The following is a 144,179-nucleotide window of genomic DNA, read 5'->3' as shown; positions in this document are numbered from 1 at the left end:
TGTGCTGACTCTATTGCAGATCCCTCCAATTTTTAAAATGTATATGCTAAAAGTTGCTCTAAAAGCATCCATGGTGTAGTGATTGTGAGCCAGACACCTCTGCAAAAATAGCAAGTAGCAGCATCAGTGCTGTGACAGCCCAAAGACCTCTTGAGGATTCTATGGTTTCTGTTTGAGTCCTCATGGATGATGGCAACAGGGTGAGGAGACATCTCCACATGCTTCCAGTTCTCCTAGATTCAAGGAGGTCCTGTCTTTGGGATCTGCTTTATGCACACCCACCAGCATGAAGTGTCCTCAGAAGAAACATTTTCCTTTACCTGTGCCTTTACCAGCCTCTTAGGAAAAAGGAAATAGGACACAAGAAAAAGCAAAACATTTGAATATTTTTTGGTAAAGAGTATTTGTGAGGGATATTTATTTAGGCCTTTATTTTAATGAGAATAGTCTAACAGAAAATGCCTTTCTCCTAATCTGCCCAGACTCTTCATTTCGTAATCTGATAACCTGCCCCTCAGCTGGTCACAGAGATTGTGGCCAGAGCAAAGATGAAATGGAGCTTCAAGATGCTTTTGAATAGCTTTGTCCTCACCACCGTTTCAAACTAGAGTCCCAGATGTTGACAGAGACTTAACTGTGCAGTTCTATAGCACAAACAAGTGTAAAAAGCCACAGACCCCCAAATCTGCAACCATCAGTCTGAAGTGGTTAAAAGGGTAGCAGGGAATAAAGAACTAGAATAATAACTGCTTTTGTTTCAGTGGCAGAAAATTAACTTTTTTTTTTTACCTTTTTATTCCTGTTTGTCCTATGGTAAGGAAGGAATAAGGTTGGTGGTTTTTATAGCAAAGTTGTATTACATATGGTCTACCAAGTGACATTTGTTGCTGGTGTAATCTTGCTTCAGATGACAGTACTCTAATCCATGTGAGATAGCTCTATTGCTTATCTCGCTGGGACACTTACAAAAAATACTCTGGAGAGAATCAGGAGTGCAAAAATATACCTGGACAACATCCACCACTTCTATAGAGATGGAATTATTCTATGCTGCAGTTTATTCATTTTGTTATATATCAGTGTATCCTCAGACCCAAAATATAATTGCTTTTTCATTGTAATGAAAGAAAACCTGATGCCATCAGATTGAGTGTATTGTTGGAGCAGTGGCAACAAATTGTTAATACGTCTTTTGCTGTGGCACATGTTCTAAAGCTGCATCCAGATTTCACACTAAAATGGCCTAGTCAGCTGTGAATCCGTGGTCTACTGACACTTTCCTCTGTACCATTACCCTGGATATTTCTACCCTCCCCCTCCCACCTTTTTTTAACTATTGTTAAAAAAAAAAGAAAGTAGAAAATAAAAAAAAAAAAAAAGAAAAAGAAAAAAAGACAAATATCTGTTCCTAAAAGGCCAGTGCAGAACAAGCCCAACCTCAGGGCTCTCTCTGTGTCTGAACAGATGTTACTAAATTGTATGCAAGCAGAAAATGAACATCAGGTTATAAACTGGCAGCTTGGTCTGCCAGTGCCATGGCAGGACAAGACTGAGCTTTGGCCTGGAAATACCCTGTGCTGTATTTTCTGCTCATCGCGGGTCTGATCTTTTGATCTTGATGCCCAGAGAAGCTGTCCAGGTTATAATTTCTTACAAGTGTTACATCTAATGTGTGGGAATTGGGAAGATGAGGGATTAAGGGAACTGGCTGTGATGCTTCAGAAGAAAATAGCTGGAAGAAGGAGGATATAGAAGCTCAGCCTGACCTTACCAAACCTGTGAAGTCAGCTGGCTTCTTCCCCTCTCTGGTTTAATTAAGGCTGGCAAAATATGCTTGCCTCAGCTGAAATCTTCTCTCTTGGTCCTACCACTGTGATGAGTGCAGTGAAAACACTGAAGCTATTTTGTTCCCTCATTAAAAAAATTAATAAAATAAATTGCTTGCTTTTAATGGGCAATAATTTTGCAGCTGGTTGAGTTTCGCTGGCAATTAGATTTCTCTAATTTTATTAGATGTTTTTGTACTACTTATGTTTTCATGGTCTCTAGTTTGATAGCCTAAGTTTTCAAAGCAGCTTCTCCTGGCCAAGCTACTCAACATTGATCTGTTACTTTTGAGTCTACAAACTAATTCCTGAGAGTAAGTCATCTCATCCTTCATCGTTTCTTTTCTTGTTCTTCTTTATATGGTAAAGGTTAAAATGCTCAAGACATTCGTGTGTTTTCTTCATTTACTATCACAAGGAATAAATTAATTTCAGATTTAGAAAAAGATGCAGTAGATGCCTTCTACACAAGAGGGCAGACCTGCTTCTCCTTTCGTCATCAGCAGTCCCCTATTCTACTTTTTTCACCAATAACTTCTGCTTTCAGCCAGGCATCTGGGGCTGGATGTCACAGGAAAAGCACGGCTGTAAGGCAGGGTTTGAGTCTGAGTAGACAATACCATCTGAGGGTGGTCTAAAGGCCTTTTATGCTTCTGAAGCAGTACCCATGGGAGTATAAACACACAGTTATAAATGCTCTTTTATATTATTATCACTGTGGTTACTGAACTTGTTTTTCTTTGCAAGCCTGAAATAAATAGACTTTCAAGCCAGAGGCAAGGTTCACATATGGCTTTTTCGTCCTGTGCCCCACACTCTTTCCTCCCTTTGCCCCCAGTCCAATGTTGGAAGCTCAGATACCAGGTACCAATTTCCATCCCTCACTGCTGGCTGAGCATGAAGATTTCATTTCAAACCCTTTTGATGGAGGGGAAATACCCCCGACCTGGGGGCAGGCTGGGGGACGTAAGCAACTCAGCAGAGGTGAAGGGAGTATACTCCTTCTCCCATAAAGTCCCGATTTAACTTAACAAAACAAAAAAATCAAGGTTCTATGCCTATATGAAGTCACACACCTACACTGTGTCCTCCAAACAGTCTCCCCAAAACTGAAAAACATAAATTTTGAAGAGCCCCAAAAAGCTTAGTTTTTTAAAGAGAAAAGACACTGAACCAAACATTTTTCTCATAGCACCCAAATCCTTTTGGGGAGGGCAGAAATAAACATGGTGTTTGCCTTACAAATGCCCTTGGAGAAAGGCTGAAGTGAATGGATGAGCAAATCCAGGATTTTTAAGAGAAGAGCAAAGGTCAGAAAAGCTCATCTTTGAAAGTGGAAACCTAGAAAAGAAGAGAACGGGCCACAGTTTATCTGGATGCTTTCCCTCGTACTTTACGGTGTCTCCTGATTCTGTCACATCCCTTGTATTTTATGTGCATGGACATAATATTGCTGTCACCAATGCCACCTGGTAACCGTCCAGCTAAAGGCCACCTGTTGGAGAACATCTGAGAGCTGAATGCCAGCTTTGAAAAAAAACAAGGATATGGTTGAAGCCACTCCTGTCAGATGTAATCGGAGATTTACTGGGACATTGCTGGAAGCGCTTCTGGAAATTTCCAAAACCTTGGGCTTCTGGTGATCAAATGTATTTGATTTTCCATTTTGACAATCCATGAATCTGCACTTGTGGAAAGGCTGCTGACCTATTTCTCACATCAATCACAATTAGATAAGTGCTAATCACATTCAGGAATTGTTAATCATACATTAAATTAAATGAGTGACACATGCTCTTTTATGATGCACACACCAAACGGCAAGCCCATCTTAAATGCTCTCGCTTGCTCTCTATGGGATGCCTGTTTAGCCTACAAGTATATAATAATTTATGCTTTTAATCTAATTATTGCAGTATATAAAGTAAGTAGCAGTCCTATCATCTACTAGATTTTTTTTCTATTCTTTTGCAGAGACCTCTGCATAGTCAAGCCATTAAGGGATCTCCTTTACCTATATACTCCATAGTGCTGCTGAAAAATGGTTCTAAGGACTCAAACCCACTCAGTGGGGAAGGGGGAAATGAGGACTGTGTGAATGTGCCCCCTGAACAAACCAGTAATGGAAGACAGCCAATCAGCTGTATTAAATTGGGGTTTGCATTATCTTGGCTAGGCCAGTATGGGAAAGATGCATAAACAGGTACAGAAGCTGCATATCTGAAGGTTTTCTTAGACCTTGCTAAAAGTGCCTCTTCTGCAATGAAGAGAGCTTTGGCCAAAGTATGACATTTTAATAGCGAAAGTGGGAGCATAGGTGTGTGAGAGTGTACGTACACCTATGTGTATATATATAAAAGTGAATGTAGGGAATGTAAAGACAGTAAACACAAATTAGAACATACACTATGTAGAAAAACAAGCGAAAATACGATTACACTGACTGGCTGCTGGAAGAGCACCTATGGCAATTTACCTGTCCTTATCAGCTCTCCTCAGCATTTGCTTTTGTGCACTGCTGGTGCTGTGCTACTGCCTCTTTGTAGTACAGCCTATCTTCTACCAGGGTCACAGACTGTTAGAGGAATTTTGATTCTAGCAGGAGCAAAATACTTGCTGTGATATCAGCTGATTGCTAGAGGGAGACGGCAAACTATTTAAGATGATAATTCAGTGGCAGTGAAAATGTGAGATGGCCTATTCTGATACTAATTTTGTAGAGGTCTTGGAGCATCATGCAAATCCCAGTAGAGTGTGAACACGCTGATTCTGTGTCAGCAGCAGGATAGCTCTAGCTATTGAGCCTGATACAAGACATTAGCGAATAGAAAATAATAAAAGGCCTTGAAAATGAAAGAAGGAGCAAAGGCAGAGAATTTAATTAATGCTGATTTACATGGCCTTATGGAAAAGCAATCTGTTCATAAAGAAAGTCTGATTTCCTTTTCTGAGGAGATTATAAGTTCGTGTGATAAAGGAGCTCGACAGCAGAATAAGTATATTTACATTCTTCTTAAGGAAATCCTACATGGCACATGGGCTAGTGCTATCAATATAAGAGATTAAATGCCCTAAGCTGTCTGTATGACAGAGACAAAAATATTATTTGTTCTTGGGTACTCGTAAATGGTCATTTCTAGTCATGTTCCACAGAGATCTGTATTAGAGTTGAACTCTGCTCAACACTTCAAACAGAGAAGCATATATATTTTATGCATTTCCAGTGACAGATATAGGTGGTGAAGAAAGGCACAGTGATGAGGAAAGGATGGTGGTCCAAAATTACCATGATCGCTCAGGGAAGTTGGACTTCAACATCTACATCCATCCTATGGCATTCATATGTCCTTCTGGGTATACTTGCCATCATGTGTGGTGTCACATCTAAATTGTGCCTGGATACCTCTGCCAAGTGGGGATCACGCCTCAGAGGACCACATCTGGAAAAGAGCCAGGTCATCCCTGCAGGGTGGGGAGCCCCACAGCTCCCTACAGCAGCTGGAGAGGTGATGTTGTACATGGACCAGAACAGTCACCCTAGGGCAGTGCCAGCAGCAGAGATCCTGGGTATACAATCAGAGGAGTAGTGAGGTAAATTTAGCTCTGTTGTCAACATAGATACTAGCACATAATTCTGGTGTCCCCATTTTCAAAGGGACTTGAAGGGCTACAGAGGCTTCAGCGAAGAGCCGCCAAAATGAGTTGAAGGCTGGAAAAACTGTCGTGTACTTGGAGACAGGAAGAATCTGTTAATTCTTCAAAACAGACTGAGGGGAGATTGAGTTTCTGTGTGCAATTTCCTGTGTGAGGGGGGAAAAAAAGACTCTTAATACTGCAAGCTAAATCCAAGTGCATTCAGATCAGAAATAGTGACAGGCATTTTCAGCTGTGAGGCTATTAGCTGCTGGAACAAGTTACAAAGGAAAATGCTGCCTTTGCCATCATTAGGTGTCATTTGCCATCATTAGGTGTCTCTGAGTAAAGGCAAATCTTTCAGGGGAAATGCCTTTTCTTTTATTTCTTCTTTTTTTTTTCCCAAGGGAGATACTGGGCCTTTGGTAAGCGCTGGTGAGCACTATGGCCTTTGGTAAGAAGTAGATGAGAGAGGTGGTCAGATTTGAAAGTCTGTGAATTATTAAGACAGTACCTCTACATACACTAGGATGGAATATAGGATATGGTCCTACGACGACAGTGCAGATCACAGCCAGGTAGTCAAGCCTGTTACATGCCAGTGCAGTGTCTACTGCTGAGCCTCTGGGACTGATAGGCCATTTTAAAAATTGACTGTATTTCTTCCTGCATGGTGGCTGTATTATAGCCACTAGAAAAAGGTTGCTTATACAATTGAATTAGAGCTGGACATGGATGTGGGAAGTGTTGGCTGGAAGAGCATGCACCGGGAATGTGTTTAGGTATCCCAGATGCCACTTTCCAGTGCGCAACAGATATACATCCCCATCCAGCCTCACGCTCTTACCTGTTTACTTTAGTGCTGCTGGAAACTAAACACACTTCTGCTTTTCTTCAGTTGCCATGTAACAGCCTCGTCTGTTGTCACAACGCAGCTCCTGCACTTGACCAAGATATCCCGGCTGTTTGGAACCACGCTTGGCTGTTTTCCTCTCTCCTCTATCAAATGTTAAATTTTAGTAGGCTTTTTTCAGGAAAAGGTAGACTTCTTTAATAGAGCAATTTTGCGAGGTATTCTTACCTCTAAGATGCAAATGCCATTCACCCCAAACTGACTCTTTTGCAATAAAAGCTTTCACGCGCACTAGGGAGCATTTCGGACCTGCTGTCTTTAACTGCTAATAGGATTTGCAGCTATGTTTGTGAATTCCAGCTACCCCATTTACTTCACTAACTTCAAGTTTATATGCTGTGAAGAACTAGAATGAAATATTAACACCATACAGTTAAACAAAGAAAGTTTGCACAGTATCTTGGACTGCGTTTTTCTTCATTTTCCACTGGAAAAAAAGACAGAAGCACAGTGAAGCTAAAAAAAATCTATAGCAACGTATGGGCTTTAGAAAACATTTTCTTTACTTCCAAACTACCCTGACTCACATATAATTTATGTGGAGCATTCAGATGATTTAGAGAAGACCTTAAAATGACCCATTAATCCAAATTCAATTGGAAACTGTAATAGCTATAACTGATCTGTTGTCACAACAGCAGTACACAGAAGTCATAGGAACAGAGTAAGAAGATAACGCTGCTAAAATATAAATGTTTTCCCATGGGATCTTCAGCCAGCTACAAACATTTTCATAGTTTTCAAAGAGATGTAGCAAAGATAAAAATTACGTTTGAAGTATTTTCCTTACCTATTTTATGTGAACCAAACTATTGCTTACTCTTTTTATGTCATTTAAATTATGATTTTAGTTTGTATTTTCCTTTCTTTTTTGTGTTCCCCTCAGTGTATTTATATTTCTAGCCCATCCCTTCATTCCCACACATCAGCACATTGCCTACATGGTAGGATTTACAGCATAAGTTTCAGTTGAAACCACAAAAGGACTGAACCCTAATTAGATCAGTTCTAAAGCAAAAAACAGGGATAAAGTTCTTATTAACTTGAAGTTTGTAGGCCTTGACCAAAGTTAATAAAGAAATATTTCTTTTTATACAGACTTGTTTTTTTTTAATCCCCTAAATATTTGTTCATACCAGTTATTGGTTCCAGAAGTATCTGCAGCCTGGGGACTGCCGGAGCTGCTTGGTCTACAGCTGCCAGGCTCGGTACAAAACCAGAGGAGGGAAGCCAGGAAACTCTCCCTTGAGGTGGCCACAATATATATGGAGACACCTCTTTGTCCCTTCCTGGAGGACAAACACAACCTGGATACCATACTTGGTGGGTACGCACAGTGTAAAGGCGAGAAGAGTGCTCTGCACTGACCAAGGGTGGCATCTCTCTAACCGACTAATGAGGAGGGAGTTGGACCAAGACAATCTGGGAGCCCTGAAGTGATAGTAAACCAGATCATCTGGATGCACCAAATGGGGAAAGGGAATTTGTCCCACTGGTTGAGCAACCCTGTGCCCATACAACTGCCAGAGACCCTGCTCCTGATTCTCTTCAAGAAGAAGTTTGTCCTCAGCCCTGGGTCTCCACCCTTATCTCACCCTTACTGTAGGGGAATATGCCTGTGGTGGCCTGAATGCCCTATTACCCTTCATGGGCTCCCTACCCTTCTGTGTAGGTGTCTCCGATGGCTTATCCACCCTGAAGGCCTCTTGTGTCTTCTTTGTCTGGATTTGTATGAGCTTCCTCTGCTACCTGAGTAAGCCCGTCATTAAAAGGGTAAGGCAGCACATAAACCATCAGCATGATAATCACATGAAGTTTGCAGCCATCACCAGGATTTTTAAATGTCATTTGCAATGTGAACAGATCCACTTCCCATCACACAATTTGCTTGGATTAAAAAGGCTAATCTTCTGGGCTAGTCACATGGTAGCTTCCGTATTTGTTTGCTGAATTTTTCTTGTTATTCATAATTTATTTAGATCCAACCCCATTCAAAGTCAAAACAAAGACAGGATGTTCACTCACTCAAATTATAGGCCATTCCCCAGGGCAATAACCCAAGACTTCAAAAATTCATACAATGCCTTCAAAAAAAAAGAAGGAAAAACAGCAGCCGCATTATTTGGCAAGCAAGAGCTATGATTTTGTTGAGACATGCCTAAAAGAAACATTATCAGATTTTGTTTTGTCCTCTTAACAAAGAATCTGTGCATAAGCATAAATTTTTCAAGCGTTCCGGATTTAGAACATGAGAGAGTGAAAATGTCCATCACTGTACCCTCCATTTGCCCTGTGTTTCTTCAAACAATCCTCCTGTGCTGGGCTGCCTAATGATCCATAAAGCATTGGCCTGCTGACTGCATGAACTGACTTTCTATCCCATGCAAAGATGGCTCATGTCAGAGTTATGAACCGCAGAAGCGCAGGCTAGGAAAACGGTTCAGAAAGCTCTCTCAGTTGAAACAGAAGACAGCTGGATGTTTACAGCTGTTGAAAGACTCAGCAACAAACTTCAGAAAAGAGGCCACAGGACAGTGGTTGCACTAATAAAAATAAAGATGTTTTTTCTGGAGATGTACTTGTTGACTTGAAATGGCCTCTCTGCAGGCACATGGGGATGATGCTCACTGTTCACCAGCCAGCAGGCACACGGGTACGGCCTTCTGGTTGTTGAAATGAGCTATAGGATGGGGTGAGGGTAGGGGAGATATGCCTATGGAAATGTTGTAAATGCCTAATCCCAAGCAGCCTTTTCCTTTTTTTTGCTTCTCATGATTTGCAGCCAGAAGTACACAGAGTTGCAGATCAGAGTCATATTTCCTGCTAAATTGTCGTTCTTGCTGCTACTCCTACAGCATAGCACATTTAAACTTGGTTCACTGTAAACTTTTACTTCTTTTTTTAATTTAGTGCTTTGACATACCATACCTTTCTTTCTTAAGATCAATGTGATAGTCATTTTTGGGCGCTGGGAGTATACCATGGGGGAGGATTCCTATTCTCTTATTCATCTCTACGTATCTCTTTTCAGTCACTTTCAGAAGCAGATAACTGAGATGATTGGAGTTATGGTCACATGTCATGATCGTTTCCTACCCCCGAAAGAAAGCTGTTTTCTAAATAACAGCAAACATGTGCAGACCCTGATTATGAGGAGCTTTGTAATGCTTTTCTCCAAAGCGGCTGTTGGTTGGGCAATTTTCATTAGTAGTACAGCAGCTTTATTCCCAGGGTACATTTCTTAGCAGATGACCTGAGGTAGTGTTGTGGGTGGATCAAACTCTTTTATTTCACAGCAGCTAATGAGCAGCCATGGCATGACAGAAATTTTTATGACCTCCACTTAGCTTAATCTGTAATCAGCTGCAGTTCCTTAAGTGAAATTACTGACTGAAATTGAGTGCTGTGGATCATTAGAAAACCTGAAATGCATTGCTCACTGATCACTTTACTTTTGGACTGTATGTTGACTTTTGTGTGTATTCCCTCTAATTTGTTAATGAAGCTATAAAAATAAACATCAGAAATAACTAAGCAGGAAGCCCTAACCGTGCTTTTTATCCCTCATCAAAAGTCTTAAGGCATTGTCATATAATTAGCTGAGGTGGTGCAGATGACTGACTGTTATGCAAACTATGTGGAAGAAGCAAGAAGGAAAAGATAGATCAGTAGAACTGTAAGAAATAAAAAGGCTCAGTTACCATGCTTTTTAATCTGAAAGAAAACCCAGCAAGAGCAGAAGAAAGCAAATCATATGATCCACTAGTTCAGTAAAACCATCTTTATATAGAATGCTTTTTTTACAATGTACTAATTTTAATCACTTCTAAAGATGGAGAAAAAAACTACATATCCTCCCTTCTGAATTTAAAGAGAAAAGGTCAACAGCAGTTTCCTCATTCTCTCCCATGATGCAGCAAACCTCTGCACAACAAAGTTTTACCATAAATCTCAGTCCATGTGCCCTTCTAATTTATTACCCTTTAACAGCCATCAAAAGCAGAGGAGGCTTTTACACTATCATCTGAAAGGGCAATGAGCAAGGGCAAGCCCTTGTTTTCCTGAAGTCAGGCAGGCTGGCAACCGGTGCCTCCTGCTCTGGTAGAAGAGCACTGAATTTGGGGGTAGGTGTGTCTTTCACACTGGCTGCTGTCTGATCAGGAAAGCGATTTGGTTGGTGTGGTTTTGACCAGCACTGCCCACACTGCTGCTTAACCCATCTGCATATGCTCCAGGAACTATTGATTCTTTCTTACTCAAGGACCAGAAACAACCATATCAAATTAGTTATGTTTCTCTCTATTTCTCTCTCTCTACACTTGACTGAGAGCTAGAATTCCTGTCTGGACTTGCCTTAACCTTTGCCAGTGAAGGACATTAATCCCAGAGTCAGGGAAATCTTCCATCTCATTTTCTCTTCTCCCTGAAGACTCCCTTTTTTCTCCTCACCTCTCTCCTGAACACAGACAGACAGATAACAGATTCTGGGGCAGCTATGACTGTCTGGGGCAGCCAGCAGGAAGAGACCACAGTCAATTTAGATGGTCAGTGATGGCACAGGTGTGAACTTGGCAGAGGCATGGTATGATCTACCCACTCTCCCCTTTTTTCTGGGACATCGGTGTACTTGTTTTGCCTGCAGCATTGGAGTGACAAAACCACAAGGCTGTGGATGTAAAACTGAAAATTGCTGATCAGATGAGGGTTGAGAAAATCCAAGATTGAGATGGAGAAGCAGCTGAGCAGGCAACAGGGAACTGGAAATAAAAGCCCATAGCTCTCTTTGGGTTTGTACAAACTTTCTGCTTCTTTACTTTCCAATTTTCTACTTGTACACATTAAAGTGACTCACAGCTCCCTCAGAACTGAATTTCAGGATGACGAGGCAAACCCTGGCAGAGAGCCTTCCTGTGCTGTTCCTGCTCTTGCTCAGCACTATTTCTCTCCTCCCACATGGCACTTTCTTTAAAACACTGGAGCTGGTTCTGGGGAAAGTTTTGAATGCCAACATGAAGGCAAAAATAGGAACTTGCCTTCCAAATGCTTTTCCTATTTAATTTGATAGGGCCGAGCCTGACAGGTAAAGGTTTTTAGGCTACTGGACTCTGTAGAACTCTGAAAGACTTTTAAGGGAGAGCAGCTTGTTAGGTATGTTGCCACAGACATCTTTCTGTCCAGTCATGCTTTGTGTGTGTATTATCCAGCAACCATTGAAGCCCCTTAATAAATTCCATATACATTGTTAGAAGGGTAGTGCTCTCACATATATCTCTACAAGAGTCATAAAAATAGCTCTAGCAGCTACTAGAGAAACAAAACACTAGGAGCACATAGGGTTGAGGTGGTCTCCTCACTAGACATCGAAAAACCCACACCAAATACCCCAGTCAAAGGAGAGGTTTTGGTTTGAGCTTATGCGTTACGTGATAATGCTGAATCTAACACAAAGTCATAAAGAACTACTTTTCCATTTTGTTTTTGTATAGACAGTAGGACCTTCTCATGCTTTTAATCACTGAAAAACCTCTGCTTCTATCTGTATCTGGTGTACATGTTGCATATATACTGGCATTTGTTCAGATTTATTATCTTACAGATAAGAAACCTCCACACATCCATGTTTTGGTTTGTCTGTATTTTAAATTCTCATCATGGTCTGAAAGGTACTAAAGGTGTTGTCAAACAAATACAAGTATTTTCTATTTGTCAACTGAAAATCTGTTACCTCAGATTCACAAAAGAGTGGTTGCTCTGGTTTGTATGAGTTTCTGGCCTCTGTCACGGCTCCTAGGCAGTATGACAATACAGATAATAGATAAATCTGCTGCCAAATGGCGCAGGTGCAAAAATAGTTGGTACCAGCTGAGTAGAAAATGGGTGCTTCCCTCCCTTGATTTGCTAAAAAAAAAAAGAACAGAAACCCCTAGGTTAGCAGTTTTTATTAGAAACAAACAAACAAAGAAACAGCACCGAGAACGAATGCATTTTAGAAATGCCTCTGCAGTGGCTGGTGAGAGCTGTGTATTAGTGCTCTCACACCCCCATCCTTTCCACACACTCATTAGGCGAGCACTGCCTCTAGCAGACTTTGCAACTCCTGCTGAGAAACCCTGTTCCTTAGGGAGGCAGTGGGGCAGGGCAGGAATCAACCTAAGGGAAGAGAACTACTGAAACCCGGATTTCATAAGGTCCTAAGGTCAAGGTTTCAATTAATTTAAATAGTTTTCTCAATAAATCAAACAATTTGGAAAGCAAGTAATTGGGAGGGGAGTAGGGAAAGTTACATTGGTTTTCACCAAAAATTATTTTGAAGAAAAATTTTGGACTAAACTAATCAATAAGTAGAACATATGAGTCCCATAAGGATGGTCTGTGGTTCCCAGTATCTGGCCAAAGGAAGCAAGAATCCAGAGACCCACAAAATGCAAAACTGAGACATTTACTGCTGCAAGACTGAATGCTTCTCCCAGGTCTTAGCTGTGGTAGAGGACTATTGTAAGATGTTTTCATCAGAAACTCTGATGTCTTTAAGAGGAGAAGGACAGAACGTGTTGAACTTTGATGGGCATTTATCATTTTTTGTCAGTGGTTAAATCATATCTGATCCTTTACTTCAAGATTCCAGATCATGAAGACACAGGACTGAGTAAGAATCTCAGATTTCATTTTTCTGAAACACCTTCAAGGCTTGTGATAAAGAACTCCTGTAAAGGTACCATCTAATCCTTCAATTCCCACACATATCCAGCCTTCCTTACACTACAAGCTCAAGTCTTAGGAGGCCATTAACACAAGCCAGAGGCACTGATTTTTTAATCTCTACCTCGCTGAAATCTGCCTCATTGTTTGTCTTTTCTTAACACTTGGCATTGGTAATAATTAATGCTGCCAAAGTTTCCCTTGCCAGGAAAGATGTTTCTTTCCTCTCTGGAGCAATAGTGAAGCCTGGAGATACCTGCTACTCTGTGACTGGCTTTCCCTGCTCACCTGTGGAGAGGTGAGTTAAGAAGGATGATGGAAATCCCGTGCTCCTTTAAAAAGGATGCATTTCCAGGCAGGAATGAAAACAGCAGTTTACAATCTTCTTGTGGGCCAAGAGCAATGGGAAAAGAGTCAAGGAGCTCCAAAGAGCTTTTCCCTTTCTTTTCCACTCCTGCTGAAGTGCAACTCAGAAGGTGATGCTCACCCTTTTTTCCCCTCCTTAGGCATAGAACCATACCTCCATGGATTGCTCCAATGCTGCTTGGCAGAAAGCTGCAACCAGAGTAATTTGATTGACCTACAGCCTACTCTAGGTTGATCCAGACAATGAGGGCTACCGGGATGAGGCCAGCTGGGTTATCTCAGCAGTCTGTACCCAGGCTGTGGATTACAACACCTCATACTAACGCAGTGACCCGGGTCAAGCTTATCTCTATGTGGGGCAGATCTCCACCTGCTTCTTCTCAACTTTGGCTCTCCTGGTGAGTTGGGGTGACCAGGAGAGGCATTTCTGGCTGGCCATTAGCAGCAGGATGTTTGCCAGCTCCTTGTCACCTCCTGAACACTACAGAAGTGCCAGATCAGATTTGAGAATCTGGCCTATTATATTTTGACTATTGTCCCGAGGATAGAAGAGTGCCCTCTTCACTTGTCAGCAGCTCAGAGGTCACAAGTTGGCTGTTTTACCAAACATGAGAACAATTTGCCAACAGCAGGGACTTACACCCTAAAAGGAGAGAACATGCTTTTAGCTGGCAGCTTCCTCACCACCCCAAACAAAGGGGAGATACAGGGTATCAGTAGCTGCTTTTAAGTTGTCTGGAGTGCTAACTTGTTTCTGAATTTTAGGCTGTCTTTTAAGTCTTGCTTGTCTATTGCTAACTGTGCATTGAGCTAATACTTCTGAAGAGCTGTTATCGGTCACCCACACTGCCCAGCCTGGAAAACAGACGTGAAATTTTGGTACCTCAATCCTTATTCCACTGCACTGGTGGGATCTTGCCACCAATGACAAACGACAAAGAATTAAGGACATGTCATTTTGCTGTGCATTCTCAGATTTCAGCAGTCTAAAATGTGCTGAAATCTGAATCTAAATGTGCTGAAAGGGTCTAGATTTCTTTCATTTCAAACTATTGTAGTGCCAGCTACATATTATGTGACTACAGAGATGAAAGTTCTTACATATCTCTAATGATAACTTACTATATTCTAATTGCATATTCTTCCTTTCCCCTTATACGGCAGCTACAGAACTCAGAAAGATATGCCAGCAGTAGATGAAGGGGATTTGGAAGTTATCCGGAGGTGTGGAGGAGGGGAGAGAAAGTTTAAGATGGACCAAAGGGAATTGCACCCTCCTCCTTCCACACTGCCCACACTCATGTCTCTGCAGCCCTTTCCTTGGATCCCCACAACACTTTGCAACGCTCTTTCACTAAAGAGATGCATAAGGTGGGAAGGGAACTTGTATGACACTGAAATGTTGCCCTCAGCTGTGATTCAGCTGTGGCCCTTGCATTCTATAGCACATTTTGGCTGAGCAGCAGGGGTGGGATTTGGCTGCGTGAAGTTCATGGAGTTACAACAAGAACACTTTTATTCTAATTAAGGCAATAAGCTGAGTGTGGTTGTTTAGGGTATTTGTGGGAAGATTAACCAGCCCTGATACAGGGACCCGCAAATTAGGGAGCTCCTTCGGCTGCCCACACAGAGGTGGCTCGTGTGCTAGGCAATGCCCTGGGGTAGTCCAGGCAGCCATAACATCACTGGTCACCTCCAGCTCCTGTGTCCTCCCTCCTGACCCATACAGGTGTCTCATGACCCCAGGGTATATCCAGTGGCACTAAACAGCTCCCTGTAGGCAACTGCCTGGAGTCCTCGGGGGCTGAGACTAATGTATTCGCTTTTTCTAGGAAAGAACAGGCTGCTGCAGAGGACAATCAAGCATCTAAGGGATGTCAGATGAATTGTCTGCTAGAGGTTCATGTTTCACTTCTTTGGTCATGCCCACAGACTTTAGATTTACAATTTTCTTGTATCTTGCATAAAGTGGGACGAATCCCACTTAGGCTGCAGCAACACATGGTGCAGGCAGAGTGGAGAGCAGTCATTTTTTAAAACTTCCATTCGGGATCAAGTCACAAATCAAAACTGTTTACAAACCTCCGTTTATCCTCTTTTTCCATTCACACATTACCTTTCTATTTTTGTGCTTATCTCTCAAGTTCCCCTTTTAACCACTGCCAAAAGGACAGCTATTGATACCATGTGCCTTTCCTTGGCTGCTTCCTGATGCACCATGTTTAGCCCCCAGGTGTGATTTCCAGGAGGTGAAGAGAGAGAAAATGTTGGCGTGCTAGTGAGCAGGCAAGCATACGCTTTACAACAACACCGAGATGCTGAAAAGCAGGAGCTGCAATGCTGATCATATCACTGCAGTGTTGCGGGAGACACCTCACAGCATGGCAGACACACGCTGTTTGAGTCTCTTTGCCCTCTGCAAGGTAGTGGGTGTTACGTTTTACATCTCTGTCTCACTCAGATATGAAGGACGATCAGTCTAACAAGGTCAAGTTTGTTAGAGGCATGCATATTTCCATCTGCTCAGGCGGATAGCAAACAAAGTGCCTGGCACAAAGCAAGACGCTCTAAAAAGGAATTGTTTAAGAGGGAGTGTCTAGGCAAAGCTAGGAAGACGAGCGGTGGTTAGATACCATGCGTTGAGACAGGCACAGATGCAACAAATCAAAGCCTTGTGTATTTGTCAAGCAAAGCAGAAAAACCTACTTTTGATTTTCAAAATCCTTCCAGCTGTATTGCTTTACAAGGCACTATGAGCAAAGCGGCAGAGGAGATGTGTGAGCCTTAGCAGTGATGTACCTCCAAAGCTGAAAGTTCACTTCTTCACTTCTAGTGCAGAACCAGCACTGTGAAATGGTTTGTGGCTACTGCTGGGCCTTTGCTAAACTTCAACAAGCATTGTTTCATCTGGTGAGTCTTAGATGGGATATCCACAAAGACATAATGATAGTTTAGGTTGCAGATTGAGTTTCTTTCATAGTGGATAAAGATAGAAAAAACCTCTTTGCCTTTGAGGTGCTAAGGCACAGTCTGAGAAAACACAATTCTGAACATCATTTACTCTAAATCCCTTTGAGATGAAAGCTATAGCTTCACTTGTTTCTTATCCTGGACTCAAGGATCTTCAGAGCATGGAGGCTTCAAAACCTAGTATCTTACAAAATCTGGTATCTTGAATCTACCATGGTAATAGAAATGAAGATGCCTGTTAGGTTCAGTGTTAAAAACATTTTATTTCCTTAAATATTATTTTAGCTAAACATGTTAACAGACTGTTTGTATATGCTTTGATTAGGCATGGGGATTGCAAAGGAATAGAGAAGAGTGGTGTGTATAAAGAATTATATTATTCTCTTTTCATACTTTCAGGAGTATTTAGTAATTAGGATGGAAAGGACATGAGAGTAGCAAAAAGGGAATGCACAGATGAAATTTTCCTGTGAGCCATCACGAGGATGTGTTGTGTGATGATAGTTAAAGGTAGATTTTATTGCATCCTTTTTTGGTTTTCCTCAAGTTTAAGGAAATGGCATTTTTCTCTGTTGGCACCTGAGAAATGCAGCTCTTATTTGAATTCACAATGTCACTTTGAATCAACAGCTGGTACCTTCCCATAGAATGCCTTCTGCAAATTTTGCAGATTTGGAATTTTCTAAGAATGCCTATATCAAGAATACTCACTAAACTCAACTACTGCTTGCCAAGACTGTTGTGTGAACTGCAGAAAAGAGGAGCTGTTCCTGCTTCTGGGGCTAAGATCTCTCTTCTCCCTGCCTGCCTTCAATGCTGATGTCTCAGTGAAGAGGAGCAATATGGCCAAAAAAGATGTCTGGCTTTTAGACATTAGAGTAGCGGTCAGTGGTCTCAGAAGGGAGCTTACTAACACAGCAGCAGAAATACAGAGAAAGCCAGGCCGTCTGCTAGGAAGTGACTAGGACACAGCTCCATGGCTGGACACAGGCAGATGGACCATGTGGTGATGGCTCACATGCAACAATGACAGCCACACTCAGACTGCTGGGATGGCTGGTACACCATTAGAGGTCTGAGCAAGACACAGCAAGTCCACACAGTGCTAGCACCACCATCCACATATCTTGGCTCAGTCTCTTGCTGCCATGGGCACCTCTGCACTTGGGGACTGGAGACAATGGGTGGCAATCAGATTAACAGGCAGCTGGGCTGCAAGGCGCTTATGTGGACAGGCGTATGTGCCCAGTCTGGGGACGTTCCCAATGGGTTCCTGCAGCCTCAGGACTGCTGGGAGCCATCACGGGCATTGCAGGAGGGATGCAGAATAGCAGCCACGGGGGAAGCCCTGTACCAGCCAAAATACACATTTGGCTTAAGAGCCAAGAAGATTGGTCAGCACTGTTCAAATAATGCACTGTATCATCCTACCAAGGATTTTCCTGGAAATCCTTTTCAGAATCCCAGATGACTCCCAGACAGCTTCAGTTGCGGTCGTTGGTGTAGGCTGACAATAGACAGGTTGCTAAAAGTTGAATATGGCATAAAATTTCAGCTATGCCAGAAGCAAGACGACATTCTCTAAAATTAAGGGCAAACACTGTCTCACGCATACGGCCAGAAAAATTAAGAGCTACTTAACTTGCTTTCTGCAGATGCTAGCCTATGGATATCAGCGACAGCAAACTCTTAATTTCTGGGAATGGCTCCTAAAGCCAATGTTTATCTTTTACTTAGCTTAATTAATAGCTAATGACAGATACATGATGGTGGATAACTACCACATGCCTTAATCAATGTGAAACCCTTATGCAGTTCCTCCTGGTTTGTTTGGCTCACTTGAAGAGGACTATCAGCAGCAATTCATCACCTCTGAAGAGGGGCTGATAGGCAGCAGAAAGGGTTCTCAGAAGCTCAGCTCCTGGGGAAGGACAGCAAAGTTTGGCTCTGCATGAGCAGCCCTGAGGCCAGCAGCAGTAGTCAGGAAGGCATTTCTGGGGCCAAAGTCCCCTGCTGTCATATTGAGGGAATCACTCTAAGATACAAGGGGAATATCACATCAGATTCTGTCTCCAGGATGAGCTCAATGAAAAGGGATTGGTTTACTTCACTCTCTTTTCCATAGGATTGCAGGCACTTCAGGAGGAGGCTCACCATTCTGGACTCACCTTTTATTTGTTTCACATTTAGCAACCAGAGGTCCACTAGAATAAGTAAACTTATTCATAAATGTCTTTAGAGACCATGATGACCAGAAGAATAGGCTCGGCCCAAAGTGGTACACTGCTCTGGACTGAATTGGTCAGGATGTGGAAGGAGATAGCAATCCCCTGATGCCAGAGGTCCTGAATAGTAGCCCCTGGTCTGCACAAAGCCATTTCACGATTTAATGGTAGTTCTCTATGTTACTGATATATGAAAGCATGAGATATTGAAGGTGTAAATAACAAGCATTAACGTCCTTTAACTGGGTAACAGGGAAACTTAAACAAGGTTTAATGTTCATTAATAAGTCTCATAATTGCTCTTCAGCACTAAATATACGTATATATTTCAGGTGAAATAAGGATCTTGTTACAACCCACATGTAGCAGGAGTATTCTGTTGAGCTCTCCTGTTTATTTTAGTCAATTGGTCACCTTCCCACACCAGATGAGGTGCAAATTGTGGGGTCCATGTGGTGTTAGAAGTGTGCCAGACAAGAAAAAACCACAAACATGAGTCATGCTCAAAATTCTCCGGACACTTCTGTTAACCTGCCATACTGTTTTAATTCTGGGGTCTTGGGAGCGGGTGTTGGCAAACACAGAGACTTAGCCTGAAACTTTCTGGCCATGGCAGCTTCCCATGGTGCAGGCAGCTTACTGTGGTACCACAGTTTTTCTTTCTGTGGCCACTCCAGCTAGAAGATCCTCTGCCAACCTCCACAGCTTCACCAGTGTTTCCCAGTGCCATGCTCCCATGTAACTTGTGCTGCTACGCTTACTGGTGGGAACAGACACTGAACCAAGCAAGGGAACTGGTTCCATGATATTATTATTTTAAGAGTATATTTAGGTGGCTCGGTTCCCTCAGTACAAACTCAGGTGGAGCTCTATCAGCCCAGCTGAGCCATCTGTGCTCTGTATTGCAGTAGGAGGGGTGAGCTCTTTGCAGGCTTGGGCAGGACACAGTGGGCATCACTGACAGTGGTATGGCCATAGGGACAGTTACCCATGGGAACACATACCACACTGAAAAGATTGGCTAGATTTACCATTTGTGGATGTTGCTTTGTGAAGGGAACCTGTGGCTGAGCAGAGGAATCGATTTAGGAGCCTGGAAAAAGGTAAATTTATTTTTTACCTCTGGAAAACCTCCTCAAAGCTTTCCTCTTGGGGAAATGGAGGTATACTAAACAGGGGTGTCTAGGCTTGCACAAATAAGATATACAAACCTTTCAGGTATCAAGCCCTAGCACTACGTCTTCATGCAAGGGGAAGGTGTGATGCTTATATGAGCCTTCATACCTGTACTTGTTTCATCCATCCAGCTTCTTACAGAAACAGGGAAGACTGTGATTTAGAGAACAGCTTCATCTAGAGCACATCCTTGGAGAAATTAAGCATTAGCAGTCCATCTAACCTTCCAGCTACCTTGTACCTACACTGCTTATCTCCATGTGAGACAAACTCAGCTAACAAACGGCACAATCACACCTCCACTGCATTCTTTTTTAATGACAATTTAGCCAATCCCTTTTTCTTCATTTTTTAGGCATTTGTAAGTGATTGATCCCTCAGGCATATTGTCACTGTGAGTACTCAAAGCTGCATATCTGGATGCAGAAGTTAGGGCAACTGAGTCAGTGAGACAATATGACAGGTTACTATAGACAGACCAGGTTACAGCTGCCAGCTTAAGTGGTGCCTGTTGGCCCAAAATAAGACAGATGTAGCCTGACAGGTTAGGCAAGGGTCACAGGTAGCCTCCTGCAATCTCTTTCATTTATCTGTGGTGGTGAAGTTGTTCTATCATGATTTTCAGATGCTATACGTGACCTGCTATACATCTCAGGTCTCCTCACACTCTGGCTGTCATGTGCCTGCAGCTATAACTTCAGTTTTAAAGTGCTGAAGAACTGTAACAGGCATTTCTGTGACACATACATGTGTCTGAAAGCCTGGGCCCCAAAGCTGTTTATTTATAGGCTACTAGACATACTTAGCTCCTATTTCTGAAACAGGCACTTCCCCATCACATTTGTGACCAATGTGACCCATGCCCAGCTCACGCAGCTTAGGTTTTCTGCTCTCTTGTGCCACCCATTAACAGAAGACCTAAAGTGGTGGATCCAAAATATATTTCTCCAGCAGGGAAGAACTATGAGCAGAGGTTAGCTCTTGTACAGGAGAGAGATTTGTTAGGGCAGGGACTCAGCCATCAGCAGTAGGTGGCCGACCATAGCATCCAGCCCTGGGAAAGGAGGGACCTTGCAGACAGGAGCTGATCTGTACAGTGCACAACAAATAAGTAGATCAAGGAGAGGTGTGTAAGACAGGCCCTGAGCAGAGGCTTTGGGGGTTTTATAGATCATTGTTTTGGACTGATGGTCCAGAGACCATGTCTCCGGATCAAAAGGAAAACAATCGCAAAACAGCTCCAAACCTCCCTCAGGTATTCCATTATTTTCAATGAAGTTCAGCGAAATGAAGGAAAAAGCAAAACTAAAATACAAAGCACCAAAGCAGCCCACATAATTCTCCAGATGCAGACTGCCTCACAGCTACAATTCCCCAAGCCAACCCGTTCCACTAACTAACAAACAAACAAACAAGTGGGGAAGATCAACATTTTTCCAAGTGTGTGGGTAAAAAATCCTGCTGCCTCCTCTCACTGTGCCTGGCAGACTGGACAGTGTGATCATCCCTGTGGGTGAGTCACTTCAACCAGACCTGCCTAGGAACAGCCCCAGGCATCAGCTTGTTCCCTGCCTGCATGCTGCCATGCCTTAGGAGGGTTACAGAAGAGGGGGGTGCAGGCGGCTCTCTCTGCAAGAGCCAGGCTAGCCACCTTTCTGCATGCTTATAAAATGGTCTCAGCTCCAGGGAGCTAGTCAATGCAGGGCTAATGGCTGGTGAAAATGCAGACTCTATACCCAAAGTCTGACATCTTGTACTGTATGAACTGACTGTTCACATAAGGTAAAAACACATTTTAAAATCACCTAAGCATGTAAGTGGAAGTGGTTTAATTTCTTTCAAAATAAAAAGTACTGAAGGGTGCCAGGGTTTCCCAGTAAAAGGCTAAAACCCTCAGCAGAGGCCTGGGTTGTTAAATCACCTTTAACCATGATGCATGCTTATAGGTGAGGGGTAGACATGGCAATGCTGCTGTGGCAGAGGAGGCAGGATCATGCTCTCCGCCCCAGCCTGGGCTGAAGGGAGCATGAGCATCCTGCAGGATGCTAGGAGCATTACCTGGCTGTGGAAATCCATCTCCCTCTGCTCTGAAAGGAAAAGGGCTGGGGCTAAATGTGAACTTCACAGTGGTTCCCCTCAATTGCATTTTCCAGACCACCCCAAACTTGCACCTGAGTCCTTAGGCTGCGTATCAGTTACTCAAGGAGACAAAAAGTTTGAGTCGTACTAGGAAACGGTTTCCAAAGTACAAAATTGATTTCACTGGAACTGATCCCTAAATTCTGAGCATGTGCTTAGGATGGTCAGGGAGAGATTCAAACATCTGTGAATGTCCATCCTGTCTGAGACACGAAGGGGAATGGCTTTAAGCTCAAAGAGGGGAGATTTAGATTGGATACTAGGAAAAGATTCTTCACTCTGAGGGGCGTGAGTCCCTGGTACAGGTTGCGCAGAGAAGCCGTGGCTGCCCCATCCCTGGCAGTGTTCAAGGCCAGGTTGGACAGGGCTTTCGGCAACCTGGTCTAGTGGAAGGTGTCCTTGCCCATGGCAGGCATTGGAACCAGACAGTCTTTAAGGTTCCTTCCGACCCACACCAATCTATAATTCTATATATAGTTCTTGGAGGTTAGCACAGGTTTAGTTCTCTTCCTGGGGCTGTGGGCTATGGGCTCGAAAGCCAGAGTCTGGGAGCTGGTCCCAGAGTGTGGGCAGAGATCCAAGTATCAAGAATAGAGTGGGGCCTTTGTTCTGCACACCAAAGACATTTACTCCCACCTCCCTCATCCTTCGCTCCAACTGCTAGCGCCTCTTCCCCACTGTGACAGGGGAAAGGTGCAGGTTTAACATCAAAGAGAGGGTGGAAAAGGAAGACCCATGACAGCAATAACCTCCATGGGGAAATGTCTGTCCCTAGTGCAGTCTGTCCATACGTAGTATACTGCTACCTGCAAAACCCCACTGCATGTGGCTGCATGACACAAAATCCAGCTCCAGCTCAAGGGAGACAAGCTGAAGAAGAAGACAGCAGTGACACAGATGCAGAAGGAGGGCATCCTTGCAGGGAGCCAGTTCTGTAAGCCTGTGGCACTGTTTTCCTGTTAAATCCCAATTAACTCAGGCTTAAAGACTTAGCCCTGGCAAGTGTCAGATACGGAAGGACTCCTCGAGGCAGCTCAGGTAAACTATATGCTTTATAACCTCTGTTTTTAGTGTCTTCTTTTTAAAAGCCTGTTAACTTAGCATATAAGTCACATCTTTTAACATAAGAGAGATAAGTTTGAATTAGAAAATGCCTGGAAATTAAGGTTTTGATTAATATTCTTCCTCTGTACTTCAAATTAAGATCAGGATATTAATGGCAACACAGAAATTCCTGAGTAATACAGTTTAAGCTGGATGCTTTAAACCATTTAAACAATTCTCCTTTATACAAAGGCACTAAAGTGATAGAAAATAATATTTAAATCCTCTTTCAGACTTAAATGTTTTCATTAAGAGCAATTTTTATAGTGTCTAATCCAGTCTAATCTTGCAAAAGATGGTTTACTGCATTTAGTACAAAGTATTTACATGATAACAGATAAAGTGAATACTTGATTTTGCCAGCTATTAGAAAATACTTAATAATTCCAGTTGGAGCACTCAGCTGTAAGAGCTGCTGCTTTCCATTTCAGTGAACTTTCTGTTACAGAGAGGAAAGAAATGATTCCTCCACATGGCTGAGCATCAGGTTTCTTTGAGCATGTAAGCTGGCTTGTAAAGGGTAGGTGTTTATTGTTGCTTGTTTCCATCAGGAGTGTTTTCTGACATGTAAATAACCTGCCATCCTGCAGCTCTGCTTTAAAGCCTTCTTCTATGAGCCCTTGTCAGCCCATCCCAGCATGCGCACACATTAGCTCCATTTTAGGAGGCAGTCTAGTTTTTTTAGTGCTGTGCAGCTACAGCTGCGTGAAAAGCACTGAGTGCCAAAAGGGAAAAAGTGGAAAAGGTATACGTGGGTCACCGGCTGGCTCTCCTGCCCTTCTTCAGCTCTGAATTCAGCTCTGAAGACAATCTCTGCTACCTCAGAAGAACCCAAGGGGTTAATTTTCAGCTAAAGGCTGACTGGGGACAACTCTTTTCCTGAACTAGTCTTTACAGCCAATGGGTGGTTTTTAGCCTTGTTTTGTTTTAGCAGTGCTCTTTGTTTAAACAAGTGAGGTTGTCCTTGTGCTTTCCGGTAAACTGAATGGTGCTCTGGGCTCCACAGGCTGTACATGGTGCCTGAGGTAACTCATTCAGATGTTTAAACTGTAGCATCTACAAACCCCCTACCTTGTGTACATGTGTACATCTGACTTTACATCCAGGAAATAAAATGTTTGCATTGCACAACCAAACTTACACCATGAAAAATCCGCTTTGGTGACTGGCAGCTCAGGAATAACCTCAAGCTGAAGCCAGAGTCTCCCTCTGTACTTAAAATACGTAAGGACAACACTGCTTTTACACTCACTCAACAGAGAGGGGTGGGCCCAGGGCTCCCCTCAGCCTGTCAAGTTGCTGCTGGGGGCAATGCTTTCTCATGTGGCAGCCCTGCTACAGGTCCCAGGTTATAAAGTCACCCTCTGTCCCAGCTCGCACAGTGCCCCTGCTGCTGACATGCCAGATCTAGCAACCAATCTGGATGATAAAAAAAGCAAAAAACAGACCAAATTTTGAAGAAAAAAAACTCTTTTCACAGAATCACAGAATCCCACGGGTTGGAAGGGACCTCAAAAGATCATCTAGTCCAACCCCCCTGCAAGAGCAGGGTAACCTAGTGTACATCACACAGGAACTTGTACAGGCGGGCCTTGAATATCTCCAACGTAGGAGACTCCACAACCCCCCTGGGCAACCCGTTCCAGTGCTCTGTCACTCTCACAGTAGAGAAGTTCTTCCTGATGTTAACGTGGAACCTCCTATGCTCCGGTTTACACCCATTGCCCCTTGTCCTATCACTGGACATCACTGAAAAAACCTAGCTCCATCATCCTGACACTCACCCTTTACACACTCATAAACACTGATGAGGTCACCCCTCAGTCTCCTCTTCTCCAAGCTAAAGAGACCCAGCTCCGTCAGCCTCTCCTCATACAGGAGATGTTCCACTCCCTTAATCATCTTTGTGGCTCTGCACTGGACTTTTTCAAGCAATTCCCTGTCCTTCTTGAACTGAGGGGCCCAGAACTGGACACAATATTCCAGATGCAGCCTAACCAAGGCAGAGTAGAGGGGGAGGAGAACCTCTCTCGACCTACTAACCACACACTTTCTAATACACCCTCGGATGCCGTTGGCCTTCTTGGACACAAAGGCACATTGCTGGCTCACGGTCATCCTCCTATCCACCAGGACCCCCAGGTCCCTTTCCCCTTTGCTACTTTCCAGCAGGTCAGTCCCCAACCTGTACTGGTACATGGGGTTGTTCTTCCCCAGATGCAAGACTCTACACTTGCCCTTGTTGAATTTCCTCAAGTTTCTCCCCACCCAACTCTCCAGCCTGTCCAGGTCTCGCTGAATGGCAACACAGCCTTCTGGTGTGTCAGCCACTCCTCCCAGTTTAGTGTCATCAGCAAACTTGCTGAGAGTACACTCGGTTCCCTCATCCAGGCCACTGATGAAAATATTAAAAGCACTGGTCCCAGCACCGACCCCTGAAGGCCTCCACTAGTCATAGACCTCCAGCTAGATTCTGCACCATTGACCACAACTCTCTGCCTTCTTCCTTTCAACCAGCTCTTGATCCACCTCACTACCTGATCGTCAAGCCCACACTTCCTTAGCTTATCTATGAGGATGCTGTGGGAGACAGTATCAAATGCCTTACTGAAATAAAGAAAAACCACATCTACCATTCTACTGTCATCCATCCACCTAGTCACTTCCTCATAGAAGGCTATCAGGTTTGTCAAACATTACTTCCCTTTGGTAAAACCATGTTGGCTGCTCTTAATGGCCTAGAAATGGAGTCAAGAATAAGTTGTTCCATCACCTTTCCAGGGACGGAGGTAAGGCTGACCGGTCTATAATTACCCGGGTCCTCCTTCTTGCCCTTCTTATAGACTGGTGTGACATTTGCCCTCCTCCAATCCTCAGGCACCTCTCCTGTTTCCCACGACTTACCAAAGATGATGGAGAGTGGCCCAGCAATGACCTCCGCCAGCTCCCTCAGCACCCGTGGGTGCATTCCATCCGGACCCATCGATTTATAGATGTCCAGATTGCATAGCTGATCCCTAACCCAATCGTCATCTACCAAAGCAAACTCCTCCTTTGTCCTGACTCCTTCTGGGGCAATAGGAATCTGGGGTCCCCGGGGAGAGTCTGCAGGAGTAAAGACAGAGGCAAAGAAAGCATTCAGCACCTCTCCCTTCTTTATATCCTCTGTCTCCAGGGCACCCACCTCGTTCAGCAGTGGGCCTATATTGCCTCTTGTGTTAGTTTTATCTGCTATGTATTTGAAGAAGCCCTTTCTATTGTCCTTAACCTGACTTGCAAGACTAAGTTCCAAAGAGGCCTTAGCTGTCCTAATTGCCTCCCTCCATCCTCTAACAGCTGTCCTATATTCCTCCCAACTGGCCAGCCTCTCCTTCCATAATCCATAGATTATCTTTTTCCGCATGAGTTTGCCCAGCAGCTCCTTGTTTAACCACGCTGGTCTCCTGGCTCCCCTACTTGACTTCCTACCCATGGGAACACTCTGATCCTGAGCTTGGAAGAAGCGGTCCTTGAATGTTGACCAACTATCTTGAGCCCCTTTACCACCTAGTACCCTTTCCCATGAGATTTCCTTTAGCAATTGATTGAAGAGGCCAAAGTTGGCCCTTCAGAAATCCAGAATCGTGACCTTGCTAGGTGTCTATTCCTCCCACCCAGGATCCTAAATTTTATTCTTTTTTATCCTAAATTTTATTCTTACTTTATCCTTTATTTTAGCCTAGCAGGGAGGTAGTCTGTGGGTAAGAATCAGCAGCCAAAACCAGGGAAATAGCTATCTAAGCCATCTGACAATAGTAAACTGAAAGATGCCTGGCAGATGACACATTAAAACTGTCCAGTCTGTAATCTGGAGTGAAGGGAGAGAGAGAAGAGAAAGGCCAAAAAGGCAGGAAGGAGAGGACTTACACATATTGGAGCTTTGCCCTGGATGGAACAGGACAGCTCAGACCCTCTTTCTTGGGCAGCCACACATGTCCCTGCTCCATAGAGGCTCTGCAATAAAACATAACTTACCAGGGAGCACAGGGAGAAATCCTCAGGTCCCTGCACTCCAGCCACACCTGCACAACGAGCAGGACTTCTGCCATGTCACCATTCATCTATGCAAAAAGAACTAAGGGGATGTTTTGGGTACTTTGGGGTACTTTTGGGATGTTACGGTACTTTTCTGAAGGCAGTCTGCCTATGGCAGCATTGCAGAGTTGAACACCAGGCTCCCATAAATAATTAGTAAGGCAAGTCTTCGCCTTGCCTTTTATCTTTGTCACAGTGACTGGAATGCACCCTGCTACCATCTGTGATTATAATTCATGCGTCACTAAAACCACAAGGTATGATTTTTGCATGGCTGATGTCCATCCTCCACCCATCAGCACTGCCCATAAATCTCCCTTTTATCCAAAGATGCTAGAACCCACTGGCAAAATCTGAAGACTTGCCAAGTATTTGCTTGAAATATTAATATATCGTTAAAACCATGAGTTTTTCACTAAAGACATATCTGACATTTCTAAGGATTGTCTGGTGAGCTAGACTATCTGGACAATGTCTGTTGTGAGCGTGATGGAAGAAGTGGTTCAGAAGTCTTTTGCAGTAGGAAACAGTTTCAGCAAGGACCTTGCTTCATTAGGAAAGATGCTGATAGAAGCTAACCTAAAACAGCTGCTATATTTATTGCCATCTTTAGGCTTTTTGATATAAATAGCAATAGCAATTACATTAATAACAGTGATAACAATGATAAATCAATGGAGCCTGGGCTACCCACAGCAGGCTCCCTGCCCCACAGTCTTTCCTGCTTGTTTACTGTGCTGTACAGTACCCCTAAAAGTGACTGCATATTAAAGGAAAACTAAAACCAAAAGCAAACAAAACCCATCCCTGCATGTTTTTAAGACCCACTGCAAGGTCTGTGTAGGCTATGAAAACATGTACAGCCAAAGTACTGAAATAATAACTGAAAAAAATAAACCCCCTCAGGCAATACAAACCAAGAGCCTTTCCTTGTGCACAGACTTGATCCTAAACAAAGCCAGGGAGACTGCTTAGGGCAGAGGCTTTTTGTGCCATGGCACTATGGAAAAGCAGGCCATTCCCCAAGGGACTGATGCCATTTCTACAGGTATCTCACTTGTCTGGGTACAGGCTGATAAAACGTTTTTATCCTGATGATTGTTAAGGTGCCTGAAATTGCTTGATATTATGAAATACTTAGTTCAGTGTGGTCCTCTGCAATGTTGCCAGCTGGTTGGGAAATTATAGTACCCCAGTGCAGATTCTTAAGGAATAGGCTTTTTTTTCACCTCTGCCACAATAGTGCAAGTGTAGTTAAACCATCCACAAAGAAATCATGATTACTTTGTCAGAAATGGCCAACATTAACGCTGTAGTGAGAAAAGGATAATGATTCTTCTGTTGTACAATACAGAGGTCATGACAGCCCAGACTCTGATAGCAGGGAAGGGAAGATGCAAGGTGACTGAGGACTAGCTCTAGATCAGACTCGTTTTCTTTTGTGCTGCGGTGTGCTTGTATGGGCAGCTTTTGAAATAACTGGTGCCAAGAAGAGGAATTTTGACAAACTCTCGTGGAAAAGTCCTAATCTCTTCTTGCTTATCTTGGCATGTCTCCACCTGTGGTGCCACCACTGGTCACCCTCTCTGACCCCCTATGGCACAGCTAGCCAGATGTGCTTCATCCCTTTGGTTTTTACCATACCATGGGGAAGGGGAGAAGATCCTTATGAGGAACAGCAGAGGGATCTGGGGCTGCTTAGCCTGGAGAAGAGAAGGATCAGGGAAAACCTTACTGTTTTCCATGAGGAGGTTGTAGCAAGGGCCGTATTGGTTTCTTCTCCCAAGTAACAAGCAACGGGACAAGTGGACACAGCGTCAAGTTGCACAAGGGAGGTTTAGATTGGTTATTGGGGAAAATCTCTTTCCAACCTAGATTGTTGGAAAGAACTCTATGAATATTGCACGGATGCTATGAGTGCATAAAAACAAGCTAACATCTGTCAGAAATGGTATGTCTGCAGCTGATCTGGCCCAGGGGCAGAGGATTCAGCCCTGCTCTTCTGTGAGTCTGTGGTATTCAGTGAGTCCCACAGGCAGGGGGAGGAAAGCTGGAGGAAGCCACAGAGACACCGAATTTTCAGGAAGATGTAATAGCTTTGAGAAAAAGTTAATGAAAAAAAGAGCTTTGGGGAAATGTGAGAAGTATCAGAAATTCAAATTTTGAAACTTGCCTGGGGCACCACTTCTGGAATAATCAAGCCACAATAAACAGTATTGGCTTGATGTAGGCTTATCCTTACAGCTATGTAATGTTCATTTTCACTAGAAAATGGTGCTAAGTGTGTGGGGTTTGCTACAAGATTTAGTGCCTTTGTGGAAGAGCCTAGTAAGAGGCTTTGGCAAACGTTGTTCTGAGCTGTGCCTGGCACAAATTGTACCAAACAGAGCTTATAAAATCACTGGTAAATCCTTAGCCTTCACCTCAGCTATTTGCGATGTAAGGTCTGGGAAGCAGAGCTGGTCTAACTCACAGCAGTTTGAATGAATCAGAGGCTTTAAAACAGTTCTCATCACCTCAGCCTCTACCACTCTGTATGTCTGCATGTAGGACTACTTTTATGGCCAGATTCTTATCTGCCTCTGTAACAGCCTTGGTGTAGGAGTTCATATCAGCAGGGACTCAGGTCAGCAGAAGTTTATATGTCTGTTGCATAAGCCATTGTCTCGTCTATTAGGCTGCAACTGAAAATTTGCTATCTAAGGTTGTTTGCATACCGGAGAATGGAATTAAAAGCTACCTGTCTAAAGTACAAATGGCCTCAGCCGTTTGAACAGCGTGGTGGCTATTTGCAGAGATCATGTAGAGTTCTCTAGCCCAAACTGAAGCAGATGGTATGCTGCTGGAAACCTACAGTGTTACCAGGAGAAGAGTTATAGGGTTACAGAGCCACTTTCACAGGGCTCTGTGTGAAATTATGCAGTCAGGGATCAGGATAAGGACCATTCCTGTGATGTGCAACTCCATTGATAAAGGCAACTTCATTGCTTCATTGTCAGACCCATCCTTCTTTCTGAGAAGAGGTTCAACTACCGTATCATGACAGAGACCTGTTTGTGTGCTGGAGAAACAAGGAAAGGGAGAGGACTACTTACAGAGTGCTAACGTGCAATGTTTATAGGACATGTGTGTTTTCACCTTGAGTGTAAGGCAGGATACTCACTTTCTACCACACTGCATTTAGGGCTTGAGTCAAAGACCTAGAAAACTTCCCATTGACTTCACAGGAGTTTGGATCATGCCTAAAGCTACCCAACAGCCTGGAAGGGGGAAAAGTTAAACTGCATTTTTTCACATTGAAAGATCCAGGACAATAGTTCTGGCAGAGAGAAGTGGGATACTGTGATGTTTTGGGGTTTGTTGGGGGTTCTGTTTTTTGCTGCTTGGTTCAGGTTTTCTTCCCCACAGCAGCGCATAATCTAATGCCTGGCTTATTTTTAATGCTGCATTTTTCTTGTCGAGCATGTTAGGGAGAACAGCCCACATGACCTTTGGCCACAGGGCCCAGCAGACAGCTGAAATGGAGAAGTAGGATATCCTGCAGAAAAATGCATTCCATGATCCAGCCAGGACTCCCACAGGGCCAGGAAGAGCAGGAAAGGGCTGCAGAGCTGTGCTCAGATGTCCTCTCACCAGTGTCATGCTGGGCAGAGGCTGCCATGGGGGGCAGAAGGGGACCAGCAGCTGGTGCAGGAGCACCAGATAACATTCGGAGCCCATAGATTCAACAGCACGGTTTACAAACCCACTGCAGTCCTTGTGACTACCCCAGGGGCTGGTGAACAAGCCCGAGGAAAGATAAAGGCTTGATTTTAACATGAGCCATGCTTCTGTTTAGCCTGGGCTTGGTCCAAAGTCAGTCTTAATGCTCTGCTTTGTGTTCCGGCTGAACTAAGCTTTGCTTTTCCATTTCTGAGAAAGACCAGAAAGCAGGCTCCTGGTGTAAAAGCCCTATCAGCCAGGCTGCTGATGTGAAACAAAAGCCTCATGTTTGTTTCTTTTCACATCCTTTTGGGTTAGAAGAACATAGATGCAATTTAACAGGAACAGACATCCTAAAAATAACATCTTCAAAACAGTTAGAAAATCAAGACTTTTACTTTTTAGTGATTACCTTAAGCAGCCCTGCTTTATGATCTGGCCTTGGAACTAACATCACACAACCAATCAGCCTTATAAACAAAAAGAGTTTTCACACCTTGCTAGTTTTAAGATAGAGTGCTTTTTAATGTCTTTTCTACTAATTAGCAGCAATAACTTCCCAGTCTCTTGGCAGAAGTTCTTTTTAATGTTTGTCAATAAACCCACCAAGCATTATGGTCTTTTATTCAAAGAGTGTTGATAAGGGATAAGCAAACCTAATGGCACTAATTTCTCCCCACAAATGGCCACCTTCAAACATCAGCCCTGCTGTGTCACCCACCTGCCTGGGCAGGAGTTGGCAGGAGGGGCTGAAGATGGGGAGACCCTTCAGTAGGGCTGAAGTGGTCGGGAGGACGGAGCAGAAGTTTATTGCTATGGCCCTGTCACAGGTTTCTGTGCAGCTAAAGCGAAGTGTGAAGCCCAGAGGAAACCATGCAGCACCCAGGATACAGTGGATTAGTAAACCCTGTTGCTTTTTCAGAGGCAGAGCATGCTGTGCAGCTGCTGCAATGCTGCCTTACAGCTCCCCTCTTTCTCACAGGGGAGCTCTGAGACATCTGCCAATAAACGTAATGTCAGTAAAGAAAAAAAGCCACCCGAATACAGATAATAGGGACCAAAGCCTCCTTAGCTGTGGTTAGTCTCAAAGCACCTCTGTGATCGGATGTTGCCAACAGTAAGTCCAGCTCTTGCACTCTCCCTCTTACAAATAGCTGTGCTCAAGCAGTATCAAGTACTGGCTGGGTTGATATCAACAGTGGGTATTAAGGGAATACACACAAGCATGCTAAGGAATAATAAATGATCCAGAACACATCCTTGCATGCCCATTTTAGAATAAACATTTACAGTCTGAGTCCTTCAGCAGTCCACAACAGGGACAGCCTAATGCCATAATGCTGAGATTTGTCAGCTTGGATTGCACTGAACATAGACCTATCTATGCAAGCTGTCTCATTATTCCTAGCTAACACAATTATCTGTGCTCATATTTTCCATGCCATCTGAATACCACACTCAGACATTTCAAACTGATAGTTTAATTAAATTGTGGCAACTGGAGTTATTTCAGCTGCAGGAGTATCTGAGGGAGAGATAAATGTGGCACTTGTGTTCAGGGAAGGAGATAGACTCTGTTCTGTGTGAAGATGAGGCTTTCAGCAGGCTGAATTTCATTAGCATCCAAATCCTCTATAAATCACGCTCCTTTCACACATTTCAAGTTGGATGCTTCAAGATGGAAACCATCAAGATCACCTGTGGAAACCTTGTTTTATACACATAAGGAGAGCTGGAGATCCAGCTATTCCTCTCTGTTGAAGAAGTATTTTTATGTGGTTTAGATGTCCTCCCTGAAGCCAGATTGGCCTTTACTTTTACTAGCCACAAAAGACCAACATTAGATTTCTGTGTTTCAAGTTATGTGACTAAATAGCAACCACCGCAAGCAGTAAGACCTGCAAGGATCAATAAAAGACAGAGGCATCCTGGTGATCTGAACAATGAAAACAGGGCCCACTGAATCAGCAACATCATCCGTCAAAGAAGAAGGATTAGATCATTACTGATGTGAAACAGCACATGGTACGACAGCCAAGTGGGCCAGACAGCCATGCACAGGAAAGGCAGACACTGCTTAATATGATGCAAGACTTAACAGGAAGGAGAATTTGAGGATTGTATAAAATTCCTTACGGAAGGTTTTCAGGGGGCTGTGGGATTGTGTGGGTCTCAGTAAGGGATGCTTATGAGAAGAAGGAGGCATTCAGTAAAGAAGGCATCAATATGACTTGGAGGGGTAATAAACATGAAGAAATAGAGGGGGAAAGGAGATAAAATGTCCCAGCTGAGTGTACACTTGCTTGAGTGAGTCCTGTGCTTCATCACCACCATCTGGAATGGGTTGCCGAAGGAAGTTGTGAATCATAGAATCGTTAGTCTTGTAAAGGATGTTAAGATCATCAAGTTCCAATCCGCCTGCCATGAGCAGGACCACCACACACTAAACCATGTCACCCAAGACTCCGTCTAACCTGGCCTTGAACACAGTCAGGGATGGAGCATTCACTACTTCCCTGGGCAACGCATTCCAGTGCCTCACCACCCTTACAGTAAAGAACTTCCTCCTTATATCCAATCTAAACTTTCCCTGTTGAAGTTTGAACCTTACTGCTACAGTCCCTGATGAAGAGTCCATCCCCAGCATCCTTGTAGGCCCCTTTCAGATACTGGAAGGCTGCTATGAGGTCTCCACGCAGCCTTCTCTTCTCCAGCTGAACAGCCCCAACTTTCTCAGCCTATCTTCATACGGGAGGTGCTCCAGTCCCCTGATCATTCTCGTGGCCCTCCTCTGGACTTGTTCCAACAGTTCCATGTCCTTTTTATGTTAAGGACACCAGAACTGCACACAATACTCCAAGTGAGGTCTCACGAGAGCAGAGTAAAGGGACAGGATTACCTCCTTTGACCTGCTGGTCATGCTCCTTTTGATGCAGCCCAGGATACGGTTGGCTTTCTGGGCTGCAAACGCACACTGAAGCTGGCTCATGTTCATTTTCTCATCAACCAACACCCCCAAGTCCTTCTCTGCAGGGCTGCTCTGAATCTCTTCTTTGCCCAACCTGTAGCTGTGCCTGGGATTGCTCCGACCCAGGTGTAGGACCTTGCACTTGGCATGGTTAAACTTCATAAGGTTGGCATCAGCCCACAAGCGTGTCAAGGTCCCTCGGGATGGCATTCCTTCCCTCCAGCGTATCAACTGAACTACACAGCTTGGTGTCATCGGCAAACTCGCTGAGGGCGCACTCAATTCCACTGTCCATGTCAGCGACAAAGATGTTGAACAAGACCGGTCCCAACACTGATCCCTGAGGGACACCACTCGTTACTGGTCTCCAGCCAGACATTGAGCCATGGACCACAACTCTTTGTGTGCGGCCATTCAGCCAGTTCTTTATCCACTGAGTGGTCCATTCATCAAACTGATGTCTCTTTAATTTAGAGACAAGGATGTCGTGTGGGACAGTGTTGAACGCTTTACACAAGTCCAGGTAGATGACATCAACTGCTTTACCACTGTCCATCAGTTCTGTAGCCCCATCATAGAAGGCCACCAAATTGGTGAGGCAGGATTTCCCCTTGGTGAAGCCATGCTGGCTGTCACCAAGCACCTTGTTGTTTTTCATGTGCCTTAGCATGCCTTCCAGGAGAATCTGCTCGAAGATTTTGCCAGGCACAGAGGTGAGACTGACTGGTCTGTAATTCCCTGGGTCATCCATTTTCCCCTTCTTGAAAGTGGGGGTTATATTTCCCTTTTTCCAGTCATGGGGAACTTCACCTGACTGCCGTGATTTTTCAAATATGATGGACATTCGCTTAGCAACTCTGTGAGCCAGGGAACTTGGAAAGAAACATTTGGTTACCTCTGGCTTTGTATCTTTTCTAGGAGAGCAGTCCAACACCTCCCTTTACTGAATTGTCATTTCTTTTGGAATGGAATGGAATGGTGATGGTTTGCCAGTTATCCTTAAATCACTCCTACCACCAGACAGACTTGAAGATAAAGTAAGGAATGTATTTATTCAGGAATCCAAAGACCAGCAGTAAAATATCCTTATTTAGAGGCAGCTGTGGAGAAATAAAAGAAAACTTACAGCTGCAGACAGATTATTCTATTGCTGTTCTTTGTTTTATCCAGTTAAAATGTTCTCAACATGCTTACATACTGGAAACTCATCTTTAAGCAAGACTTTGTCCAGAGCATGGATTTCAGCAAAGGGATGTTTTTCAGGGATATGCGTGTCCTTGCACATCTACTTTCTCCCCTAGGATGTTTCAGGTGCCACTCACACCTCTCCCACTCATGCCATCACCTGACCTGAGTGTTGGTGCCTACTGGACAGGCGGGCACTCATCCATTTTTTCCTCAGACAGGGAAAATATATCACTATCCTGGTGCTTACCTTAATGAATGCTAACTGTGAAGGAAAGCTTCTTCTTGAAGGCTGGGCAGGATTTAAGCTTCCTTGCATTAATTCTTTATACACTCAAAACACCAGCTCATATATATGCAGAAGATAACAATGATAGTAGATACAAACATGTAAACAGTGATAATGTGTGTAGTTAGTTAGATCTTGGCTGTGTCAAGACAAGAATTAATGTTAGCAAAACTATTTCAGGCTGACAATGACATGAACATGCTTGGCATGAACAATACCCCTGCAATATCCTGTGAGGGCATTTTCTTCCATTGGAGGTATGGATATACTGGATGAGAGATTTTTGGAAAACATTAAAACCAAAAGTCATTTATCATACTCCATATTCTATTAGCACGGTTTTATTTTCCATCTGTTCTCCCAGATCCACAAGCCATGTGAGCCAATGCTTTGCATCAAGCAATCTCTGTGTTTAGATCCCGCATGAGACATTAGTGCCCATCTTCATTTGCAAAGTTTCCAAACTGGCCACCAATAGCAAAAGTTTTTGATTCTTTTTTAAGACTGTAGACACACATGGCATTGTCACATTAATATTAGGAATAATGATCTAGAATTGTTTTACATTAACCTAATTCACCCCTGTGAAGAATGATTTTGATCTATGAGTTATTTTGCTTTGCATAAACACTGCTGGTTGGCCATTATTATGCAGGAGGGTTGTTCTTGATCAGATCCTGGCATTCAAATATACCAAACTAGCAAGAAAAATCTGAGCAAGTTAAGCTGCTAGCATGATACCCTTTTTGAAAGGAGCAGAAATGCTCTGTTACAGTCATACTGAGAGATGATGCAATAGGTCACACGTTTGAAAGGCTTCTCTATTCAGTCCTTTAGCACAGCTGTGCCAGAGAGGTGACTTTAGGAGCTGTGTTTCTGGGATTCCCCAGGCCTCCCTTACCACAACTTCCTCCTCCTCTTCCCCAAGCCACAATGCCCAGCAGCATGTGTAACACCAGAGGTGTAACACTTTTCTATAGACAGGGAAGTGACTTCACATCATGTTTGGTGGCAGATGGCTATGACTGCAGAGTAACTCCTACTGGGCTGGGTACCCTGGGGTGAAGCTGCAGCAGAAGCTGGGGAGTGAGGGGCTTCTCCTGCTGGGACAATGAGAGCCCTTGTGGGAAGGGTCCATCACAGAACTCAGCTTTGTGTCCTGAAACATCCCATGGATGGTTTATGGGCCTGAATGCCATAAACCAGAGGGATGAAAAAAGCAGCTAAGCTGGTTAAGTGCCCAGGTGAGCTCTTACCAATGTTCCTCTTGGCTCTGCACAAGCCAGCCTGGAGCAGTCCTGCAGCTTTGCAGAGGAGCAGGTACCCAACTGTAGAGTAAACGGAGATTCACACCTCTTCTGCAGCCCGTAGATTTTTCTTTTTTTTCTTTTTTTTTTAAGATATAACCTCCCCCAACCTATTAGATTTTATTAATGAAATTATTGCATTTCTATACATCAGCATTTGCTTTCCTAAAAAGTTGATCTGTAGAAGGCAAAGTTGTCTCTAGAGCTCTTCCTGTACAGAAGGATAGATCAGGACCAAAGCAGGATCAGAGCCAGACAGCCAACATGTCTGGGATCTGGTGTCATTTTAGGGTTTGTTGTGATGATGCACAGAGTTGAATCCCCTAAAAACATTTCAGCATGCAAGGCAGAGATAGCTTTTCTATCTGCACTTCCCTTTGTTCTGGTCTTTTCAATGCCATGAGACCTTTATTTTTATAAACCTTTAGGTTTGGCAACTATTGAACATCTGCAGGTCCAAGCTCAATTGCAAACCATGGACAATGCTCACGGTTCATGCAGGTACTCAGAAAAACGCCTTCTTCTTGATATGCTTTTGAAAGGAGCACATTCTTTCTAAAAGATAGAAAGAATCACTGCTGTCTGCTGAGCTGGAGACAAGTTTAGTGCAATCACAGATCGAAGAGAGGTGTGAACCTCTCATCTCCATCTCGACAGGGTGCTTTCAGGAATCGTTAATGTTTGGTGCCCCAAAATCAAATGGCAGATTTGTTTACAGAAGTGTTTTCCAAGAGAGGCTTGGGTTACACTCAGCAGCTGCCCCTGTCGCTGGTGCTGGGCATACCTTGCGTGTCTGGGTGATTTATCCATTTGAACTGCTTTCCACAAGGCTCTCGCTTGGGAGGCAGGAGCGTGCTCCAGCATGGTGGAGGAGCTGTATAACAACAGCTGCAACAGATGGCTTCAGCTCTTGTCTTGATTTGGTGTGCCCTGCCAAAGTAGAGCCAGTCGCGTGCGCTTGTGCACAGCTTGATGGATGAGGGATAACACGAGAACATTTCTTGACTGTAAACGAAGAGGAATAATGTGGAGATAAACTGGGAGATCTGGGGAATGAGGTGAAGGGGGGAAACTGCAGATGTTTGGAGGAAACACCTGTTAATCCCAGAGGGGAAAGAAGTGGTTGCAAGGATGATAAGGAGGCAGAGATGGAGAGAATTAGCTTGTGGGTTTCATAGCTTGAATGAGGAGGGGCAGTTGGCAGAGCACACTGCTGACACCACAGGTGCTTGGGGCAGAAAGGAGGCAGGGGAGAGATGTGGTATGCCAGCTGTAACAGCCAAGAGGAAAAGAGGTGGTGGAATATGGACAAAAATGCAAAGGAAATGATGGTAATGTTAAGATGGTCCAGTATTACATTGGATGATTGTTTTATGCATGTACGTACATATGCAAATTCATGGTCAGGAGATGTGCAAAAGCAGAATGCAGATTTTGCATGATAAGGACTCTAATCTCACCATCCTTCAGTATCTTGTGTAGAACAGGGACTGATTTTGGTTTTGTCTATTTTCCCTCCAGTGAAAAACAGATACATAGGTAAATTGTGGTCTGTTTACCATGACCATTCTCGATGCACAGAATTATACTTCTTCTATTTTATAATTCGGTACAAAAGTAAAACAGGAACAGTATCAGTTAGCTTGGTGTATCTTTTTAAAGCATGAAAATGTCACTGTGGTTTGGGGTTTTCTCACAGAAATCTGAAAATCAGAGAGCTCTTTGTGCATTTTGATCAGTGTGTTAACTGAAACATGGCAAAGACATGCCACTTCCTGGTTCAGCATGCTTTCATTTTGGTTTCTGCCCTGCAATGACTTAATGGCTAAACATGTCTGTTAAGACTTTTAATGCATGGCTATAGAACTTACTATTTGTCTTAGAATCTTTTTGGAAAAACCTGAACAGCTCTGATGATGATGGAAGTAGCTCTGATGTTTAGCTGAGGTACCATAAAAGCTGTCCTCCTGGTAAATGTCCTGTTCTCTGCCAAACTTGGCCATAAAATTAGGATGCCTGTTATCACACATATAGCTTTTTCAGGCACCACCAAAATCACTGTGTGCTCTCATAAAAGACATCACTGAAACAGATAGAATATTCATACAATCAGATGAAGAATTTTTATGTTACGGATGAGAAAAGAGGCAAATCAGTGACTCAACAAAGACAGAAAACAAGCATTTGAGGCTCATCACAGTCACATACAGGACCTGGGTAAAGGGAAACAGTAGGTGTCAGTTTTGACATTAATTTTGGCACTTGTGACATGGCTAATCTAGGCTCTAGAGTGAAATTTTTCTCATTGTGCTAAATGGCCTGAAAGGAACGTGGTCACACTGTGCTGCACTTCTATCAGCAATGCAACAAACCACTAGCAAAGATTGAGTTACCAGTTATGCAGCTGATGATATCTCCAGGGGAAGGATATACACCGTACCGCCAACAGCTGCTCTTTATAAACATAGCTTTTTAATATTGCTGGGCTTGTTGCAAATTGCACACAATGGCTTTCAGCAGGCTAACCTGAGCCATGAGGCTTACACCAGGGCAATGCCAAAAAGGGAGGACACAGCCCTATTCCACAGCGTGCAGAGGTGATAGAAGGCTTAAACTTTTTGCACACCGTGTTAGATTTACCATCACTGCCAGCTGCATTAAGCCTAGTTTCTATTGCTGAGCTGTTTTGGGAAGTGCCTTTGAAGGTAGTGTAATGTCATACTAGTCTTACAACTGAAGTCCTACTTAATATGTCCTAAGAACAGCCTATTGTGATATAGTGTGTCCCACCAGACAATTTTGGGGTGCTTAAGCACCTCTGCTTGAGACCATGTGCTTGCCATCCAACATGAACCTTGAGGCCAAAGACATAGGGACAGGGTTATCACAGCCAGGCTTGGGGCTTCTTGTTGGACAATGTGTTGCTTCCAGAAGTATCCTTCTAATGGCTATGGAGGTCTGGGAAATGCTTAGTCCCCTGGAGGTCGGTGGGTTTTACAATCTTGGTGTGTTTTCCAGATCTTGTTCCCAGCAGTGCTCTCTCTCATAGTTTCCCCTGTAAGTGGGAAACCTGAGCCCCCAGGAGCTTAATTTGATTTTTTTTTAAGTGCCTGGCACTTACAGCTCCTCTACCCTTCAGCAGGACTTGCGCGCCCTTGCCAGGTTTGATAAAGTGGATGTGAGTGTCATGTCCAAGGTCACACAATGAATCAATGCCACAGTTGGAATTATTATTGCTTATTATGGGTGGGCTGGCAATTACACCTATGCTTAAGGCAATCTACAGCTTCTATTACAAAAGTTTGCATGCCAAAATAAAACTGTTTAGACTGAAATTCCTTATCCACACAACCACCCTTGTACCTGCGGGCAAGGGAAGCAGGCTGGGCTTTTGCTTGCTTGATTTTGCTCATGGCTGTTCCTGACTCTTGCTGCTGGGGTTGCAGTACTGCATTTCTCTCAGATAACAGCTGTCTCCTGAGGAAACACCTCTCTTCTAAAAGGAGTCCTGAAAGTTTCTTTTGCACATGTACTCATACTCACTGGTGGAGTTGGGTACAGTGAGGTAAAGACATCAATTCAAACAGGCAGGTAAGCGTGCAAATGGGACACCAGAATTCAGTGCTACTGGGATTGCTTCTCTCATATGCTTTGAATTCAGGCAATCACTTGGATCCCTTTGTCACTGCAACCCATAAATAGTTGTATTTCAGCCTGTTGTTAAGTGAAGCCTGCTTAGCTTTATCAGGATTTAATATGCTGGATCATGAGGGTAGATTTAGTTTTGGATTGAAGAAGTCTTAGCATGATCCAAAAACAGCACCTACAGCAGCATGAGCGAGTATTTCAGCCAAAATGGGAAAGGGCAGAGGTGGGGCCATGAAACAGCTGCTAAGAGCAGTGGCCTTTTGTGAGCTGGAACATTTGCTGGGCAGATAAATGGAGGAGTGAAGAAGAAATTATTTCTGCTTTTCCAAACTTGTTTGAACTCTGAAAATACATCCAGAGCTCCCCCTCTGGATAAAGAGGCACCATCCAGTCCTCTCTGTCCTCAGGGCATTTGTCAGTGCTGTGTCACTAAGATATGGGGCTGTGAAGTAGGGACAGAAACACAGCGGTGCAGAGTGAAGACTGGATTCGTCTCCCTCAGTGTGAGTGGCTTTAGAGGTCTGGGAGACTTGGGTATCTGAATCTTCAAACTAGGCCTCATCTGCATCACTTACCTGAATGTGGTATTTGTGCTGGGAAAGAGCTTTTCCCTGTTCTCTGAGCATCTGCCAGCCTCCAGGCCCCGGGGGTGCAAGACTGGGCATGAGATGGACCAAACACCCTGAGCGTTTGGGTTCAGAAATAGATGAGAAATTAATGGAAAGAAAAGGAAAAAAAAAAAAAAAAAAGAGAAAAGTCTATCAAGGTGATTAAATTTAGTTTGTGTCCCCAAACCAAAACCTGTGGGAATTCAGGAAACTGTTCTGGGAAGTATATATTCCCAAGCATGAACTACTGACCATTGCTGAAGGCAAGAAAATGGGCTAGGCTAACCTACATCTGGTCTACACAACACTTTTGTGCACATGACACACAGCAAGGACATCTCACGCTGAGTGGGGCACGTTTCACACAACTTCAGTCACCAGAAGTTAGCTGCCTGGTGTGAGTCATCTCTCCCCCTGTAGTCAGCAGCGGGAGACAGGCACCTCCACGCACCAAAGAAAGCCTGCAGATAACCAGCTTACTCGAGATGCCAGCTCTTGATGGCAAAAAGTAGGTGAGGTGAACTGCTGATGACAGCACCCATGGAAAACACAAAGGTCACAGGGCTCTGAGTGTTTCAGCCTGTTCTCAAGCCCGCATATATCTGCAGTGATGACATCTTCTTGGCGCTTCAGCTCAAAACACAGGGCAGGAGGGGAATCCAGGCAGAAATGGGGCCCTTGGGAATCACACACACAATTTGCTGCTTCATATGAAGGCAAACTCCAGATTGCCTGAGCTCCAGAGCCTGGGCACGGTGGTGGCAGTGAGGACAGCCATGCACCAGGAGGGAGCTGGGGTTGGGATCCTTCAGGAGCTACTCCATCCTCAGGATCTAGAGGTCACAGGTGTCCCTGGGGCTGCCACTGCTGTAGCCCAAATGCTGCCTGCCACAAACATTTTTCACAGGCACGGGAAGGACTGAAGTTATGCAATGCTCCTGGTGCCTCATGTGCCTTCTGGCAAAAGCTCTGTGCCTGCAGGCTTGCATAAGGGCCAGCATCTGTGCATGCTCTTCCTCCAAGTGCAGCATGGATGGGTTTGAGGTTTTCATAGACTCATCATAGAATGGGTTGGGTTGGAAGGGATCATAAAGATTATCTAGTTCTAACCCCCTGCCATGGGGTTTTACCGTTGATCCCTCACAGTGGGGATTTGCCTTGCCATTCTTTGCAAGTCACAGAAGATGCCAAAGCATCCAAGAAGGATGTATATCTTCAGGATAGCTTTAACAAACAAAAATCTCACCAGCTCACACCAGTACTGCCTTTTCTAAAGGAAGAGCTCTACTAACAGATGCTCAGGGGAATCTGACCTTGTTGTCCTGACATTTGTGCTCATGGTAGGTAGCACAGTGATTAAAACCACAATGTTGTTGAGCCTTTAATCTAATTTGGGGAATTTAGAGGTGGGTCCTGTACACACAGTATTGACTTCCAGAGACTTAGCAGCAGACCCAGAGGGGAAGAGAGAGCCTGTGGAGATTTTGCTGGAAGTCAATATTTTGCAAACACTTTACCCTCAGGCCCTTGCAGTGAGGAAGATAGGATTAGCATTTGCTGTTATGAACTGGGGATTTGGCTGTGCTAGCAAGCAACCTTCTTCTCCTAGCAAGCCTGCTTCTCCTAGCCCTTTGCAGTGCCAGTTCACACCAGTACCTTTCAAATAAGACATTTGCACATTAAAAAAAGGACATGAAGTGATTGGCCAAGGGGAAACAACTTTGAACTGAAAGAGGGAAGATTTATATTAGATACTAGGAAGAAGTTCTTTACTGTAAGGGTGGCAAGATACTGGAACAGGTTGCTCAGAGTTGTGGCTGCCCCATCCCTGGCAGTGTTGGATGGGGCTTTGAGCAACCTGGTCTAGTAGAAGGTGTCCCTGCCTGTGGCAGGAGGCTTGGAACTAGATGAGCTTTGAGGTCAGTTCCAACCCAAACCATTCCGTGATACTATGAAACACAGGACAGTGGGGGCAGCCAGCTCTACAGGACGTTCTCTCTTTTTTTTCAGAGAGAAAAGCAGTAATGCTTATGTAACAGATCTGTAAACCACATTCTCTAGTAGTTACATGAAGTGTGCTGGGAGTCCACATCTACCCCAGTGTTTACACTAGGTCCAAATGTGCTCTGTAATTGGGTTGACACCTGAGGATTAAACATATTGTTAGTGCTCAGTACATACTGGACTGGGGAAGGGGACAACAGTCTTTTATCCAGGTTGTTTCTACAGCATCACCCAGACCTTGGAATCATGCAAACAAAACAATTGGCTAACATGAAAAAGTTGAGGCTTTCCAGACCTGTCCAAACATATGTCCCAACTACCACATTTTTGCTGCTTATACAGCTCCTCATAACTGTTTATTGTTCTGGGAAATGCAAAAGGGCTGTTTACACAGCAGTTAAAGGAACATGTGGCAAAAGGCCACCAGATTTATGATGAACACTGTTTTCATCAGGAATCATAGAATCTGTGTGACTCTCATCTCCCAAACCTCTCTAGGCCATGCTCCTCATCCACAGTGCTTGGAGGCTGGGCACTTCTGCATAGACAAAAGGAGATGTGTGAAAGTCATTTGTTCCAAGAGACTTAACTCAGGCTGTCAAATTACGTTGCTTGGCAGAGGCTGAGGACATGCTGTTGTGAGCTTTTTTACTTTAAGATGAACCTTTCAGATGCCAGCTTCTCATTGGTTTGGAGTTAAAACCATAAAACCTGACTGGGCCCCATGTCAAGCCATAAATCAGTTTGTCATGTCAGAAAGCCTGGCACATGGTTCGTGTTAGTTTCCAATCTGCACAGCTTGACCCATGCTTGTTATCCAAGTGAACTGCTCAGAGACAAGCTGGGAGGTGACACTATCTCCTAGAGACTATTGCTTAACCAACACTCTGAAGAGAGGGAAGAAGGAGATAAAGGGAATGGAGGGGTTCTTCAGGACTGTAGATGTAATAGGTAAATCCAGCAAAGAAATTAAAGCCCCAGGGTGAGTAGTCCTGCTTCAGCCAGGAGGATGAACTACATGCAGTCTCAGTGCAACAGCACATGAAGTACCTTCTTCAGAGGAGCATGCTGCTGTGTAAAGGGCTGCCATTTGCCTGCACATGGATACTGCCAGAAGCTATTTCTTCACCTCCCTGTCTTAAAGAGAGGTTTTCTTTTTTCCTCCCCTTAATAAAGTACCTTAAAATAGTTCAAATCATATCTAGGACTGTGTCTCTGCTGCAACTTTCTCTGCAGAAGTACATAGAAATGCAGAGATGGATCCAATATTGGCAAACTGTATAGGCAGGTTGCAATCCCACCTCTGCACTGAGCTTTGCCTGGACAGATTTTCCTCCAGAGCCAGGAAAACACTGCCTACGTGAGCTGCTGGAAGAGTTTTTTTCCACCTCTAATCCGTTTCTCCTTCCATATATGACTGTCCCCTTCACCCAGAATCACACCTGCATTGAGGTAGGAAGGGAGTCCTGAGCAAGGGGCTCTCTCCTGAGCTATAGCCCCACTACCCATGCAGATTTATTTTGTGACCTCAGGCTAGTCTCTAAAGTTGCTATCTTTTCTATTGGGATAGCACTGGCACTACTGCTCTCCACATGAAGTAGTGAAAGGCTAAAACAAGACAGAACACGAGGCACAGGCCCTCCTGCAACAAGGCTGTACACCTGGGATGGACAAGCAGACAGATGGACGAAGCAGAGCTGGAATATGTTACACCCACAGAGCAGTCGGCATTCCCTAGGGTGTTTTCTGTCAATGCCAGAGCCCTGGCAGATAATCTGATTGAGATATGAGAGTTGCTCACAGCTCAGCCAAAATATCAAGCCCTGAAGTATTGACACCTCCTTAGGGTCCCTCACAGGACCTCCATGTAGCAGGTGAGTGTATTTTAAGGTCAGGCTCTCAAGTGGAGCAGAGTGAAGAGCTGGCACAGCTCAGGAGCGTGGCAGTCCCTTCCATCGGGTGCCCTGTGTTGCTTTCACTGTGATGCCTTAAAAGGCTGGTAGCACTCAGATGCTGTGGTCCTTATCTCTTGCTGATGGCTGGTACTTTGGAGATACTATATTTATAGCTCACCCGAGGCACAAATGCCTAACTGTCTAATTGCTGAACACATAGTTTGGGCAATCCAATAAAGCAGCAAGTCTGTCCCCGTCCTCTTTCGTTCACAGGCTGACAAGCAGAGGCAGCATAGAGCTGCAACAAGGTAAGGCAGTGCCTTGTTTTGGTTTTCATTGTCCTTTGGGCCCTTTCCTCTTTTTAGCCTTTCCCTTTGCAATAATTTCTCAGGGTTCTGTGTAGACACCCTGAGGGGAGCGCTGCTTTCTTATAAGAGTGGATTTTAAGCTGTTTGTTCCCTGGCTGATGCCAGGGCACACACAGAGCGCCTCTCTTTGTATTTCCAGTCTGCTGTTGGGAACCAGGTGGTAACTAACAGCTGCTCTTTAGTTTCTGCACTAATAATACTCTGCCAGGTTTTCATGTTCTCAAGGAACACAGCTATGTCTAACTAGAGACTTTCCTGGTTTGAATAGCAAACTCAATGACTCCAAGCAAGAAGCTTTTAATTAGGTTTGTTTGTGTTTTTTCTTCCCTTTATAAGCATTTTCTTCTTTATGATGACTATTTGGAAAATGAATAGATAGTGGGGAAAAAAAAGAGGACAGAAGGAACACTTTAGTGTTTTCCCCTCTTTCAGTCTATTTCCTAATGGCCATGAAAGAAAGAAAGGCAAATTACAGGAGATGCTTGCTGATTTCATGTTTCAAACAATTACTTGTTATGGATTACAGCAGCTGTGGGAAAATGGAAAAGAAAGAGAAGTTACTGAAACGTAACTGTGTCTCAAAGCAGGAATTCATCAGAAGTATCCTGTAAAATAGCTTTAGGAATAACTGCCGAATGCCAATTATCAGGCTATTGTTACATTAAATGACTTTTAAACTCATCTTATGAGAGCATTAATTTTCAAATGAAGCCAATGAAAGAAGACCTCTTTGGAAAAATAAGATTGTTTGTGCATGTGTGTACATTTGTTTGGATGCATTTACACATGCATTTTCAATATAAACATTCTTATAACAAAAGGCTTTTTAATCCAAAGATCACGAAGTATGACACAAAGGTAAGCAATACAAATTTACTTTTAGCCGGAGAACTGAAGCTATCACATTTTGCACCAGAGTTTGTTTACTATTCCATTATTTAGGAAATTAAGTGAAAGAAGGCTTTTTTCCAAAATGCTGAGCAACTATTGCTGCATGGGCTTTGACAGGGTTGTGGGTCCCTGGCACCCCTAAGGAGCAGGATTCCTTACTTCTGACCCAAAGTCAAAGGTAGTAGGAAATGTCAGCTCACTTAAAAGAGTTTGGGACTGGGCTCAGTCCCTAAGCGAGGATTTCAAAGGCAAAAAGGTAGGTCCTTAGTTGACCTGAAGCTGACAGAGAGCCACCATCTTATTCTGAGAGCTGTGCCAGCTACTGATCTGTTCGATGGACGTGGAGCAATTGGGTCTGATCCCAGGGCTGTCTCTTGGGCTCTGTCGTGGCAACACATGCAATACACTCAGCAATGCTCCCGTGGCAGGTGCAGCACTGGGGCTGTGTCCAGGTCATTAAACTCTCTTGGCCTCTGAAATCAAGTGGCCACATCCAGAACATCTTGTAGGGACACGATTTTCTCCCAACCCATGTTTTGGAGGGAAAGGTGCAGCCAGGTCTGGGCAGCTGACCAGCGTGGTTGATTGAGTCTCAGTGCCTGGGAGCATCCATGTTTAATTTATGAGCATAGACATGGCCACTGATGGTGCCCTCACATGTCCAACTTCAGCTACGATAGGGGCTCAGTTCCATGCTGGATATCCTCAGTTAACATCTTTCTGGCTGAGCTGTCCAGACTTATGCTGGTGGGGGCTGTGTCAGTCAGTATGATAGCGCTGAGACAGCACACTTAGGAACAAGCTCACTCCACCTTTCATGTGAAGAACAGCACAAAACTTAACTGGAATAAAAAGCAATATAAAATACCCAATCATCTGCACATGCCTATCTTATCTTGGGGCTTACTCTCCCTACATAGATATCTTGGAAGGCTTAATGTCTTCAGACACTGCAGCCAGCGCCTAGACTGTAGTCTGCTCTGTTCAGATCTGCACAGAGCTCCGATCTCCTGCTCCCCGGCACTGGTGAGATGAATTTTGTACATTGGCGTGGAGCCCAAAGGTAGTGTGTCCCACCACAGAGCACAGCATTAACTATTAGTAAGCCACCAGTGGGAGCTGGCAGCTACCTTAGCTGGACCTACTGCTCCGCTCTGTTCGTTTCTTGCTATTAAGCTAAACTGATGTGCCTGCACAGTAAACTGTGCAATAAAGAAATTATGTACAAAACCAATATCTTTTAATAGAGTAGTGTCACTTCTCCCATACTAGAACTTTTCTCATGTCCTCAAATTCTTTGTCTATCATCCAAACCTCAGGCTAAAACAATAAAAATAATAAAATCATTCTGGTTGGGCACTTAAAGTATTGCCACTGGTGTATTAACAGTATTCCCTCTGAAAAACAAGAAGCAGATGCAGCATTCCAATCATGTGCAGCAAAACATTGGGGTATTTTTAAAAAATTACATTGGCCAAACATGTTTAGCTTGAAAAAATGCAGGAACATGTGTAATAATGCAGTGTTTTTTTCACTGGATTTGAATTTAAAAGTGAAATATAACAAAAAGACCCAAAGCCTCATTCCCAAAGTGAAGCCATTTTAAAAGCAGTCTTTCCAACAATAATACTTTTATCTTACCTACCATTTGAAATTATGATTAATGGATGAATAACTTTACTTTTCCCCTTCCAAACAGCAAGCCTTCAGAACAAGGCAGACCTTTGATTGCAGCTGGCAAGAGGCTGGGAGGGGGCAGACTCATTCAAATGCTTCTTTAAAGCAGAAAATGTAAAAGGCCATTTTACAAGGAAGAAATCCAAAGGAGGAAGGGAATGTGAATACTGACTTGGGGGTGAAATCCTGTCCCCACTGAAAATCAATGGGAGTTTTCTCAGAAACATCCACTGACTTCAGCAGAGCTCAGATCTCCTCCTTTTCCTTCTGATTTTGATAGTGCCAAACTTGTGTAAATTTTTTACCACCGAAGCGCATTTTCACATTTCTTCTTGCCAGTTTTCCTTTTTTGTAGCTGTGTGCTGTCTAACCAGGGCACAGGCACTCTGACACAGTTGTTTTTCAGTGAGATGAATTATTACTGCTTGCAATACCTCAGGCTTTATATCACAGTGAGTACAGTTTCATGCTGATAAATCTGAGGCTGTTTCAACAATGTTCATCACCTAATGCTGATTAGCTGTGAGAAGCATAGGGCCTATTACACAGAGTCCTAGATTTTCTGAAAGTAGTTGGAGCAATCCTGCCTGGTTTTGCTCATCTATTATGACACAAATGTGGAAGGAGCACTACACATTTTAAAGGGATCCATCAGCTTCATAAAACTCATAACGTTTCTGCTGCAGGTTGATCTCCTGTCTACAGTTAACACGTGCCACCAAGAAGTAGTGAAACTGAAAGAGTTACAAGGAAAGATATTCCCCCCCAGTTCCACTTTATATTGTCAGTAACATTCTGTGTGAAGCCAGTTGTGCAGCTTCGCTTTTATAATATTATTTCCTGCTGCCTCTGTGAAACTTTCTTATTGCAACAAATGAGAGGAAAACTCTCCTTCAAAAAAGGAAAATAAGTACACTATCAAACCGCATTGTCATGGAAGTAGAATGGGCACAGATGTGGGGACTGAAACTGTTTCACACACTTCATGAAACAAAGCCAGGGGGGTTCAGATCAGCAGATTCTCTGTCAAGCTTAACGGATTTTCACCGGAGTCTGACTAGAAATTTACATGCTTTCTGTGGAGGGAAGTAGGTAACATTGCCTAGTGCTCCTTTTTGGTAGTCTGCAGCTAGAAGAGCAAAGCCCAGCATATCTAGAGATTACCATATGAAAACAGGAATACCTGCAGTCCACAGATGCCACCACACAGAAGCCAATTATTCTGTTATTTGCTCCCTTTTTTGAATGCTGAATATCCTAATATCCTATGCATGAAGTCATCGATAGCAACACACCCCACAGCCTCCAGCATTGGATGCAGAAGGTGGCAGGACACTCAAAGGGTTAGGACAGCAAATATAATACAGGGAGAGATATGCCAGTGCTGTATAGCATGGCACTCGTGGTGCAGAAAAACACAAGAGAAGAAGCTGTCAGAATAAACTCTATTTGTTGTAGCTTTCAACTTTCGGGTGTAAGCCCCATCTCAGTAATTCTCATGAGCACATGTTAAACACTCTGTTACATACTCATATTGCCCTTATCTCATAGCTCAGAGTATTTCTTCTCTGTATCCTTTTAGGGAAGTAGCACTTTTGCCTAATTCAGAAAGGAGAAGTAAGGGCCAGATCTGAAGGCACACTCAAGTGCTGAAGTGTGGTGAGGATTGGCAGGCTGCGAGACTCAGCTCAAGTTTGCAGTGACCCAGGGCTCCAAGAAATATGTCTTGGAGACAGACTCATCCCCCTCTTGCTTTCATCTCCCTTAAAAATCCTTTAGCCAGCATGAGTGACATTGTGTCCAGTTCTACTCAATTAAGCAGGGGGGAATATAGTGGCTGAATTCAGGTGTGAATTCTGCCTGGACATGATCTGCAATGATTTAGCTATTCAAAGTCAGGTATCTGTGTGAACTAAACATGTGGATTCCCTCTAGATTCAATGTGGAATGAAAAGCACATCTATAGGGTAATTCATTTCATCCTCAATAGGTGTCTAACAAATCACTGCTCACAGCCACCTCTCTTTCCTTATCTACCATAGATGGGTTGTTTGGGTCCGCTCACATTTGGTCAGTTAAAATGAGGTGAGATAGATGTCACTATAGGTTTTTTGCAAAGATTACACAAAGCATTTTGTTGCTCAAGGAACAGGCTTTGTTACCACAAGTCCCTGACTATGACCTGAAAACTCTCTCCTCTTTTTTAATTTTATGAACCAGGGTGCTTTAGTAATGCAGACTCTCTTGTAATAAGAAGTAGGCTGTGGTGACTTCTAATCTTTCTCCTTGGTCATTTTTACTTCTTGTATTTGTCTTTCTGTATGTTGCTGTGTTCTGGGGCATTCTCTGGACATTCATGAGGTGAGGCATCTGGGTGCTGTAGGAACTCCTGAAAGTCTGCTTCCAGGAGCAAAGTGGGATCAAGATCACAGAAAGTGTAGATGAATGGGAAGTGCTGCTGGTGGAAACAAGACCCATGTGGAAGTGTTTTGTTAGGAATTTTTCCTGTCTTGCTAGGGCTGTAATAGAGAGCAATAATCTAAAGAAATTGCTTTGCCTCTCAAAACAAAAGGCTATGAAAGAGTTTGCTCAGGAATGAAGGGTTATGAAAGAGCATAGAAATTTAGGATGAGACACTGAACTGGTGGTTTTCTTGATCATCCATTCTCATCTGCAGGGATAAAAGAGCACAAAACTATTTGGAAACTTGTAGCAGCAACAGTCTTTTCAGACAACATGACCTGAAAACATTTCCATCCAGTGCACCTTTTTGTGCAAAGCTGAAGGTCTCTGACAAATCTGAGATTGCAATGGAAACATTAAGAGTCTTTCACAGAAATCTTGAATGGAAAGAGGAGGTTTTGCATGGGATTGTTTCCCTGATCCTATGCTCTGCGTTAGACTTGTAGTCCAAATTATTTTCACTGAACTGCTTCAGCGTGACTGTGGTACCAATGACAGTGAGGATGCCAGTGTCTCTCATTTTATACTGACCATTTAAAACAACAAAAAGAACAGAACTTTCACTACTAGTGGAAGGTGCTTATGTATTTTGTTGGTTAGACAACCAATGGGAAAATACTCAATCACTATAAACAACCTATTATGAAAGACAATTAGAACTTCTTATCAAGACTGCTATTCATTTGTAAACTCTCTAACCCTCTATCTCATCAAATTCAGCAAGAGTTTTACTCTGAGGCCTCCGAGATTGGATGCAGAAGCATTTCTGAGCTTCTTGGTAATAATATTCACATTTCTTTGTAAACCACAACCTTAAATAAAGTTGTAGTGTTATTTGTAGAGTCATCTTACTTAAGTCCCACAGTTCAATAACTTGCAGATTCATAAGCTAAGGAGGATTTAGATTTATTAGTGTAATTAGTGTCATAGGATACAATTATTTGTTGCTGTGGAATACTGGTGGCTAAGCAGAGGACAGAATTATATGGACTTGATTACATGAACATAGTATATGATGTGCATAGCAAAAAGACATGTTGTTCTGCTTAAGAATATCTTCAGGCAGACAGAAACGAGGAAGACAGTGGTTGCAGATGTTGGAACCCCAGTACACACTTGAAAAACAACCAGCAAAACTGTTTGTTTCAAGGATCCATGTTCCACCATGTCTGAAGACCAAGGGACCACAGAATTACAAGCAACAAAGTATTCAAGAAAGAGGGACTAGAGTGGGCCAAAAAGGCTTGATCCTGACCCTGAGGAATAAAGAGTGCATGAGACAGAGGAACAGACTACATCAAGCAAACTACTGAAATCTCAGGAACAGGTTTTCTAAGGACATCCTTATGGAAAATAGCTAGATCTGTTTTACAGTCACGGTTCTCTGTAGAATACTTTTGCCTGAGTTAGAAACATTTTGGTTTATAAAGGAACTATTGGCCCTGAAGCCAAGTGGCTTTCGCACAACTGATGTCAATACTGTCTTACCAGGCAAAACGAGATGGGCACATCCACCCTCCTTTGAGCAGGCCAGCTTTTGGGCCTTGCTAGAGACTCCTTGCAAGAGCAATTAGGGGCTTTGGACTCAACCAGACCTGGGGCTGCACTTACAATTGGACACTGTGGGCCATCCTCTGCTGTGTTTGGACCAACACAAGCTACAGGTATAGATGCAGGAGGGGAAGGCAGAAGGGCCAGAGGAATGGGTGGTGCGGTCACCCTGAGATCTCTCTGTCATTTGAACAAGGAGGTTGCAAGGAGGTTGCGGTATGTGAGAGCAATTTGTTCATCCATCCTTTTCTCCTCAGCAACCCTCACTTTGCTTCCAGTGGCAAACTGCACAGACATCATGGCATGACTGGGCCACACTCTCCTACCATCATGAGCAGGAGCAACCAGCTTGCACACTGGGAATCATTTGGGTCCATCCACAGTCTTCCCTTTGTCCTAGCCATTCCTTTCCATGTTATCATTGCTTCCAACTGGAGTCTGCCACTTCTCCAAGTTGTTAATGTTTTTCCCCTTTGTTGAATTAAAGCAGCTGAGTTAGCTGAGACCTAGCACATGAAAGGCAGGGACACATGCAGCTTATGATGCCTGGAATGGGTTATGGTTTGATTATTCAAGCAGTTGTGCTGGCTGCTGGGAGAGGATTTGTGACCAGACTCTCAGCCCTGACACCTACAGCCATGCCTCCTTTCTCCCTTTTCTCCTTGTGCCTACAAATGCAAATGTAGGGTGGATATGCAGCTTACTAAAGGAAACAGCAAACAGCTCTGGGTCCAAGGCATGCTCACGTAGAAAGCCAGCAGGAGAAGCAGTGTGAGCATAGCTGTAGAAATGCTGTGGGCACCCAGCAGGGAAGCCTGCCTTCCTCCCAGGTCTTCCTTTGCCCTCTCCTGCAAGGGAAGTTTCTGCTGCTTGCCAGTGCTGTGTCTGATGCCAGACAAGCCACTGTCTTCCCCACAGTTTTTTCTGAACATCCACATATTAGGAACTCTTCCTTGCAAGTAAAGAGTCTGGATTCTTGGAAATCCTTCTGGATATAAAGAAGAGACAGCATCACTGTGGACTGGGTCTTCAGGGAGCAGCCTGGCAGGCAGGCAGTGTCATTAGGAATAAAAGAAAGGACTAGTGCTGCTTCATAATGTGATTGCTGATTCCACTTTAATGATCCAAAACAATTACTTATCTTCCAGCATGAGACTCATTACCTTCAAGACAAGCCATTGTTACAAACCTTTATTTCATTTTTGTTTGGATTTTATTCACATTAACACAGCACCTTCACTAGAGAGTCTTGTGTATATAAACTTGGCAGGGACAAAACACAGTCCATATGTCTATGAGGCTGACAATGGATGGTATAGTTTTTCAGCTCTATGTGAAGTGCTAGACATGAAATTCACGTCAGCAGCTAAATGATTATTTTAATCCTATTATTTAAAGGGCCTGAGCACTTATAGACATCAAACTAAGCACAGGATCAACAGGACCCTATTTCAAAGTGCACAAGCTAAGCTCATACTTTCAATTATATTATATGTCTGAACCTATGTCTCAGACCCTCTTGGCTTATCTGTAGTATATACAAACAGTAGTTGATCAGAAAAACTACTGTTGCCATACAGAAGGACCTTTCTGCAAAACAGGATGTCCCTAATCATATTCAGATTGGAGAGGGTGACTGTTTCTACTTGTATCAAAATATTAGGAGTCTGAAGTAATCTGGGAAATGATTTGCAAATGCATACTTCTTTTGAATACTGGGCAAGTTGAATGGTGTGGGAAATTTTAGGGCCAACATATAACCAGGGTACAGAAAGAGTCCTCAGGGAAGAGATGGTTGTAATAGGAAAAGCTAAATGGTTTTTTTCTTTGCTCCTGTGTTCACCGTGAGGAACTTGGAGAGCTTCCCACAGCAGAACACTTCATTATGGGGATCGTCAGAGTATCTATTTCAAGCTGAAGTGTGTGCAGAAGAGGTATGGAAAAAATAAAATTAATAGGAAGAAAATGTTAGAACCCAATGATGTTCACCCAACAGATCTAAAGAGACTCAAACATGAATTAGCTGAAATAATAATAGTGCATGGCCTCTCATTTAAAACAGGCTTAGTACTGATCATCTGAAAGTAGTTGATAAGGTGCCAGACCTTTTATATGGTTCCAAGAGAAACTGGGGAAATTAGACCCTGGTGAGTTTGGTAAATTACTAGAAATCACTATACAGGGTAGGAAGGAGGATAAATATGATACTTTGGGAGAAATTCCATACAGCTTTGTAAAGAGATACAGTACATTACTAATCCACCAGGTTCCTGTAAGATGGTAGGAAGCATGAAGATACAGGACAACTTCGGTTGGTAACATCTGCTTATTTGTACTTTTCCATGTATTCAACAAAGGCCCTCACCAAACACCCTTAAAACACATAAGCAGCCACAGAGTGAGAGGGAAGATCTTTGCATGTATTGCATAAAATCTGTTGAAAGATAAACAGGCATCTCTTATAGCAAAGAAAGATTAATAGGAGGTTAGTTTTGGAAATTCTACTAAGACTGAGAAGCAGAAGGATCTTAGGCAACAGCATGAGTGGGCACTGGAACAACATCTTAAACTGAATGTAAAGTGATGCGCACAGGGAAAAATGTAGGAGGAAACTGTGCAAGTTCATGGAAGTGATATTCAGTACGGATACTGCCTCCAGGTTGAGAAGTCCCTGAGCCAAAAGATGTTGGAGGCTGGGAAAGTATTGTGACAGACTGTTCTCACTTTCTTCCCAGGACACTTCTTAGTCCCTAAGAACAGGATAACAAGTTGCCAGAACCCTTCTGTTCAGTGATTCTCCTATTGCTATTGCTATGGCATGGTCCAAATACATACAAAATTACAGGTTCTACCTGACATTAGTCATCCTTTAAAGACATGAACGTGGACTGAAAAGTCCAGTCTGAACATCTTTCTTTCTTTCTGTTGTTTTATATCTATGTTGGACTGACAAAACTTACGTTCATTCGACTTGGGAGACAGTGGGGTCTTAATATTAACCCTTAAGGACAAACTAGACAAAGATCTACCAGTAATGAGTTCCATGTTGTCAGTCCTGCCTTGGGAATGAGTTAGGTAAGTTCTTGAAGTGTCTGCTAACTGCTCAGTTTTACAAATCTCTCTTTGCTCAGAAGCTTCCAAGGCCTCTGGCTGCCTGATAAAGGGAAACGGCAGTTACAAATGTTGCTGTTGGCTGTTTCTGGAGGGTCATAAAAGATGCCAGGGATGCAGGCAGAAAAAGAGTTAAGGGAAGCAGAAAGAAATTATTTACAGACAAATTTCTGGAGGAGAAGCCATGAGCAGTGGGAGGGGGAGGATTCTGGAAAGGAGGTTTGCCTAAAAACACTGGAGCGTGCTGGGAACGCTGTGGGGAATGTGAGCTGTTTTGTATGGAATTGAATGTCTCTTGTACTATCAGAAGCACAGAGCAATTAGCTTTTTGGAGCTATCACAGCGTGCTTGTTTCTTGTGTCTGATACAGGGAACAATAAATCATGATTATACTAAAATGAGTAAACCCTAAATTGAGGGGCAGTATTTGCCAATTCAGAAGACCAGCAATTACTGCAAGCTCTGTAGTAATTTGCCATCCCAGGTTCCACATGCAGGGGTAGGAAACCCAAAAGCCTCTTCCCATCTGTCCTACTTGGGGCCCCACACTGCAAACAAGCTGAATGTAGAGGAAAGGAAAGAAGCAACAGCTCCTCCACATACACCTCCACACTATCAGAGTTTAGAGTCATTGATTCTAAAGACCGCTCACCTCTTGTCAGAGATTGTCTCTGGATCCCAAAGCACTTCCAAAGATGTGCCACCAAGCTCTCTATCCTTGGTTACAGAAGAACAAACGAGTCTTACAGAAACACACTTGAATGTGACTCAGTTTCATATATCTTATTACACAGCAATATATTATCCTTCTGCAGATAACTTTGCCTATGCAAACCAGAAGTTCTTTGGTGCTACTGAGCCATGGCACCTTTTTCTAAATTCACTGAAGAAAATTGTTTAAGACTCTATGTGAAAACTATTCTAACACATTAAGAAAGCAAACATTCACACTGGTTTTGGCTAAGCAGCCTCCCAAAAATAAATCTTCCATCAACCCAGAGCTGACAGACTTTTATTTCATGTTAAGTTCCCCTATCTGCCTTGGCTGAGGAGGTTTTAATGGGTTGTCCAAAGGTATCTGTAATTCCTTCATCAGAATCTAAGAAGCTCTGTTATTTCTTACTTGCTGAGTATTTCTGCTACAGGATCTAGTTACCCAGGGGAAGAAAGGAAGATTGGAGTATTGCAAAAAGCTTTGTGACTGGGAGAGTGAATGGGGAGAGAAAATGCACACTAAGAAAAATCTGTTCACCCTTTGCATATTCCTTATATGCTTGGAGAAAACTATGTATTTGAGAGCATTTTGTAAGAGTGAAATTACGGGAAGTTTTAATATTGCCTGTCTATTATTTTAGGATCAATGAACTAAAATGCAACATCTGTATGGGTCTGTAGTACTTCCGAAGCGGTAATGCCAAAAATAGTTCTCCTAAATGCACCTTCTCATATTCAGTGGAAGCTTGTGTTACATAGGTTCCAGCATCAGAGAAGGATTTGGTGAATTCTGATAAAGTAACTTAAGTTTCCAGGATATAATCATGGTGGAAGGAATCTGCCAGTGTCTTAGCCATTTTCAAACCTAAGAGTGCAGTTTTCCATCTCCCCTGCACCCTCTCAGAGACATTAAATTTCTCTGCAACTCAAACTGGGGAAAAGTGAAATATTCCGCTTCCAGTTCTTTCCATTATTTTTCTTTGTTCATTCTATTCAGCCAGAAAAAGAGATAAGTACTGAAATGATAGCTATTCCAGCATCAACCCAGTAGCTGAAGTGAGATTTCTGAAGGATTAGTAAAATCATTGAGAAGCCCTGCTATGAAAATGATACGTTTTCCATCTTGTTTCCCATATGTGAGGTATCTCCTTCTCTACGTAGAATTAAACCTTTTAAAGCACACAGGCCACTGAAGAGCAAAGAATATACACTACGTAAATGCTACATATATGAGGAATACATAAGCCATAGGATATGATTCTAAATCACAGGATGGCATTGAATGGTACTTGTATTTTCAACCTTAAATTTAGGCACCCTGTTGGAAACATTGTCCTGTTTTCTTTGTGTTGTCTCCTCTGAAGCCTTGAAGAGGAGAACCAGTGAAGTAGAAGGGTGTGGGGGGAAATGTGAGTCACTTAAACATTAAATTTGCCAACAGTGAAATAAAGCCCCTGCCCTTTCTCTTATCTCCCTGACGATTAAGGAAATACAGTTTTCTCCCACCTGCCTCCAGTGGATTTGATGCTGGTAGAAAATAGAGTATATGGGGATTTGCCAGTCACTGATGAATATTTACCTGCCAGATAAAAAGGTGAAGTAAACAGGATTGGATCTACTAAAGGAGGATAAGAGGTCAGAAGTTCCCCCTGCCCTCCTTAGTAGTGTTGGTGGCATCCATCCACCACATCGTGGGATGAGGGAAGGAACTTGGTAACTCCCTCATCCCTTTCACAGCTTGATGTAGCCTTGATGTGGCTGCTGAGCACCAAGTCCCACAGTGAGCCCACAAATCACTGGGTTTTAAATTGTCAGAGGCTGTTCTGCCTTCAAGGAGTCAGAGATGTTAGATTAAATCAGAAAAATCATCTTATCTCCCCAAAGTAAACCCATGACCTGCCACAGTTAAACTAAACCATTTCAGCTGGAGCCAATATATATTTTAACTTGTAACAGCGGAAAACACTCGTATTCCAGCAGGTCACATTAAAAAATCTCAGGTAGAGTTGCTGCAGTGGCTGTCAAGGTACAGATAGGGAAATAAAAATATCATGGAAACTGAAAAAATCAAACAAGGAATATAATTGTTTTTTAGAAATGTTTGGGAATAAACTGACTCAATTAGCCCAGATCTAATCACCTTCAAGGCCTATTTTACTTCTTTGCACACACTTCCAAATTGGGTTTGAGCTAAGAACTGTAACTAAGATGGAAATTAATGATTATTGTTGTCACTGTGCAACAGTTTAAAGGAAAGATACATTATTATTATTACACTCTAACTAGTCATTTGTCAATTTGCTAACAACTCATACAAAAGCTGGGCTGTCCTGATCTCTATATTTACAGACAGTGAAACTGAAAAACAGAAAGGTGCAATGTCTTGGCCAAGGGCATCCAGCAAGCCAGTGACAGGGCTGAAACCCAAACAACAGCTCTTCCAAGACATAAGTGCAGTTCCATGTACCTCAAGGGCTCACTGAAAATTGCTCACTGGCTGGTTTAACTCATCTTCCAGTGCCAGTAAAAAGGCAAGGGAAGAGACAGGGATGTGTGGCTAGCAAGCGCAGCAGTTTTGATTTAAATAAGCTTTAACTGCCATAGAATCATACTTCTTAAGCCCACACATCCATGGCTGCTCCTTCAGGAAACAATGCCTGCATTTTGAAATGCAGCTGCAAAGGCTGCAGCAACAAACAGACCTACCCATGGGCATTGTTGTTTATCAAAATAACTCTCATTTCAAGATGAAAGGTTTTACTTATGATGGAAGAATTAGGACTAGCCATTCCCTGCCATTTCATTCTGTCTGCACTTTTGTAGACTTGGGGTAGCTCTTTGACTGACTAACACATTTCATCCCTATATCAAATCTGACTACCACTTGGCAGCACTAGAGGACAGTAAGCACAGGACAGGGTTCTGGGATAAGTTCGCTTTACAGAAGAAAGCTTTAGCTAACCCATATGGACACATGTACCACTGCCCAGACATATGGGAGGACCCAGTGTCCAGCACAAAAGGACATTGGACTGCCTTGCATCATCTGGATGCAAAACAACAGCAACACTGTCTGGGGCCAATGGGCTTTGCGTATTTATTCTACAGGTTTCTGTTAAGGTTGAAAGCATCCATACTAAAGCACCTCCCTCTGGCAAGAATAAGTAATTACTGAAATGTCTCCCCACTCTACACCTCGAATGTCAGACAACAGCCATCTCCCATGTGCTTCTGATCCAAATTCTTCCCTCTGGGAGGTTTCCCAGGACCCTCACGGTTTTGATTAACAGAATGTGTTTCTGCTAGAGTGGATGATAGATGAAATTGGATTTTGTAACAGAAAAATTAGTTCCTGGTTATAGCACGATTAATGGTTGCCCCTTCCCTTTCCATGTGCCCACTGACAGGGCTCTCCGCTGGGTCCTGAGCATTTGCTGAGACAATCTGTTCCTTTGGCTTTCTCTTACACAAGGGGTTTTTTTGTTTCATTAATTTCTCCTGCTTCTTTTTCCTCCTCACTATGGAGGAACTTGGAAAGAAAGAAGGGTGGGGAGAGACAAGAACGGTCTCCTAACACTCATAAAGAAACACCTGCACACTTGCTCCTCATCAAAATGTGCACCTCTCCACAAAGGAGAAGAAAGACAGCTTGTTTCACTCTTCTCTGGGCAAGGCGCTAAGTCGTAGCAAGCAAAACAGCCAAAGCAAATAAAGCCTCATACCAGTTTCAACCAAATACTTTATCCTCTCAGCCAGGTGAGGAGCCTTACAAATGTTTGGGTGTGAGTCACTGTAAACCATTCTGTAAAGTGTGGTCCCTTGGATTTAGCCAAGCTATGTGATTAATAAGCATTGGGGGTTTAGAGAAACAAAGGCTGGAGGAAAGGAGGGAGGGGGAGCCCTATTTTAGGATGGGGGCCAAGACTGACAAGATGTTTAGGAGGGGGAAGCATCGACACCCTTTGGAATAGAGAAAGTGTCGAACGCCAGCTGCAGAGCGCCTCAAAGAATGAGTGTCTCTGAGGCTTTTGTCTCCTTATATGGTAAAATGATAGAGAGGGGTTTTGCCGGGCAGGGGAAGGCAGCAGCCTCCTTCCACACAACGCCGGCTGCGGAGCGCTGGGATCGGAAGAGCACCGCTCTTGGCAGGCAGTGCAGAGCCCCAGCGAGCTCTACGGCTCTCCTCCGTGAGCAGCCGGTGCGCTCTTCACACATCTGTTCATGGACGTGACCCCTTGTCCCCGGGCCAGGAGGTGACATTAGCTGCCCGCTACTGCTCTGTAAGTCAATAACCCTTTTCTTTCCTCTCCTTCCCTCCCTCCCTGCTCCCCATGGAATATATCTGTGAAGGTGTCGCTTTAAACAAAGGGTGCAGAGAGGAGGAGAGGGTTGTTTAATGAATGCCCCAGTGGGTTGTCGGGAAAGGATGTGCCGGTCCCCCTTCTTCCTGCGCGTACCCTGAGCACAGGGTGTGAAGAGGAGAAAAAGACAAATTTTTAAACAGCACAATTACTGCTGCATGTCCATCCATAAAGTGACACATCAGCGAGCTGATGAGGCACTGGGTCATTTCATGTGCAACTATTTTTAATGACTGTATTGTAATCTACTGGGGAGGAGATGAAAAGTAGGAGCCAGGGTCTTAGATCCCTTACACCTACCTCTGTGCACACTCCTGCTGCCGAGCTCAACAAAGGAGCGTTTTGCACTGTAGTAAGAGCAGATGCACATGAAACAAAGGTAGCCTTTCCTCTTTGCAGGCAAACACTGTGGACAGATTGTGTACAGAAAAAAATGGGTAGGCATCAGCATCCTATTTCCTCTTTTTAAGCAGAAAGAATAAATTAGAATGCAATTCCCCATTAATAGCTCTGAATTCCTTCTTTTCAGGCTTCTCTCTGCATGCATCTGTGTGCAGCCACAATAATCCAGGTCCTTAATGTATGCTGTTTAACATGGATTTCTCTGTGTACATAATAAAGGAAATTCTAACTTTCTTTGTCTGTGTTAATGGCTGTTCCAAACTTTCTAATTCCCTAAATGTGTACAGCTTCCATTTAGTTCACCTGTGTGTGTCATCTTTGCTGTGTACAGAGACACATACATAGTCACAAGAAAGCAAACCTTATAAAAGCTATATACAATCAGCAGTCAGTCTGTTATTGTTATGCCCCTGACTCCTATTTAGAGATACGTTAACTAAGAATGCTGATTGACACTGAGATTGCCATGGTCAGTAGCTATACAATTTATTGTTGGCTATACATATTTGTTTGCTGTCTTACATAGGAATTGTCCTAGAAGGGACCACCAGAAGGTTGTGTGTTATTAGGTACTCACAGGCATTTGAGTGTGAAGGAATGCTATAACTGAGGACTAAAATTCAGTTTCTGCTATATCAGTTCATAAATGTATGGGACTCCCTGGTTTTTGGCTAAAATCTTCTGTGCCTTTTATCAGCCAGATGGTAAACTGAAAATGATTGCTTCAGGCATCTGGATCTAGAAAGCAGGAAAAAAAGTCTATTTTTTCAAATTTTATAAAAATTTCAATCTGGTTTTTGATTCTATACATATAACTGGGAAAGGATGCATTCTGAAGTCTGCTCCCTCAATAGAGCACGTGTATATTCTTGACCACATTAGGAGATAATATTAAAAAATAAGGTATGAGATACTATAATTATTGAAAACTCAGTTTCTAACACACCCTAGGGTCTCTTCTGTGTCCAAAACCTGAGCAGAGCACCAATAAAACTATCTTTTACCCTAGCCATAACATAGATGATTAGCTTTGGCTTCCAAACCAACACATGGTTGAGGTGAATGGCCAGCTGGAAGGACACAAACCGCTATTGCTGAGAATTCATATTTGTGATAGTTACCTGGGGTTCCCACCTGACATCTCTGTCTGAGTAGTAGAGGCTGGGGGATGGACCAATTCTCAAGCTGTTTGAGAAAGCTTAGAAGATCCCAAGACTGTAGTGGTGGGGTAGAATATACCAATTTTTGGTTCTTGCCATTCTGCTAAATGTGCTCCCATGGGAATTAGCAGCATTACACATGCAAGCACTAAGTGGTTACTTCAGGTGGTTGGGATTTATAGTAAAATATTACCAATCTTTGTGAGATCACTGTTATCACATAGCAATAGCTATACTGTGTCAGATACCGTTTGTGTAAGTAAAGCTCCAACCATGAAGAGCATTTAATGGTGACTGCCAACTGAAGTACTTGGGTACAGATAAGGCCCTGTTTCCCACCAATGATTATACATTAATTAATATGATTATATGTTTCTTAAGGAAGCCTAGGGAAGCCCTTTCCCTGAAGTCGCATCTTTCTTGTCCGCTGAGGCGTCAGTACTCCCAGCTGCCACATTTTGCATTAGAGAAAAATTAGGCAACTCCTTCAATCACATAGAGCACAGTCCTCCAGGATCCCATATTGCTTTAAACATCAGGAGCCAAAGAAACAAAAAAAGTTGGTGACAAGGTACAACTCCTGCAATTGTGAGGACTGGTGACAATCTTTTCTGCATTGCACTGCAAATTCAAGGTTTTGTTCCAAAAGAAAGGGATAAGGAGGGCTGAAAAGACCTATATTCACATAAGTGACTCCTGGCTCAGTTCTCCAGGGCACTGAGCCCTGATCCTGCAGGCCAAGCAATGCCATACCTCCTGTCATCCTCACTTCCTTGCCTTGCCTCACAGAGGTCATTCAGAATTAAGGGAGGATGACATAAATTTTAACAATATCAGCCAGAAGAAATGGCTGCTTCTCCATGAAAATCAGGCTGAAAAGTGAAGTAATGCCTGTTGTGGATGACCAGCATGCTGCCACTCTTGTGTGGTCCCCATAGAATACTCACATGCAGGTCTGAGGCTTATTCATATTTCTCTGATGAATGAATTGGTCCTGAGCATCTTCAGAGAAACCCTGGATGGTGCAGCATTGTAGGCAGTCACCTTCCCCCACTTGGGAATTTCTGTTTCAGAGATTGGGGATCTCATAATTTGCATTTTTAGACTGATTAATTCTAATTGTGTAATTTTAATTTTTCATTTACATATGCACAGTTATTTGTGATGCAGATTCACCCCAAGTGAGGGTGTGGAATGACAGGGTAATGACAGGTTTCATGGACATAAATCTTGGTTACATTGACAGCCACTGAAGCATTAACATTCCAACAATACTAATTAGCTATATATATAGAAAGAGTGTTTGATTAAAAAACACTAGAGGCTTTTTTTTTTCCAGACTGAACATCAAAATGCTCATGCCAGGTTAAAAGTTACAGTCCTAATTAGGTTCCTTTTCACACAACCTTCTGTATTATATTGGATAATATTAACTAGGATGCTAAATGGCTACTGTACATATAATAATATACTGTAAGAGGAATGTAGGTGAGTGTGACACTGACATAAGAATATTCACTTCTCCCTTTTACAGCACATTTTCATCTTTAAATTTGCAAATATATCAACTGCGGCAGAGCAAGGCCTAAGGTTGCACTTTTGGTGGTGGAAGGTAGTTTTAGATCCTTGGCAGGCACAAAGGCTCAATACCCACCACTCTTTACTTCACCTTGTATAATAAAAGTAGCAAGTTGCATAAAACCACAAAATACCTGTAAGCCTTTAGCTAGCTCTGTTTTGTCATCACTCTGAAGCGTTCTTGAGGTTTAGTTCAAAAGTATCTTCAGATCAGGATCCCATTGGTGATAAATTTGCTCCTCTGCCCATATTATGCTGTGCATCTCTCCATGGTGGACCCAGCATCTTCCTTCTTTGGTTAGACAGGATCTCACCCACAAGAGGCTTGTCAATGTCCATGTCCCCATGCTCTCTGTGTCTTTCTGTGCTTGCTCCTGCATCTCTCATGTACCACAGGTATTTGACTCAATGTTAACAGCTGATCTCTTTGCTCTTTGTTTCCACCCTCCAGCCCCAAACTCCAGCAAACAAATTGGATCAAATTAGTTTCACCCATCTGTAGTCATTCCATTTTGCTAAGATGTGCACACTGAAAAGGTACCTCTAAGTTTTACCCAGACTCTTTTGCTGTGCTTTGGAAAGGCAATGGCACAGAAGCTGAGCAAAGAAGTATGGATACCTCACAGCCCTGAAGAGTTCACTGCTACAATAGTTTTATACGATAGCTGAAAGACATACTTTAACTGATCCTCCAAGTCACCACATGTGTCAATTATCTCAGACAGAAGCTGGCTTTTCGGTCTTGCCTCTGTAAACAGAACCGGACAGAAAGACCCAGAGCTGTTCAGCTAGAGGCCAGGACAAGTAACGAAGTATTCTTCCTCAGTAAGGTCCTCCCAGTTCTGTTTCTACCATATCTAGAAAGAAGGAAACAGAATATTTGTGACACTGTTCTGGTTTTGTGCCCTGGATAGTAGTAGGCAAGCTTCCAAAAATATAGGAGAAGACAGAAATGTCACTGCATGGCAATACATGGCCTCTGAGATTAACAGAGAAATTATACCCTAACTAACAGAGAAAATCCCTGTCAATAAGATAAAGCAATCCCTTCCTTGGAAAAACAAACCTCCAGTGGGGTTTAGTGTCTACAGTCATTTAGCTTATGCATGACTTTTGTAGGGTAGGGCCAAAGATAATGTTTTATTAGTCTTTTACTATTTTTCTCCTCTATCATTTTCTGTTACCTGCCTAGATGCTTTTATTAGCATCTTCTATTCTTAAGTACTACCAAGTATTTGATCTTTCTCTTTGAGTAAGCCCTTTCTTATTTTTCAAGGGAAAGAAGGAAGACAGCACTTTCAAAGGCTTTAAAATAGAAAATAAGAGCAAGTCTTTCCACTTGAACTGTGCTCTTTCTTGCTGTGGTAAGGAGTCATGCTCCATGTTATTTCAATAGGGTCCTTTGTAATGAAGTGTATGCAGGAAAGTTGTTAAGACCATACATCCTCATTTCAGTATCAAACTCAGATAATCATAGTGTAAACTATGTGTGGTACACTTTCAAAGTGACTGCCCTCAATTCTTCTGTGGCATCTGTAGTTACTACCACTGGTGCTTGCTCCACCACTGCTGGAGTGGATCTAAACTGAAACATCTCTACTGACTGCCAAACACAACAAACCACACAGAAACCACAACTAGAGTGCTCCTTCTTCACTACTATGACTGGCACTACTTGAGACAGGCACATGAGGAGCCTCACCACACAAGACATATTTTCTGTTTGTTTTTCTTTATTAATAGTATGTTAAGGAAAACAATCTTAAATAGCAGACTGTCCACTTTCCAATTTCTGATAGGCTGACTTTGCAAGCCAGACAGGAACCAGGTATGCTTTAGTTACCTGCACATGTTAATGCAGTCCATCTGCTCAGAAAGCAGACTGCTGGTACGAGTGATAGTAACAAGCTTCAGTGACCCAGTAACCTTGCAAATGTATTCTCTTTTTCCTCTCTTTACTCAAGAAATACAGCAGTACCCCAGTAGACACTGGCAAGGACACAGGGGGTATGGAAGGGAAGAATGGCTGGCTGGGGTTCCTGTAGCATGAGCTGTGCATCACTTGACACTCAGCACCTGATTAGCTTTTGCATTGGCCATCTTTAGCGTAAGGAAGTTAATGTCCTTCTCTGGCCCAGGGAGGGAGACTTGGCTGTTGTGTGTCACCTCACTTGACTCCCCATGGCCAGGAGCCTGCTGCTGAAGGGTCAGGGATCCAAGGAAGTCAAAGAGGCAACACCTGCCCTACAGCCACCAAGACTTCCAAGGACTCAGGTTCCCTCTCACTCTGTTCTGTCATAACAGTATCTGTGGGTGCTCAACCCATGAAGAAGAGTATAAGCTACCACCCCTTAATGTCTAAATCTAGATTTAAACACACAGGACTGCTTTGGTGTCCATGGTGTGAACCTACACCAGCTAACTTCCACACGCTAAAGTTTGGATGAATTCTGACTATATACAGCTCTTTTTCACCACTTTCTAGCCAGTGCTAGTGGCAAATGGCGATTCCTTCTTTTCCTACGGTAAATGAAAACTAGACAAAATTAGCTTTCCTCTGCATCCTCTTGCATGGCATTATAGCCTGGTTTGAAAAAATTATTAGCTGTTCTAAGAGTGGCTTGCAGTTGCTGCAATGAGATGATAGATAATGAATGTGGCAGTAGCTGCAAGAGTTACAGGAAAACAATCACCTCTTGCCAAAAAGACTAGCATAGTTTGAACTTCTATTTCAGAGTTGCAAATAAATCTTTGCATTTTAGCCTTTGGAACATTAACATAATTTTTTTCCAAATGCTCTAGACCTGCATGGGTTATGTCACTGGAGCTGCCAGAGACAAATCTTCCTTTCTCAGGGGAAGGAAAAGAAACAGATAGAAAATCCCCAATGCTCACAGTTCTTCTGGGGAAAAAAGTCAATGGGAGAAATGTGTGTCCGTCTTGGAAGAAGAGAGGTGTCTCCAAAGACCTTCTATTTCCTGCACACGTGGCTAACAGAACATCCTGCTCCAGGGGCACAGATAGATCCCCATCCCTATTAACCTAACTGAAGTCAATAGGAAGTCCTCCTTTGGCATCTACTGGGGCTTAATTCCATGTCTCCAGGTGCTGTTACAACAAGAGATCAGATATAAATCAAACAACTCTGACATTATATTTAGACAGTTTCTCTTGGCATCTTTCTCTCTCGGCTTCCTTCTCTCTCTTGTGCATGTCTGTACCTTTCAGTGTTCAACATCCCCTAAGAGGAGTTCAAGTAAGGGATGGACAGAACACCTTTTATTAGGCTTGCAGATACAGTTGAAAAAGCAGGCAAGGTCAGGTCCAGCTAACCCCCTTTTGCAGTAGTCAACAGTTTCATGCGATGGGAGAGCACTGGATGATTTCTTAATGACATTACAATCCCTAATTTTTATGAGGTGATATGTTAACTGTAACAATTACTGCTAGTAAAATGAAACTGAGCAAACAGGGGGAGAAGAGGAAAGCATAATTTTTAAGTCAGCCTACTAACTTCTTGGTAATTTTCATGCCAATTCTTACTTCCTGGGAGACACAATGTGGGTAGTGCTAACATTTGGCATAAGCTATAACTTCTCTCCTAGGCACGCAATGGAAAGCTCTTTTCCTTTTGAAGATGTACTTATTATGCCTAATGTTGTAGGAGGGAGGCTGCATGGCAGAAAAATCAATTTCTCCTTCACAAAGTCTGAAAAAATCCACAAGTATAGAATGACTACTTTTGTTATGATCAAATCTAAAGACCTTGCTGTACTGCAAAGAGGTGTTATAAAGACAAGCCTCTGGCCAACAAAGTTTTACAGTCAACAGGTATCAAATACATGAGGAAGAAATAGATCAATGGCAAGGAAGCTGAATTGCATTTTGTGTCCCTCCACAGCTGTACATGTCTTCTGTGTTTTTTTCTTAAAGCCCAAAGCAATGCATAAAGCCCACACTAAGCTAAGCATGATTTTTATATATGACAGGAACCAACAGATGTGTACAAAGTGATGGGAAAAAACATTGCTTAGGATGATTTCACATTTCTTGTTTGTAAGACAAAAGTGAACCAATTTGTTTGACATTCCTGATGATTTTTTGCTCGATAGGCCCCACAATTACTTTACATTGAATTATTTCCAGAGGAAAAAAAAGTTGTCAAATACCCTCAAGTTACCACATAGTAGATCATGAAATCCAATCCAAGATCCAGACCTAAACAGCCTGGAATTTGAGATGCATCACCCTGAATTACAGCTTTCTGAATGAAAACACATGAACCTGAAATCGTAACTTGAAGGGATATTGGATCTGAGACTGGTGCCAGATCCAGTAAAGGATTCATGCAATTAAAACCAAAATGTAGATATTGGAAACTTTCCCTTCTTGCCTTTTGATTTCCCAGATCTCTGGAGTTTTGCTTCGAACCTCATCCAGTGGTGCCCCTGCACTGTCCTCATGCAGCAGAGTTCACCCCTGTATCTGTTGGGACATAGAAATCAGGCCTGCATATCCCTGCTTCGGGTGAGGGGGACAATCCCCTGTGACAATCATAGAGCCCATTTAACAAAATGAGATCACTTTCAGGATAGGGAGGCAAGTCCTCAGGTATTTTCTAGAATAAAGGCTGAGAGTATTAAATGATTATTGCATAATATTTTTAATAATTAAATAAATTATTAAATAGATCTATTAAATAATGCCTAAATAATGCTTTCTGCTTCCCTGAAAAGCACTCAGAAAATCATAGAGCACTCACAAAGAAACCTCCTGTGACCAAGAGATAGGAACATCCATCTCCAAAGGAATAGTCCCTCTTCCAGTCACAAAGCACTTCTATATTTCAGGTTTAGCAGCTTTGGATGAAGGACAGAAATGGTATAAACCTGTAAAGGAATCACAGTCTATGATTTTGCTTTTGCACATCGTGACTGCAGGGAAATTTTTCACCCTTTGGTAACACACATCTACTTTTAATTCAGGGATAGAAAGAACTAATCCTGAAAAAGGTGAAAAATGCAAGTTCATAAATAGTTCCTGCTCACACTTTAACTTAGTAATAATGTACATTAATTGCATAACCAAATCCTATCATTTGGAAAAATTATCTAATAAAGTCTGGTAAAAAGTACTGATTTGTCTTAAATACAGACTATTTGGACAAAGCTACCACTCATCTCAGACCCAGTATATATTGGTCTAACTCCATTAATTTTGCTTAAATTACTCCTTGAAGGAAATTAGGTCCTTTCTAGTTCTTTCTTAGGAAAGTGCAAACGTGCTATGTAGGTCAGGAGTGTAAACTGACTCAAATCAGAGGGGGAAATAAATTCACCATCACCTTTTTAAATGTTGTGGCAAAGATGACATCTCTGCTTCAAGAGGAGGCTAACTTGCTGGAAGCAGTTATTAAGGAAAGATCACTTCGTACTGGCCCTGTTCTCCTCCCTTGTATTTTCATTGCTAGCTGCTGCTGTGGAGACAGGATAGAATGGAACGTCGGGTAGTCATTGCACTTTTCTCTCCAGCATAAGTCTTACTTTCTGTCTTTTTGTTATCACCCTCTATGATCCTCCCTACTCTTTAAGGACCAAGAGCACCTAACAGCCCCCTAGTTCACCTTTGGGATAAGACAGTTAACTAGTTCCCAGAGCATTTCTAGGGTCAAAGCAGCTGGACTGCAGCTCCTGGGTTGTCAGTGGCACAGATAACCAGCTGTCAGGATTTTTATTCCAAGCACAATTTGGAGCTTAGCAGTTTCTTTCTCTTTCTTCATCAGTAGTTACTTGGAGTTCAAAAGACTTCCCAGCAGCTGAGCCATCACTTACCTACTTCTACCTGCTAAAAACACTCACCCCTTAGTCTGTGCGAGTCGCTATGCAAATCAGCAGTTGAGCACAGAAAAAAGCTTTCTAGCCATTAAAACAAACTTTGTCTGCTCAGACTGCCCTAAAACCTTAACCAAACCCCAGAAATGAGGAATAAAAGATAATAATAAAAACTGAAAACCTGGAGAACTCAGGATTTCAGAATGCCCTAAGGGTGATTTCTACTAGAGAAGGAGAGGACAAACTCCAGAACTGAGCAACCTGTGCCAAAAACACTAAGCAAGTAACAGCTTTCTGTTTAAAACCGAGAACTGAAGTTGGCAAAAGGACTGCAGCTGCTGTAAATGTCACTTGCACATGAAAGATAGAGGTAGAATCTTAAGCCATTAGTACCCAAAACATTTTAGGCTTTATAGATCAAATGGGGCTTAAAGAGGAGATGAGTCCTGGCAGGCAGTGAAGATCATGGCAGTCTAGGTGGAATGTACTTTCAGCCTGGGAAATTTCCCTGCCTAAACGGACAGCTCCAGCTGTAACCTCCCAACAGATTTCAGGTGCAACACATGCTGCAAGCCTCAGGTTAAGAAAGAAGCTGATGACTCCAATGAAACCCAAAATAACTTGTCCCAGGCAATAATGAGCATTCATGCAAGTAATCAAATATATTTGTGTCATCATTGTTTGTGTGTGCATCCAGAAAACGCTGGAGATATAACAAGTCCTGAGGAGCAAACAGCAGTTGTCCCTAATTCAGACAAGCCGACAAACCATTTGCAGGTTCTTCTGCTTGTCAACAATCATTGTTTGACATTTGTCTGAACAAGGGCAGCTAGCTCCCATTTGTGTCCCAGTATGCCACATCTGTTGGATAACTCATTCAACTGCATCAGGGAAGAATCAGATGTACAATAACTGCCCCCACGTTTCCTGCTATTAACAGTGCCCATAGTCCCATGAATGAGCAGAGCTGGAGGGTTGGTGTCTCACTGCAAGGCAATGATTGCCAGACATTGGCTCATTGAGAATGTAGAGAAGGAAGGGGCAGGAGCACCTAACAGTGGTGCCCAACAATTTGTGCGTGACTGAAGTCTACCAACAATGCAAACCTTTTTCTTGCCTTGTGGAGGAGATGTTGCTCCTTCTGAAGACTAGCTGGCTCATCCTCTTAATGTACTCGGCTCCCTCCATCCTCTACAGAAATAACTTCTAGTTTTGGACCTATTGGTCAAATCCCATTCACAAATCCTATGTGAATTCTTCAAACACAGGCTTTACTCCTCTCTCACCTCTAACACTAGCTCTTGTCAAAGATGAGTTCACTGGGCGGCTAAAGTTAGATAGACTATTGTCATTACCTAGCACTGCAAAATTTAGTGTCCAGTTTCTTCCTATTGTGTTCATTTATATGACTGAAAGATTTACTTCAAATCGAGGTAAAATGTGATAAACTAGAATTGATATACCTTTACTGGGGGATTGGGTCAAAGGTATCTCAGTCTGACCTGTGCCTATTTCTGTCTTTATGACAGGTTAGCTAGACTCCAGACACCAACATGACTGAACGCTTTGACTGCCATTACTGCAAAGAGTCACTGTTTGGTAAGAAGTACATCCTAAAGGAGGACAGCCCCTACTGTGTGAAATGCTACGAAAACCTTTATTCCAACACCTGTGAGGAATGCAAAAAACCTATTGGTGCTGACTGCAAGGTATGCCAGACTTGCGTCCTGTTACAGAAACCCTGACAGAGTAGCCTGGATATGTAGCTCTGAATCATGGTGCTGGAAAGACCCAGCTTAACAGCTACCTTGGGGTTTCTTGTGATGGAAAGCGTGCTTTCTGACCCCCTGTATCTGCTTTTCACTACTTCACATGGCAAACCTTTCTTTAGCAGGCATGTTAAGGAGGAACACCTCTTTCTTCCTGTAAAATATAGGATGATCTGATGTTAGAATATAACTCATCAGCAGAGTCCAGCTGTCTTTGGGGCCAGCTGGGATTTGGAAAGGTGGCAGAAACTGATTTTGCTGAACTTTGAGTCAGAGCCAGCTCACTGCTGGCTTTGCAGTGACCACAGTTCAGTTGCCACCAACAGACAAGACACATTCAAGAACATTTGCCAACTCATGGACCACAAAAATCTGGCTAATGTTGACCCAAGCAATAAGTCAGAACACAGAATAATTATTCTTGTAAATACAGTGGAGTATAACTAAAGATTGGAAAGGACAGAGAAAAGGCTTCACTTGCCTGAGCTATGCACTGCTGCGCCCCATGGAAACACCTATCTGGCACAACTAAGGTGCCACCACCTGCATTTCTTTAAAATTAACCAAAACTATCAGAATTCATGACAGTTTGACTGAATGAAGCAGGTGGTATTTGAGCCATCCAGTGAAGTGTCTGTTGGGCTGCTATAGACAGACTTCATTCAGTATACATCCTCCTTGCACAAAACTGACTTGTTCAGAATTGGCTGAGAGTTTCACTGACAGAGTGAGTTTGCATTAGAACAGCAACTTGCAGTGCATGGCCAAGGGATTCTTGAGTGGTATGAGGAGGTCTGACATTTGATTTCCTACATTGCTGATCCATATCTCTAGAAGCATCAATCAGTCCCTATTATTCAAACTACCACTCTATCACTAGTTCAGAGGTATAAAAGTACATGCTTACTCAGACTGGGAAAAATAAATGTCTCATATCTTCCAAACTGATCTATCCCACCCTATTGGCAAATCAGTAGGAAAGCCCCTTTCAGAAGCCTTAAAAAGGTTCACCATCATGACAGGGAACTGGCAATAAATTTTAAGAGGGTATAAAACTGCCAGCTTTCCTACAGCTCATAAGCATTCAGATTAGAGGAGAGATACAGCTGGCCTGACCCGAAAAAGCAAAATATTTCTGCCCCATTCCAGAATGTGCTTTTATTTTAAAGTCACTTTCTAATCCCCTGAGAAGATATTTCCATGTGTTGATATGCAAGAATTTAAAAACTTGGAGCAGCTTCAACAAATCTTGGACAAAGTGTCCAGGAATTAATCAGGCTGAACTTTTCAACCCAGATTTATGGATTTAGGGAGTGAAGGTGTTATCTGATATACTGCTCCTCCGTATTTTTAAGCAAGTCACACTGTAACAGCAGATAGGAAAAAAAAGCCTCTAACTGTCTGCAATATAAGAATATCTTATATAGGTAAAGAACCAGATCAATATGTAGAAAACACAACTAAAAAAGATTCTAAGAAATCTTTAGCACCTAGGATAAAGATTTCTTTAGAGAGCTGTAAATTGCACCAGAAACAAATGCATCTTTTTTGTGTCTGTGACTGCTGATATTTGTAGTTGTCCATGCTTTATGCTGCATTTTTCAAACCTGTTGACCAATTTTAAGCAAATCCTGACAGATGAATAAAAGGCGTAAACTTAAATTTCCACAAGCTTTCTGAAACAAACGCGTGGTTTGGTAGAAAAAGAGGTCATATCAAAGTTCCCACTGAGAGGAAAACTAGAGTAGTTTTTTAATGGAAGTAATAGATTCTAGCAAACATGTTTAAGAGAGCCATTACAAGTATGACAGAGTATAAATCACCCATGAACAGAAAGGCACAAAAAAATCATGTTTCTGCTCATCATCAAACTGTATCTATACATGAGAAACATTCACAGACATATATTCAAGTATCTTTTTATATATCTTTTTACACATTGAGTTTTCCCCCAAGCAAAGAAGATAAATTGTACTGTGTTTGGGAATAAAACCTGTATGTTTACTGCAAGTACAAAATAGACTCCATATTTATTTGTATGTTCTGACATAGCCTCTATATAGCTGTAAAATCTCGAATGAAAACCTAATGGAGTGACAGCATTGTCAGAAAGGGTCACACTTAGGTCTATGCATCTGGCAGGGGCACCCACCCTCACATCCACATGGCAACCTGAAAAGTAATATGTAATCCTTACCTCAGATCCTCAGTCCCTTCTTGGCCACCACTGTTTTTCTATACTAAGAGGTGAACTGAGAATCCAGCTGCAGTTGAGATGCTCTTAATTTCTTCCTACAAGCCCTCCCAATTAAAACCAACTACCCTATAGCTGAAAGGGTTTATACGAAAAGTAAACCTAGTGTTGACAAGAGGACAGTTACTTCTCACACTGCTGTAGTGTATCAGCGCTGGTGTGCAGCATCAGTTCACCTGAGCTGAACTTAAGCTTCCTCAGACACTACTAATACTCCAACTTTGATGGCACTGGGCTCTGAGAGGATCAAACCGATGCTAGGTTTTCACCTTATGTTTTAGCTATGGCACAGAGACAACTATCTGAGGAGAAGCTTTCTTTGAATTCAAATCAGGGGAGAATTTGCTTCACTATCTTTCTATGGTAATTTATGGTAACTCTGAATGTAACTGAGTAATAACTACTTTGTTCCTTATTTTAAATCCTTTTCTTTTTCCCACCACAAAAACCTCCCAAATGGCAATATGTGTCTGAATGACAGACACCTTTGGACTAAAGTCATTTCATTAACTGTAAACAATTCTAGCTGATGTTTATGAAACTTTCACAGGCAGATTAAAAGACTCATATACTGAGTGGTAGGAGGCACTGGCAGGCAGTATGGAGACACGATGCCATTTCTCTCACAGCTATTACACATTATCCATATGCAAACAGGTTCCAGTAGAAATTTACTCTTTCTGAAAGGAATCGGCCTTTCAATGCCTATGTCCCTGGTGAATGCTGACACCTACAGCTTCACACTTCTCTCTGGAAATCCATCCATTATGTTCTCATTTGCTTAAGTGCTGAAGTGTGACTTTTTGTTGATTTTGACTTTTTTAATTGTTTCCTTGCAGGCTTATGGTACAGAAACCATCACAAATACAAACAATAGCTACAGTAATCCAGTGTTTAATGCAGTCCATAAATTGGCCTTGGCAGGCAGGAGGTGAAAACTTCTGCAATATGTGAGAATGAAATTAAGAGTGGATTGTGAGGTAAAGCTCCTGTTTCAGCTTGCAGGAGGCCAAAATGGAATCAAAAGGGTTGGTATTACACATAAACTAAATAAAAAATAAGGCCTTTAATAATGTGGATAAGGAAAGGGAGAAAATATTTGGTTTTCTAATTTTTAATGTTTAAACTCTGTCTTGAGTTACAACACTTGCAGTATATTACTGAATATCAGACTGCTTATTATGAAGTGGAATATTAAAAGAGGGAGCTACATTTATCTGTTCTCATATGCCTAAAGGGACGGGCTCAGCACAATGGCTACAAAGGACCTCCACTTGGCCAACTCTCTGATGTCTGTTTCAGAAACATCCATCATTAAGTTGGTTGTCCCAGGGAATGCTGAGCTCAAATTCTCAGCTGAGGCTGTCTCAGATCAGGCTGAGAAAAGCACCCATTCACATTTGAGTAGCTTCAGGGATTGCTAATTTGTTTACTTTTCATCTTCAAATGAAACTAGGTAAGGGAAGCATTATCTCCATGTTCAGAAGAAATGTAACAGTTCTTCCTGCAAATTCTGCTGCAGGATTTACTGCAGCTCTGCAGAGACACGCATTGCCCTCCTCCCCTTCTCTTTTCACTAGCAGCACATCCGGAACTGGTCTGGTGCTCTCTGCACTTAACTGCAAAACACACGTAGAGGACAAAACACATCCATGAGCATCTGTGCATTCTGTATAGGCAGATACCTATGTGAAGCACCAGAGACTCTTTCCCTGGAGCTGCATAAAATAGCTGAGAAGTCATTCTTATCAATATTTTACAGATACACTGAAGTAGACCAAACTATATTTTCAGTCACCTTGTTACACTGACCTGAGAACAATCAATAGACAAAATCAGAATTCCTTGCTTGATATGTGACAGATTCAGAGAGAGAAAGCAATATCAGAGTCATAGAATACGAGGTTGGAAGGGACCTCAAGAATCACCTGGTCCAGCCTTTCTAGGCAAAGCATGACCTAGACTAGACATCCCAGCACCCTGTCCAGTGAATCTTAAAAGTGTCAGAAGTTTTGGAATCCAACACTTCCCTGGGGAGATCATTCCAATGAGTGATTGTTCTCATTGTGGAAAATTTTCCTCTAGTGCCCACTTGCAATCTCTCCAGCAGTAACTTGTAGCCATCACTCCTCATCTTTTCCACGTGACTCCTTCTAAAAATAGAGTCTCCAATTTTTTGTAGCCACCTTTTGAATACTGGAATGTGGTGATAAGGTCTCCCCTAAGCCTTCTTTTTCAAGGCTGAACAGACCCACTTCTCTCAGCCTTTCCTCGTGGAATGCTTCCCAGTCCTTTGGTCATCTTTTTGGCCTTTCTCTGGACTCTCTCCAGCCTGTCCACATCTCTTTTTGTATCACGGGGACCAAAACCGAATGTGGTATTCCATGTGTGGCCTGGCAAATGCCAAATGGGATAATGACTTCTTTATCTCTGCTGGTGATGCCCTTGCTGATGTCACCCAGCACCCTGTTGGCTTTCTTTGCCAAAGCAGCACACTGTTCACTCATATTGAGCTTGCTGTCCACCAGGACCCCCAGGTCCCTTTCCACAGATCTGCTTCCCAGCCACTTTACCAAGGTGTCATATCTGCTATTTTCACTTACCCAGCTGTTGCCTGTACAGTAAGATAACTGACTCAGGATCAAGCCTTTCATCATTGACACCTAATCCTTGTCTTCATTACTCCTCTTCTAAAAGGCACTCACCTTCCTCAGGGTATAATTTTATTGATAAAACAAGGAAGAACTGAAGCAGATAGCAGCACATGAATTTTGGATATAAAACCAGCTTGTAGAATATTGCAGAAAGAGGAGAAAGGCAGCAGATATGGGGGAAGGTGGGAGGGAATAAACTGAATACACTCTGTTACAAGAGAGAAAACCAGATCTGTTGTCATTATACTTTCTAGTTGGCAAATTTCACATTTTGGAAAACTGCTGGCTGTAGGTTTTATTTTTCAGTTGAAAATATTATTCCCCTCTGAGATCAGATTGAGGCTATTCAACTTCACTTGAAAAGGAAAAAAAAAAAAGTAAATAAATTCCAATGAAGATTTTTTTCATTTTTCTCTTAGAAAAGATTAATAGTTGGCAGTAGAAATTTGTATTGTTTCAAAATGAGTTAACTGAAACGGATAGACAAGCTGAATAAACAACCGTCTGAAAGCTTTAAAGGAGGAACTTTAGATACTTTGTGTGCAAGCTCAGAGATGAGACATGTTGGGTACCAATTGCTACTCACAGTGATTTAAGAGATTATGTGAGTAGCACAGATGTCCAAACAAAAATGGTTAATCAGATGGTCAAGATCTGACTGAAGTTACTCTAGTTTATCAAGTTACCACATACCAGCTGAGCTAGGCAAAACTATTTTAGTGTTGTTTCCTGTTAGCTATTCATGAGAACAAGGCTCCTGCAGGCTGCTATTTTAGGTTAACCTAATACACAGTATCTACCGTTTGCTTTGAGCCGAGACTGAAGATTTGGAGTTACCTGTGACTGTACTGACGTAGAGCAGCTTAGGCCTAGTTGTGTTTGAACACTACGAGATGCTTCCATTTTCACAATTAAAACATCTGATGATCCACAACTCATTCTTTTCCTTCAGGTAACCAAATTCAGTGCTTGAAATTAATACATAGTGATCTTGAGCTACAACCTGAGAAGCAATTTCTGCTATGTTTTTATACTGCCCATTCATGACAATACTAGCCCCTTGCACATCCACCTCAAACCAAAGCCTGTATATTTTGGGGTAGACACCTCTTCTTATAATGATCTAAGCTCCATTTTCTTTGAAGTCCAAAGACAGTGTTGAAGTGTTGCATTTAATTTAAATTTTAATTATTTTAATTTAAATTTATTTAGATTTTAAAAGGCACAATTCATCACTTCAGGTCACAATTTTTAGAAAGACTGGGTTTTTTTAAATAATAAAAGTGCTACTGCAGAGAGTTTTATAAGTACTCAGATGCCCATGCTAATCCTTTGGCCAGAGCGTTCTGAATCACTGTCTGCAAGTACAATGTAGTCTCTCATCTTTCAGTTTGATCTATACTTGAAACATACAGGTAAACCATAACACAAGAGCTAAAACTTACTTGTAGTGAAAAAAAAGATAGCAGAGATCAAACCAATTCCATCATTTGTGGAATCTGTTGAACTGAATAAATACCAGAAAGCAACTGGGAAAAGGATTTATGTCCAGTAGTGAAGAGCTAGAAGGAGATGACATACAAATTAGCAATAGTTAAGACAATCAGTGGAAGTCTATTATACCTATAAGGTTAACAACTTTAAATCTGACACAAAAGTGGAGCTTTATTTTCAAAATAAATACCTACCTGAAACTAACTGTTTGTCTGCCACGCACAAAAAATGAAGGTTGCCTTGAACTGAAAAAGGGTTAATAGTGTCATGAGCTGTTCTTGGTTATCAGAGCAAAGTAAGTTCACCTTCATGAGCACATTTTGTTTTCTTGAGCTGTGTGAATTAGCCTCAGCTCCTGGCTGTGGTTTGGGTTTGGATGTGTTTGTATTCCCTGAGCTTCCAGTTGTGCAAACTATTCATTCCACTTACTCCATGGTTTTGGATTTCTACAGGATCTGTCTTACAAGGACCGCCACTGGCACGAAACCTGCTTCCACTGCTTCCAGTGCAAGAATTCATTGGTGGACAAACCTTTTGCTGCAAAAGAGGAACATCTGCTTTGTACTGATTGCTACTCCAACGAATACTCTTCCAAATGTAATGAGTGCAAGAAGACTATTATGCCAGGTTAGGATGCTCACTTTTTGGACTAAGAAAAGATTAGACTAAATATCAAGCCCAAATTCAGCAACATTTATAACAAACGTTTATCGTTGACTCCATCTGCTAAGTCACGGTGAACTTTATAAAATACAGTTGATGGTGCATTCCAAGCCATTTCCTTGACCAGAACACATAATTTTCATAATGGAACAAGATAGAATTGCTCTTCACATGAAGTAGATTACTCTTGACAATTAATATTTATTTCATTTAGCATTTTTATTAATAGGATTTATGATTTTCTATAGCAGTATTCATTGCAAGGCTTTTGATAGCTGGACAATTAAAATTGATCTCTCTGTACAATCCCAACTTTGTGTTCTGTCCTGAATGGCATCCACTGCTTGAAGATCAAAAGCAGCTTGCAAATTTAACAGCTTGCTTAATTCACAATTTAGCTTTCTATGTAATTACTCTAAGCTTAACTTTTCCCATAAAAAATGAAAAATTGGTCAAAGTGCCTCTAAAATCTTTCTTGAGCACAAAGATATGAAGAAACAGGAAAGAGCTATTTTCTTTTTCAACATGAAACATAAGGTTATGGCTATAGATTGCTAAAACCTCATCTGCTCATGTCAATACAATAGCATTCTGTGATGATTTGAGGGCTTAAAGTGGAAGGAATACTGGTCCAGAAATAAAATATTAAAAAGCAAATTGAAAAATCCACGTACATGCTCCATACCAATTATTAGTTAATTCTTCCACTAAAATTTTTCCTTGGCTGGTTCTGACATTGGTCATCTTTGACAAAAGCTAAAACCCACAACATTGTGCATCTAAGGGCTTGATGATCAAATAGGACATATAAATGAAACAACAATGATATTTAAAAGCAGATGGCTCCATCCATTCATGATTGAGTTTAGCATCTCCTTCTATTATTCCATGGGCACCTGGTTTTACTGATGTAGCACTAACATCTGACATGTTTGGAAGTAGCCAGTACTAGTTTTAAAGCTGGAACTACATATTTGTATATATTTTTTAAGATTGTTCATCAAATTCACCCTCATGATCAGTGAGCTTACCTACCAAATGGATCTCTTTTGCCTATTATGAAAGCTATAGATTGATATGTAGTAATGGACTGATATACCCAGAGAATTCCTTCTTCTCTTGTAATCAGAAACAAAAGAAATCAATTTTTATGAAGCTTTGCAATCACCAACTGGTCTTTAGCTGCTTACTCAAGGTAGCCACGATGTCACCACATTCAGAGACCCATACACCCAACTTGTATTTTCTGCTTACACAGCACACCATGTTAGTACAGAAGCTGCACCAGAGCACTGCGTCCACCAACTGAAGCATAATTCATTTTGAAAGGACCAGCAAGTGGTTGGATACCCTTTATGGAGATGGTTAATGCTACACTTGCCCTTTGCTTTGCTCTGCTAAATGTACAATTTAGATTTAATAAAGCATTATCTTGACATGCCCATTAAATACTAAAGTAATTACAAGCCTGATCTTTCTGTCCTTCTTCAAACTAAACTCCCACTGACTTCAGCAGCTAATAAACAGAGCTCCCCTTGCCTCGAGTTTCGGTGGCAACAGAATCCCAAAGAGAGAACAGCTAAAATGTGAAAATTCTAGGTTATTAAAAAAAAAAGCAGCCCTACATCTCCTTTTCCCAGATCATTATTCCTTCAAGGACTGATTTATCTCACCTTTGTATGACGTAGAAAGCCGGCAGCACAGAGAGGGCATAATTCTTTAAAAGGTGTGCATTAAGAAAATGACACAGAAATATTCATGCACGTAAGCATCATGCAGAAAGATAATTAACAGTTCCCTTATGCAAGTCAGTTCTTTACAAAAAATTGAATAAATTAAAAAATCCTGCAGTACGCCTCTGGGCAGAATTTAATAGGACAAAAGTAAATTAAAAGAAGAAAAATATGCAACTACTAAACAAAGAGAAATTAATGCTTTGGAAGGGGAAAATGGTAAAACTTTACCCTGAAGTAATCGGGATGTGGAGAGTTGGCATCAAAGGAGCTAGTGTGGTTCTCCATCATTAGCCAACATGATCAGCTTGTCAGTCTTCCGAGCACTTGATATCATGTTTGCTGCTACAGGCTTCAATAGTAATGCAGAACCATAGCAGCATCGTTTGTTTCCTTTCCCTTCTGGCCTGTATCAAATATTCAAACTTAAATGGTACATAAGAAATTACATAGTGTGTAATGAAATATGCCCATATTATAGGGCATCTCCAATCCCCTGAGAGGGGTGAGTCCACCTGTCATACAGTGGGCTGAATCTGCAGAGCACAGTATCTGTACCCTAAAACTTCATTCTAGACAAGTTCATTCAGCTCCTAGCTACCATACCACTTTTCTGTTTTTCACAGAATCACAGAATGGTTTGAGTTGGAAGGGACCTTAAAACTTATCCAGTTCCACCCCCTGCTCAATGAGGGCAGGAACAAGGCCCCATAGCATATATGAAATAATCCTTTGTCTCAGACTGACTATGCTTTATTGGGAAAGGGAGGCAAGAAGGTTGCAAGGAATTAACCAGGTATCTCATAGATGTCTGAAAAAACAAATAGAGACTTGGAATGAACAAAGTCAAACTCTAAGGAGGTATGGCCTTACCTTCACTCAACACTAACAGCAGCTTTTACTGCTGTCTTGCTAATCCTCAGAACCTTCCTGTGCATTAGGATTTATTACTAATTCAAATAGTACCACAAAAAGGTGTCCTAAGCCTTCATTATTAGCAGTAAATGTTTCTCTTCTTCACAGGAGAAGAACCACACACTCTTCAAAAACCAAAATGGTACCAAATACCATGCAAAGCTGGTAGGAACATGAAATAGGCACTTGTGTCACAGCTGCACTACTTCTTAACTGATAACCAGCTGCCAGGCAAACATGAGGTACAAATTGCACCTGTCTCAGCCAGAAGTGGTTCAGCTGATGCTCTGGTCTCATTACAGGTACTCGGAAGATGGAGTACAAGGGCAACAGCTGGCACGAGACCTGCTTTATCTGCTATCGCTGCCAACAGCCTATTGGGACAAAGAGTTTCATCCCTAAGGACAATCAAAACTTCTGTGTACCCTGCTATGAAAAGCAGTTTGCCATGCAGTGCGTCCAGTGCAAGAAGGTAAGGCTCTTATTTTACTTACCTAAAACCTAAGTGACTGAAGTCCACCCAATTTTACCTCCAAGAAGGTAGAATGCCTTATTTCCATGTGTTAAAAAGACTCAGAATCAACTGATTTTAAGAGACAATTTCAGTTCCCATTCTGCACCAGACACAGCATTTACTACAATGAGAATTCTCTTACTCAAATTTCCTTTGTGTTGAAAGCATAAGGAGAACACATTTAAAAGAAAATAATTCTGCAGTGGAATAACTTCATTCAAGTATAACCCATCATACACCTAAACATTTCAACTGGAAGGAAAATAAGCTAGCACTGATAACATGTTAATATTCTAATGTAGTTCAAGACAGAGATAAGTGTTACACAGAGCAACTGCTGCTCCTGAAATGAACACTATAAGCTAAATATGCTCAGGAATATGACTTTCTAGGCTAAGGACCTTTTATTTGTGAATTTTCTAAGTTCTATACACAGGCACTGATAGGAATTTTAGACTCATTTCCTAAAAAGGATCATTAATTATGGAACTAACAAATCCCAGTTTTGTATGGATATACGCATAGGCAATCCAAATTATGGCTATACCCACAGTAAATTCCCTTCCCCACTTCCAGTGTTTCCTTCTTGTCTTGTTCTGTGTGCTTCCAGCACACCACCCGTGCCCAACCTACCCAGACTTTCTTCCATGTGTGCTACCTGCTCATTTGCCCTCCCAGCCAAGCAAAGCTGGAGACTGGTCGCATACCAGCTGGCCAGAAATAACTGCAACTTTGCTGCTGCACAGGCAAAACCAAACAAGTAAAGGCAATTTTTCTTTCAGCCTTTGACCTAAAGTATACCTAATTACCTCCTGTCCATCCATTAATTTTCTGAATTGGAGTTTCGTATCTTAAAACCTGTCCAGTGCCCCATTTTAATCACATTTGAGAACAGGCTCAGAAATACTTGTGAAAGAGGCAAAGACAAAGGTAAATACAGATACTAGGTAGAGTGATCACACACAAGCCTGATTCCTAGGGAATCTCCCTTTACGGAAGAAAGGAAGAAAACTTAAACTGTCCAATTTTACAGCTTGCTGAGGAACACTCAAACGGTCAAAAAAAGTTCCATTTGTCTAACATCAGGAGAGCTGGGTTCGCAAATAACTTGTTCTAAGAGAAAAAGTCCACAAAAGCACAGGGTTCAGCTAAAATTTGAAATAAAAGTCTTTGCCAAGGAAAGCAATGGGGAAGTTGAAACACATGAGGTAGCTCCTTCACCATGAAGAATGTGACAGGTAAAAGAACAGAGGTGAGATGAATCCTAGCACATGCATATGAAAAGCAACATACAAAAGACTAGCTTTAAAAACAAAGGAATAAATGAGAGTGAGATTACCCAATATATGGAGAAGAAAGTACTTTGAGTATGGGACTTCTTTATACAAATTAGGAAATTAACATAAAACACTTGCATGATTCTCTCGAAGTCAGCTCCAGGCAAAACGATGACTTTGCTGCCGCTGCGCCTTCTTTCCCTCCTCCCACCCACAAAAATCTCATTGCCCTTCCTCTCTCCCAAATCAAAGATCAAACTTGCCACCCTCAAGAAAACACTTCTTGTCTTACTTTCCATGAAACAGGCTATCACCACAGGAGGTGTCACTTACCGAGAGCAGCCGTGGCACAAAGAGTGCTTCGTTTGTACTGGGTGCAAGAAGCAGTTGTCTGGACAACGCTTTACCTCCAGGGATGAGTTTGCATATTGCCTGAGCTGCTTCTGCAACCTCTATGCCAAAAAGTGTGCTGGATGCACAAACCCTATCAGTGGTAGGTCTCTCACGGCCAGTGCCTTTAAACTTCGCTTGTTTGTTTTCTCCCAACGAACTTCTTCTAATGTCAAAAACAGTTCAGCAGTTCATTGTGAGTAACTTGGGAAACTCAAGGTACTGTACAATTCACATACAATACAATGTGTGAAATTAAATACTTAAGATGCCTTTCAAATGCCTAACAAAAAGAAATAGAAGAGGTCCTTAAACTGAAGTTTCCCACTTACTACCCAATTTTCATGGAACACGGTGGACCCACAGCAACACAGCTGTGCACGTAGTGGGATACGCATATTCTGCACGTCATTCCACTTGCGTTCATGAAAAGGGATCACTGATCTCGGCAACAACAGTCCCTTTGCCAGCAGAAAGTGTCCAACTGGCTTATATCTCATGCTGTATTTCTAGAGATTTTTTACCCTGACTTTTCAGGACAGCAACTGAGACATCACAAGACTTTTAGATACTGCTTTCCAGTATAAAAGTACTTAAAGGAGCAACTGCTTAGAGCTTTACTGCAAAGCACCTGGCATAAAAATATAACCTCATATAAGAAGTAATCAGCATTTAACAGTATGATGCATACAGGCCAAGACTGCAAATCTGACTTTTATGTGGACCATTTTCTCCTCACGTTACTCTGCCCTTGTGCCTGTCCCTCAGTAACATATGTTTGATTGCATAGCTCCTAGAAAAGTCAGTGTGTAACACCACAGGTACTGTTTTCTGTTTGTGTGAAAAGAGGCATTTCCCTCTTGAGTACTGCATTTCTATCACATGCTGTTTCTTTCAAAAAGTTGCTACTAAAGGCAAAACAAAACCAAACCCACTCTCTTCAGGTAAGAGAGAGCTCAACTAAGTCTTTTCACTGACTTCCAGCTAGTCCTTCTAAAGCATCATATTAAAATTGTTTGCCCTTTCTGAGATTAAGCAAAAGATAATTACTACTAAGAGACGTTTGTCCCCTTTTTTCCTGTACAATTTCAATACTCCTCATGATAACCTCCATAGCCTCACATAGCCTCACACTCTTCAGTGCTTTTTGCAGTTTGCTATCCTGCTTCTCTTCTTGAGGCACTCTTCTCTCAAAGCTGTGGCTCAAGTCATGACACAACCTGTGAAGACTTTTTTTAATGATCTAAGTATATTTCTAGAAAACACAATTAACTGAAGACACCATAATTCAGAAAAAAACGATCAGACTTCTGTTCAGGGGCAGTTATGTTCCTTTTCTGCTGTATATCATGGTGCCATACCTTGAAAATTATACTTGGTACAGAATAAGGGTAGCAAAACCGGCACAGCAACAAATAATTTGTCACAATGGCATTTTTTCACTGCTGTATGTCTCCCCTTTGATACCTGTTGTCTGAAAGAGCACCGCTTGATGGCTGATGTGCTATTCTTTCCTTATAACAGAATGTTTTTGGTTTTCAAACAGGACTTGGAGGAACCAAGTACATCTCCTTTGAAGAACGGCAGTGGCATAATGACTGCTTTAACTGTAAGAAGTGCTCTCTCTCATTAGTGGGTCGAGGCTTCCTCACAGAAAGGGATGACATCCTTTGCCCTGAGTGTGGGAAGGATATTTAAAGATCAAAACAAGAGGTGAGGAGAGGGGAGGAAAGCCATGCTTGCAACATATAGTCTGAAATACACAGATGTTCAGAACTAGCTTTGCCCTCTGACTTTTGCTGTACTATTAACATTACTTAACCTTTTTCTCCAAACTCTCCGAATTTGGAAGGAAAACAACTTCAAAATCCCTAGTAGCAGTAGTGGTGTTCAAGATTGCTACAGCTAACCAAAACTAATGCAAAACCCAAGATGTAACATCATTTGGGGGTTACTGACTTAACATACTCTTTTTGGTTTTGCATTTTGTTTTTCCACTCCATATTCTGGTTACAAGCAAGTGATGTAGTTCAAGGATTACAATGGCCACATACAATACATTCATAGACAGATATTCAGGGTGAAACCCTCGGCCCACTGAAACCAATGGCAAACCCCATTAAATTTCAGTAAGGCTGTGGTCTCACCTCAGTGTTCTCAAGCTATGTGACTAGTGTGCGCTGTCAAGTGTGTAGGAAGACCGTGAATGTAGAGGGTGTTCAATGTACAAGGATTTGTGCCATGCAATGAAGAGACATAATGATAAAACAGTTGAAGTGGGAATGCTTTGTAACAGGTACATATTTTATTGCATGACTAGCTGATCATTGTGTGAAGTACAAGCTCTGATTGACAGTGTCAGTATTACAGTTATTCGACATTACACTGCACATTGTATTTTTCAAAATAAAATCATTTAAAACAAAATAGTGATTGTGGTTTAATTGCATTTACATATTAGATATTTACAAATGAAACGCTTTCACAGTCTGAAGGAACACAATGCAAGAGCCACACAAAACACAACCCTTTTTGCACTTTGTCATTAGGAACCTGTGGGATTTAGGCAGTCCTCAGATGGACCCTGCTGATACAACATAGTCTTCTACTAACTGGAATTAGTGCGAAAATTATCAGCAAAACTAAACAACTGTGTGAAAATACTGAATGGAATGCAGCTGATAAAAATGTGCTAGTAGGCTCTAAGCTAAAAACCAAAATACTGTTTTCCTCGGCAAGCAAGGAGGTCAAGACAGCTCAGAAGACATTCATCTTTGCAAAAGTCAGAAGTTTAACTTCTATGCTAGGGCATGCTTTCATTTTGTTATGTATTGCAATATGTAAATAACCTTTGCTCTAGCATCATTTCTGCTACATGTCTGTTGCAAAGGCAAAGTTCAGCCACAACATGCTAGCAGGTCAGTAAAATCAAGAAGAAATAATCCAAAGGAAGATTAACACTTCCCAAAACAAACCTCAAGAAATCTGGCCACATTACACAATGTATGATCCTGGCACACCTTCTGGATGGAATTCATTTGCATCCAGCAAAAGAAGGAAAGTAATATGTCACACTTCCAATTGGAATCTTCAGATGTGGAAAGAAGGATTAAGCATATACTTTGTGTGTAACTGGGTAGGAAAAGTTTGCTCCTAGTTCCTGTCACCACTCTTGAATTTGCCTCTTTTTGTACCAAGTGTAATGTGCTCACAGGTCATTCCTCTCTCATTAATTCAACAAGATAAATAGATGCATCAGGTAAGATTTGGTTAGAAAACCATTTGAAGAACTTTGCTGGCTGACATTTTTGAAGTGCACACTGTGCAAATCAGATCTCATTGAATTACTAAATTCTATCTTTTTATTACTTTATTCTATGGTGAAGGCTGTGGTAAAGAATGGCCATGAAAATCCCTCTTACAGAAGAAGGCAAGAAGCTCAGTTTCTCCTCTGGGATCTGGCAATCCCCCAACACACTGCAGCTCTAATACTTTACTGAGAAAAGAGAGATTACTAAGGGGATAGTGGAAGGGAGCAAAAGCAGCATGGCTTGTACCTTGCCCTCCAAGAACTATAATAGATGGCAAAATGGTCCCAGCTTTGAGGAAAGCAAGGTGAAACATGACAAGCCTGAAAAGCAAACTAGCCTGAAAACAAGACATCATGCTAATATTCTAGTACAGCTCTGCATACTACTCCTTAACACATAACAACACACATGTGAGCCTAGCAACTGAAACTACAACAAAATATAGACTAAACTCTAAACCACTGCCAAGAAGCCACACAGAAAACAGAACTCCTACCAGGCTATTATACTACTGCAAGGACCAGCACTTCACACAACACTAACTGCCGCTAAACTCCAGAGTTGCTACAGTCTTTTACCCCGTAAACTCTTTCTTAAGGTCTAATCACTTCAAAGTCCACTGAAATGTAAGCGTGTAAAATGAATAACCTTAATTACATCACAAAAACAAGTCAGCACTACTTTGTTTGCTTTTAATTGAATTTATTTAAATAGGATAAGGTTACTTAAAAGACAACTCTTTACATACAAAATGTACATTACGTTAAAGTTTGCTGTACTCAAGTACAAAAACTGGACAAGAGTTTAGTAAAAGGAAAACAGCACACTATTTCAAAACACACATTCTTACCATTTTACAGCATTCGAGAAGTGTCTTTTATGGTGTAACAGTGAATGGAGAACTTCTGTCAGTAATGAATTAAGCTACAGGTTTTGGTTTCAACATTAACCAGTATTACAAATGTAAACATATTTCAGATCACTACCAAGAGAGAGCTTCTCTTAGTGGATTAACTAAATGGATTCAGAAGTCGATTCTTTTTCTGTTTTACTAAGTCCAGGAGTGTGTTGTTATTATTTACCATTCATATCTAAAATGGATCTAAATTGGCTTCACTCTGTGCCACTGAGTTTTAGTAATAATGTTTCTATGAACTTAAAGGGATTTCTGCCTTATAAGGAACTACCAACAATGCAGATGAAACACCAAGTTTCACAGAAAATCAACTCCCATCTTAACTGATCAAAGGAAGGGAAAATAGGTTAGCAAATTTTATTTATTTTTTAAGAATGCACCTACATACGCTAATGCTCTCAAGGTATTACTTTGTCTTCCTATCCCTGTCCCTTTCCAGCTAAGTTCAGAAAGCACTGGCCTGCATTCCACATGTTTTCCCCACATTTTATAAGCACGACTGTAATCAGGAGAACAGCAAATTTGCTACATCAGCACATTTTTACGCTTAAGCAAGTATAAAATATGCCTGTGTATTCAAGAGAAAATGGCACTAATCCATTCACTACTTCTTCTCAGAGATCCATATCAAACAGCCTAATAACATACTCCCATCTGTGTATGTCTTATTTCATATGTCAGTAAGAGAAACTTCAATTTGAAGTAATACTGTTAAAATAGTTCATCTCTTATTACCAATCTAACTTGCACTGTAAATTCTACACTCCTGTACAATATAAAGGAAACATTTTGTCTCAGATTACCTTACCAGCAGAATGGTCAGTTTTCTCATCTAAATGAGTTATCTTTTTAATGTCAAGAAGGCTCTTGGGATGATTCTAAACCTCAATAGCTATTTTAACTATTTGACCGTAAGTGGAAAAAACCTGAATCTTACTGAAACAAAAATAATGTCTTTCTGGGTGTGAATCGGAATGACATGCTGGAGATGAACTATAATAATCTTCAAAGCTAAAAAAAAAAAAAAAAAAGAAAAGGGGGGTGGGGCTGGTAGTAAAACATTGTAATATTGCCACCTTTTAAAGAAATACTGAGCTACTTGGTGTACATAAGTAGACACTTTTAAGGTGACTGGTGAGAATGACTCCAGCATTACGACAGGGAACTTTTAAAGTCGTTAAAACTTCACAGCAATCTGAATCCCTGTAAGGTTTAAAAAGAATTGTACTTCAACTGTTTAAATACGACTTATCTGTTTGAATATATGGAAGTAATACTTAAGTTTCAAGCGCCATTAGCTACTTCATGGCCATGTAACATGCTGGATTTTCTTCTTTGCTTCTGTAGGTTTTAGGTCATTCTGGAATATAAGAAAATATATAAGTACTCTTAGATATATTGTGCAAGTAGAAGTTAGAAACTAACCTGCTGTATTTAAATCTTACACCGACTATGGCTGTAGGCATCTCTATGCTACTACAACAGCTTTCTACTGCCATCTTGTGGAGAACGCTAAATATCACACAACTTCTTTAAGATAGAAATAAAGCAAATCAATTCAACTATCTGCAAATAACATACGTCATTTGGTTTTTCTTAATCCCACAATTAGTTACCCAAAAGTATCTTTCAATTATGCATCTTAAAGACAGGCACATATTGGAGCTTCTAAACATACTTCTATATTTACATCAGATTGCCTTCTTAAAATACTTGTTGAAATAGGATTGTCCAAGAAAAAAAGCCCACACATACTACTAGGAAACCCAATTTACTTCTGTCAAATAGTAAAAAGTTAGAAAAACAGATGGGAAAGTTGCTTTTCCTTTGTAATAATCAGTATAAAAAGTGAAATAATTGCCAAAACCTCAGATCAACTCATCTTTCAAGACCCACCCCAAGAAACCAGAAAAAAAAAAAAGCAAGCAAGCCCAAAGTAAAACAATGGGAGACTGAAGTGGTGAAATAATTACCTTTCACCATATAACATAAGAAAAAAAACCCTGAGAAATTACAGCTCTAACAGTTCACACAAGCAGAGTAAAGACAGGTATATCACTTCTCAAGAACATTCTACTCCTCTGCTCTCTTGAGACCTCACTTGGAGTGCTATGTGCAGTTCTGGTGTCCTCAACATAAAAAGGACATGAAGCTGTTGCAGCAAGTCCTGAGTAGGGCCACGAGGATGATCAGGGGGCTGGAACACCTCTTATATGGAGACAGGCTAAGAAAGTTGGGGCTGTTTAGCTGGAAAAGAAAAGGCCGCATGGAGACCTCACAGCAGCCTTACAGTATCTGAAGGGGGCCTGTAAGGATGCTGGAGAGGGACTCTTCATCAGAGACTGTAGTGATAAGACATAAGGTAATGGGTTCAAACTTAAACAGGAGAAGATTAGGCTAGATACAAGGAAGAAGTTCTTTACTGTGAAGGTGGTGAGGCACTGGAACGGGCTGCCCAAAAAAGTAGTGAATGTCACATCCCAGGCAGCGTTCAAGGCTAGGTTGCAGAGCTTTGGATGACATGGTCTAGACATGGCAAGCAGGTTGGAACTAGATGATCTTAAGGTCCCTTCCAATCCTAACCATCTATGATTCTGCAGAGCAGTGGTTTGGGGAGCACAATCAAGAGATCTTTCTTCTCTTTAAGAGTTTCAGTGTTTATTTACAGCAATGTTGTAGATTGCAACCACTGAAATGTTTAAGGAAATTAGACCTTAAGGAGAGACAGTTCTGTGCTAGTCAGTGTAAGAACTTCAGTTTATCTTGACAGTTAAAGAACAGTCACTTGCTTGAAAAGGCAACTGTCCTTACGGTCATATTAAAAAATATATATCAGGCTTCACACTTTTCAGCCAACTACATTGACTCTTCCTGGCTCCATGACTTACTATTCAATATTAATTTCAGACAGTAAAGTAATATCCATACAATACACTTGCCTAACTTCAAACATATCTAACCAACACTAAGCAAAGAACTTACTGGTATTAACCTGAACAACAAAAACTGTGGATAAGGTGGAAAGTAAAGTGTCAGAGCTCATAGCTTTTAAGTGTTAGATATACAGTCACTTAAAAGTGCTCATCACTGCGTCTACAAAACATTTAAATGCAATGTAAAGCAGCTGGGAGGTGCATACTAAAGAAGTTTCAAAAGCTCTATGGGCTCAGATCTGACCAATACTTGAAAGAGTCCTAAGTATTAAAATAAGCTATTAATACTGGTAAGTACGAAACACACCTCTCCAGCATAAATCTGACACAGGGCTACAGCCATGATCCTTGTAAAAGTTCTTCAGAACAGCCATGTTTTTAGGTGCTCATGTTTAATAGAAGTCTGAAGGAACCTACCAATCCACACAGCAAGGATATTACCTGCATTCTTTCATGAAAGCTTTTTTTTTTTTGAGAGAGAGAAATTAATAGAAAGCATTTTGTGACCCAATACTGAGAAAAAAGAAGTGTAGTGACCTGAGAAAATTTTAATCAATGTAATTTACACTGCATATCTAAAGCTCCCCCTGCAGTTCAACTGAGAACAGTCAGAAATACCTCCTCCTTTGAAGCCCAGACTTACTCCAGATAGTCCCATACTCCAGTGGAAATGTGAAAATGCCTTCATTTGCATCATGAAGAAACAGAAGACAAATACAAGACTTATCCCTACCTCACAGCATGTTTTAAAAAGGACATAGCCCATTGCTCCTTGTTCACTGACAAGCTCATAAAAGACTAATTACACCTCTGTCAGAAACAACCACTGTTCTATCTTTTGCCCCAGCTGACAGCTACATTGAACACAATTACCTACACTTTCAAAGATATGCCCTGCTGAATTCATATATCTGGCCTTAGCTCTCCTCTCATCACTTCAACTCACTGGCCTCCTTCTGCGCCCAGCTGTAGTGTATATTCTCTATAGAAAATTTGTTTGCAGCTGAATCTAACTTGCAGAAAGAAAGGTAACTATTTACCTTCATGGTTAACAGCTCAGTAATCAGTCTTCTACTTGAGAACAGCACTAGTCTGCTTAAGACCTTAGCGTGTCTTTCTCATCATCTTACAGAAGCCCAGGTAGCTGATTAAGACCAGCATGGCTCAAAATGAGAACTCAACATTTAGCCTCTCACTTCAGTTAGTATGGCTTGTTGTTATGGCTTCTCATTCAGACCCACAGTCTAGGCAGCTCTCCAGATATTCATATCCAGTTCCTTCCTCTAGCTTGCCAATTCCTATGTGAGATTTAAAACAGATGGCATTCTTCCTCTAAGGACATATTCTACAGCTCTCAGCATCCCACTTCAGATCCTGTAACATCTCTTCCTTCACTTTGACAAATGAAAGCTTGTCCTACTCAACCATTCAAGTGTTATTGTTACAAATGTTATCACTCCATTTTTTTCTTCCCTACTACAGAAAACAGACCACTTGCCCTCCCTCTAAGGCTCTTCATGTTGTTCTGTAATACCTGTTCTCTCTCTCAGACCTGCCAGTAGGATTATTTTGTTTGTGTTTTATTTGACTGCTACCAGCACCGCCTTAAGTATTACCTACCAACTCAGTTTAAAGTTACATATATGTTTTCTACAAAACTGCTCCTCTTCACACAGAAGTTTCCTATGTACAAGTACAAAAATACTTAATTTCTTTCCTTTTAATCTTTCCCAGACCAGCTACTCTTTTGCCTGTTTCTAAACAAAACTCTGCTATTACTCCAAAATAAAATAATCCTGAAAACTCTTACAAGGGTCTATATTTGGTTCCTGCAAGTTGCTATTGAATAAAAAGCTGCAAAGCAAGATACTGAATGTACATACCGGCAACTCAGATTCTTCTTTTGGAACAGCTCTCTTTAACTTCACAACAGTAGTTCCTGCTACTGGAGACAAGGGGTACACCTTCAGAGTAGCCAACATACTGCTGTTAGTCTTTGAAATATTGTTCTGCTTAGTCTCATTATTCCTCATTCCCAGCTTAGCGTCCTCTGATAAACTGGAGGCTGAAACGTATGTTGCGGTATTCGGAGGAACAGATAATCTTCTAACAGTGTTGGTGGTGCTTCCAGCTGGAGGAGGTTTTAGGCGATCAGCAGCTCCATTTTCTGTCTTTTTCACTTTTATGCTTGTACTTGTTGAACTGCCATCAAATACAATTAATGGCCGTTTCCTTAAACCTTCTGCCACTGTAACACTGAAAATACAAATTGTAAAGTTATCAGAAACACAAGCTACATGATCCAAAAACAGTATACCCAAGACACAGCTAGTGAAATATGAATTTAACCTTGCCTAAAGTAAAAATATCCCAAAATACTAACCTTAAACTCTTTGCTACTCTAAACTTAGGCAACAGAAATTGCTTTCAAAATATAAAGGGGGAAGGGAGGGAAGCAGAGGGGTGTCTGAGGAAGTGTTCCTTAGCAAAGAGGGTTCTGTAGGAACTTTCTAGGCAGGCAATTATAGCTGTATGACCAAAGACTATGCTTATCCTACTGTAGCTATTTGAGAATAACTAAAGAAACAATAGCTGTCAAGTATTTCAAAAGGTATTTGAGAAAGTATATGCCACCTTACCTACAAGAACGGCTCACAGAGCAAGTTCAGCTCTTATTCAAATTTGCTTCTACATTACTATCTGTTCACAACATTATATGTCACATAATCCTCCTCTTTTTCTATTCATCCATTTCTGGGAACTGGTAGAGACAAAGACAGACCTTCAATTCATTTGGACTTTGTTTGTTGAAAGATCAGACACAACTTCTTGGCTTATATTTACAGTAAATGCAGTTTCAAAAGGCTGCTGGGGAAATGTGCCCTTCTCAGGACCAGGACTGCTCAGCCAGGCAAGTTGCCTTGATTAAGTATTACTGAAACAGCCCTATACGGTTACAATGTATATTTTCACTCCAAAAGTCTAAAAAGTGACACACACTTCAAAAGTAAAACATGATACATTTTGCTCATTTGGGTTTGTCTAAGAACTTCCTCAACACTCCTGACAAGGACACATTTCCCCAGCAGCCTTTTGGAACTAGCTTTTCATGTGAAAGAAGAGATTTAATGCATTTTTTCAGTTACCTTCCTTAACAAAAGTCTAACAAAAGGCTGCTTTTCCTGTGGACGTTTTTTATGATTTTGTTTCTGTTTGTTGGTGATGGTGCACTCTTGTTTGGTTTTTAATTCAGCATGGTGAAGATCAGCAAGCCAGGAACTAACTGCAGTTCTGGGAGGATCATTATTTATTCTGAACTGAATTTTAGAATTGTAGCACTTGTATAAATGACCACATGCTACAATACAGATAATATTCCCAGAGAAATACTTTGGGAAAGTTCCAAAAGAACTCTGGATGCTATACCATCAAGAACTGTCACATCTCATTTTTAGATACATGGTTCACAGAAGTACATGGAACCCTGGTTGTGACATTCCCTTTCTCTATATAAAGTACAGGCAGATTAAAAGCTTCAGAGCAGGACTCATGTTAGCCAGCACTTGTCTGAGAGAGGACACTGCTGCTGGCTAACAGCTGAAAAGAACACTCTGGGATCCTATTTGCTGTGGCAGGACACTCCCTGTGAAACCCAGATTTCAACACACATCTCCTACATCCAAGAGAAATGTAGCCACACTTTGAGCTGGCCTGGACATAGAACACAGTCTGAGATTCTGACCATCCTCTTTCTTTCAGCAGACAAGATTATATTATAGATTTTCCAAATTAACTGTCCCTGAGCATGAATACTTTGTGAAATGTTTGAAGTTGGAGAGACTGCATTTGGTTTTATTTGGTATGACTGTCTGCAAGCTCAAATATTCAGTAGTAAGATGTATAAACCATCATCTGTGACCTCAGATATTCGATAGTATTATTGAGGTATAACTGCAGCTCAGCTGATACACAGCAAGTCTTTGAGGATGTACCATCAATTACAGCAGTAAAATTAAACAATATGCAACACTGACTTTGAATTTTCAATCTGTTTTTACCTCTTATCTGCAACTACTAGAAGCATGCAAACACACAGTGAACTGTGCTGATCAAGCCACCATGCCTCATATTAATTCCAGTGCATGTTGTAAAGCTGTGGTTTCCAGAGAAACTCATCAGAAAGCTTCCATTGTTCACACGATCAGTTTACCTTATTTCTAAATTTAATTAACAGCACACTTAGTTCCTACCTCTGAATTGCACATAGCTTAGAACATCAGAATACCTAGAAATTTTATTTTCTTTTTAAAAACATTAATGTCAAGCTCTACTTCCCCCTCTGCAGAAACGGCACTTCTGCTTAAATAGTACACGTAACTGTGAGGAAAACTGTAATACTTTAACATCCTGAAGTTTTCTTAGTGCAACTTTTACTTTCTGAAAGTCTATTTCTCCCGTTTCTCTCAAGTTAGTAATCTTAGCAATAAAAGCTTAACTTTTCTAGGCAGTATTTTGCCAATATGTTAAGTATAAAAGATACAACCATAGCAGGAGTATTGACTGCTGGAAAATCTCCAAACTACCTAACAACAGAGCAAAAGACTAAGCCTAGTATGCCAGATATTAAGTGCTAAGAGCAAGTGGTACAGAAAAGCAGACTTGTAGATTAAACACACCTCCTTTTACTTACTACTTTCCCAGAAAATACTGCATAGGTAATCATTAGTGAATTTTACTGCACTAAAATAAGAGCCCCTAAAGTTATTCTATATATAAAGGCTGGATGAAGCCATTCTCCCATCTGAACATTAACATTGCTTTATCCTCTCAAAAGCATCCAGCCTACTATCTTCCTTTTGTGATAAAAAAATTTCTTTTCCACCTATTTCGGCACAGCAACAGCTCTTTTCATTATTCAAACACTAACCTTGTGCTTTTATCCTCAAGTTGCAAGTTGTAAACAAACTGAGGTACTATAAACTTTCATGCACATGAAAAAGAAAAAAAAACCAAACCAGCATAAGACAACTCAGTGCACCAGTCACTGCTAACATATAAAAAAACCAACCAAACAACAACAAGCAAATCAACCACTTGAAAGAATTTGATTAGCTTTTCACAGTTAGAAACCTCAGTAAAGCTAAAACACACCCATGAAATCCACAAGCTGTAATACTGCAAAACTATGAGAATTTCTATCCACCTTTACTTCAGATGTACTATTGAAGCTGAACCACAACTCCATCCATGTGCATCACACATCAAAGTCCTGAGCTGGGGGAAGACTGGGAGGAGAAGTTTTAGTAAAATAAACTTTTAAGGAAGATTTTGCTTTCTGATCAAAGACAAAGATTTAAAAAATAAAGCAGAATGTTCTTCAGAAGGCAGATGTTAGTTTTGAATTGGACACAAAACTGCTGCAGCATACAGCCCAGACTATAGACCATCCCTATCCAAGGAACAAGCATAATTAAACATTATTTTGGCCCTTTACTTAAGCACTGTAAAAATATCATTTTTATTTAACAATTATATACTGAAACAACAAATAACTTCTTTTTTTCTTCATTATAAAGTACCCTGAAATGTACCAATAACCCTGTATCAGTACAAGCTGGGGGATGAAGGGATTTGAGAGCAGTGCTGTGGAGAAGGACTTGGAGCTGATGGGTGATGAAAAGCCCAACATGACCCAGCAATGTGCACTCCCTGCCCAGAAACCAACCACATGCTGGGCTGCACCAAAAGGAGTGTAACCAGCAGGTCAAGGGAAGAGATTCTGCTCCTTGATTCCGCTCTTTTGAGATTCCACGTGGAACTGTGTGTCCAGCTCTGGGGCCCCCAACACAAGAGGAAAGTGGACCTATTGGAGCAAGCCCAGAAGGAGGGTTGATGAGGGTGTTGGAGCACCCCTGCTATGAAGACAGGCTGAGAGAGCTGGGCTTATTCAGCCCAGAGAAGTGCAGGCTCTGGGAAGACCTCACAGCAGCTTTTTCAGTACTTAAAGGGGACTTACAAGAAACATGGGGACAGACTTTTTAGTGGGGCCTGCTGCAACAGGATGAAGGGTAAAGATTTTAAATGAAAACGTAGATTCAAACTGGATATAAGGAAGAAATGTTTTACAATGAGGGTGGTGAAACACTGGAACAGGTTGCCCAGAGAGGTGGCAGATGTCCCATACCTGGAAGTGTTTACAGTCAGGCTGGACAGGGCTCTGAGCAACCTGATCCAGTTGATGATGTCCCTGTTCATGGCAGAGGGGTTGGACTAGATGAACTTTAAAGGTCCCTTCCAACCCAAACTAGTCTATGATTATATGAAAAGCACTATAATTCAGCTACCATTAATAATATTTAGATGACAAAAAAAATCACCTTCCCCTTTTTCCTGTTAGGCAGTAGTAGAATCTAACAATTCGGACCCAGAAGACCTGAGACAGCAATCTCTACAAACTGTAACAATATCCAAAAGCTGTACAAGTTTCATTAATCAGGCAAACAAAGATTAGACTAATTACATTGTCCTAAATTCTGCAAGTGTAGCCCAATAAAAGCTAAATTACCTTTTATTCTCACTTTTAAACTCATTTTGCTGTCTTTTCTTCTCCATCATTTTTCCCCATCTACTTTTTGGCAAGTCACGCTGAGGCAGAGGAATGGCATGTTGAATATAGAGATCAGTGAGACCATCTTTATCCATCTTTACATCATTTTCAACTAGTATATTTTTCTGTGGGGAACAACAACAAAAAGAAAGAAAGTTGTCATTATTATGACAAATTCAAAGCACTGACACCTCAGTGGCATTATTTCCATTTTGAAAAGCTGCTTTAGTGTACCAGGTACAAATGCTAGGGTTTCAGAAGTGACAGCACTGCAGAGGTGACCAGTGTGGGGAGGCCAAGCACAGCCCTGTGCCAATAACAGGTCTGCTGCCTTCCTTCCGTCAGCTTCCTTTGTTTTTCATGTGGATTACACTCAGTCCTTCCTTGAGTCAATGGGAAATGAAAGATATTTGGGTCAGTACATAGTGGTTTCTTTTTCCACCACCTGCAAGCACATCTCTTCACTTATTTCCTCATGTGCCTCTTCCTGCATGCCCTTTTGTGTCTCCTGCCTCTGGTGGCTGCAGCTCTTTTTTAAGTACATTTGAGCACAGCTGCCATGACCAACTTGGCTTGAAATTTTAGTGTGTGATGGGCTGTTTCCATCAGTGTCAGAGACAGCTAGATGCACCTACAGTCAGTACTGGGCAGTACGCTGCCTTTGCCCACACAAGTGAACTCTCCAAAACTCTGCAATATTTCCCAAACTGGGAAAAAAAAAAAAAGGGGGGGGGGAAGTTATGCTGGACATCCTGTTGATGACTGATGTTTTCACGCACTCTTTAGCACAATTCCCTGAATCCAATTTCCCTAAATCCAACTAGAATACTGCTTTTCACTCTTCTAAAAACCAAACTAGTAAAACATACTGCATTTCAAAAAACGCATTAAAAGTGTAGAGATGCTTCCTCCCCTAGATCCCAAAAGGGGATTTCTAGCAACTGTCAGGCACAACAGAGAACCAATTTTCTTTCTAACCATGTATAGGGTTTTGAAAAAAAAATTTCTTGCTACCTCCTTTCAAATTTATTAAAAGAGAAAAAATCTCAGTAATTTTCTACAAACTAGAGGTCACTGAAAGCAGGTGATGTCTCTGCCACTATTGGTTTTGTGACTTCTGATGTCAACCTAAAACCTGTACATTTTTGTCTACATAAATTACATGACAAAAATTCAGTGAGCTCATACAAAAAATTAAGACTTTGATTACTACTGCTTCGTGCACCTAAACTTTTCAGGCAAGGACCTAACAAGTATTCTAAATCACATCAACTGAAGCTTCATATGATTCAAACCAGTTTATAACTCACTTTCAAACTCAATTTCTTTTTCAGTTATGCATACTTAAGCAGTAGCTTTACTGGCTTTGTAAGACACATTTCCTTAATTCACTGGGTATGAACGTGGCAATTATAATAATGATCACCCATCCACGGATAATTTTACCGTATGCAAACACTGTCTCACATGCAGAGACTAGAGAAAGCTGTTCGTTATCAGCTGCAATGCTCAAACACAGCCCCGGACACACCTCTCACACCACGGGCCTCCCCTAATCAAGTACCTAAACTACACAACCAACTTGTGTATACCAACTTGGATTTTGCTTGTTTATTCCCTGAACTCTTCTTGCGCGCATATTTGCGAAGGAAATAGGAGAAATACACAGCGCAGGTGTGACGCGGCGGAAGGGGGGGGTCAGGACAACAAGCAGGACCGCAGGGCAGCGAGGCCTCCCCTCCCCGCCTCAGGACCCGCTGCTAAGGGCCTGGCTTCCTCCCCGACGGCGCCCTGACGCACCTGCTCCAGGGTGAGCAGCAGGAACTCCTCCGAGAGCAGCTCCGGGTGCAGCAGCAGCTCCGACTCCGGACGCCCCGACTCCCGCTCCACCTTTCCGTCAATGCCATCGTGGCCTCCACCTCCGACCCTGCCCCTTCCCCGCGCAGCCATCTTCTTCCCCCCGCGACCCCCTTCCGGTTTCCCACAATGCCGCGCGGGGCGGAGCCTGGCGCAGGAAGTGGCGCGGCGGGGTTACGTCAGGATTCGCCGCTGGGTTAAACGTGTCCGTGATGGTGGCAGCGGTGTGATACATTGCGTGCTATGTTGTGTACCTGTCGTTGGTAGCCATGGTTACACAGCGCGGGCCTGGGATGAAGTGACCTTCTCGAAACAACAAGGATCTCATTGGCACAACCAGATCCTGGTCGTGTTTGAAGGATCAAAGGAGAACATTCAGGACTGGTAGTACTAAAGGATGAGTTACTTGACAGCTTGGCAAAGTGACCATTCGGTTACCTAACTTGGCAATGAAACCAACTTTTAAGGTGTCCTGAAGTGAACTGCTTTCATTATTATACTAAAAATCACACCCCCAGGTCAGAAAGACCCCAGCCCAGGTGAAGGCCTCTGATCTGAGCATGGAGAGTGACTAGAATGAGTGACGCAGCAAATGTTACATATAGATTACAAGCAACACTGGCAGTGTGCGATCTTGTAACTGTTGTGTATAAATGTAACAAGAAAGCCAGCATCTGTGTGTTTGATCTATGGAACAACCCACCTAGCAGCCAGGCGTGAATAAACACAGTATCTCTCCTGAGCCTGTGGAGCTGCTGTACTGCATGCCAAGCACAAACCTCCTTCCAAATCCAGTTTTTGGAGAACAGCAACTAACACCACTTCATGAGCTGCAATGACTGAAGTTGTTTTGCAGTTCCAAAGTAAAGTAGCTGCCAGCACGTTTGAGTTGGCAACCTGCCTACGTACTCAAAGCGGAAAGAGGAATTAACAAACGATTACATTAGTAAATTAACCATGCTGTCGTTACAATATGAAATTGCAATGTAACTCAGAGTACTTGATGTACATCACAGCAGTAAGAAGGATGAGCAATTCAGAGTAACACAACAAAAACATACACACAGAACACATTGCATACATATGACCCTATGTGTAACATCACTGCTATACACAGCACTTCCAAGAATATGAATACAAGTTCGGAATACCTAAAACTCATTTAAGCGTACAAGCAAACAGTGTAATAACATATTATTTCACGTGGTGCCCCTCAGGCTGCCCTCTGGCAGTGTGTATCACCCATCTCCTTGCACTCTCCCCCTCCCAAACCACCCACAACCACTGTTACATTCCGATTTCTCTTGGAAGAACTGCTTTTCCGCCTGTGTCAGGAAGGACCTGCCCTGTGATCACAACCCGTAGCTCTCCTACAGCGATGGGAAACAACAAACAGCCACCCCGGGCCGGCCCCAATCCGAACTTCGTGCGCAGCGCAGGGGCTCCCTCCAGCCGCCCTTCCACGGTGCGGATGCGCCACCCGGCTGCGAGCCCTAGGCCGGCTGTAGCCCGGCGGCTCAGAGAAGGGGCTCCCCGTCACAGAGGCAGCGCAAGGCCGCGGTTCCCCGCCCTGCCATGAAACCGATGCCCGAGGAGAGGACACCAGCACCGAACCCTATCCTGCCGGCTCTGTAACGTCATCGCCCTACGCCGGTCACGCCTCCGATGGGCGGGGTTTCTTTGAGGCTCCAGCCCAGTAGTTGAAGCGCGGACGCCCGGTGGCTCTCCCATACACACACACGTGACCGGAAGGGTCCGGCCCGGTGCGGCTGCCTCTCTCTCTCCGGGAAGCGGCGACGCTGGCGCAGGGCGGGGTTTGTGCGACACCGGAAGCGGCGCTCCCGCCGGCGGATCCCAGCGCGCCGACAGCGCGGCTTGAGGCGCCGCCCGCCTGGCCGCTGGCTCTGGACCGCACCGCCTCGCAACGGCGGTCCCGGCTCGGTATTGTGGCGGCGCCTGGCGCTGGCAGGTGCTGCGGGAGGGAGAGCGGGAGGAGCGACTCTGTCGTCTGCTGGGGTGGAGGCAGGCGTACTGGGGGCCGCGGGACGCCGGGCCTGGCTTGCGCCCCTAGGTCAGGCTGCGATTGTGTGAGGGGACGGGGTGAAGAGCAGCACCGTCCTCCCGGGAATAGCGTGGTCCAGCACCTCGGGTCTGCGGAGCCATGTCCACGGGTTAATTAGAGCTTGCTAACTACACAGCGTGTAGGAGTACGTGTGCGTAAGGGAGCGATGCAGAGGTAAAGAAGGCAGTGTGCTGGTTTGCAGGGCAGCAGCAAACGGAATGTGACTGCAAAGCAAGACTTTACCTAATGCAAGTGGGGGAGAGTTGCTTTCTGCTTTTTATCAGAAAAGAGTATGTGCGGGATTACTGGTGCACTTAGGAAAACAATATCTAGTAGACTGTAATCTGCTTGGCTGTTGATTAGCTTTTGATAACAAACAACCCATGATCTTGTTTTCTGGAACTCAAAAGTAGCATAATGACTTCCGTTTGTAACTGTGGGGTAGGCTTTTGCACTTTCAAGAAACAGCGTGTTCTGCAGAACCTGTTTCTTTGCATGTGTGCAGGCCTTGAGCTGTTATAAATAACAACAAAACCAATAAAAAAATCACATACAGGTTATGTGTATTGACTTTGGTGATTCTTAAAAGCCTTTTTCACGTCTTTTTTCTAGCATGAATGTTTTACTTTCTTTCCTACAGACTTATGTAGTACTACGGGGTTTTTTGTTCTTTCTGCTCATGGATTGCATGTCTATTTTGATTTCTTTTATACTCTTACTTTTCATCTTTCTTTGATATGTTTTGGGGAGATTTTTAATGCATTTTGGTCAAGAGTAGAATTCTGTAGTTCTCCCAATGTCATACATTAACATTTTTACCTTGGGCTACAGGAATGTTAAGTTGTTGACAGCTTTAGGTATGAAAGCTGCCTAACCTCTCTAGACTATAGTTTATCACTTCCGGCTACACACAAAGTCTTAGAAATGGTTGGGTTTTTTTGGTAGTCAACTACTGGGCAGCCCTTTTTAACTTAATATACTGTGGTTTTTTTGATAGTGTCGGAGGATATCAGGGCTGTGTTCCCAGGGACTTGCTTTATCATTTTACCTTAGGCTATTTCTCTGGTACTTTCTAGGTTCTGGGTTTTTTTTCTGTTGAAGGCCAGAACACTGATATATGCCCCAGATGAGGGTGTGTTTTGAAAATGTTGTGGAAGACTGAAATAAAATCCTCTAATTTCTGAAAAATAGAATGTGAAGCTTTTGGCATAAAAGATTGCTACTACCTCTTGATAACATGGTTTGCTTCTGGTTGTATTCTTAGCTTGATGTAATCTTATTTAATAGTTTCTTGTGAGTTGTGTACCTTACCTTTTCTCAGTCAGTCCCAGAAAATTTTGCCATGGTTTCCAATGTTCTTTTGCAAAGGCAGAGGGAGTTTTCAGATGTAATAATTTGAAACTAAATTAATTTTAACTATATTTAGTTTCAGGATGTTCATATAAAAGCATTTTGTTGATGTTGGCATCTCTTTTGTTCCACAGAAATTTTGCTTGATGTTTTATATCTCCATCTTACTTGTGGACTGGAAGTAATTGTATATGTTATTTCTGAAATCCATTCAAGATGTTTAGTATTGCATTCCCCAGGGTTGGATAAGTCGTTATTTCAGACCACTCATGACAAATTAGAAGGTGATTAAACAAGGCCAGCAGTTTCTCATCTGCTCTTCTTTGGAGAGTTGAGCACAGCTGTCTGCTGATTTCTTATAAAAATAACACAAGTCAGGGGTACAGTAAAATTACACTGGCTGGTTTTAAAACGTTATTAATTGCTTCATAAATTGCATCTGTCCCTTGATTGCAAAAGAGTGGGTATAGTTTGTAGAATGAATATTAGAAGTGCTGCTTAGCACTTAAAAGCAGACTTCTGGAATGGTTGTAATAGTAGAGAACAGAACAACTCTTTTAATTTCTGTGACATTGAAGCCCAAGTTTAATGAATGCTTTATGGACCATGCTTCCAAATTTGTTGTGTGAATGTGCTTTATAACTGTTGCTTGTAAAGCACGTTTACATTTATAAAGTCTGATACAGAGAATATGTAAGTGGCAGACGCTTTGCAGCTATTATTAAAAAAACCATGAGCCAACAAATTGTAATACTATTCAAGTGGCTTGGACGTTACAAATTTCTGATTGCTGGAGAGTAAGGAATGTAAACTATATGTGCTAAAATGTCTATGGTATATTTGGTAAGAGACTAGGTCCTAATAGGCCTAAATTGAGGCCTAACATGAGATGTTAACTCATGTTGAATGCTTTGTGGCTTCTCTAGAAATCTGAGAGCTGAAGCTTATATATGTTCATGTACAAGTGATAGAAAACTGTGCATGACAGGTTTATAAATCATTTAAGTACTGCCAGGAACCACTTGTAGTGCCAAAGTGTCAAAGAGAGACAATAATTTACTGGTTACATGTGGAGAAATCATCACTTCATAATAGCTGGGTGCTGTTCTGAATCTGTCTCAGGATAGACTTGAAGTGGAACATTACAATTTGATTAATTTCTGTTGTTATTAATGTGCTTATTCTGGCTTGTGTAATCAGGTTGGAAATAGAGTATAGACTATTGAAAATTGCAACAGTGAAGTTTTTGTTTTGGTGTTTAAATTGCTGCCTCTGATATTTGATGTATGTGGAGATAAATAGTGGGGTTTTTTTCTCTTTAATCAGATCACCCAGAAGACACAATGAGTGTTAAAGCTTTCAAGCTCGTTTCTGCTGTTGAGCGGGAGATGTTAATGGGAGACAAAAATTACATCAACATCGAATGCATTGAGTGTTGTGGAAAGAACCTCTACATTGGAACCAATGACTGCTTTATCTATCACTTTCTGTTGGATGAAAAGATGTCAACAGCTGGAAAAATAACTTTTGCTGCTACCAAGCAACTACATAAATACCTGGGCTTGAAAAAGCCTGTGAGTGAGTTGAAAGCAGCCTCTGCCCTCACCAGGCTTCTTGTGCTTTGCGACAACACAATAACACTAGTTAACATGATGAACCTTGAACCTGTCCCCACTGGTGCTCGAATCAAAGGAGCTGTGACGTTCACATTAAATGAAAACCCTGTGAGTGGGGATCCTTTCTGTGTCGAAGTCTGCATTATCTCAGTCAAGCGACGGACCATCCAAATGTTCATGGTGTTTGAAGACAGAGTCCAGATAGTGAAGGAAGTGTTTACTCCAGAGCAACCCTGTGCTGTGGCTGTAGATGGTTATTACTTGTGTCTTGCGCTTACTACACAGTATATAATTTTGAATTATAATACTGGAGTCTCCCAGGATCTATTTCCTTATTGCAGTGATGAGAAACGGCCAATTGTGAAAAGGATAGGCAGACAAGAGTTTCTGTTGGCTGGCCCCGGAGGCCTAGGTGAGACTAAGGATTGTCACTTTTTTCCCAATTTTTTGTCTTTTCTCTCTTAGTTTCTCTCAATTTGCAAAGCAAAGCTTATCTAATTGTGTTGTGCCCGATAATGATGATTTATTTTTTTTCCCACAGGTCTGTACTGCAACATTAAGATCAGTAGGTAGATAGTAAATCTTGGGTACTAAGTATTATTATTACTCTCCTGCTTTTTTAAGGCACAAAAATCTGATTACTTATGTTTTGTGTCTGTAGAAAGCTTCATTTCTACATAGATGACTAATAGTAGTAGTATCTTGCAGCCCAATGCAAAAAAATTGGTTGGTACCAAGTGGCACTTCAGAGCCTGATAGCCTTTCTGCAGTGACTGGGTACACTGGGTTTGAGGAGCCCCATGTTGCTATAAAATCGTTACATTAGTGTAGATGTATTAATATTTTTTCCAGTTGCTCTTCAGAGGAGTTCCTAGCAAGTCCATTTAATAGGTTGTAGCAGTTTCACAGATATGTCATGCTACAGTGCTAGTAGAAATGTCAGTGGAAGTAAACTGTATCCTAACTCCTGTAGTTCTAAACTCTGTCCTAACTGTAGATTTTTGCAGATACTACCCAGGTTTTATGCTCCCATCTGCTTAATTTTTTTATAGTACTTGTCACTATGTATTACAGAAGGTGATAGTTTAATATTGCAAAATGCAGAATAATGCTCTTCTCTAATAGATGATTGACTACTGCTGCTGTGATCTGTCTAAATAAACAATATGCTGTGAGGTCAGTAATCTTGAGCTTCTTTTGGGAAAAGCTGTAATAACCCAGGGCTGACAGACCACAGGCAGACTGCTTTCATGCTGTTTGCCATATGACTCTCCAGGTAGGAGATGCAGTTTATGTATCTTCCCTGATATATTAGGAATAGTATGTGGCACAAAGATCACAACTATTTAAGCCCTTAATTCGGGGATCTGCATGGGTTTAGGCTTTTTGATATAAATTCTAAAGAAAAGTAAGAGTGTAATATAAGCAAGTGATTGGAGTTTTATCTTGTGACTGGAATATGAGATGTACATCAACTCACCAGTGTGTTTTTTCTCAAAAGAATCCGAGGCTTATTAGAACATCAGTTTATGCCAATTGAAGATATTCAAAGATTAACTTGAGGATTTTTTTCAGATGTGGGGCTTTTCTAAGTCTTGGCTGCCCTCCTCTTATTAAAACTGTCAGTTGCCTTAAATGTGGACATATATTTGTGGAAATTATTTTAGTAGTGCTGTGAAAGTTATAATCTGAATCTAAGAGTACTCTTTTTTGACATGTTTCCAAGGATATCCCATTCCTACTTCCATTTTTATTTATCTTTTTAGGAATGTCAAACCAGGTTCTGGTCAAGTGGTTAGTTTCTTTTTTGATTTAAGAAGAATAGGTGTATTTTCAAAAATGTAAACGTGTTTAGTCAGAAAGCAGAATTTTATTTAGTCTGACTTTGACTTTTATCTGATGTCCTGGAAGAGGGCTATACAGTAAGACCTCTAGTCTCAAAATCCAACGTGCCTGTGTAAGTAAATTGTCCTGGGTTTAGAATATCAGATGTATGATATCTTAAACAAATGCAGTTCTGCAGCTCTAAACAGGCTATAAATTTCCTCTTTTCTCTAGCTCAGAAACCTTACAAAGGCTTCTTGCTATGGATTATATGGTTTTTCCCTTGCCTAATTTGGATTGTGGGTTTGTGGGGGGGTTTAATCAGCTGTTCTTTATTCCCTCCCCATCTTTCAGTTTTTCCTCAGTAAAATTCTTAGTGTCTTTAACACTTCCCTCTTTGAAGTTGTGAAGATGGTTGAGCATCTTTATAATATATAAGCATTGTGTGTCTTGGCATTTGAGGTAGGGCTCTGCTATAAAGTGAATTTGCTTGAAAACTCTTGATGTAAATCTTTGATTCTAATTTTGGTTTGCTTTTATACATCTTGTTGCTTAAGGCATGTTTATTTGGCACTTGGTAGAACACCTATGCTAAATTCAACCTCTTACTGAGGTGGATGTATTCTGCATTAATATATTTGCGTTTATAGTGTCTGAAGTGGCATTTATTTACATTAATCTGCTTTTGAGTTAAGACTGGAATTTAGAATGCAGAAAGCAATTGCTTAAAAAGGTAATCGTAAAGTAAAACATCTTTGAGTTTCTTGGGTATGTAACCTTTTTCCTTACCTGGACTGCATTTAAAAGTGATGGTTAGAATTGTTCATAGCTGATCCATAGACTTAGCCATTTGGTACTTCGTTGTCTCGACTTGGAGGTAGTATATAGTTCAGTCTTTCAAAGGGATGAGGAAGTTAATTTTTGATGCGTCTTCATTCAGTCCTGTAATTCATTGAGATTTGAAAATGATTTCTTTCTGATGATGTATGAAACTGTGCTTACCAAAATTTAATTTTTCATTTTATGAAGCTTTTATTGCATGTTTCTGATCAGATTTCTTGCCATGTGGAGGCTTAAAGTTTTTAAAATTTCGGCAGGTGAGCAGTTTTAAAATTTCAAGCAGTTCTTGCATGTTGGCGTAGGGCACACTTCCTAGCACCAGCTGGAGCAACTGCCCTAAAATGTCAGAGGCCTCAAGTCAGACCAATTTCCCACAGGAGGGTTCAGCTCTTCAGAGCTTGAACTGAAGGGAACACTTGGTCTCTTGCTGAGACTCTGACACAGGAAATTTTTTTGTCCTTGCCTGCAGGAGATGTGTGCTTGGTTAAGGTTTTCTGGTGCCAAGTAAAAGAGATGCAGGAGGACATCAGCAGAGTACATGATACCAGGGTTGACAAAAAGGAAACGTAATCTTCTCTGAGACCCAGGCATGAGCCTGAACCCCAGCTGTACTGAGGGAAGGACAGGCTTTTTTTTCTGTATGTTCCATAGTGGCAAAGGTTAGAAACTTGTGAATTCCCATAAAGGGAAGGACTCTCCTTCTCTGCCTGCAGAGAATATGTTCAGTGCTCAGAAGCAGATGGGAAGCAGGAAGCTGTCCAACAAATCCTCTGAGCCTGTACAATGCAGTAGCACCAGGAGGAATTAGCAAGTAATAGTGGGAGACTCCCTGATACTGGAGATGAGGTTTTTCTCATCAGGCCTGCTGGAGAGGAAGAACAGCTTGAGGAGGAGTGTGTGGACCGTGCAGGTCATTGAATGATTGCACAATTAATGGTGATGAGGGGTTTGGCTTTTATGGCTGTAGATTTAAGGAAGAGGCAGTATCTACCAGACCAAGTGAGCCAGAAGTGTTTTTGCCAACAGGCTGATCAACCTGCTGAGGAGTTAAACTAGGAAACAGTGGTGGTAGGCTAAGTTGGCAGAGAGCAGAATGATGTGGATGAGAGTCTTTGCAATCAAGAGGGAGGGCTGAAGAGGCCCTGCTTCGGGCATGTGCACATTAAGTCTACAAAACAGCGTAATGGTGAAAGCTCTCTTATGTTTTCTGGGAAATCATCACATCTGTATGTTAACAGCTGAGGTGAGGGGTTACTCTTTACATGGCAGCAGTGGGAGCATGTGGTGGCATGCCTTGGGTCAAAGAAGGAGGCAGCTGAGAGTTCATGCAGTATGGCTAGAAGGCAGACATGGTGATGTTATGGTGAGTGTCTGCTGCAGACCACCTTGTCAGGAAGAAGATGTAGGTAAGGCCTTCAGATGGCAGGAAGAAACCCACATTTGTAGGCCTTAGTTCTTAGGGGGCACTTGAACCATTCCAGTACCTGATAAAGGGACAGCACAGTCCAGGAGATTTCTGGAGTATATTAATGGTGATTGAGGAGCTGATGAGGGGCTGTTGAACCCAGCTAGAAATGTGAAGGTCAGGTGAGCAGCCTTGGTACAGTGTCCATGAGATGGTGAAATTCAGGATCCTGAGAGAAGGGAAAAAGACCACAAGCCTGGACTGCAGAAAAGGCAGACTTTGGTTTCTTCAGGGACCTGCTTTAAAGAATTCCATGTGATATGGTCCTGGAGAGAAGGACTACCTCCCCCAAGTTCAAGAATGGTCTACCCTAATAAGGAGGAAAACGAGCAAAAGTGGCAGGAAGTCTGCGTTAATAACAAGCAGCTCTTGCCCAAATTCAAATATAACAAAAGAAGCAAGTGAAAGCAGGGCCCAGGTCATCTCAGAGCAATACGAACACTGTCCAAGCATGCGAGGATAGGGTTAGGGAGACCAGTGTCCATCTGGCATTGACTTTCGTCACCTTGAAGTGCAACAAAAAGCTTCCACAAGCAGATCAGCAGCAAAGGAAGGCCACTGCTGAATGGGGTGGGAGACCTGGTGCCAAAAGACATGGAAAAGGCTGAGGTGCTTAGTGCCACCTTTACCTCAGTGGTTATTGGTATGGCCTTCCTTCAGGAATCCTCAGCCAGCCCCTAGGACCAGGGGGAAAACATGAAGCAACAGAAACCTGCCCCCAGTAGAGAAGGATTGGGTTATGGATCATGTAAATAAACTGGTCAGACAAATCCGTAGGACCTGATGGGATGCACCCATGAATGCTCAGAGTTTGTGGTCAGTGTCACTGTGAGGCCACTCTCTGTGTTTGAAAGGTCATGATGATCAGGGAACGTTCTTTAGGACTGGAAGAAAACAAATGTACTCAGTCCTGTCTTAAAAGAGCAAACTAAAGGATCCATGTATGGAAGAGAGAAGGGATGTAAAGAAGACATCTAGACTCTGGTTAGTGGTGTTGTGGTATCTCATCAGTGAAAGGATGTGAAGCAGTCTGTACAAATTGAAATACAGGAAATTCTACATAAACACAAGAAAACAAATTTCTCATTGTGATGATGGTCAAACCAGGAAATGGGGCTCGGAGAGGATGTGCAGTCTCTGTACTTGGAGATACTCAAAAGCTGACTGAGCAAGTTCTTCAGCAACCTGTCCTAGTTAACCCTGCTTTTAGGGAAGTTGGGCTAGACAATCTCCACAGGTCCCTTCCTGCTTCAACTATTCCTTAACTTTAATAAGTAAAAAGTAAAATTTTAAATACCTGATTTTAGTTTATTCCTTCTGCTTTTCCAGAATAAACTCCTCAGTGGTGAATGGTTTGAGCAGTTGTATAGTGATTGAGTAGACTACAAATGGAGTTGGAGAACCGAGGTTTATAACTTAAGACAGGCACACAGATACTAAGGAGAGTGATTCATAGATGGTCATGCAGTGCCTTTCTTGTAGCTGATGCCGCTGCATAAAGCAACAGTAGGGTAGTCAACAATAAGCAGCATGTTCCCTTCCTGTTTTCAGCCACTGGTAGTGTTCCTTATGCTGTCAACTTTTATGATAACTGAAAGCTTTCATAGTCCTTTTTAAGCAAGTAGTAATAAAGATGTGTTATTTCATTTTTTACAGATATTTTCACAAAGAATCTTTCTGTTTTAAAGCAAGCAAATAAATAAAAACTACAGTCTATTGCACAAAGCCCAGAGTAACCTGATAAAAGTTGGCCCTTCTTTAAGGGAGGGGATAGGACTGGACAGAATGTCCTTCAGAAACCTCTTCTGGCTTAAATTCTTCTATGATTCTGTAAATTTCAGATATCTTGATGCTGAAAATAATGTAGCTGTGTTTTGGATAACTCTTGTAACCTTTGGATAGCATATGTGCTTTTAATACAGAAATGATTACTGGCTTGATCTGTTTAAGGAAATGCATTCTTGTACTGTAAAAAGGCCATTGCTTCTGACTGTATTTGTCAAGTATATTGTTATCCTTAGGTGAGAACTGCATGAAGAGAGGAAAGTGCATCATTCTGCCACAGAAACGCTAGCTATTGAGGACAGAGGAATGTAGAGCGATGTTGACTTGGAAAAATACTGTGCATTGCTCTGCATACCCTTTCACTTCTGTAAAGGATTTTTTCATATTACCTGAAAAAAAGCTCTGTCATTAAGAAAAAAAAAAAAAAAGAGAAAAAGGTGGTGTTAAAATCAGGATTTTATAAATTTTTTGAGAATGTCAGAGAAGTAGAAAAACCTAAGAATTAATATTTCAAATATAATTAACCTTGAGTTTACCACTGGTTAGTTTGTGTTTAACTCAAATTTTCTTCCACTTTTTGAAATGGGATTATAGCACAGAGTAACAACTTGAAAGCATTAGATATGGATAGTGCAGTCTGTCTGGCATAAAATTCCATTTCTGATCCATAAGAATATTGAGATCTGTTGAGTAAATTGGGAATTATATATTACAGCCAAACAAAAGTATTTTCTCTAAGGTGCTCTGAGTGAAAAGCTGATCATTATAGTGAGAAAACAAGCAGCATTATTTGCTAACAGCTAGACGTGAAATTCTATTTGTGTGCTGCACCATTAATCAGGGGAAGGGGCTGATGATTTCAATGCTGCTATAAAGGATCCAGAAGCTGAGTCTCTATACTCTAGTTCTGTAAAAATCTACAGCCCTCTGTTTTCTTTTTTTTTTTGTTCTTTTTAATTCCAAGACAGTCCTTGTGCCCAACTACCCATGCCTCATTATCCTCGTTTGGAAGAGATTCTGCAAATTCAGTAACATAATCTTTCAATCTCCTCTGTCCTTTAGAGCTCAGGCTTATTCTACCAGCTGTCAAGTGGCTCATTCATGCCAAAGAACAATTTTCATGGCATGTCTTTTTAAGGAATATGTGTTCATGTTTAGAACAGAAGTTTACGTCATGCCTCGGTGTGGCTCAGCTGGCAAAGGGTTACTGAACTAGGCCTGAAAGCTTTGACTGGAGTTTTTCTTTAACTAATGTCTTGGAAAGAACTGGAGAATAGGACCAGTGGCGCAGTGTCCAAAAGCAAGTCAAACTCTTATTAAGCCAGGAGAAGGAAGGAGGACAGAATAGACAGGAGGAAAGATAGTGGCAAAAAAACCCCACAAATTAACTGAAGATTTAAAATGTTTTTTTTGAAGGCCACATAGGAGGTATCATTGGGATATTAATTAAATCTTTACTTTGCACTTGGCTTTTGGCACAAACCTTTATATGCAGCCTCTGTGTTCTTTTGAAATGACTGAAAACACAGATGCCTCGCAGGAAGTGACTCAGAATTGACAAGTGAATGGCTGGCTGTCAACTAAAATGCTCCTTAGATATTTGACTCTACAAGGAACAAATATGCCTGTATTGCCAGATAGGTCAGGCAGTGCAGTTCTGAAGCTCTCACTAAGGCAGTATTGTTTGAATGCTGGGTTTGACTAAATACCAGTGTTTTGAAATGAATTCAAGCTACATGGCATAATTCTTATTAAAGAATCTTGGGACTTAATAAACTTGAAAATTCTTGCTAGTTCTTTCAGTAATCCTCTCTTCAGTTCTTGGTGTTTCTGTGGTAAAGGAAAAATTGAACTGAACTAACCATCAGGTCTGTGTGGTCCACGAAGGTGTGATGTGCCATCATCATACCACCTGACACTGCATTTGTTCTTCTGAGACTTTATTTCTGTACCTCGGTACCCATGCTTCATATTGGAAAGGCAACAGTCTTCAACCAGCACAATGCTCAGGCTTTGTTTTTCCCTTTTTCTAGGCATGTTTGCAACTGTAGACGGCATTTCACAGCGTGCCCCTGTGCACTGGTCAGAGAACGTGATTGGAGCAGCTTTGTGCTTTCCTTATGTAGTTGCTCTCGATGACGAGTTCATTACAGTGCACAGCATGCTGGACCAGCAGCAAAAACAAACCCTGCCTTTTAAAGAAGGTCACATTCTACAGGACTTTGAAGGTATTAAAAATGACTGGTCTCTGAATCAGTAGTTCTGGAACAACCACTGCTGTAGGCATAGTCACTTAGTTTGTATTTTAAACACAGTATCTAGTAAGCACCTGTTAAAAATTACTTGTTAAAACTTCTATTGTAAATGCTTTCCTGATTAGATTCCTGCAGATTATGATAGGAAAACTTTAGTCATCCAAAATTTCATGCTTCTAACAAAATGTATGCTCATCAAACGTGCTCTGATTGTCAAGTTAATTGTTGGGTAGGAGTCTGTGGGGTTAGAGCTTCTTCATGTAACTTGATTATCTCTTTCCAAGGAGCAATGTTAATTTATGAGTCAACAATTGGGAGCTACAGGTGTCTGTCCATTGGCTGTCCTGACAAAGGTCTAACCTAACTCCTAAAGGAATTCTTTTGTACTTTGTAAAATAGCAGTGTAAGAGGCTTAAAATGGGTCATGTCATAAAGAATTGTTAAAGAAAAACCAGAAACATTTTTTTTACTTGTTCTTCAATTAAGGACTTAATACATTCCATTTCTGTTTTGTTTTTTTTTTTTTTTTTTTAGGAGAGCTACAAGCTCTAGCATTATGAAATGTATGTTACTTGCTACCTTTGACATACAGCTTACAATTTTATAACGGAAGCCTGTGGAATACCTGGCAGTTAAAAGTCTCTGTGCTATGGAATCTGGGCAGTAGGTTCAGCGGTGGTTTTTACAGCTTAGTTCATCATGAGAGATTATAGCCACTTTCATTTACTCAGAGTGGAATATCATCTGTAAATAAATAAAATTACCATTATCTCTGTATTTCTGAGGTGCAGTTTATAGGTAAACTATACTATCTGGTAAATATGATAGCAAGAGATGAGCTTTTGGAACTTTTAACACTGTTCAGGTTTTTGTATCTTAGTAAATCTTAAAGGCTATTTCTGAAAGCAGGGGCGGGGAAGAGGGGTTCTATCAAGAATGTAAACTGAATATATCCTTTTTCTCTGCCCAGGAAAGGTGATTGTTGCTACTAATAAAGGAGTGTATATCTTGGTGCCGCTACCTTTGGAAAAACAGATTCAGGATCTTCTAGCCAGCCACAGAGTGGAAGAAGCCCTTGTTCTAGCAAAAGGAGCTCGAAGGAATATTCCAAAAGAGAAATTTCAGGTCTGTCCTTCCTCTAATTTTCATGAAAAACATAATTCTCATAGTGCGACCATGTATATGATGGTCAAGGGACCAGAGAAGGTGGAGGAGGAATTTACATAGAAGAGAAATCTAACACCTTTTATGGTTTCAGCCTGATGAAATAGACATGCTGCTGAATTGGGCAGTGCTTGTAAAGGCTATGACGTTGGAAGAGTTGAATGCAGTTCTGCTGGTGTTGGGTTTTTTTCATGTGTGTAACTTGAAAACAGTTTAAAACAAAACTGAAAAACTAGTAATAGAAAGTCCCATGTGATGCTTCCCTCATACCAAGTGCGGTTGTTGAAGCATTTTGTTACCATTGAAATAGTATCTGTAGCATAGCTTTCAGTTTATTTAGGAAGATACAAAGTTAGGAACATAACTGTGGTGATTGCAGAGCTACAGTGGTTCAAAATGATTCAGTCTGTAAGGATATTTTTATTTTAATGTCAGGAAGTTTCTAATTCCTTCTCATTTAAATTTTGGTCAAGCCCTTGAAAAGTAGTCATTAAATTAAATTTGTATCAGCTTTCATTGTTATCCTTGTTTGGTGAATGAACAGCTGGGTAGGCTGCTGGAAGTAAAAAGTTTGGTGAGAAAGGTGTTCCCATCCTTTTGCGAAGATACAGCTGCCTGGAAGTACTGGAAGCTGAAAAGTATTTAAGCAAATGCAGAATTCAGTTTCCAGCATGCTTTGGTTTGCATCTTTGCTTCCAACTTTTCATTTACAATCTGTTTAAAGAAATAAACTTAAATCTTGCTGTGAGGACAGAATGCATGTTCTAATCAATGTCTTCTATGTATGATGACCTGTAATTCTCCCATTATTTTTTTTCAGTTTATGTAGATGTAGTGTAGATGTCTTTTTGTGTTTTACCACAGGTTGAACTGCAGTTCATTATCTAAAATATGTGGCATAAAGTCTCATTCCTCCCAAGTTTGCTTGCATTTAGGATTTTTCTGTCTGATAATTTACTTTCTGTTCATACGTGTCTTATGTTCACAATGTCTGTCTACCTTAAATTGCTGTTTCCAAGAATATTAAATGTTCTTGCTAACTTAATATGCTTTTAAGGGTGTTCAATTGCTTTGAGTCAGTGCTACAGCTGAAAAACAGAAAACATAGTACTTGCAAGCAAAATAATAGTCTGTTCTAGTCTGTATTTGTAAACTGAGATTAACCAGCTTAAATTGATGGAGTCTCCCACTGACTTATATTAAATTGACTCAACTTGGCTTAATTTGTTGAGATATTAGTCCAGTTTTTCAGAGCTTATCTAGTTGAAAGTGACATGTTGAGTTTGCCTCTGATACTTAATGCTGTCATTACAGGTTAGTTACAAGCACATCAGACTTTTTTTTACTGTAGTCTCACATAATATAAATCTGATGGAGTTCAACCCAATTACATGCCATACGTGTGTCTTTTGCAACATTTCTTTGACATACTTTCACTGATCACATAGTTACTTCTTTCTAACTCCTGTCTAAGAGAGATCTTCAGGTGACAGATTATAGCAAGGTAGAAAATAGGTATCTTCAAATCGACATCTTCAGATACATATTTTGTAAACTTTACTGATTCCTCAGTAGTTGAAACTTTCAATGCCTTATTTTGCTATTTTATATGAGCGGTGGGAAGGAATGCATAGGATTTGGTAGTAAGGCACTTGATCTAGCCACTCTAATTTAGCCATACAGAAAAGTGATAGGAATTGTCTGGTACATTTAGTATAGTGCCTCCTTTTCCAGATGCTGCTTTAATTTCTGCAGTTTGCAATGGCTGTTGCCAACTTGTGACTTGAAATCAGTCATGGCATTGTTGGACAGTTGACTCTGGAACAACCTGGATTTTCTTTTCTTGCAGTTCAATACTGCATTCTCATTGCATGCATACAAAGGGGCTTGCTTCTTCTCTTTCTATCAGCATAAATATATCAATATAGTTGGTGGTAATGCAGAATGATAGTGGGACTGAAACAGTAAAGTATTGTACTCTCAGAATTGTTTGTACAGCCAACATTTAGTTACTGGAAAGAAGCAGATCGTGCATTAGTAACTCTAATCTGTTACTTAACCAGTGGTACCTGCAGACTGCAAATTTATCTCTGCAGTATTAAATGAAAATTACTTTGTCTTTGGGCATCAGGAATTACCGCTAGGTAAAAACAGGATAAGCAAAAGTGTTGCAAGGAAATGGCGTTGCTGGCTATCATTTTTGGTAGGAGAATACAAAGGCTTTTCTACCATGCTACCATGAACTGACTGAATACTGCTTATTAATTTTTCAGGACAGCTGAAGTTTGCAGAAATCATGGTTGATGGTAGTGAAGACCTTGGTTAGATTGACACACATCTTCCATAGGTATCTCTTTTTTCTTTTTTTTTTTTCTCTTATTTGTTTTTAGTTTCTAAAAGACATAAACAGCACCCAAAAGTGACCAAAAGACAAAGTGTCTTTCTAGAAATTTTTTTGGCAATCTAACTGGCAATTCTGACCATTTTAGGGGTTTTTTTCTAGCAGCTGAAAGGCTTCACTATAGCTGTCACAGCTTCAGTAGTCAACTTCCTGTTATCTAGTGCTTTTTCAGGTACAAATTAATAAGAATCTTATTTCATGGTTTTGTAGCTTTTTTTTTTTTTTTAATGTGAATTCAGTCAACAATACAGATTTTTTCTGTAAAGCCCAGGGAGGTTGTGAATGCTCCATCCCTGGCAGTGTCAGGTTGGACGATCCTTTGGTGATATGGTTGAGTGTGAGGTGTCCCTGCCCATGGCAGGGGGATTGGAGCTTGATGATCTTAAGGTCCTTTCCAACCCTGACTATTCTATGATTAAGTCCTATAGTGGTTCTTCAAAAATATTAGGTGAATAAGCAATGTGTTGAATTTTCACTGGGTGTAACTTAGTAGTTTTAAAAAATAAGCCTGTTGAGCTATTCTGGCAAACAAGTGTGGAATAACTCAGGACGTTTTTTCTTTTGTGAACAACAGTTAACTGTGGGTGGTTGGCATATAGGTTTAGCCAATTTTTAAAAACCTCAGAGAGAGGGACTATTGACTTTTTCACAGACAGTCTGGTCTGTTACTTCCACAGTCTTTACCACAGGACATCTTAATGTCTAGTGTTTATCTTGTTGGCTAAAAATGAACCTCTTTACTCCCTATGCCATCCCTGCATCTTTAAAATGTTGAGAAAGTGTCTATGAACATTATAGTGGTTTTGTTGTTGTTGTGTGACTTTAAGGGATTCATGAAGATATGGCAACATTTAAATGCAGATGAATGCCACTTAATCAGTTCAAATTTAAAACACAATCATTGGGCTTATAGTAGCAACAAGCTCTTTTTATCTTCTAACTGCTGTACAAACTAAGCTCTACAATTAAAGCATTATTTACAGTGTGTTAGATCAATTCAAACTTCATTCCAGTGTCATAATTTACTAAATGTGTAAATACTAGTGATCCTAATTACAGAGTTAAAAAATGAAATAAAATTTCTACTTTGGTACTAGTTAGCAAGGTGAGAAATATTTGTACTTCAACCCTCCCTGGGTTGAAAGGGAAAATCTGATGCCAGGTTTTGAAGTTCTTTTGGTGCCATAAGATACAGATAGTTGCAGACTGAAATCCTTTACCATCATCCTTAATAATGTGAACAGACAGGTGTTCATCCATTCACAGATTAGTTTACTGATGTATTAACACAGTGGTATAGCTAAAGTATTTTAGATACTTTGTTAATTAATCAAGTTACAAAGTTTTACTTTATAACTTGAACTAAATTCCCTTTTAGCTTTAGTATACTTGGATATAAGGGATAGTAACATTAATATAAAGATGTCATTAGTATTGTTCATTTATTTTTATATTATGTTTGTCTGAAAAGGTGTGCCAGGTAGCTTTTATCAATTTTGCCTTCACTCCCCCACACTGGGGGACAAGAAAAGTCCCACAGCCTTACAAATTGGTGGGTTTTAATGACTTGCTGATGGTCAATATTAAGTATTTCCTTAAGATAAACTGCTAGTAAAGCATAGTAAAACATGCACAAACTAAGTGGGTTTAAGGCAAGCTTTTTCTTTCAGTAAATCCACAATCTTTAATCAAGGTGAAAAATTGCCAATTTGAATATAAGTCTACCCTACCTGAGGCCTGAGACCATTCAGCAGTGCCTGCCTGGAATACATTGCTAATTTATTGCGATTATCTGGGTGCTTGAAAAGGGGGTCTGTTTTTAGTAATAGAATTCATGTACACTGTTAAACATTAGAAAGCTGTATATTCATGAGAAAGTCGAAGGGGAAAACTGAAGCATGTGAAGGTACCAACCTCATGAAGTTTAACCATGCCAAGTGCAACGTCCTACACCTGGGTCAGAGCAATCCCAGGCACAGCTACAGGCTGGGCAGGGAAGAGATTCAAAGCAGCCCTGTGGAGAAGGACTTGGAGGTGCTGGTCATTGAGAAAATGAGCATGAGCCAGCAGGGTGCGCTTGCAGCCCAGAAGGCCAACCGTATCCTGGGCTGCATCAGGAGTGTGACCAGCAGGTCAAAGGAGGTGATCCTGCCCCTCTACTCTGCTCTTGTGAGACCTCACTTGGAGTATTGTGTGCAGTTCTGGTGTCCTCAACATAAAAAGGACATGGATCTGTTGGAACAGGTCCAGAGGAGGGCCACGAGGATGATCAGGGGACTGGAGCACCTCCCATATGAAGATTGGCTGAGAAAGTTGGGGCTGTTCAGCCTGGAGAAGAGAAAGCTGCGTGGAGACCTCATAGCAGCCTTCCAGTATCTGAAGGGGGCCTATAGGGATGCTGGGGATGGACTCTTCATTAGGGACTGTAGTGATAGGACAAGGGGTAATGGGTTAAAACTTAAACGGGGAAGTTTAGATTGGATATAAGGAAATTCTTTCCTGTAAGGGTGGTGAGGCACTGGAATGGGTTGCCCAGGGAGGTTGTGAATGCTCCATCCCTGGCAGTGTTCAAGGCCAGGTTGGACAAGGCCTTGGGTGATATGGTTTAGAGCGAGGTGTCCCTGCCCATGGCAGGGGGGTTGGAACTTGATGATCTTAAGGTCTTTTCCAACCCTAACTATTCTATGATTCTATGATCCCTGGCAGTGTTCAGAGCCAGGTTGGACGAGGCCTTGGGTGGCATGGTTTAGTGTGAGGTGTCCCTGCCCATGGCAGGGGGGGTTGGAACTTGATGATCTTAAGGTCCTTTCCAACCCTAACTATTCTATGATTCTAAGGTAGCTGAGTGTATTTGCAAAGTATCAGTGTTGTCACAAACAGTGGATACTTTGCAGAGCACACCGGGTTCCTTGCTTTTAGTAGTTATACTTTGCCACTGGAAATATTCTGGGTATGAGGGTTTCATTTAACTAAGGGACCATTCAGACTAAATAAATACCTAGCGTTTAAAGTAGTTTTGTGAGCATCTTGTCAACTGTTTTCTATCTAGGCAAGATCTTAACAGTAAAACTTCATAAGACAGTTTTTTGTATGTTTTACTTGAGCTCCTCTTTTTAACCATATTTTTATGTACATTGCATGACGTACTGCACACTGGGGGAGTTGAATTTACCTTTACTTAAAAAAAGAGGAAAAAACAAAAGTAAGAAAGTCAGAAATATGGTGATCAGCTGGGTATGAGACTATGAGAATCACTAGCAAGCCTGCTGCTGAAATGAGATGAGACGGGAAGGAAGTTGGCTCTGTGTTGTCAAGAGGGACCATCCTTCAGTTAAATCTTTTTTTTGTGCCTGCTGAATCATGGGGAACTTAAAGATGACTATTGCCTTCAGTGTTTGCAAATACAAGCCGAAACTTAAGGCAAGTCAAACTGGTGTCAAATAAGTGATTATTTTGAATAAGAAAACTTGAACTTGTGATTTGTTGACTTTGCCTGTAGTGAGAACTCGGTATCAGTGTTGTGTTCACACTTGTGTATGAAATTGAGTCTGGGCAGCAGATTCGGCATATTCAGGTACATACAGTTTAAAAGGTAGAGGATCAAGGTTTTAATTTGCATGTAACTTGACAGGTGTGGTTGAAGATTGTATGTTCAGTGGGTTTGGCAGGTTGGTTTTGAAGTAGTGACTAGCACTACGTAAATAATTTGTTACAAAAATATTAAACCTTTTCACCCTCCCTTCTTTTTCATAGGTAATGTACAAACGAATCCTGCAGCAAGCAGGTTTTATACAGTTTGCACAACTTCAGTTCCTTGAAGCAAAAGAGCTCTTCAGGTAATTGTGTGACAAGAAATTTATTTATCTTCTTTAAATAAGGAGTTAATGTTCTTAGTTTTAAAAATTTAGTTGCTTGAATGTTTTATGATGCAGTTATGAGTTGATTTATGGGATAAAATGGATTTTTTGGGTGTAAGAACAGAGTAACACTGAGTTAGTTTTGTAACTGAAGAGTTAACGCAACTTATATTTGGGGGGGTATACTAATATACATTAGCAAAGTTTTTTTACTTTATGCCTGTGAAGTTCAAGACCTTATTATTGAGCCTCTGCTGTGATTTACAGCATGAACATTGATTGGTTCTTTTTGGGTTTTTTTTTTTTCCCCCTTAGTAAAAGAAATCTAACGAAGTTGTTATTTAAATATTAGCTGCAATTTAAATATTATTGACACAGTTAACACTTTTTTTTTTTTTTTTTTGAGGATGCTGATACTGAATTTAATACTTGTTCTGCTAGGCCTTTTCTAGAAGACAGATAGTTTGCTCTTGAAGTGTGTATTAACCTTCATGATTTAAATGTTTCAGCAGTCACTTGTTTACAGATTGACCTTGGTTCTCCACTTTCATTCAAAAAATGCTGCTCAATTATCTTTATTTTACCTGACAATTTCGTTTTTGCTAGCTGAGCCCCATTCTGTGATGGGGTGCTGTTCAGAGTTAGTGTAATCCATGCTGACCACATGAAATAACTCTCCTTGTTATCTGCTGAAATTCATTTTTAGTCAGTTTAGTCTATGGAATAGGATTAAGGCTAGACTATTTGCTGTACATTTTAAGTGCATACAATATAGGAAAAAGGTTGTCCTTGGGTTTACGGAAATGTATCAAGGAAATTAAAGGTTTGAGAAATGTTACTATTGATGAGGCACTTTGCCATTTTGCCTCCTGCTTACCAGGATAATGGGAGACACTGGGCCTGAATGGGCAGTGTACACTGAGTGAAGATTGGGGAATGACAGGAAGTGCATGAGCAGCATTTATTGGCCATCTGGTTTTGGCCACAACTACTTTCTGTATCACCTTTTAATTTTTGGCAGTATGGAGCCACTTGCAGTCTTCCTCCTCTTTGTAATCTTCCAAACACTAGACTGAATCGCAGATGTGTTGTGTGTCTGAACTACAAGCTGAACATAGTTAGGAATCCTTTACAGCATTACCATAAAGCCTTTCCATATGGATTTCCAATGCACTTTTGTTAATTTTTCTCAGTGTGGCCAGCTTTGGTAAAATAGCTTGGCAAGGTTGTACTGGCTATAATGCGTCTTCTATTGTAGGTGGCCAAACTAATTTTGCTCTGCAGCTGTCTTGACTATGGCTAACAAACTTTTTTCCCTATCACTTTATTCTACCCTGATTGGCAATAATTCCCTGTTGGGTTTTAATCTGGGGTCTTGCTGGTAGCAGCTGAGGATCTTTTAAAAGTAATGAAAGGGGGAAATGTATCCTGCATGGAGCTCCAGCACTTTGTAGAAGAAGCCAAGATAAGTTATGCAGCCTCCATCCAACTAGCAGTCCATCTGACAAATGACTTTCAAGGAACAGGACTGTGAGAGCTTCTCTATAGAAAGAAACATGCTTCACAAGAAAACATTCTGTCTAGGCATGAATTTTGAAGCTGAGTCAGCATTCCTTTCATCTAATAGCTGCAACTCCAAAACAGAGCAACTGTTCATGAATTGCTGAAGTCTTCTAGGGGGGAGAAAGCAAATATAAGTTTTCTGTGCTTTTCTTCTGGCCAGCCGTACATAAACTATTCAAAGTATTTTGGCGACTTTGACAAACTCCTCATGGAATCCAAGTTTCCTGATATTCAGCCCTGGTGAATGCGCCCAGTTCAAGTAATATCTGGTTATGCCATGATACACACTCTAACGATCTTGTTTGTTCTTGACTTACTGATGCTCAGACAAAAAAACAGGAAAGATAATGGCAGTCTGTGCAAACGCTTCTGCTCATCTGCTGGCATATTTCTAGCATTTCTTCATCTGTCTCCATGGTCAGATTCTCTATCACAAGCTTAGGCCATCTCCAAATACTAGACATCATAGCCAGTAAGGGAATTATTGTTTATACTTGAATTTCTGTGATTTATCACAATTCCTTGCTTCTGCATTAATTTTGAGTAGCCTGTTGATGTTCAGTGAAGAATCTTGGAGGGAGGTAAAAAATCATCTTTCTTTAGGGTTGATTTTTCTACTGTAATATCTCTCATTAGTATATTTTATCTGGTGGTCCTCAGGCCTTAAACTTTCACAAGTAGTTGAACTAGCCGAAGCTGTAGTTAGATTACTGTAACGAGTTCATATCAAAAGCCCAAATGTTCTTTGAACCATCAGGTCATGCCACTAACAGAACTTGCTACTTCTTGGTTATTCTTCCTCCTAAAACAAAAAAAAAGTCCTCATCTGCTTTTGCGTTCCATCATAAGTAGACATGAACACTTTACTCTTGGTTAGAGGGTGGCCTTCCTAGAGTAGGGGTGGTTTTTAGGCAGTAGTTCTGTGTAGGAATCAGAAAAGCTTACTATTTAAACCTCTTCTCACAGGAAAGCTTCCCACGTTCAGAACTTCTCTGTTGTGGTCCTCTATGGACTATGTTGCTGTCCCCATGCTTTGCAGTCCTTAGGTGCTGGAACAGGGTACTTGCTGCTTTAAAACTTGCTCTTGCTGTCTTCCAGAATTTAATTCTCTTGGCATAGATTTTTGTAGCCAAAGAACAGTATTTATTTACTTTTTAAAAAGTTGTAAGTAAGTGTTGCCATCGCAGTGCTTCCTACTAGTTGATATTTCCTGGGTGGTTTTGAAAGTGTGTCTCTGGCAAGAAGTGAACAACTCTGGACATGTACCACTTCTTTAGTTAGTTTACAACAGCAGGGAAAGTATGAGTCTGCATGTGAAGATCTTTCACGCTTTATTGCCTGCAGAAATCTGCTGCTTCATCTGCTTCCATGGTTATAATTTGGGTGGTTTTTTTGAATTCTTTCCAATTAAGGTTGTGAAGGGAAAATCATTTTGAGGTTGTTGATCACAGGATAGATTAGAACTATTTTTTTAAAGTTATATTTGCAACAAGATAATAACTAACCAGAAAACTGTCAGCTCATTTTGATTTTTTTTCACAACAATATCTCCTGCATTTCAGGAATGCTCATCTTTAAAAATGAATTCTGAATAATGACTGTGACAGTGAAATAAAATACAAATCCTGATTTCTTGCTGTTCTTCTAAAGCAAGGCCTGGCAAGAGGAGTCAGTCTAGCTGTGAAAACTGGGCAGTTTTGCCATGTGTGGAAAAATCTTCTTATTTTACTCTTCTGTCACAGCATGCATTCTTCAAATGCTTGCGAAATTTCTTTTATCTAGGCTGAAAGAAAAATGTTTCATGTGGTATATCTGTTACAGTTTTCTCCTGAGTAAAGTATATATTCCCTTCACATCTGAAGTGGAAAAGCCACTCTATAGTATTTGACATAAATGGACGCCCAAGACCTATGCCTGTACAGTAGGCTACTACTTACTGGTTAGGTGGATGCATAATAAGTACCAATGGTTCATTTTCAGAACCTCCTTAAGAAGTGAGACAGAAGAATTTGGTACACTTCAGGGTTGGGGAAAAGGTTTTCATCATGCAAAAAGGTGTTCTGAAAGCTTTACTTTTCTATGGGAAGCTGCTGTTCTCTACAGAATTACACCTGCACAATCTTTGTGGCTTCCCTGAAAGAGTTCACTCTGCATTTTTTTTTTTTCTTGCGTCCATCAGAAGACTAGGTCCCATCGTATATGGATGAAGTCTAGGACAGTCCTAGGAACTGCACTAAGGCTGTTCAGCTGATTTTTGTATATGCCACAGAGCAGATGTGGGATGCCAAAATCAAAACACTGGCCCATCTCCTAATTCTTAGAGCTTTCAATGTCTGGTGGAGGAGAAACAATAATAAACAAGTTTGTATAGGAATAGAAAAAAAAAATCCAAATTTATTCTGAATATATTTTCTCCAGCATAAAAGGCACTAACTTTAGAAACTGACAACCTGTTAGTGTCCTGACTCTAAGCATATGTGAGCACATATTCCCAGTATGTTATTTTTTTGTGCCTATGTATACTTTTTCTTTCTTTTTGCTTCATCTAGTTTGACACTGTAATTGCAGAAGCGGCCAGCTTGATGTCCGGGAGCTGATCTCTCTCTACCCCTTCCTGTTGCCTACTTCCTCTTCATTTATACGGTCTCATCCCCCTCTGCATGAGTATGCGGACCTAAACCAGCTGACACAAGGGGACCAGGAGAAGATGACAAAATGCAAACGGTTCCTCATGAGTTATTTGAATGAAGTCCGCAGCACTGAGGTGGCAAATGGCTACAAGGAAGATATTGACACAGCTTTACTCAAGCTATATGCAGAGGCAAATCATGAAAGCCTGCTGGATCTGCTAGTTTCAGAGAACTTTTGTCTTTTAACAGATAGTGCTGCCTGGCTGGAAAAACACAAAAAGTGAGTGGATTTTTTTGAGTATTGCACCTTTGACACCAGAGGGAATATCGTCTTAAATGCAGTTGGCTTCTAGAGCAGTTGTGTTCAGATCCTTGTAATTTTTGTGCTTTCAGGTTCAAAAGATCAACTTGGTCTGACTTACCAGTATTTAAAATGCTGGTGAAAAGGTATAAATTGACAGTGTGAGGTAAAGGAAATGCATTCTGTCTTATGCTGGTAAATGCAAAGTTTACCCTAAAAGTTTCTATGTCCAACCCAAACATAAAGGACTCTTACAAATTTGGGGGGGGGGGAAATATTTGTTTGCCCTTGTGATGATATAAGAGTTGAATTGCTGTGGTAGTGGTACTCAGAACGAAATGATGCCTTAAAGCATGCATTACCTTAGGTGGAAGCTGCTAACCAGCTAGCAGCTTTAAAATTGTAGTTGCTTATTCAGAGGAGGAGATCTTTTCAATTGCATGCTTTCTCTGCTCCCACTGCTTCACCAAAAGGAAGTTGCTTAAGATCACTGCACATGACTTCAAATTGGAAATGCCAGCAGGTGGAGAATTGACTGTCATTAAGCAGGAAAGACTATATAGTAAATGTGTGAAATACAAACTCCAGTCATACATAGTTTCTCTGTCTTAAATTAAAGTTTCTTTAATCTTTTTGAACTGTGGTGCAGTAGTAGCAACTGCAGTGGTGAGGCAAAGTCTTTAATTGTGGTTAGATTTAGGGTAGTTTCATTTATTTCAGATGTTTTGTTAAATTCTCTTAGTACCTTTGGTTTGCTTGGCAAACGTCTGGAAATGTAAAGGGTAGAACATTGTTCCATGAGAACAGCTGTTACAGATCTTCCAGCTGTTTGTTTTTTTTACAGTACATAAAACCTCTCTGTAATGGCACTGTACAAAGCTCTTCCTTGCCTTACTTGATTTCATGCTGCAGTAAAGAAACATTGTTTCTGTTGATAAAACTGTTTTAAGTAAAAGCATCATAAAAATCTGATTTAATGACACCTTATTAATTATTGGAGGACTATTTATTATTTGGAACTGTGTGCTAAATCTGTATATAAAATTCACAGAATGCATGGAAGCCAGCTCTAATTTGATACATTTTTTTTAAGTTGGAACTATAATCTAGAAAATGCCTTAGAGGCAGGAGAAGACACTGCCACATTTCCAGGACAGAACTTCTTTCCTTTGATTCTGAAGAGCCCTCAGACACTTGCTGCAGTGTAGACATGGCTGTGTGTATGTCACTGCAAGCAATTATTTGTTGTATTCTGTGCTACTCAAGCCATAATGAAGTTGGTTGGAAAGATCTAGTGCTTTTAATAACATTTCTTTTCTTTATATGCAGGTATTTTGCACTTGGTCTCCTGTATCACTACAATGGTCAGGATGCTACAGCACTTCAGGTTAGAATAAAGCTTTTAGTGTCATCTGTAAAACATTCCAAAATGCCAGTTTACCTCTGAGATGATAAAAATCTGAGGTGCTAATTTATCTGTTTGAAAGGTAGTGATGTGTATATATGAGAAATTTATGCTAAGACTTCCTTGAATAATCTAGTATGCTAGATGTGAAAAATGTGAAGATCTTAATGAAGATGACAGCTATTTAGACGCTTGTATGCTTTTGTTAAAGAAAAACTGTGCATACCACAACAAATGTCTGTACTCTTAGAAGTCTGACAGAAGCGCTAAAATAATCAAAAGATCATGTAAAAAGGTGTTTGAGGGACTTGAGCAACATATCCTGTGCTGATTAGTCTGTATGCACACAGAAAGCAGTATTGTAATCACATGGCAAACACTGGCAGCAGAGTTTCCTTATTTGATGATGGACAGTGAACACATTCTGAAAGACCTGTGGGTTTCAGGAGGGTTATTAATCCTTTTCAGGACACCCCCTTCTGGTGTCGCTGAGACTAGCAGTGGTCTGTAAGCTACAAACTAAACATTTTTGTTATTCCTGTATGGAAAACTCCATCCAGAAAAATGTATGTATTCTTGATCAATAAATAGTGTGAATGTCTCGGACCATATCCAATGCCTTAAGTAGTTTGCCTTACTGTGTGGCTTTTTGAGTACCTTAATCACAGTAACACTGTCAAATGCATTCAAGTCAGTTATGTAAATAGTAATTTCCTGAGCAGAAAACTAGTAAGGATCTTCATGATGTGCAAGATATTTTTCTTTGTTTCAAGGAACAAGGTTTATTGCTGAACTGGTCCACTAGACGTGGCACCTTTTAATTCCAATTACAATGTATATAAAAGCAGTCTCACAGGGTAAAGTTCTTGAGTCAAAATGAAAGGAGAGCACAGTATCAGGTTTTCTTCCAAATTGTTTGTGTCATTTTCTTTTAATCTTTCACGCATAGAATGCATGAGAAGCATACCACCGGGGAAAATAACTTTTACCAAAAGATTTTTTTTGTGGTTAGCGTACCTCCCCGAAGTATTTGGTCAGTCATTTAGAATGAGAACGTACATGATACAGGGTCCGAATTAGTTGAATATGGCAGGTTCAAAAGAAGTATGTGATGGTTTAAATTTAGTGACCAGTGAGAACCCTTACAATGGATGTTCGTAGGAGCTCTAATTCCACAGGTACCAGTAGATAATACTAAGTCTTGTAGTAGCTTACTTAAATTTTGAGTTGGAAGAACTTGTACATGTTTTAATCACTTTAATCTGTGTGTGTTTTTATTGCAGTTATGGGTGAAAATAGTTGATGGAGACATTGAAGACTCTACACGTTCAGATCTCTATGAATATATAGTAGACTTCCTTACGTTCTGCTCAGACCAAGATCTAGTGTGGAAATACTTTGAATGGGTTTTACAGAAAAATGAAGAGGTTTGTAATTAGTGCGCTTCTCACAGAATATCAGTATTTCTCTGCAGTGCTGTTTGGGTGTTCAGTAACATTGTTCCATCTTGATAGCTATTTGGACCATTTTTGTAGACTATTTAATGCCAGCTAAATAGTGATCAACAGAAGAAAACTTCCAGGTTTTTCAGTTCTTTTAAGTCCTTCTCTTAACAATTGCTAGTGATAATTGCCTTTTTTTCTTGAAAATGAAGTTTGGGTGATTTTGTACAATGACAGTTACAGCATGCCTCTACTATGCTTTTGTGAGGCCTCACTTGGTGTATTGTGTGCAGTTCTGGTGTCCTCAACATAAAAAGGACATGGAACTGTTGGAACAAGTCCAGAGGAGGGCCACGAGGATGATCAGGGGACTGGAACACCTCCCATATGAAGAGAGGCTGAGAAAGTTGGGGCTGTTCAGCCTGGAGAAGAGAAGGCTGCGTGGAGACCTCACAACAGCCTTCCAGTATCTGAAAGGGGCCTACAAGGTTGCTGGGGAAGGGACTTCATTAGCGACTGTAGTCGTAGAACAAGGAGTAATGGGTTAAAACTTAAACAGGGGAAGTTTAGATTGGATATAAGGAGGAAGTTCTTTACTGCAAGGGTGGTGAGGCACTGGAATAGGTTGCCCAGGGAGGTTGTGAATGCTCCATCCCTAGTGGTGTTCAAGGCCAGTTTGGACAGAGCCTTGGGTGACATGGTTTAGTGTGAGGTGTCCCTACCCATGGCAGGGGGGTTGGAACCTGATGATCTTAAGGTCCTTTCCAACCCTAACTATTCTATGATTTTATGTTTTCATTTTTTTTTCATATGAGGCAAAATAATTTTCAGATCTTAAAAAAAGGTTGGGGGTGTGGGGAAAGAAAATCACTTAATAGGTTAACTGTTGCTGCTGTGTTTTGTGGTTTTTTTTTTTTTGTTTGTTGTTTTTTTTAAGGATTCCAGGGACAGGTCATGTCTCTGTACACTGGGATGTGGAATAAATAGCCTTCATTTAACATGAATGAGACCTCATTGCTACAAGAGTTAATTTAATCCACCAGAATTACAAACGTTACTTTGTAGCATCATTAGTGTGGTGTGCTGTCAAATGGGATGTCTGTTGCTGTATCAACCTGTGCAGCTGGAGCTTGTCACAACCTGATTTGTTTTAATTTAAAACTCAGTTATTACATGCAATGACAAGTTTCTGAACTTTTGGTCATAATAGAAGGCTCTTGCTCTGTGTATATCATCACATTTAATAAGGCTGTAAGCATTCTGGTGTCTGACTTGCACTTTCTTGCTGCAGAGGCCAAAGTCTCTCGTTCTGCTGTTACGCAGATCTGTTCAGTACTTCTTGTGCCCAACACAAGGTTTATAGGCTGGATAATGTATAGACTATGAATTGGGGTAGTGGAGATAGGAGTGAGTAAGATCGTGATAAGCTCCTATTAATGTAATCTTGGTGGTATTGTGTTGGGTAGAGGTTTGTGGTGTTTATCGTCCTGAATAATGTGCTAAACAATCTGTTAGTGGGACTAAATAAGTATCTTAAAAAAATGTAATAAAGTGGTTGCTACTAAATGCAATTCTTTCTAGGTTGGTGTACAGATTTTCACTAAAAGGCCTTTGGAAGAACAGGAGAAAAACAACATTAATCCAGATGATATCATCAGTTGCCTTAACAAATATCCTAAAGCACGTGTTAAATACCTAGAGTATCTGGTATTGGAAAGGAAAATAGAGGTGAGTACTACAAGAATACTTAAAGTAGGCATAAGATTCAGAATGCATACTGAACAATTCTGATAAAAAGCCATAGTCTAGAAGAAATAAGCATAATTTAAGGGTTTGGGGATGTACTCAGAGTAGGGTAGGATTGGCTTTAAGATTAAAGTAGATGAGAAGCAGATATGTGCATTATTTTTAACTTTCATCTCTTGTGATAGCAATACAGTTGCTTACTTCTCCTCAGAGGTTTGGATTTGGATTTTATTTTTTAATATCTGATTATTGCATACTTTTTCATCAATGAGGCTCAAACCTCCATCTGGTAAGACCATGGAAAAATGGTTGAGCAACTGCTACCTATTGCATTATGGCAGCAATACACTAAACTTGCTAATTCAGTCGTTTACTACTAGGTATGTTTTATTCTGTCCTTCTGGAAAAGTTTGAGCAATTAGTGATAGAATTAAACCATGCACCTCTCATTGTAGAATTCCAAACCGCTCTAGATTTTGAATGTCAAAAGATGGGTTAACAAGTCATAAGTGACAGTGTATTCTACCATACAGAAGCAGCCAAACATTTTGGTGCTTGCCTATGGGACATTTTAAACACTGGGGAAGTCACTGCAAATAAAGCAAGGAAATTAACATTAAAAGAACTCAGCAGAACTGATGACCAGTTCACTAATTTACATTTTTTAAATACACATGCTACATCAATGGTTCCCATCTGTTGCTAATGCAAATATGTTAAGGTTTGTGACATGGTGGAGGAATGTACTAGTTTCGCATGTCATGAATATTTTTAATCAAACTTTTTGAGTCAAACAAACAGTTCCTTGTGGAATATTTTTAATAAAAATATTTTATAATTAAATTTGCCTGCTAGTAAAGGCTGGGTTTTAAATTGATATGGTCTTTAGAAAGTCCCTAGTTTTATTATGAATGCTTTAGTGAGAATGTGTTGAACAGTCAAACCATAACTTGTTTTGATGAATATTGGGAAGTGAATAACACAAAAAGCGCTGTACCTTCAGAGTGCTTGTCTGCCTCTGCTGGCTTTCTCAGTTAGTATAGCAGAAATTGAAAAGGGCAAAGAGCATACCTGAATATGAGGAAGAATTAATTAGATCAAAGTTACTAATTTTACAAGGGAAACGAAAGGAGAAGACACAGTGAAGGTCATACTTGTATTCAGAGAAGAGAGATCTGCTTTACTGTATTTACTTTGATTAAGTGAACTTTTGAAAGGAAATAATTTTGGGACAAGAAAAGCTACTTATAGAGCTTGTTTCTTGAAAGTGAAGGCGGGGGGGTAGGGATAAGATTTTATACCTACATTTTGAAAATAGCTGTATTAGTGGAATAGAGAATCCCATCTATAGGTACAGTATATCTTGTGAAGCTGGGCTGAGTAAGTTGTCTATCTGCATGAACAAAAGACTTTGAGTAACTAATTTAAAATATTTTTTCTATATAATTATGTAAATATTCATCGCTGTTACTGGTGGAGAGAAGGGATTGTCTTTTTAAACTAAGCTAACAAGTTCTTTTCATCTGTAGAAGGAAAAGTACCATACTCATCTAGCTGTCTTGTACTTGGAGGCAATACTTCAGCTAAAATCTGTGACCACAGATAATTGTACAGAAGCAACTGAACTGCTGCTTAAACTACGCAATCTTCTTCAGAAATCTGATCTTTATAGAATTCACTTTATTTTGGGTAAGGTGCATGTTGTCTATTCTATTGTAGATGCTCTGTGTCAGTTCTAGCAGGAAACAAAATTAAGTCCTCATAAAGATAGAAAACTAAAAGATCTGGGATATCTAGGTGTACTGGGTTGATAGGCTTACCAGCTCTATTTCTAACAGACACAAGCTAATTCAGAAACTGTATCTGTTAGTGTTGTGTTTGGTCTCCCACAGTTCATGAGGTATAACGATAAGTTTATCACTGCACCACAGAATACCATAACTAGCTAGAAAACATATCTTCATACAATTTTCTTAATTTATAGTCAGTTTCTTTTCCATGATGAGCATGGAACTTGTGACAGTGTTTTGCAAATGGAGGACTTATCAATTTAGTCAAGCAGCCTGTCTCGGTGAACTGAAGCAAAGCTTTGATGAATCTGATTACCAAGGAATTGTTTGTTGTCCATAACCCGCTCTTACCCCAGAAGGTGGGGTTCATGCCAAACAAAAACATGAGCATCTTCTCGAGTCAAAAGTGCAACATATGTTTTACTGTTGGTATAAGGCCAGAAACAATTGGGCTATTTTTTTTCCTTGGCCAGTGCTTTTAATGCCTAATTTTTAAGGTTTCATCTGCTGCAATAGTGGATGAAAGAGAAATGACTTATTATTGTACTGAAAGATCTCAAATGTTCCTCAAAAATTTCATGGAAAAATCCAGTGGATGTGGAAATAAAAATAACTGAGTAACAACTGAAATAATTTACCAATGTGTAATGTCCCCTTGCCTTTCCAGTCAGCAAAACGTTGTGACAGATAATGTACCAGTATAACAGCATCATTGAAACTCTTGCTCTTTTTCATCTTTTAATTTTTAACCCGATTTTTAAGGGCAAGAGTTACAACATGGATTATACTCTTGAAATCCATGTAGTCCAAAACACAGGATTTCTTACATGACAATTCTTATCTTACATGAAGGTGAGATCAGTGAACACTACTTTGTTCCTTCTTGATAAGCAAAATATTTTGGGGAGAAAAACATTTTATTTCCATACTTTTTATAGAGGCCTATGCCAAATCTTTATCACCTTTATTGTAAGTAGAGGATTTTCTAGTTTATCTTGAAATGCCAGATGAACTTGCCATTCCCCCAGCCCGTTGCTGACATTTCACCTTTGAACTGTCAGACTGGATTAAGGGTTTGTTGTGTGCTTTCTTAAAGCAAGGTACTATTTGACCTTTGTCTTCTGTGAACTTCAAACTATTTTGTTATTTTCTATAATGTATAAAGCAGAGATTAAAAAGTTTGGGGCTTCATCTTAGTTTATCATACATGGTAGCAGTGTGTGCAGAAATGTGCAAGACTGACATGCTAGAATTTAAAAGATATGGGTGGCATTGGTTTTACAACTGTTACTTAGTAATCTCTTTTTCCCATATTTTTGTGTTGCTCTTTTGTGTGGGATGTTTCTGTACATCTAAACATTCTTGTGCTTATAAAAATCTATTCTCTTTATAGCTGCCAGCACCCCTGCAAAAATAGCAGGAGTTTTGTCTGTGGGCTTGTTTGCATTGACTGTGAGAGGGAGTAGTTTTCTACTCCACTGAATAAAATATTGCCTTGTTTCTCATTTAACAGACAAAATCCAGGGCACAGACCTTCATATGGAAAGTGCAATTTTATATGGAAAACTAGAAGAACATGAGAAGGCTTTGCATATCCTTGTCCACGAGTTAAAGGACTACCATGCTGCTGAAGAATACTGTATATGGAACTCTGAGAACAGAGACATGCAGTACAGACGGAGGCTTTTCCATATGTTGCTGTCAGTGTATCTAAATCCAGGCAGTTCGGATTGTGCACTATTCATGGCTGCTGTGGACCTCTTGAATAACCATGCTGCTGAATTTGATGCAAGTCTAGTTTTGCAAGTGGTGCCTGACAGCTGGTCAGTGCAGCTCCTCTCCCCGTTCTTGGCTGGAGCAGTGAGGCAAAGCATTCATACAAAAAGAATGACTCAGGCTGCACTTGGATTAGCACAAGCTGAAAACTTAATCTACAAATATGAGAAGGTAGGTTGCTTAGAAGCTTTATAGTTAAGTCCTTTGATATGTGATAATGTCAAAAGAAGTTTGAAGAATTTGAGGTGGTGGTTGGTCTATTCTCCCAAGTAAGAAGTGGCAGTACAAGAGGTAATGGCCTCAAGCTGCACCAGGGGAGGTTTAGATTGGATATTAGGAAAAAAGTCTTCATCGAGATGGTGATCAGGTGTTAGAACAGGCTGCCTAGGGAAATGGTGACATCGCTACCCCTGTTAGCATTTAGAAAACATGAAGATGAGGTCCTCAGTTACATGGTTTAGTAGAGGACTTGGCAGTCCTGGGGTAATGATTGGACTTGATCTTAAAGGTCTTTTCCAACCTAGATGATTCTGCGATTCTATGAATTAGGCCAAAGCTGTCTTCGTGTCCTTGGCAAATATACTTACTGCATTTATTAACTTTTTTTACCATGACTGCTACATTCAGATTTAATTTTATGCTTTCTCTGTAAAACAAAATGGAAGGTGGGGCCTTGCAATAGGAAGAGCTTTGGTGAACTTTTGGGCTGAATGAAAGTGAATCTGGGATTTATCGATTAACAAGTTCTTGCAGAAACTTTAACAAATGTGAGTTAGCATTTTTTCACTAGGATTGAGACCTGTAAGAACTTACAACAAAGTTTACTCAGCTACTTGTTCGTAGCTTTTGTTAGTGAGGAATTCACTTATTAAACTTTCTTCTGTTCCTAGCTAGAACTGTGTTGTTTAAAGCTCCCAGCAGATTCTTAAATCCGTTTAGTTTTAACAATGGTATACCCAGCAGAATCTGTCTCAAAAGTGAATCAGTGCTGAGTATGTGTGGAGCTGTCCTGTGACCATGTTTAGGAAGCTGCCTCAGGTTTGCAGTTGCATTAAATATGAGGGCTTTTCTTTATTAAACAGAGAAGAAAAATAAGGGGAAAATAAAAAAAAAGGCAGTACATAAGAGGAAGCATGAAAATGAAATATGAATGTGGAAACTGAATTCAAGTTAAATAGTTCAAGCTGTTTTTTCCTACTGTCTTTATCATTGACCATGCTTGACCATTTGGTAGAGATGAAATTACATACGTTTATAATTTCCCTTCCTTTCTTGTTAGACTCATGTTTGGATGTTTTTTTCCCTCTTTTTAGGTTAAACAAAGAGGAACTCCAATTCTTCTTTCGGACAAAAACGTCTGTCAGGTGTGCCAAAATACTTTCTGCGAGCCTGTCTTTGTAAGATACCCAAATGGTGGTATGGTGCACACACACTGTGCCGCAAACAGACATCTGAATTCAAACATGATCCATCACTCTTCCAGCTCCAGCAATCAGACTTGAAATATGTTCTGGTCCCAGTGGTTCCCAGGACTTACACCCCATTGAAAGTGGGTTGGAAAAAAGAACAAAGTGCAGCTACTTTAAGTATAAATCAAGATGAACACTGAGTCTTTGGGTTAATGGGAAAACTTCCAGTAAATATGAAATATCACCAGTTATCTTTTTAATTTCTAATGAATGTAGATAGAAGAAAATTCGCTACCAGAAATCGAGAGGTGCATATGTAGGCTCTTCTGTGTATAGTAATAAACAGTTAAAGGAAATGAGCCTTCTCTTCACAATAATGGTGAATGTTACGGAGACAAGGCAAACAGTTATTTTAAGAAATGTCACTTTGCACTGAACGTGGTGTCGATAAGTTTGTAGAGGTGGAGATGGCATCTTGGATGGGATTCTTGGAACATTATGTGACAGGACTGGCATCATGCAGCTTACTATCAAGACAAAAATGTGCATTGGTTATAACATTCGCTGCAGCATGTCCTCTTTTGGGCTGGATTCTCTTCCCTACGATCACATTATAAACTTTATTTTTGCTCTACAAATCGTTGACTTTTGATGCACTTTTCAGTACTTCCCCTCTCCTCTGCTATATAGGGTTTAAATGTAAGTAAGCACTGGTCCATTAGGTTTCTACTCCTACAGTTACTGTAAAAAAAAAAGCTTAAGTGGAAACTAATAGCCTCAGTCACACAGCTGTGCTTGGAAGATAAAAAGAGGTCAGATTATCTGGTCAGATTGTAGTCACTTTTATATGGGGGAAGAGACCTTAACTTTAATATTGATTTATTTATTAATATGCAAATATGCTGTACATACAGTTGAATAAATTGATCTTATATCATTCTAGAGTTTCTTTTGAGGCTACAGATGTGCCTGATAGATAAGTGTACAGGTTATGTGCTAAATGTTGGCTATAACATAACTTAGGCAGATGGGAACTCCACAAGAACAGGTTTTTATAACTTGTGGATGACTTTTTGCAATCAGAATAATGGAAAGAAAGTATAATTGGGAAGAAATCTACAAAGGTGTATTACAGAGGTATTGGATTTGTTAAATTCTGCAAAACATCCTGAAAACAGAAGCTTTTCAAATAACAACAAAACCACTTTAACTTCCCTGATAAGTATTGACATTGCTATTTAACCATTTTAAAGCAATCAGTTTAAAAGAAGCAGCTTCCCACAAGAGAGGTTAAAAATGGTGACTTTAAATAAAAGTAATTCAAAGTCAAAGCATTTATTTTAATCCTGCAAAGCTCTAATAAATACCAAGGTTACTGACTAGCATGCAGTTGACTTCGTACAGTTGCTCCCTGTTTCAGCTTTCCAAATCAGAGTGGAGACTTTCCGCAAAATGAGGTATCTTCTAGATGCAGTTTTGGAAGAGGTCTCCTGTTACAGAAAGGTTGGCTTATGAAAGAGCTTTGTAAGCATAGTGCTGCCTCCAGGAAGAGGCAGGCAGACTGCATCCGGGGCAGGGGGGGAAATATCCACTTCCCTGATGAAGCAAAAGACCTTTGGATTGTTCTATTTACTGAGTTGGAAATTGGAAAAGTGTAGTTGTTGTGTTGGGTTTTAAAAAATTGCATAAAATCCAAGTAAGGAGTATTAGTGCTTTCTACTAAGACGTGTAAGAAATGTTTAGTGAAATGCACCTTCAAAAAAGACAAATTCTTCTGTGGCACTTGTATGAGCAAATTCTTCTATATCTTGTATTCATGGCTTTCAAACGTTGTGTGTACAGTGGGCAATGACAACGGACAAATTTGTAGTCCCCTGTCCTCAAAATCCTGATAGAGAGGAAGTGTTTTTACAAAGATGTGATAAGCCTTTTGTGTGCAATAGCGTGCAGTAGAAATGCTTTCTTTTGCTGCATGCATCCTTAGTCTGCTCTTCTCCTGTCTGATAAGGAGGTACTAAGCCAAAGACCACTCTTCATGATTAAGACTAATTCTACCCACTAGGTAGTGATGAACTTAGCCTTGTCAACTAGTATTGCAATGGAACAGAGATCATACCATTCGAGGCCACATCGTAACATTGTAATTGTTGTTGCATGCAAAGGTATGTCTGTAAAAGATTGGACAGTTTTTTATTAATATTCAACACTTTTCAGATTTGTACTTTGACTAAAATCCTGCAGTAACAATAATTGTACATACAAAACATACAGAAATCACAGTAATGCAAGGTAGCATACTTGCAATCATAGATGACCGAAAGGGTGATAAATATTACAGTTGGAGGATTTAATTCTTTTAGCCCACCAGAAATGTGGACTGGAAAAAACATTGACATTTGATGCATGCACTGTTACCCATTTCTTTGTTAGATTTCGTACTAGAACTCATTTGGATGAATTAATACGGAAGTCCTATGGTAACAAAAAGATAAAGTCCACATATGAGCCTGAGGCAGAGCAAATTGCTCAGCAGGATAGTGGTAGATGGAAGATGCTCTTTCAAGTGTGCATACAGCACTTGAGCAATTGGGATGATACTCGACCAGAAGAAATACCAACCTTCATCAGAGTGGCACATGGTATGCTGTACTTCATCACCAGGAAATTTATGAAAGGTCTGCCTTCAAATTTCCTTAGGTAGGACAATTACAACATGCCTTTTGGGTAGGAGAACCTCACATTGAAGAGCCTGAGTTCATTCCTCCTTTTATTTAGGCACTGTCAGTTTGCTGGCTCTTGTTGTATGTACCTGAAGTCCTGGGACAGCATTGCTACTGTGGTAAGTTCTTTGTATGGCTGCAGCAGCAAGGAGCGAATGAGTGGTAATCCAGTTATTAATTGCTGAGTGTATACATAGAGGAGGAGAGTCAGGAAAGAGGAACCTTTCTTTCATTGCCCTTCTAGTTTGAAAATTAAATGGGTTCTGGAAGTTCCAACATGATGCAATCTTTTTCTCTCAATTTAGGAAATGTGGTGTCTTAAACCTGCCTTTAGAGAGAGGAGAATCTTACAGACTATTTCTTCTTATTTAGCTCTTGCTAAATTATTTGTGTTTGTAATTCATCTCTCACATATATTTTTTTTTCTCCCCATAAGAGGCTCCTCTAACTTCAAAAGTGTGAAAAACAAAACAGTAGTGCAGATTGTTTTTTGTTTTAATGTGACAGTGTCTGTGATTCAGGACATGATGAATGAGGTTAGTCTCACACAGATGCTTTTGCAGCTATTAAGGAATGTTTGCTTAACATGTAACCTCTAATTACAGAACTACTGCAGCTCTGACTTTTTTAGCAGTCTCCGTTACAGTTGCTGCTACATACAAAAAGCACTTGTTAAATCCTTTTTATATCTCCACACTTCCTTACATAAAAATTACCTGTACTTTGTATAGGTCATCGTTTGCAGTTTTCCCACTCTCTAAATCAAATAAAGAAAGTTTCTAATGAGAAAAAGTTGCCCAGAATGCTCAAAATGTGGAGAAAATAAGCAATTGGGTTTTGTTGCATAGAGAGCACCACAGTAGCCTCTGAACTGACTTCTTCAGGTAGCCCTTACCATGGTGGCTCAGGTCTGCACTGGAGTCTGGGTTACGATAACCTCTCTCTTGATTCCCTCTGCTTCCAGTTTCCAAAAACTTCCCAACCTTTGTTACCTACTAAATGTCAGTCTTTGAGCACGTAAGTGACATGGGTTTAAATCTTCTGGGTAGACCCCGAGTGCATCTGTCTTCAATAAAATGTTGCTTTATTGCATCAACTACATGAAACCCTACTGATGTCAACTGTGGAAAGGTGGTGGTAAGGATGGAGTATACATATGTTTCTTCAGACCTTCATTATGTGTTTGAACACACAAGCATTATTCTGACTGCTGAATCTTTATAACAATGCCTGTACTTTGCAGGACTCTTACCCTGAATGACATTAAAAAAAAATACTTTATTTTATACTGTTGTATCAAGAAGTAACCTTTTATTCTGTTGTCCTTCCCCATTTGCTATAGTCTCTATTCAGCTCTAAGCGTTTTATTAACATCCTGCTGTTTATAATAGGCAGCAGTGAACGCATTTCCATTGTGAGCTCTTTTCCTCTTGCCTGTATTTACTAATTAATTTTTCTCTTGCTGTAAAACACTTTGGGCTTATGCTTTGTGAACAGTGATAATTAAACGTGCTGCTACTTTTAAAGGGAAAAGAAGTTTATGACATTCTGTAATGTCTGATTGATTACAAAACTGAAGTTCCCCTGCAGTAAATTTGTTCAGATGGAAATTTTTACCGTTAATGCTTTCTGACTTGATGGTTATGTTGGTGAACATATGCAGCAGTATATGAAATGTACAAATGTATAAATATGTTGATTTTTAATAAAAAAATCTTTTAATTATGTTTCTGTCATTCATTCCTAGGTGTATAAACCCTGGGATGTGCATGGCCAAGTGAGGGAGAAAGATTCTTCATTGGTAATTAGAGGATTCCTTTGAGTGACTGACAGAGGTGGTCAGATGGAAAGGCTGAATTAAGCAAGTGCAGGATGTTAATGCAGATAAACAGGTGTGCTTAAGAACTAAGGAATTTTACTTTGGGGAAGAAGTCTTGCTTTGTTTCACCTCTTCCTTGACCGAGTCTGTGGTTTTACAGATTTACAGCGGCTGTGTTACAGATTTGAAAGGTCTTGATCTGCCTCTTTTACAGCTGAAGCAATCCCCTCTGTGATTAAAGCAGACAGTTACATGAGAGGTCTAATTAGTGATGGATGCGTGGACATCCTGGAGCAATGAGAACAGACATACTAAAACATTTTGAGGGGAAGACTGCAAAACAAGGCTGGTACTTGAAAGAAATAAAAGCATCATAAGCATTAACAATGCTGTGGTCATCTGGATACCGAAGGCAGGTTATGCACTGTGTACCTTGGGAGCTGGCAGGATAAAAATCCAACAGAATGGGAGCTATAGTGAAGAGCTCTTGTTTGAAGTTCTGGTCTATGTTCACTTGGCAAGGTTTCTACAAGCCTACCAGGTCAAGTTTGTTTCTTTGGCCGAAGAAAAGGCTGTAGGCACATTTGGGGGTTCTCAGGACACTCTTACAAGGGGTGTTAGGGATGCAAACTTGGAGTGCAGCATGATGCTAACAAGAATGGAGTGTAGCATGATGCTAAGAAGAATGAGAAACATTACTGCAACAAGCATCACTTCCTTAGCTTAGCCGGCAGGACGTACAGACTTGGAGAGCCCTGGTTTGCATTTCTTCAGCCATCCATGCAGTCAGTGGAGGAAAGGCAACACAAACTATTAAAAAAAGAAGGAAGAAAAAAAACAACAGTTGTGGCTTTGGCACTGTGGGATTTCAGTTAGTTTCGCCTCCAGACTGTGGTTAGAAAATGGTCCATGCTAATCATCCAGATGGCAGCTCCTTCCAATACAAATAACAAGGCATAGCTGAGTTTTGGCAGGAATGAGCCCTGAAGGTCCATTTCGTTACAGCAACCATAGCTGCAGGACAGCATAGGGTCAAAGAGGCCAGGGTTGCCAACAGAAAGCCGATAGCTGAGCACAGTGGGTTTTCAGTAGGTAACAAGGCTGGTACTAATAGTGCCTAAAAATCCAGTAGCTGTCATGAGCAACATTACCATTGCCTGTCATTGCCAATAACCCCCTGAAGATACTGCCTTTGTCGGTATGGTACTTGCATTGAGTAGGACATGACCATCCCAATGTGTGTTAAAATCCTTCCTTAGAAGAACTTAGGCTGGCTGGGTTCTCCAGAGGCAGCATTGTCCAAGCCCAACTTGAAGCAGGGTCAGCCTGTGTCAGGCTAGTTGTCTTGTTTTGGATAGTGCTGACAAGCTTGAAATCAGATTGGGAAGGGTCCCAATGTCTTCAGGTCAGGTCTTTGCCACAGGAATGTATTGCTTAAGCATCCACAAGACTGGGCAAAAACATGCATCTGTCTTGGAAAAATTGTTCATGTTTTTTTCTCAGCTATTACAGAAGGACTGAATAAACAGGGAATTTCTGTAAAGTAACAACCTACTGATGACAGCTTCAAGAGTGTCTGCTTGGTGCTTCTCTGACTTGGTAAAGTATATTCAAATAAATCCAAGTCCTTTATATCTGTCTGGAAGTCTCACGCTGCATGCAAAGATGACTCGGTCCCTTTAGCCCCTGTAATATACAAGGTTACTCTGCAGACTCATGCCAGAAAGCTGACAGAGTTTGGTAAAGTATGGGTTTTTCTACTTGAACCACAAGCAGTTGGAGATGGGGAGGGAGGAGCACAAGGGGGATTTGAATCTGCTTTTTAAAATAATGTTATGCACTGGGGATTTATGTTTACAAAGCAGAAAGAAGGTTTTCATTTCTGTGCTCATTTCATCTTTAGGTTTTAACTTGTCATGTCTTTCTTCAAACTGTATCTGTGGCCTGTTGTGACACACTGATTTGTCAAGCAGGTTTAATGTTCCTCCTTCAGAACCTTCCCAAAGGCTCTTGTTCTGAATAGCAGCTTCTTAGTACCTCCCCCTAGATACTCCAGTCAGCATGCCAGGAGTGTTTCTGTCAGCAGTTGCTCATTCTGTAATACTGAATGGCCACAGAAATGTAATGGTCAAAACTAAAAACTACAGACCAAAGAAATCACAATCCCAGAGGAAGGAAGAAGTCTCCTGTTAAGCTGCTATTCATGAATGGTACCTCCATACCCTACACTTTGGGTTTTCCCATCTGCCTGTAGTGTTTTGTACATATAATCACTTGTGCTGATAACCTTCCTCCCTGTGGAAAGACTTTCCTGATTGAATCAATGTCATGACAGAATTCAAAGGCAGCCAAAAAGGCCTTTTTCAAAGCAAATACTTTACAAAGCGTCAAGGGGGCTCTGAATGCAAAAATCAGGCTTCAGGAAATAATGGGCTAGAACAATTTTAAAATGGAAAAAGCTCAGGAGTTGAACAGGGAGAATGTTTTAAAGGTTTGCAGGTGGTTGGGGACTGACAGTGCTTACTTGCTGAACTATTTTTGCAGGAATAATATTTGGGTGATATCTTTAACTTCATTTTCATTCTTCCTCATCTACAATACCCCAAACAAGAGCACAACAGATATTTGGCAACTGTGTGGAGAGCTGGGCCATTCCTCATTTCTTATGTCCAAGCCCCTCTGCATCTAGTCTAAAACCCTGCAGATTCTGGCAGACAGAATAGCCAGTAATGTTCAGTAATAGAGGTAAGAACTAGAGCTGAACTTTCTCATTTCTTTCCTATCGCCAACCTAACATCAAAACACTAAAGCTGCCCAACCTGTTTGGGCAGTTCTCTTCATTTCGTGGCATTGTCCTGAAGAAGAAAACCTTTATTTTGTTTTATGTTGGGGTTTTTTTAACCTAATATTTTGTGGGTGAAGTGCAGCTCAGTTTTGGGCAACAAATTTTGCAGGCTGTGAGTTGCTTGCTTTCATCAGACTGACCTTCATCTGTGGTGGAGGTAAGGTGTGGGAGCTGGAGGAAACGATAAGTGTTATCTCTGTTTTTTCATGTCTTACCTAGATACTTTAAGTCTGGTATACCATGGTACCTAAGCATTGTGTGCTTCCTGCAGTGTGGGGCCACACCCGTCACAGAAAACTAATGTCTTTTCCAGGTAGTCCCAGCAATGAAATCATTAAAAAACCCACCTAGCAACTTTGATATGATGCATAAAATGAGCATTACGTGCTGCTGCTTTGCGCAACTGTCCACCTGCTGCAGGAGCACTGGGAATGCTCTTTTTCCTGTTCCTTGTAATATTTGAGGGAAGAGGACTGTACCCAAGGTAGAAGAGGACCTCATTTCTTCTTGAATACTGTAATGATTTACCAGTGAAACAATGGTGGAGGTGCTCTTGCTGACAGCTCAGTACCCCTCAGCCCCTCACTCACTGCCCCCCAGCCCCAGGTGGGATGGGGAGGAGGATCAGAAAAGAAAGGTAAAAAAAACATGGGTTGAGATAAGAACAGTTTAATAACCTAAATAAAACATAATATAATAACGATTCTAATGAAAACAGAGACAAAAAAAGAAATAAAACCCAAGAACCCCAAGTGATGCATGATACAATCGCTCACTACCCACCAACCAATATCCAGCCTGACCTGAGCAGTGATCTGCCCTTCTGGGTGATTCTGCCCAATTTATATACTGGGGATGACATGCTGTGGTATGGAATACCCTTTTGGCTAGTTTGGGTCAGGTGTCCTGTCTCTGCTCCCTCTCAGCTTCCCATGCCCCTCCTCACTGGCAGAGCATGAGATTGAGAAGTCCTTGATCGGGTTAAGCACTACTTAGCAACAATTAAAACATGGGTGTGTTATCAGCATTGTTCCTGCATTAAATACGCATTGTTTGCACTCTAAATCCAAAACACAGCACTGTCAGCTACTAGGAAGAAAAATAACTCTCCCAGCCAAAACCAAGACAGTATCCACTAGAAAACTAAGGAAGGAATCAGCACAATGTGCTTTAGCAGGCATATTACAGAGATGGCATTAAAAAATCAGACAGTGCTGGTGGGGGCTGGCAGAATGGGGAAAGGAACAAAAGCTAAGGTGAAAGAATAGGAAAGACAGAGGGGGGGTGAGAAAAGGTGATGCAAGTATCCCCCAGTGCCCACCCAGCTCTTAGAACCTTTCTGGCTGAAGGCAACCTTACATGCCCTGAGGCTTTGGGAAGGTCCCCTTAAGAGTCAAATGAAATCTGTCCTGCTGCTCTTCTCCTCTCCTCTCCTCAGCTTATTCCACCTACAAATCTTATTCTGCAGTCTCCAATGCAGCAGATCTCTTTTCCCTCCAGCCTCTCTCAGGTGGTTGCTGGAAAGGGTCAGGGACTAAACCCAGCTCAAGACATTTCTTTGTGCAACCATAACATCACTCTCAGTGGCATGTCAAAGTTTTCCTTGGCAGATTCATTAGAGAGGTGACTTATTCACAACTTCAAATACATACAAAAAGGACAATAACAAGCCTACTTAATGATTGTGAAACAGACTTAATGCCATTTAATTGCTGCACCTGTACCAAAAGGCGAAGAAAAAATATAATTAAACTCTAGAATTAGAAAGGGGGAAAAACAGGCTCATAATGGCGGCTTCACCAATAAACATAAAGGTTATATGTGGAATCCCCAGAATTTCGAAGTCAAAATAAATTTGTAAAAGTGAAAAGGTTAGATGCAGAAAAGATAATAATCAAGCAGCAAAATGTAAATAATCCATTAATCATGCACATCTGCTGAAGCTAGGGAGGAAGCAGGGTGCTAGTCTGGCAGCACAGCAGCAAAGACAATACCTGGTACCTGCCAGCCCCGGTAGCCCTGCCCTGTGGGCACCAGGTAGCACCATTGCCTACAGTAGCCCAGTCCATTGCCTGCTACCAGGAAAGACCACTGAAACAGAGTGATTAGAAACAGGCACTAGGCACTGTTCCTATAGGAAATGCTGTGCTTAAAAGGGAGAAGCATATGGTAAGAGACAAAACTCTGGGTTACAGCTAGACATGTGTCTGCGGAAAACTAAGCATGACTGCAGTGTTGAAAACAGTAGGTAAAGGAGTGCTAGCCAGCCTTGTGATCACTGACCTTTTTCTGTTTCCTTCTTGCAAAAACAATTGGCAGGGTCATGATGAGCATGAAAATAAGGATATGGGGTGGGGCTTTGAATAACCTGGTAATAGAAGGTGTCCCTGCCCATGCAGGGGCATTGGAACTAGATGAGCTTTGTGTGTCTCTTCCAACCCAAACCATTCTATGTTGTCTTTACGCTGAGGTTAGCGGTTTAAGGCAGCTTGCTGCATTTGCTTTGGATTAGTTTGGGATTTAGGCCTGTACAGCCAATTACTGACCAAAAAGCTTTTAGTTCTTCAGAATGTGACTGAGACTTGACCTGCTGTGGGGTGCAGTGTTAGCCAGCTGGTGTATCACCCCGACTCTCTTAGAGATGATGGGGGTCATCACTCACAAGCTTTGTGAGAGGCTGTTAGGCAGCTAGTGCTGTGTTTATTCTGGAGAATGGGATGGAGATGCTGGCAGTTCCTATGAGCTTCTACACAGGCAAGGGTAAGGCTTTCTGTATTTACAATACGTTATGAACCCAACACATGTCCCAGCAAAAGAAAACTGGGGTGGCAAAGTCATTATAGGACAGTTTTAACACCTTGAAAATGCATGGCACCTGCCACGTATAATGGCTGTTGCATCTCTGCAGTCACTGAAGCTGAGAAAGAAAACATAAGTGGACGTGGAGCTGTAGCCCTTTGCTGGCAGAAGAGTTGAGAACCTGCAATTTTAGCACTGGAGAAGCCAAATCCATCCCAGGCTACCACTGAAGCCTACTCAGATTCACATAGAAGGTGTTTCACAGCACTGTCTTGAGACCCCTTTTCCCCTGATAATAACTGACATTAGGACACTTTCCCCGCTCTTCTTTGACAGTTACTTATAAGTTGAAGGCTCTCTTGAGGAGCGAGTTTTATCTGTCTTGAAACAGGTGATATTTGTGTCTCTAGCCTGGTTGAAGCAAGCTGTGTCTATGCTGGATGTTCACACCTTTCACACTCTTCATTAGAAACCTCTGCTGTCACAAGTGTTCAGACAAAGTAGTCCATTTGGTTTAGTTTTGAAAGTGAATTGCACTGGCACATCAGTCTTTTAACTTTCTTTTTAAGATTCTGAGTTTATTTTATCAACATTCTAGGTGTGGAAGCAGCCAAAATTCAGAGATTTAGCAAACTTAAGGTACACCCAGAAGTGGCAGAAAACAACATCTACAGCAAGGCAGAAGTAGAGGACTTTCAAAACAGAAAAACTCTGGGAAGAGCATTACATTGATTCAGATCCCAGAAAGGTAAATTTATGGAACTAGATTACAGTAAGTAACTATACATAGCGATTCAGCACTGCAAAATTCCCTGTTTTCAGTGAGTTTAAGGTTAAGGAGTGCATCACATTGCAAAGCTCAGAGTCTACTTTCACACAAGGGAAGTGTTAGTGGCTTCCAAGGATTTCTTCAACTTTTGGAGCTTTGAAAGACATTTAGATGAAAGAAACTTGCCCAGTTTAAAGAGTTGATACAGAAACTGTAATAATGAACTAGTTGAAAGCAAAGCCTCTCTGATTGCTTTTTCTCTTGGTATTAGCATTGCTGTACTAAGCTGGATCTCTTTTCCAGAGAGGTGAAGCTACAGGGTTATCATTAATCACAAGCAGAAAAGATTCTGACTTGAAGATTCAGAAGAGAAAGTATCCAAATCTATTCAAAAGACAACTGGAGCACACAGACCTGAGCA

The 144,179-nt window shown here is 41.3% G+C and overlaps 3 protein-coding genes across 5 annotated transcripts; 2 read left to right on the top strand and 1 right to left on the bottom strand.

The window, feature by feature from the left end:
* The first annotated feature begins 44,851 nt into the window (after positions 1–44,851).
* FHL2 (four and a half LIM domains 2) lies at positions 44,852–84,928 on the top strand. Of its 2 annotated transcripts, none has more exons than XM_061377786.1 (6): positions 44,852–45,039; positions 70,368–70,547; positions 77,462–77,636; positions 80,623–80,792; positions 82,418–82,604; positions 84,048–84,928. In XM_061377786.1, exons 2-6 carry the CDS (start codon positions 70,392–70,394, stop codon positions 84,197–84,199), a joined length of 840 nt encoding a protein of 279 aa, XP_061233770.1. In that variant the 5' UTR covers positions 44,852–45,039; positions 70,368–70,391; the 3' UTR covers positions 84,200–84,928. The 2 variants fall into 2 exon arrangements, with proteins under 2 accessions (XP_061233770.1, XP_061233771.1); XM_061377787.1 differs by lacking the exon at positions 44,852–45,039 and adding an exon at positions 59,604–59,786.
* On the bottom strand, positions 84,785–98,394 carry CUNH2orf49 (chromosome unknown C2orf49 homolog). Of its 2 annotated transcripts, none has more exons than XM_061377789.1 (4): positions 98,069–98,391; positions 96,227–96,393; positions 91,545–91,917; positions 84,785–88,088 (listed from the first exon to the last, which is right to left on the bottom strand). In XM_061377789.1, the coding sequence occupies exons 1-4, from the start codon at positions 98,216–98,218 to the stop codon at positions 88,032–88,034; spliced, it is 747 nt and encodes a 248-aa protein (XP_061233773.1). In that variant the 5' UTR covers positions 98,219–98,391; the 3' UTR covers positions 84,785–88,031. The 2 variants fall into 2 exon arrangements, with proteins under 2 accessions (XP_061233773.1, XP_061233774.1); XM_061377790.1 differs by lacking the exon at positions 84,785–88,088 and adding an exon at positions 90,139–90,959 and having other exon boundaries at positions 98,069–98,394.
* Positions 98,395–99,902: 1,508 nt separating this feature from the next.
* On the top strand, positions 99,903–137,251 carry TGFBRAP1 (transforming growth factor beta receptor associated protein 1). Its single transcript, XM_061377620.1, has 12 exons — positions 99,903–100,094; positions 102,864–103,565; positions 111,101–111,295; positions 112,293–112,447; positions 118,641–118,723; positions 122,876–123,217; positions 124,568–124,625; positions 125,927–126,070; positions 127,667–127,813; positions 129,361–129,520; positions 131,135–131,568; positions 132,711–137,251. Exons 2-12 carry the CDS (start codon positions 102,881–102,883, stop codon positions 132,897–132,899), a joined length of 2,592 nt encoding a protein of 863 aa, XP_061233604.1. The 5' UTR covers positions 99,903–100,094; positions 102,864–102,880; the 3' UTR covers positions 132,900–137,251.
* Positions 137,252–144,179: the final 6,928 nt, after the last annotated feature.

The sequence above is a fragment of the Neopsephotus bourkii genome, unplaced genomic scaffold, assembly GCF_033783945.1.
Source record: "Neopsephotus bourkii isolate Nb327-2 ecotype Australia unplaced genomic scaffold, CSIRO-AGI_Nbou_v1 NB_1760, whole genome shotgun sequence".
Lineage (NCBI taxonomy): Eukaryota > Metazoa > Chordata > Aves > Psittaciformes > Psittacidae > Neopsephotus > Neopsephotus bourkii.
The sequence above is the reverse complement of the archived record's forward strand: the minus strand, read 5'-3'. Positions and strand labels throughout refer to the sequence as shown.

Bases quoted from the DNA above. Each gene is read 5' to 3' on its own strand.
- FHL2 (XM_061377786.1), top strand. From the start codon at position 70,392: ATGACTGAACGCTTTGACTGCCATTACTGCAAAGAGTCACTGTTTGGT. The intron at 77,637-80,622 runs GTTAGGATGCTC...GTCTCATTACAG, and splicing joins CAAGAAGACTATTATGCCAG to GTACTCGGAAGATGGAGTAC. The intron at 82,605-84,047 runs GTAGGTCTCTCA...GTTTTCAAACAG, and splicing joins ATGCACAAACCCTATCAGTG to GACTTGGAGGAACCAAGTAC.
- CUNH2orf49 (XM_061377789.1), bottom strand. From the start codon at position 98,218: ATGGCTGCGCGGGGAAGGGGCAGGGTCGGAGGTGGAGGCCACGATGGC. The intron at 91,918-96,226 runs GTAATTTAGCTT...TTGTATTTTCAG, and splicing joins TTTAAAAGTGAGAATAAAAG to TGTTACAGTGGCAGAAGGTT. The intron at 88,089-91,544 runs GTATGTACATTC...CTTATATTCCAG, and splicing joins AAGAAGAATCTGAGTTGCCG to AATGACCTAAAACCTACAGA.
- TGFBRAP1 (XM_061377620.1), top strand. From the start codon at position 102,881: ATGAGTGTTAAAGCTTTCAAGCTCGTTTCTGCTGTTGAGCGGGAGATG. The intron at 123,218-124,567 runs GTGAGTGGATTT...CTTTATATGCAG, and splicing joins TGGCTGGAAAAACACAAAAA to GTATTTTGCACTTGGTCTCC. The intron at 129,521-131,134 runs GTAAGGTGCATG...CTCATTTAACAG, and splicing joins TAGAATTCACTTTATTTTGG to ACAAAATCCAGGGCACAGAC.